Source organism: Pipra filicauda, unplaced genomic scaffold, assembly GCF_003945595.2.
Source record: "Pipra filicauda isolate LSUMZ 115617 unplaced genomic scaffold, ASM394559v2 scaffold317_size908105_pilon, whole genome shotgun sequence".
NCBI lineage: Eukaryota > Metazoa > Chordata > Aves > Passeriformes > Pipridae > Pipra > Pipra filicauda.
In genome coordinates, this window is record NW_024104440.1 from 137,730 (window position 1) to 281,908 (window position 144,179).

General features: G+C 41.4%; 3 protein-coding genes across 8 annotated transcripts; 2 read left to right on the plus strand and 1 right to left on the minus strand.

Annotated features, from left to right (window-relative positions):
* Positions 1-4,050: 4,050 nt before the first annotated feature.
* LOC113982708 lies at positions 4,051-72,330 on the plus strand. Its single transcript, XM_039383580.1, has 73 exons — positions 4,051-4,111; positions 6,175-6,225; positions 6,826-6,986; positions 7,206-7,276; positions 9,270-9,435; positions 10,331-10,468; positions 11,246-11,435; positions 12,422-12,549; positions 14,925-15,028; positions 15,412-15,577; positions 16,338-16,520; positions 17,216-17,368; positions 18,629-18,773; positions 20,712-20,870; positions 21,628-21,746; positions 22,309-22,590; positions 23,579-23,734; positions 24,204-24,388; positions 24,844-25,026; positions 25,883-25,974; positions 26,160-26,329; positions 26,625-26,788; positions 27,853-27,928; positions 29,019-29,199; positions 30,269-30,424; positions 30,615-30,748; positions 30,869-31,027; positions 31,283-31,463; positions 31,944-32,155; positions 32,983-33,171; positions 34,068-34,207; positions 35,584-35,746; positions 35,857-35,943; positions 36,432-36,566; positions 36,957-37,076; positions 37,778-37,995; positions 38,939-38,999; positions 39,107-39,302; positions 40,314-40,543; positions 40,941-41,102; positions 41,667-41,744; positions 42,530-42,880; positions 43,450-43,806; positions 44,867-45,217; positions 45,984-46,115; positions 46,909-47,058; positions 47,503-47,619; positions 48,358-48,531; positions 49,241-49,448; positions 50,453-50,619; positions 51,711-51,823; positions 52,472-52,577; positions 53,007-53,144; positions 53,857-54,019; positions 54,746-54,867; positions 56,037-56,177; positions 57,208-57,321; positions 57,678-57,806; positions 58,277-58,438; positions 60,140-60,304; positions 61,165-61,330; positions 62,193-62,377; positions 62,961-63,053; positions 63,328-63,532; positions 64,445-64,632; positions 65,322-65,419; positions 65,811-65,995; positions 67,048-67,250; positions 67,700-67,883; positions 68,531-68,640; positions 69,533-69,652; positions 70,042-70,181; positions 71,314-72,330. Exons 1-73 carry the CDS (start codon positions 4,051-4,053, stop codon positions 71,327-71,329), a joined length of 11,358 nt encoding a protein of 3,785 aa, XP_039239514.1. The 3' UTR covers positions 71,330-72,330.
* Positions 69,347-102,391, minus strand: RMI2 (RecQ mediated genome instability 2). 6 transcript variants are annotated; one of them, XR_005564399.1, is made up of 7 exons: positions 102,307-102,391; positions 96,376-96,517; positions 94,604-94,812; positions 84,255-84,363; positions 79,657-81,152; positions 75,981-79,566; positions 74,846-74,931 (listed from the first exon to the last, which is right to left on the minus strand). XR_005564399.1 is itself a non-coding variant. In XM_027711171.2 (4 exons), the coding sequence occupies exons 1-2, from the start codon at positions 75,734-75,736 to the stop codon at positions 74,783-74,785; spliced, it is 411 nt and encodes a 136-aa protein (XP_027566972.1). In that variant the 5' UTR covers positions 75,737-75,812; the 3' UTR covers positions 69,347-69,726; positions 71,287-71,373; positions 73,748-74,782. The 6 variants fall into 6 exon arrangements, 2 of the variants coding, with proteins under 2 accessions (XP_027566972.1, XP_039239516.1); XR_005564397.1 differs by having other exon boundaries at positions 75,981-81,152; positions 84,259-84,363; XR_005564396.1 differs by having other exon boundaries at positions 75,981-81,152.
* Positions 102,392-102,533: 142 nt separating this feature from the next.
* Positions 102,534-105,564, plus strand: SOCS1 (suppressor of cytokine signaling 1). Its single transcript, XM_027711205.2, has 2 exons — positions 102,534-102,707; positions 104,592-105,564. The coding sequence occupies exon 2, from the start codon at positions 104,667-104,669 to the stop codon at positions 105,279-105,281; it is 615 nt and encodes a 204-aa protein (XP_027567006.1). The 5' UTR covers positions 102,534-102,707; positions 104,592-104,666; the 3' UTR covers positions 105,282-105,564.
* Positions 105,565-144,179: the final 38,615 nt, after the last annotated feature.

Genomic DNA, 144,179 nt, shown 5'->3' on the forward strand with positions numbered 1-144,179 from the left:
GTTGCCACATACAGAGGTGACATGCTGACTTTGTGGGCTCATCCTATTTTCACAGATAAGTAAGGAAGGGACATAGGCTGTCTGAAATCCTCCGGCCTTCCATGACAAATTCAAGTGAAGCCTTCCCCTGCTCCCACCTGCATTAGTTTTCCAGGATGACATTGCTTTCTGTTAGACTTTGATTTCTATTTTTCATAGACAGAATCTTACACAATGTTAAAATTCTGATGAGGCTTGAGCCAGAAGGAAATACAATTTGATTTGTCATCCAAAATAAAAGCTGTTAAAACCAGCAAAAAGCAGCTGATAGCCTTACCAGAGGGAGTTGTTAGCAAGTTCAGTGTGGTTTCCAAAAGTTGCTATTTATTGCAGTGTTTGCGAAAATACTTCTGTCAGTCTAACCACAAGTTCTTTTCTGAAGAAATGAATTGTGATTTGTCTACTCAAACCCAGTTAAACATTCTTCATAACTGAGCAGCAAGAGGTGAGTATTGTCATTCTGGAAGTAAAAACTAAGAAGTGAAAGTCCTGTGACGGTGTGAATTGTATTTTATACAATTTAGGATGACTTTTAATCTATTTTTGTGAGAGGAATACCCTCCTGTATGATATGCTGGGTGTGAATCCAGTATAGAAATAAATTTGCCAATGAGCATCTTATTACTTTTTCAAAGCAGGACATCAAAAGGTGCGTGTGAAACCTACTGATTTCAAAGGAAGTGCTTCTTGTTATCACTTGTAATTGATTTTAACAGTCTGAAAATCTAATGTCTGTTTGAACAGGTGGCTGTGTGTGGTCTGGAATTGCTAAAAGTAGTTGTGCCTGTGTCGAGAACGAACTCAGAATGAGTAGGCGGGTTCTTAAAGTCCTTTTGTGGTTGTCTACTTGATCGTTGTAACAAAAAAATCCCCAAAAAAGCAGCTTCAGCGACCTCCAGAGGACTGTTGCATTAACGGGTGTGTGGCAGGCACTGCTCTGGGACCTAAAGCCGTGGTGCATTTGGGTGCGGCTGCAGGGCGGTCACAAAAACATTAGGGGGGAAAAAAAGACAACCCCCAAGCAATTTCCACCTCTTGCTCCACACAGCCTCTGAAGCGCCTTCTCCTGGCCGGTGGGCTGTCTTGACAACTAGTTGTACTAAAGTTACCTCAGGCTCATGCCTCGTAAAATGCTTTTGTTGTTCACAAAGTAGCGCTGAAGATTTTTCTCTCTCTAGGATAATAGAATCACAGAGTCATAAAGGTTGGAAAAGACCTCTGAGATCCTCGAGCCCAACTATTACCCTAACGCTGCCAGGTCCAACGCTCAGCCGTGTCCCCAAGCACCACATCCACATGTTTTTTTTTTAATGCTTCCAGGGACGGCGATTCCACCCTTCCCTTCCCTTCCCTTCCAATGCTTGACCACCCTGTCAGGGAGTTGGAGAGAGAGAGGTCGCCCCTGAAGCCTCTTTTCTAAACACCTGGGCTGAACCCCCCAGCTGCTCCTCATCAAGAGCGATGAGGAGCTCCTCTGCTTTCCTCTGGACACGCTGCAGCAGCTCCATGTCCTTGGAGCGAGAGGCACAGACCTGGACACAGGGCTGGAGGTGCGGACACACCACCCCGTTTCCCCGCAGCCCTCGTTGGCCCTTTTCGGCCGCGGGTTCGCCGGCGCTTGGGGCCGGGGCTCCGGGGAGCGGCCACAGCCCTGGGGCTTTCAGGTGACCCTTCCATGGCTTGATTTCCTCTGGGAAAGCGGGCTGGGAAGTGCCGGTGCCTCCCGGCCCCTCGCGGTGTCGGGGCGCTTTCCCCGGAGATGCGGCGCTCCCGGAGCGCTGGGCAGGGCTCGGTGCCCTGAGGGGCTCCGGGGGTCGCTCCAGGCCCATTTTGGGTCCGGAACCAGCCAAAGCTCCCCGACACCCTATTCCGTAGGCACAGGGAGGTGAGTGCGCTGGAGTCGAGTTTGGAGCTGTCTCCGAGGGCGCTTCCCTCCTGCTTTGGGCTTAAACATCAGTGTTACAATAAGACTGCGTTTAAAATATCTGTGGGGCCTTTAACAAAACAGACTTTCCCAGTTTGTTAAAGGTCGGATTTTCTTGGCAATACTGGTGCACCGTTTTCAGGTGTCCCCGGACAGGCTTACCCTGTTGTGTGCCAGATGGTGATTTTTATTAAATTCGTTTTCCGAACTTAAGTACAGTATCCATGAAAATGGAGGAATACTTTTCAGAGCCTTACAGCCAGCGTGGGTCTCCTGTGTGTCATTAAAGTGTGTCTGTAGCACACGCGCCAGTATTTTCTTCAGTACTTTAAGGTTACCTAGGACAGCAACATGGGGAAAATTTCTCTTCAGGAGGTTCTTTGTCAGCCTCTTTTGGGGGAGTTGTTCTGATCGTTTTTTTTAGAAAAATCTCATTTGGGGGAGGTAGAAAAAAATGCTTAAAAAATGTTAAATTTGAGTCTTGGGCTGCATCCTGCACTTTCCAACCATCACATGAGGGAAGTCAGTCCAGTGCCCAGGACACTGATGCCATCCATGTTTTATCTTAGAGGTTTGGCTCCAGAATGCATTTAAGAGTCAACTGCAATTCAGGCATTTAATTCCTAGTTTAGAAGTTTCAATACGAAGGGCCCCAAATCTCCGCTATACTGAAAGCAGCTGAAATATTTTTAGCAAAAAAGCCCTGGAATTTCATTTGCAAATTTCTTTGGTTTTGGGTCTTTGAAACTCAAGATTCAAGCAAGCTCAGATTTATAAATTCTGGAGTGTGCTCATATACCTACAGTAAAATATTTTTCTTTTTTTTGTTTAAATTAATGTAGTTTCTTCCCTAAGAAATGGGAAGCTGCAAATCTAAAACTTGAAATTCAAATACAAATTTGATTATTTTAGAAAGGTGTGATTTGCATCTCTGACTGAAAAATCAGAGTAAGACAATTTGAACAAAATAGAAAATTAGATGCAGTTACCAGGTGACACTGCACTCTATTTTCTTTCTCCAAGCCAAAGCCCAGATCCTGAAGCTGCTCTGTTCCAGCAGTGTTTTCCATATAACATACCTCAGGGTCCCAGCCTGAATCTGAGTTTGAACATGAGGCAGATCTCTGAGTCTCTCAGTAAGCTGACGTGGAACCCATTCTGTAATTCAATGAAAAGCTAGAATGAATACCAGACTGAGTAACTCAGCAGATTAAAAATTGTAAACTCAACAAGTCACAAGATTTCCACATCCAAATCTCTGAAGCAGTTTTCAAATTTAGAGTAGTCTGAAAAATCACCATGAAGGAAGAAGAAAGATTTCTCAGTTACTGTTTTGGGTCAATTGTGGGAAATTTGAGCCACTGCATGAAACCTGTAAGATTATTTTTTTTTAATTCAGTTTCAGACCTGAGCTGACTCTGAGTTTGGCATTTGGTAGATCAGGGATTTTGACAGAGGAGCCCAGCTTTCATCATGGAATATTTTATTAACTCTTTAGACTGGGATTGCTCTCTCACACCATCTTTAGTTATTGATGTTTGCAAAGCACATGCGAGAAGTTGCTTTCCCTTTAATATTTGTAAGTGTTTTGTGAGCAAATGTTACCTTTTGGAGCAAGTAAATTCGGGAGAGAGGCTGTAACAGTGCAGGCTTAGCAGAGGGGAGTAGTATGGGATTATCATATGTTATCTATGATTTCTACTTGTGAATCTGGCTTGAAGTAAACAGTAGCTCAGGGTGAACTGGAGAGCAGAGCATTTGCTCAGCTGTGATGCCATATACTTAATCTCTTTCCCTTGCAGTTTTGTGGAATTTCTAATACGTTAACTTCTCTCTCTCTTTTTTTGCAAAAGGGTTGGAATGCTGTTGGGGATGGGATCATTGTTTGTGTGTGTCTGTCTCTCCCCCTTGCTATACATGTGCCCCTTCCCCTCTGCCAGAGCCCCTCCTCTGGCTGCAAGAGGGGAGTTGAAATAGTGAGATCCTGCTTTGTGAAGGAAATTTTCTTTCACTGCCTTGCTCAGAGGTGCCTTTGAGAGGAGAACTGATGTGTTTTTGTTAACTTCTGGCCAGAGGAGGTGCTTTCGATGGCCATGGGGTTGCACGCCATCATTTTACTCTGTGCTGTTGTGGCAGGAGCTTCAGGGAGTAAGTAGAAGAAGCTTTTTCCTCTGCTCTCAATGCAGAATACTTCTGCTAAGGAATGATCTCGCTAGCGAAACTCTTGAGATGTTGTAAATTATGTTACAGCTTGTAGGTTTGTGGTAATTCTTGTAGCAGCTTTGTCTTGATTTTCAGCGTGGTGTAGCAGTTTGCTTTACTGAGCTCTCTGGGTGGTACCGGGCAAGTGGGAGAGCTCTACCTGGAAAGGGGTGCATCTTCCTTCAGCATTTTAGGGAAAGCAGCAGAAACACTGGGGTTCTGCCAGTCATTTTATTATCCTTGTCTGAAAATAGTATGTTAGTATAGTGTTCTAAAATTGTGCTCACTTTGGTATTCGGCAGATGAAGGGTTCTGAGAAGTGTGAATAGATCACGAACTGTCAGTAGTTTGTTACTCTTATCAGTTGAGGGAAGATAAGTGTGGGCTGTTTCCAGAACCAAAATAATGTTATTCATACTTTTGGAAGGTAAAACCTGAAGTTCTGTACAGTGAATTAATTCTGCAAAACGAAAAGGAGGATTTGATGGGAAGAAATATAAGTGTGGGATAAGATCTTTTCAAGAAAAATGTAATTCTACTCTCTAGAAACTTTAATTTTAATTTGGGAATAAAAATGTATGTAAGATTGAGGGGGCGTGAAGAAACAAACCCTTTCTTGTTTTTGTCCTAAATCCAGTGAATTCCCTTCTTTCCTCCCGCCAATAGTTTTGACATTTAACAAAAGGGATTAAGAGAAGGGAAAATTAGTTTGAAATAAATAATATTAATGTGGATTTTTAAATGTTGTAGTTTGACAAGGGTGTTTCCTTTGGGCATATGTAAAACACCCAAGAGCCAGAACCAGAATAAAGAGGTTCTTTTACCTTCTGTCTCCGGTGGGAGACAAAGCTGAGCAGCACAGGGGTGTTAGTTACTGCTTCACAGGGAGGCTCATTAGCTTTTCATGGCATAGGGGTTGGGATGATTGTACTTATTATTGAATTGCTTGGGACATTTTCTTTCACTGTGGCACATACAAGTGCAGCAGGACTATGTATCTGATTTTGGCTGTTCCTATTAGCCCAGCCCTTTTGAGTTCCCAGTCATGCCTGCAGGGGCAATCACAGTGATGCAGAGGAAATGGATACCCTAAAAATTTCATTCACCCTCAAAAACTCCTCTGTGAAAAGAGACTTTTTCTTCCAGTTCATTGTGGATGTTTTGCTGTCTAGCAGTGCTTTCAATAACTGCTGCATGTAATTCTGCCAGGCTCATTTTAGGTCGTTCAGCATCAGAGCATTGGAATGAAAGTCCTGCTAGCTCAGTGTGCAGAGATGTGTGCACAGAATGAGGAGGAGTGGAAGGTCTGTACCAGCATCCCCAGCTGTTTCCCCTGTTAGTGCCAACGTGAATCTACAGCAGTTCCATCTGTGTGGTGTCTTCTACATCCCCTTGAACTCGCTGCCCTCCCAGTCAAAGTCTGAGTGAAAGTCATGCTGGAGAACAGGCTCTCCAGTGTTAAAGGACATCTGAACCAACTGCCACGCTCAAGTTGTGATGTTTGTGTTCCTTAGTGTGCTGCTGCAGCAAAAGTTTTTCTTAGGCAGTAAAGTTTGCTCTTGTTCTCAGTGATGCTTAGGATTTCTTGAATGACCATGTGCAGTAAAAGTCATAGCTATGTAGAAATTTTCCTGAACTGCAATAAAGGTAAAAGACCATGGATATGAAGAAGTGTGGTGGATAATATGTATATCTTTCTTGGATTAAGAAACTCTTTTTTAAATTTACTTGGTAGCCACTGTATTGTTGCATTTCCATGCTTACCTCAATAAATACACTAAGGCAGGTCATTCCTTTATGTATGTGCTTGTGAGTAAGACGTGTGGAATGGGGTGAGGGCAAAGTCTTGTCCCTGTGTACTCGGTAGAAAAACTGTCATGGATTTATTTATTTGTTTTTAGGACCATGCTTTGATTTCAGTTATTTCATTGAAATTTAAAAACAGTGGGTTTATACTGAGCTGCACACACATTTTCAGTGCTTTTCTGTTCTCTTCCCTGTCATTGCAGGATCCTCAGAGAGTTTAAGTTATGGAGCTTCTTGTTTTGCAGAGTGTGTAGGTGAGTAAAACAAGACTGTACTCAGGCCTTCTATGTGGTAAGGGAGGAGGGATTTTTCCTTCCCTTTCGTAGGATGTTGTGTTCTGAGAAGAATGATACCTATGTCTGAGGAATCAGTATTCATGGAGGTAGAGGAGAAGTTCCACTAAGCTTTACCAGGCCCACACTTGCTTAAAGTTCTCATTCTGTGCACTCAGAAAGCTCCCAGACTTTAAAGCTGAGCAAGGACTAAACGAGTGCAGGACTAAACCCAGCCATGGGCATTAAGAGCACTGTGAATGCATCAGCAGATCTACTTCATCTGGCTCTTGCTGCTCTCTGAAAGGTGTCAGAAGAACATCATGCTGTGAATGTACTGCATCCCTTTTCTGCCCTTGGAAATTGTCTTCCTGCCTCGAAGGAGTTGGTGAGGTTCTGTGCATAGGAGAGAGGGGAAGGATTTTCACCTTCTGTGCAGGAGCTATGGCCAATGTGCAGGGTGCTTTGGGAAACCCATTTCTTTCTGGATTTTTAAAAAGATTAAAAGGTAGAAAAAAAATAGGGGAAGGGGAAAGCCTAATAAACTGAAAAAACTACCCCATTTTTTTGTTTGTTTCCCAGGACACAGTGCATGGTACTTCCCCAAAAGAGCTAGATACAGCTACAGGTATTCAGCAGTCACCAGCACATTCCTGCAGGGAAGTATTCACAAAAGAAGTGGCATCTCTCTGGAGAGCACAGTGATCATCGAGGTATTGGGGAATTGCCAGATGGTTTTGAAAGTAAGTATTGTCATAACAATCTGAGAGATTGGGAGGAGCTGACATGTAACCTTACCTTTCTTTGGGATTATTGCTACACTTGAGCCCCTTGTTTTTCTTGTAATTAAAAGATGAGATCCAGTTCAATTCTGGATCTCATAATTAGAATTGCAGCATTGCTTTGATGTGGCACAACTTCCTTTTGACAATGAAATACATTGCCTATATCTTTGCTCCTAGGTGCAAGATGTACAGATTAAGAAAAGTTTTGCATCCAGAGAGGAGCCTCTGAAGGAAATAGACAGTCTAAGGTAGAAAACTTAATCTGGTGTAGTTTTGGGGTTTTTTTGAAGCTATATGGCTTAGCAGCTACTTGACTGGACATCGTTCACTGTGTTTCATACTATGTTTAGGTTTAGAGTTTCTTTTGATTTTTTTATTTTATTTTTTTTTTTAAAAAGCAAGGATCAAGATGTGCACACCACCAGCAAAATGAGAAGTATTTGGTCCAAACAGGTTTTTTTTTTAAACCTAATTTTCATCCCTTTGTATGTAAAAACAATTGGAGAGCAGACTACTAAAATTATTCTGGGCACAAATTATCAGGCCTCTGGCTGGTTAGCAGCCTGTATGGATCACAGATCTCTAGGCTGTAGTTGTTACTTGTACAGACTCTTGAGTTTTGAAGCACATTTCAGAAGTTATTGGTTTGGAAGAGTCTCACAATGCAAAACATTGGGGGGTTTTTTTCCTTCCCGTATATTTAAACTGCATTTATTTATCTAATTTGATTTTCTTCCTTTTATGTTCTTGGTTTTAGTAGCTCATTCATAACATATGTCAGTGTGTTTCTCGTTGACTTGCCAAGGTATAGTCTCCAGTGTAGATGCCTATACAAAAAGATCTCTTCAAACTGTGGAGGTCTGGCATTTTCCCAGCGAGCTGACGCTTCTTGTGTTGTGAAAAGAAAAGCAGTTCTGTTGTCTGATTAAGCTCAGCCTTGTAATCTTCCTCTTTGTCCTGCCACTTGGATTCTCAGCCTTTAAACAACACTGAAAACTGAGGTAATTGACTCAATTCAAAGGGTCAAAAAGAGCAAGCTTGGAGTAAATGCATTGCTTTTTATATTAATCAGGAAGAACTCTGTGTTCCCCAGTGTGGGCAGTGGTATCAGAGTTCAAACGAGAGTACAGGCACATCTTCTGTGAAGTTCTTTGCAGGACTTTCATAGCTGTAAGAGCAGTTGTGCCTCATTCTTTGCAGAGAAGCCCAAAAATAGAGATAGCAAAGAAAGCATTCAGTGAAGCTTGGCTATTGAAAATAATTATTCACATGAGTAAACCTTATTAGCATTTGCCTCAGCCTATTGTGAACATACAGTAGTCTGGCTTGTCCTCTGAACACGCATGTAATTTCCACAGATAGTAGCAAAAGCAGCCACAGTTGCCTAGGAGTTCAGAACCCCTTATCCCATGGGCCCAGTCTCTTCCTCTGGAAAGACTTTATCCAGATGTTGGTGTGTTTAAAGTTTACCTCTTACTCTGTGACCCGGCTGATGAGATGAACGATTAGTTCCACAGTTAATGGGCAGGTGAACTGTCTGTCTCCCTGTATGGGAGCTGAACACTGGGCTACTGCAGAATTCTTCCTTTGGATGGCTTGTTTTTCCCCACTTAGAGGGGAATTATATGGTTAAAGTACATTATATAAGGAGTGAAAATCAATGTTAAAAAGTGACCTCTTGCAAATGTAGAAAATGCTGTGTACTCTGGGATAGGAAAAGCAGTTAGGGAGTGTACTGATAGCAGAGGTGGGGGAACAAATTTGGGATAAAGCCCAGATATAAAGACCTAGCAGAGCAGGAAGGTATGGGTTCATTGGAAAGCAGTTGTTCTTGTGTATGACACCTGAAGAGACATAATGTTACTTTGCAGTTCAGACAGGCCTTCCAATGCCAAAGGTACCCTGAATTATAAAATGGAATTTCTTTCTTACATTGAACAAGAACATTAAGTGCATTCACTTGTAACATCTAATAAAAGCAGCTCCAGGTGAATTCTTTACAATTATGTCAAGGATGCTGTGATTATCTCGAGAGGATTTATTTTTAGGGTTTTATGAGGGGTATTTTAAGGACTCCTAGGGTCAGGGTGGATTTATGAAGAATAGAGGCGTGCTACGAAGAGTGGAGATACAGAATGAGACAGATCCATTGTGGAGGAACAGCTCTGTTGAGGAATCTGAGCCTGTCATAGACCGACTTGCACTATTCAAAGCAAGAAACAATAAACTGTTTTATTACAGGGGAATACTAGAACAGCATCCTCTTCATTTTTCTTTCCATGATGGGAAAGTTCTGAAGCTCTGCCCTGTGAGGAGTGAGCAGCCCTGGGCACTGAACATAAAACGAGGCATTCTCAGTGTCCTGCAGACAGCGCAAGCACCCGCTGCCGGTGCCGTTGTTGAGGAGGTGAGACCATCACTACAGTCATGCTCTGAGCTCACTGAGGCCCTTGGACATGCTAAGTCTATGCCTTTTGTGAATAAATAAAATTTTTTTCCACTTGGTTCAGCAGACAGTGGCAGTCACCTAATTGTTTTTTGTAGTGGATGTTATAAGTTCTCATTCTTGTTGAATCCACTGCTTCGTTACCAGGGTTGTAACACCAGGGCTTTACCTGTTCTCTGGGGAAAATATTATATTCATTATTCATGGTTACTTCTCCTTTCTTTTTTTCATTAATTTCAGGAGGCTTTACGATCTGGCTTCTTGGAGTTCTTTGCAATTATTTTAATGCTTAAGCTCAAGTTCTGCTGGGTTAGACTGAAACAATAGGCCAGCCTACCCTGCTGTCACCTGTGTGTTTACACGAGTGCAGCTGAGACACCTCAAGGGCTCTGGTTCTGTTGTGAAGAGCTGTCTCTAGACTGACCTTCAGCATGATGTGCACTACCTCATTCTCCTGCCATTGCTGCATGTCAGTGCTTAAAGGGATTTTCTGCTATAAGGCTTGAGACATCCATATGTAATTAAATTTATGCTGATTAGTAACATTCTTCTGAATTAATGCTTCCCTGTACACCCACAAAACCTCAACTGAAAAAGCATACAACTGTAAATGATCTGATTCAGAATAACACAGAGAGGTTAAACAGATCAACAGGCCCTGGCTACTATAAAGTTTGACCAAGGTCTTTAAAATTATTTGCCTTTTCACAGCTTTTGTGGCAAAACCAGTGTTCTGCCAGGGAGAATTTAGGTCTCTGTTGTTACTACAGAAAAGTAATTATTAAAATTAATTGTAATAACCCACAATACCTCCTTGTATTGCATGTGTGATTCAGCAGTGTATGTTTGTTACTAGGTGGATGTTCTGGGAATATGCCCAACCAAGTACCAGCGAAAGGGTCCTGTTCTTGTAAAGACAAGGGACTTAAACCTCTGCTCTCATCGACATTCTGGTTTTACTTCTGTGCAGTCTGTTGTTCTTCCTCATGTGTCGGTGAGTTTCGGGGGAATGACACTGATTATTCCACGGGACCTTTTAGCTTATTTGAAGAGTGTGTGTCTGCCCAAACTTGAGTCCTTAGCAAAGAAATTATGAATATAATTCTGCCTGAAATGCCTGTTATTTACAGAATTTGTTTTCATGCCAATTTGCACTGTAATTGATGAATGTTACAGTATAAAGGCAAGAGGTTCTTAGGGACCTGGATTAAACTCTCATTAAAACATGTTATAGTGATAAACTGAAAGTGGAGCATGGAAAAGGGGAATAGAGATATGTGAACAAGAAAAAAACACATTATGAAAAGAAAGTTATTCTTTTGAGAAAACTTTGGAAAGATAGGAGCTTTTCTAAGAGCCAGACTTGCAGCTTTCCACTGTTGACAGCAAATACAGTCAATGTTTGTATCTTATGCCATTTTATTAGGTGGATATTACTTGTTTCTTGTATACTAGCTAGTTGTAGTTTACCAGCCTTTTGCTTTTTTCAGCTCTACTGACCAAAAAGAGCTGCTTAACACTGAGGCTTTGTGAACTGAAATGAATTGAGACCATTTGATGTTGAAAGTTAGCAGCAGTTGCTTTTCAGTGATGAAAAGCTAGACTGAAAATAAAGAGCACGTTAACCTCCCCAGGCTGGGCACTGTCAGAGGTCTAGACAAGGGACTGCAGCTATCCCAGAGCTGGAATCCTCTGCGAGGCTGGGAGAGGAAGGATTGGGAGGATTAAACAGGTCATCAATAACTTTACCTGAAGTATCTGTTCTTCCCAGTCTGAGCAGCAGGTCCTGTCTTCCAAACTGGAATGTGTTCAGAGCATTAAGGATGGAGTCCTGGCAGAGGCCAGATGCACCGAGTCCGACCGTGTGACGCTGTTCCCTCAGAAGGGTGGTGGGACAGACACACAGACACAGTCCTCGCTGCAGCTCCTTCAGGTGGAAGCAGACACACTGCACAAAAAAGGTTTCTGCTAAAATAAAATAAATATATTTCCTAGAAAAGTCTTGGGACTGTGAGAACTCTTTGCCCATGGTATTTCCTCCAATGTATTAAATGATTTGGAAGTTGGTGTTTTTACAGGCTGGGCTGAGCTGTCCCTTCTTCAAGAGCTGGAGCCTGCCATAACAAAGCAGGGTGGGTCTCCAAAAATGACTTTCTGTAATGGCCAACTCCTTTTTACCTACTTTACATACCTAGTGCCTTGTACACAGAGCATCAGCCTTCCTGTGCCTGTGGACAATTCATAATTATTATGCAAATGGGTCCTAATTAATTGTAAGTCCTAATGGAACTGACACACCACGTCTGAGAACTGTTTTGACTTTTTCTCTTTCTTTGCTCTGCGTGCTTCTCCTTAGGAGAATGATTTTACAACAAGCAACTTGCCTGAGGAAAGATTTTAAAGTTGGGCTCTAAATGTTGAGAAACATTTTGTATTATTTTTGTCTGCTTCTAAATAGTTGGATTTTTTCTTTAAAAGGAAACCCCAAATTTCCAGGATGCCTTTTGTTTATAGTTATGCCAACATAAGATGACAAGATTCTTCCCCAGGAAGAGATTAAGAGCCAAGCCATTTATTTTTCTTGGCACCCAGATCTCCTGTTGATTTTTTGGGAGGTTGAAGTGTGGGATGAGTGATTAGATGACATTGAATGTAATGTAGCAGGGCCATTCTAAGAGGCATATTGATGGAAAGTAGGACTTTTTTCATGTGTATCTTTGTCTTGTTTCTCTGACTCACACAGGTCACAGTTATCTTTAGATTTTATTCTCTTGTGTTCTTAAATTCAAGCTGGCTGCAGGCATTTATATTATATTTACTGGGACTAGAGGGACTCTTAGAGGTAGAAATAAAGACTCAGAGAGAAATTTCCCCCCAGCATAGAGGATTAACCACAGCAAATGGCCAGCAACTAGCAGATCTCTGATTTTTCCTTATATCTTTCCAGTGGACTATGAGGATCTGTACGTTACCAGCATTCTCTATGAAAGGGAAGAAATGGAGAGGGAGGTCAAAGGAAGGGAAGTGACTGAACTGGTGTGGAAGCTTTGCTTAGCACACAGTGCGAGTTATGAGGTGAGCTTTTATACACAGCCTCTGTTTCCCTTGAGTCTCTTTGTGGTCTGGGAATTCTCTTACACAGATAAGAGGTGACCAGGAGAGCAGCAATTTTGAAATACTGAAGCAATTCATAGTTTTGGACGTTTTTTAAATGTAAAAGTAGAGAAAGATAAAATGCTTTGAAGTGTTGTTTTCCTATATAAACAGTAAATCAAACCAAGGTGTCAAAACATCATATCTCTTGCAAATGCTCATAGGCACAAGGGATGTTAACTGAAAGCTTCAGGCCTAGCACAGAGGGCACTTCACCTTCCTTTATCTAGAGCAAGTCCCAGGTCAAGGAACAGAAGCTCTGCCTGTCTCTTTGCTGGGGTGGGACACAGAAGCTGGGAGATGGAGTAAGGACTCTATGGGACTGGAGAAGAGTTCACTGCTGGATTACAGCTCTGCAGTAATACACTGTGTGTATTCACCTCTCTCTTGTCTTTAGCTGTGATTAACAAGCACAAATAGGCATTTAATGTGTGATGTGAGACTTAAGGGGAAGGCACAAGGCCCCGGGCTCAGGGGAAAGCAGCAGGTGGCCTTCCTGGGAGGTGGAGTATGGGATAGGTTTCTGTTTCTGAGTTACAAGCAAGTCTGCTCTGTCTTTTAGCTGCATGCTGTGGAGATTGGGGCTATGGAGAGCTAACAGAGCCATATATATGTTGGTTCTTGCTAAGGTAGAATGGAAGCAGCCTCTTTTGGTACTGTAATGCTTAATTCTAGGTGTCTGCCAGTGTGACAGCAGTATATAATGGTGTTTAGGCACAGACTAGAGGGCTACACACTGGCTGGAAAATGCTGAAAGAAGAAATTACTGCAGTGGATCTGAGAAACTTTCTCTAAATTCACCCATAATTCGTTGTCTTTGAAAGAATGGTAGACGATTTTTCCCAGTAACAGTGGGATGTCACTTCTGCCTCCAAAGAGGCCTACTGGCTCCATGTGTGGGAAATTTGTTTAGTAAATCACTAGGATTAGCACAAGTGGCTGCTGTCTGTGCCACTGCCTAAAAGAGAGGTGAATTATTCATCATATGCCTGCCCCAGCACAGGGTTCGATTGGTTGCGAACCATTTCCACTGTTTCAGGGTGTTCCTTCTGTGTGACAGGACGTTTCAAAGAGAATCTTTATTATCCCTCATTTCAACCAATAAAACGTCCTTTGGGCCAGGAAAGAAGTTATGGGAATGGCCACAGGTTGCTTGGGAGACAGCTGCGTTGTTCTGCGTGTACAGCTTGTTTGTCCCCTTATTGTTTGACTCTGAATGAGGTGAGATTATGCATTTCTTTCAGGACACAAAGCCAAGAATAAGTGGAAGGGAAAAATCCCCAACTCCAGGGAAAACAGTGAAGGGATGAGAAAATGGAGGTGGAGACTGTCATTTCCAAGGAAGCAAAGTCGTTGTTTAATTTTTTAATGCTATTATGGAACAAGATTGAATTTCAATGTGGATGTAGATTAGCTAATGGACCATTAAGTGAACAAGCTACATACTGACAAAGAATGGAAAAAGGGATGGGGAGAAGGGATTCTCACTTGAGAGAGGCTTGAGGATCACATCACTTCTGCTGGAGGCTGAATTTCCATTTGACTGTCTGGGTTTTGATGCTTGGTCTGTAACTCCAGTGAATGCACTGTGTGTGCATTAAGCAGGGTGGGCAAGAGTATGTCAGATTTGCTCTGCCTCACCCCAGTCTGACCCAAAAAAGGGCATGATAAGGTTTTTTCTTTCTTTTTTTTTTCCTACTGAGGTATTATAGTTACTAGCTACTTCTTGATTGAGTGTAAAGAATATCATGTTTATGCTTTCAGAGGAATTTTTAAATTTTTTTTTCAAGTAGAACTATAACAATTCTGCAGATAGAAGGAAAAACAAGCTTCTAAGTGTTGTCCAAACCTCAGCTAAATGATCTTTCATGCAAACCTAAGACTAATATAAAGTTAGGTTGACCATTGTTTCATTCAGTGTTAAAGCTATGTCAGCAGTTCTGGCCATAAATCAGGATCTTGCTGTGCAAACTCAGCGAAGATTATGATCTTCTCTTCTGGGTTGTAACCACAGTGTTCCATTTGGGTTTATTATTCATTTGTATGCCAGTGGTGTGCATGGTGGTCACTGAGGGACTGACTGATATCCAAAGTAAAAGCCCTCTCCCTGTATGTTTGCAGTCTGGACAGAAAAGCAAGTGAGGGAAGGAATGTAGGAACAAAGGGAAGAACAGGGGGTTTGCTCTCAGGTTAAATTGTAAATCAGTGGCAATGCTGGTGTCAGCTTGTTGTGCTCTGTTCTCTGAAGCTGGTTTCTGCACAGCAGAAATATTACACCTGGTTCTGTGCACTTGCAGACTGCAGGCCTTTTCATGACCCTCGTGTTTGAGCTCCGACATCTCTCTCTTGAGGCCTTAAGAGCACTATGGCAAAGATCTTCATTTAAGTGCAGAGACAACTGGTAAGGTTCCTTCAGTAATTGCATTCAAAAATTACGTAGTCACAAAAGGTTTCTTTCCTATCTAAAATAGTTCAGTGTTTTAAATCTATGCCCTGATGTTGGATTTATATTTGGAGCATTTCAAAGGAAGCATTTGTCTAGCAGATCTTGTTTCTGTAACAGAGGGATGATATTCTCTCCTCACTGAATGACTGTTGTGTACAAAATAGACTTTCCTGTCCCATGCCTATTCCCACAGACAGACTTCCCGTTTCAGAAGCAAGGGGAACAGGAAACCTGAGTCATGGCTCAGAGGGAAATCAGTGCTGCTGGTTTTAAGCAAATTTGATTCTTGAGTATTTTGTACATTTTTAGATTTGCTGTACTTTTTTCTTGTGTTACAGGCAACCATTAATAGATGCTCTCCCATCTTGTGCTACAGAGGCATGTGTTGTCCTAATGAAAGAACTTGTGGCTTCTGGAGAAGTCGAGGAAGACAAAGTAGAACATTTCTTCTGGTCATTTGCATTCATTCCTAAGCCCACCTCGGGCATGATTGAATCTCTCGCTGTGAGTGGATGTTGCTTTTTCTTTTTTAATTTGTCATTGATCTCATAATCATGGTGGTCCATAATTTTTGTGTTTTACAGTAATAGTCTTTTTCATAGATATATACAAAACTCTGTCCAGGTAATTTTGGTGGTGAAAATACTGGCTATTTTTACCTGGTTTCCAAATGAGAAAGCAGCTTGATTTGCATCTGTAGCCCAGATATTTTAAAAAAATTTGGGGTTCACAAGCACTGGTTGAAGTGGTGGGATTTTCAACAGTAACAGGCTTTCTTCACACAGAAATTAAGAATTAGCAGGTTTATGGGAGAGAAAAACTAATTTTCATCTAAAAATGGGTAAACTACCCAGGATTTACTGAGCTATCAGTGGTTTTCATTAAGTATAGAGGTGGAACTTAGAGAAATTGTGTACTGGTGAGGGTCTTACTGTTTGGAGGGTCCAGAAAAATAGTTTAGATTTGTTTTTACACTCCTTCCTAAGCACACAGGGTATGATTTCTTGTGAAAAGAACCGAGGTCTGTACCATGTAGACACTAATTTAGCCCATATGTGCAAGAATTTTCTAGTATATCTCTGCAAGGTTGTCCTCTTCTTGTTGTTTGCTTATGTACTTCCTTTACAGACTGTTTGAAAATACCATTGTTGAGATTGTGTTTTAGTATGTAAATATTTTGATACATTTCTTTTCTGTGGTATGTTACCATAGCCACTCTCATGACTTCTCTGAAGCGCCCTGTTCTTTTTGTGCTCCTTTACAGCCTTTGCTGGAGTCACCCAGAGCAAGCCAGAGCTGCTTCTTGGGAGTAACTGCTCTCCTACACAGGTTTTGTTTAGCTCACAGCTCCTGTGATGATGTACCTGCTGTGCAGGGTGTGCTGAGGATTCTTGGGAAATTTTTGGGAGGAAACTGCACTGTGCAAGATTCAGAACATCTCAGTGAGGTATTGGCCATACAGAGGCATATGATATAGTGCTTTACTCTTCTGTACCCTTTCTGATCTAGAACTTGTTTGATGAAAATGGCATTCATTGGGTTTCCAGAAAGCCATGAATACAAGCTTTGTAAATTGATATTCTTTGCAAGGATGGGCTGATAAAGTTTTGTAATCCAACAAGTACAACCTATCAGCATGGGTGTTCTCGTTGTGGAAATAATACCCAAACTTCATACCGTTGATCAGTATAAAGAACACTCATCTGTTGACAAATTATTATTATTTTAATTTGCTTATTGTGCCCAAAACTCCAAGACAAATCACTAAAAGTTCAAAATATCTGTGATCAGAAGGGACAAAATATCAAAGTACTTGAAGAACTTTTACAGGACATCAAATGTGTGACTTCTGCTTTTCCATTGCAACACAGCCTTTTAATAATGTTTTTGTATTCCACCAGGTCTAAGCCAAATTCTACTTACAAGTGCTAAATGGCATTAGAATAGAACAGTGCTCCATATGTGTCTTGTCTTCCCAGTGAAGCCACAGTATAGCTGGTACAACAGGGGCTGCAGTAAACTCCCCAAATGAACAGTAATCATTTTAAACACAGTTTTGCACAGAAAATGTTGCAATGAAATTTAATGTAGAGCTGACAACACATGAGAAACCTTTTATTCCACCTTGCTCTGTATTTACAGATGCAGCTGGTGTTAAAAGCCGTCGGAAACGCAGGACTGGCAGCGGCTTCGCTGGCTCCTGTTCTGAGCTCCTGTGCTTCCCTGAGCAGTAATCCCATGGAAATCCGCCTAGCTGCTATCCAGGCCTTCAGGCGCATTCCCTGCTCTGTCAGGGTAAGTGATTTATTGCCAGCAGGTGACTTCCTGGCACTGCTCCAGAGTTTTGACTTTTTGGAATAGCTACGAAACACACAAAGAGATAAGGAACAAGTGCAGACGTGTTCTAGCAGAGCCCCTCTGCTGCTGGAGAAGTGGGCAGGACCCCCGGATGAACAGACCTCTGATGTGCTTTGCTGTAGCTGAGGTAACATATCCAGTGACTGAAGCAGTGTTTGTGACTTCTTAAATAGTTACTTCAGTTGGGTGGGTTATGGCTGAGAACCCACAGTACTTGATTCTTCCCACAGTCTATTCCACTGTATCATTCCCTGAAGTATAAAGTATTAAGGTGAGAAGCTTGCTGTGATTTGCAATACGCTGTCATAGTTAGAACATTTTGTTAAATGATTTAATGGAGGAAAACACAAAATTTGTTTATATCAAATAACTTGATGCTAAAAGGAATGGCAAAGCCAGGAGTGCTGGCCTGGGCAAAGCTGGCAGCCCTGCTCCAGAAGAACAAGACTTCACATGGACTTGCACTTGGAGAAGTATTTTTCTGTGGTCTTTTAAAATTTAATTGCAGCATGGATTGGCATAATTCATTTGTTCTGTAGTTATGAAGCTTGGTGTTGATCCTTAGACCTGTTCAAAGTATGAAGTCTATATGTTGTCATACACCCCATCAAATGAACTGCTAAACTGACACCCTGTGGGTGAGCCGGGGGGTGTTAAATACTAATAAAAATGTTACTAGTATCAGTCACCAGTGTCTTAATTTGTGGCAGTTCACCTAAAAATTCATATTTGTTGATACTGGAGAAATATTGAATAGAACAAATTTGCAGTCCTGCTTTTTGATTGAGACCAGAACTAATGATCTCAATAGCCTGTGAACAAAAATGTGTCCATCGCTGTCTATGTCTGAGCTGTGGCATGTGAGAGAAATATAACAGCCAGGTCTACCCTTCGGTGAAATAAAAACACCTTCGACAGTTGTGCTGGCAGGTGAGGCTCTGTGTTGCAGAGTCCTGTATAAATTACTCTGTGCAGGATTCAGAATTCAGGTCATAATGACAGTTTATTCAGGAAATTTGTGGATAAGGTAGTACAGAGAATATGTACAAACATCTGTATACATATTGCACAAAGTGACTTTGTCAGATGCAAAGCAATAGCTGTCTCAAAAATCCACCTGGACCTGGAAGTGCATACATGAGGTGTTCTAAGGGAGTAAGTTGTAATTGTCTTTATTTTTTCATCTTTTTCTCTTAGAATGATATTTTAGTTCAGTTATATCAAGCAACCAGCGAAGATGTGGAAATAAGAATTGCTGCTTATTATATGGCAATGAAATGTCCACATGAAGAGTTATTTAAACAAGTACAAAAGACTTTGCTGAAAGAAACATCCAGCCAAGGTTAGCCAAGCAGCTACTAGAGTCTGACATGTTCTTAAATGATACTTTCAAAACATTTGTTTTACAGGTGTAATGGCACCAATATGTAGAAAATTTTGTTTTATCTTAGTGCTTTGAAGATCGTTTTTAAAAGATCGTTTGTATGATTGCAACAGTTTATATTGAAATTGTGATATTGTTAGTTTAGCAATAGTCAGTAAAGACTGACTTTTCATAGGATTAATTCCCCCTACTGGCAACATTTCATTAGCTGAAGGCTCTTGAGGAAGATAGGTGGAACATCTTTGTTGCTCAGTGCATTAGAAATACAAAGGGATAACTGCAAATTGCATTTTATCGAGAAAGAAGTGGCAGAAATAATACTGCAATATTCTAAAATGGCTTCACCATGTTTAACAAAGAATACCTCTAGACTAATCCTTTGCATTTAAATCTGTCAAGAAGAAGCAAGCACGAGAAGGGTCTCTGTGAGGTTGTTTGCAGGCTGATGAAAGCAGGCTCTGTCTGCACTCAGGTGTGGCTGGGTCCTGGCTGGCTCCACATTTGAAGCTGTGTATCCATTTTACCAGGATGTGATATCCTGCAGCAGTTAGGAGTTCAGGCTCAGCATTATGTTCACCTGATGATGTGGTTTGTGGTTTGGAGGGCACTTGTTCCCCTCTGTTCAGAGTTCAAGCAGAGAGAAATTGCATCCACCTGCAAAACCCTGTCGAGGTGCACCCTCAGTGACTCTCCTCCCTGTGGCTCCATGCAGAAAATTTAATCTGTCTGATTTATGAAGGAGCTCTACCAGTCCATCCAAAATGCTGTGTGTTTTAAACAATTTAATGCAGTACTCATGAATTTTTGCCGTTTTCCTTCCTTTGTCTTTTGTTGATGTGACACCTAAATAATTTATACGCTGAACTTTTGAATAACAGGTACTTTTGAGGGCATAGAGCACATGTTAGTTTTTAGTTGCCACCTTCAGAAAAAGAAATTTGAAAAAAAGTTGTGTTGTGCAAAATGCAGTTATATCAGTATTCAGTGTCTGGAGCATGTCTTTTATCTTCAGGAGACAAAAAAGCCTCTGTTTAAGAGCCAGACTCCAGAACACATGGGATATATTTGCCTCCCACAACACAGCACATATGTGGCCAAACCATGAATCCACACAGTGTCACACAGAAATACTAATTCTCAGTCACAATTGTTTAACTGTATGTGACTTTTTTTTTAATTGAAAGACTTTTGGACCTCTTGTACATTGCACAGAATAGAAAGACTCTTCATCTTGGAATGGTTTCTTTGTTGTATGACAGTTTTCTCTTATAAATCCAGCAATGTTGTTGCCAATGTTCGTGCATTAATCGATTAATAGATCTCCTGGTATTTGAAGTTGCTTAATGCTTGCCTTTAAAAGGCCATTTTTATTCCTGCTTGTAGTTTTTAATGGTTACTTTAAGATTTGCATGTGCTTGCTGTCTATCCCACACTTAAATTTTATTTTTAATGTTTCAGTACACTGGGTCAGTGATTTTTCAAGAACAAAATGAAGGATGTTGCCAAAGTTAAAAACCATCTCTAATTCTGTTGCATTCCTTTAAATTTAGTGTACCAGATCCTCTGCAAACAGTAAATAAATAGGTTATTCTTACACCCTTGCCCGCCTAGGGTAGCTGAGAGGCACAAATGAAATTAGGGAGTGAATGGTCCCTCACATACCATATTGGAAAGAACAAGACAGTATTTCGATAAGTTGACTGTGATAAAGATGGGTGCATCAGACTGATTTTAATTGTGCTGAAAATGAATGAATTCAGTTGTGGTCAGAGGGGTGGCTTAGAATTAATGCTGGTGTACATAAATTAAAATATTGTCTGTATCTGTTTCTAAAACTGCTTTAATTTTTCTCTAATCTCCAAATGCTTTCCTTTGGTTTTTTAAACAAAATTTAAGTGGGCTCCTTTGTTTGGAGTCACCTCTCTCAGATCCTGGAGACAGATGATCCACTGAAGGAGCACCTTCGAGATTCTATTCCTGATGAAATCCTTAGCAGAGATTTTGAAAGGGAGGCATGGAAATACTCCTCATATTCTGATGTCACGTTCCACTCAGGTATGTGGAGTTTTAGAACTTAGTGCTTTGTAGCTTATGGATTATTAAAATCCCACATGGCTTTTCTGGCCCTTTACGTGTTGCTCCATGTTTAATTTTTATGACTTACACTTGCATATCTGGGTGCTATTAAGCTGATTCTGCTCTGACCTTAATTGGAGTATATGAAATGTAATTCCAGCAAACCAGACACCTTGAATCTTTGCCTTTTGTGAGAGGAGACTAAGAATCAATAAACTTTAAAGATTATTTTTGTGAACCCCAACTTTTGATTCCTTCCTTAGTGAGCTTCCTTTGCAGCAACAGGGGATTGGGATGTATTTTTTCCTCCTGATTCATGTGCTTGCTTCCCTTTGTATAAGAAAATATTCAAACTATTTCCTTCCTATTTTACTATCTGTTCATCATTTGTTTTCAGTGCAAACACTAGATGATACTTTTTAAAGTAACATTTCGATTTGCTGTCCATTTCTTCCAGTGCATTTGTGTATGTTATGCATTGTAAATGCTCTTCTTTTGATGTTAGTGAGATAAAATCCAGTGATATCCAGTAAATATGGAATTCCAGTAAATGGAAATTACTTACAGTAATGTCTTTGCTGTACTAAAAAATTGAATAGTTCCCTCTACTGACAATGTTTTATTCAGCATCATCTTAATGAGCAGAGTTACAGTTTCCCAAAGAACTATGAGTCTTGCACAGTATATGAGAACAGCTGATCTCCAACTGACAGACATCTGGTGTTTTCCATTGCAGCTGGTGCGGGTGCAAATGTGGAAGCATCAGTGGTGTTTTCTCCTGCATCTTTTCTACCACGCTCAGTCATGACAAATCTGACCGTTCACCTTATGGGACAGGCTGCAAATCTACTGGAGGCAAGTTTATGGGGTTTTTTAACTGTGGTTTTTTTATCCCCCTCTTCAAGGGACACTTGATGTATTGAAGTAAAAATAAGTGTTTTCTGTTTTCCCATTGTGGTTGCTTTAGCAAGGTGTGCTTTTCACTGCTACAGCACAGTTGCCCCAGACTGGTGACACTCCTTTGTATAAGAGATTTAGTCATAATAAGAACACTGTCACTCTACTGGTACCATGAACTACCCAAGAGAGTTATAACTGAGCTCTTGTTTAATACAGCTCAAACTGTCCCATCATGTGTAAATGAACCAGTACCCGAATGGAAAAGGATTTTTATTTTGGACTGAGTTTTGCATAATCAACCAATTAATTTTTGTGGAAAGACTTAATACTGAAATATCCAGTACTGGATGCTGCATGAGGTAGAATGCTAAACTTTATAGGCTGCTGGGATCTTGTTTGGCAAATCCTTCGCTGTTGGTTGCATCTGTTTGTATTTTTTAATTTCTGCTTATAGAACTCGACATGGCTTATGCAGGTCATTGCCAGGCTTTTCAAGGCTGTAATTGCTTTTCCCTAGGTTGGCATACGATTGGAGAATGCTGAAAGTCTGGTACAGAAGGTTTTGGGGCAGAAATCTGCTTCTTTCAGTGACTATTTTTTTGGAACCACTAATGAAAGAAACCACAAATCAGAAAACCCAGTGGAAACAGCAGAGAAGGTCAAGCAGAGGAAGCTGAATTTGAAGCGATACAGCCCCGCTGATCACCTCATGACCAAGAGTGGGAGGCCAAAGTTGAGAAAAACAAGCCAGAATTGTCTTGGTAGAAAGTACAGTAAAATGAGTGAGTTAGTCAAAAAGGTAACTGACTCTGTAGATCTTGGAAAAATTAATGACATTCCCCAGTTAAGCTGAGGGCCTCATCTTGCACTGGACTCTGTTACTGTGACCCCTTTGCATAAAGCACATGTGTCCTGTTCTGCTCACTTGCAGGAACTCAACAGCTGCCTAAAATACAAAGCAGCAAAGAGCCAGATCTTCAGGTTTTCAGGGTGCTCTATTGTCTCAAAACAATGATTCTCAGCCATGGGAGTATGTTGCCTGTGTTTTGGGCTTCCTCTCATTATTTTGAGCTCTGATCCCATTTATACTGATGTCCTGTTGTCTATTGACTGCTTTGGCACTGTAAACAGCTGCTTGATGTTAAGTTCCTGTTGTTTGTGATCTGACTTCCCAGTTTGATGTTGGATGTTACATTGACCCTTTGTGAATTTACCCATATTTGAAAAGAGCTATGTTCTATGTACATAACAGGAAAGCTCTGAGAACTGACTTCAGTTGTTGATATGTTAGCTGGAAAACTTGGGGACCATGGTTTATACAGTTTGTCTTAGATCATCTCTCTTCTTGGGGCTCATCTTATTCAGGTGTAAGCTCATGAGCATGTGTGTTGCTGTTGTACTGATGCATAAGGGGAAAAAACGCAAAATCATTACTTCTTAGCAGTTTATTTAGCAATCATGGCATCCCTAAAGTTGTATTGAGATTACATTTTTCAAAGCTTCACCTCTTTGTGGGTATGGATTGCAATACTTCTCCTTTGCCAGTCATCCTGTGACTGGACATGACCTGTGTTCATAGTGGCAGTCAACTTGTGTGGTGTGGAGCTGAATTTTAGCTGGAAAGAACAGGTACTAACCCAGGGCCTTAAGTGGTCTTGAAGTATTTGTAAAAGGGAGCCTAAAGGGAGTCTCTTTACTAAGTGCCTGCACTGAGGAATTGTCTATTATGAGTTTGAAAGGAAATTATAACATCATTCTCTTTGATTTCTGTCTTTATCACATGTCAGTTCACTGAGAGAACGGTGAGAAAGGAGACATTGAAATGTGAGCTAAGCATGAAGATCTTTGGAAATGAACTTACCTTCTTAGATTGTGAAGATTTAAGAAAACAAATGAAGCATTATTCCTTAAATCTGGCTGAGTTGGCTGTCAAACTTCTGAAGGTAAAAGGAACCTTTTTTCTATTTGAAATTAAATATCTTGAGAAACTACTTTCTGACAGATATGCAAAAGATACAAAATATTACTTATTGTTTCTCTAAATTGAACTCTAAAAAGTCACCAGTGTATATTTGGTTTAAATATTCATTAGTATATTTACATTCAGTACATTAGGCAATGACTTGTTGTGTCATCTAATGGCTCTTATCTCTTGCTTCTCTCATTCAAATACATCCATGCTTAAATGAAAAATAATTCTTTCTTTAGCTGGGGTAGGACTAGTGTCTAACTCATGCCATGGCCAGATGCAGGCTTTGGGCTGCTTTCTTCCCAATGTCCCAAATCAGCTCACTTAAAAGCATTTTGGCAGCAGACAGATGCAGTCAATAGTTATAACTGGAAAAATTGCTGAATGCTGACTTTATTGTGCAAAATAAAATTCTGGGGTTTGTTTGTTTGTTTTCACCACAGGGTCAGGAGGTCCAGTTTAATAAAAGGATGAGTTTGGCCACTGAAGAATTGCAGTTTCCAGCAATTTCAGGCTTTCCTGTTCAGCTGGCAGTCAATGCCTCGGCAGCAGTCAACATAAAAATCAAAGGGAATGCGGATTTCAAACAACACTCAAACTTCTTTCTGAACGGGTATATCAAGCCAAGGTAATAATTGCTGCCTTGTGTCACTTCCACATATTCCTGATGTCAAGTAGCAATTCCTGATGTGGAAGTTTTCTGTGAGTGTCCCTTGTAATCAATTAGGAGATTCCTGAAGAACAAAAGCAGTCATCAGCCTGAATGGTGGCCATGGTGTGAGGGCAGCAGTGTTTTCCTGTCCTGCCTGTCTGATTTTGAACTCTACTACTGTATTTCATGCTCAAGTCTTGGTTTAAATCCCTTACTTAGGATATATAGTAAAACTATACTTCAATTCATATTAGAACATGTATGTCTGTACATACAAATTTTTCAGTTATTTCTGAAACAAAATAACTCATTATTTTAGTCAGAGAATATATTGTGTTACAGCAGTAAATGCTTATTGAAGAGGTTTAAATTAAGTGCTTTAAAAAGAAAATGCTTTTCATAGAAGGATATGTCTCTGAATCTTTCAACAGTGCATTTGTTCAGCTTTCTGTGCACATGGGAACTGTGGGGACTGTGGGACAAGCTGGCCTAGGCTGGCTAACAGGAATGAGGACATCTACTAGTCTTGATGGGGGAATCCAGGTGAAAAAAGGGCAAGAGCTCAAAGTTTTCTTGAACACTCCAGAAGAATCTATGGAGATAATTAATTTCAGGTAAGATTAAGCAAAGGCACCACCAAAAATAGTAATCACATTAACTTTCTGGAATCAGAACTGAGCTGACAGGCTCATTAATAGGGAAGAAATATATTTTGTCAGAAAACAAACTGTTTCGGTCTGACTCATAATCCAGATCTGTCATTCAGTAAAAAAAGAAGGGGAAATTATTTGGTGCATTTTACATTATTTTACCATAAAAACGCACATTCAAATCAAAGCTTTATGATAAAAGATGTAAAATATTTTTTTTCATACTCCTCTGTTTCTTCCCTCTGAATGCCAGTGCTGTCTCTGGAACTTTAGTGTCCGAAGAATCTAGTTCAAGGTACTAAAATGGTGGAGGAAAAGCTTAGCATTGCTTCTGCAGATGGCATTTAGCAATACCAGGTACAGAATGCCATTTAGGGAGAAATTTGGAGTACGGTAGTAACAAGGGGTGCTCAAACCCTTCTGGTGAGTTTTTAGTGAAGTTTTGAGGTTCTGAAAGAACTTCAAGACTGAAACAAAACTGGTGTCCATACATAGCCTAAGGGAAAACAAAGTCTCTAGAAGCCAGGAAGTGAGTGGAGTTCAATAAGCTGACCACAGCAAATTGCTCAGAACAGAGAAATCTAATACTGACTGTGAAGAACTGCAGATGAATTCTCAAGACAGTGACAGGTCACACATGGAAACTGTGGATAAAAATCAGTGCTAATGAGTAGAAATCTAGACTGACCTTAGCAGAACTGCCTATTTCTTGTTTTTCACATCTGGGAGAAGGTGGCATATAACTGAGAGTTTTGTTTAAATGTTGTTGTAACTTCAACATAATTGTTTTTAAGTGACTGTTCACAATTCTTGGTTGTAGCTCTAAACTCTACTTCAGAGGGGTGGATGAGACAGAAGAGAGAGATGTTTTCCAAGACCACACAGACACCCGATCTTGCACCAGGGAGGAAGGTGAGCCCAGCTAATATATTTGTCTCAGAAAACCTGATCATTCTGAAAGATCCAAATCAGATCATTTTATTCAGTAGAGTTCATTTTTTATATACTAGTTCTAAAAGGTCTTCAGTGCAATGTTCCCTTGCATGTTTTCTTTGTTTGTTGTTCTAACTGGACATTCAACTGTTGTCTTCCACCAGTGTCAGAGATTCTTGGCTGGCAGCTCTGTTCTGAAATGTCATACCCTGCCCTAGCCAGTGGTTTGGTTTTCCCCCTCACTGGACCTTCGAGAGTGGCTGTCATATTAACAAAGAAAGACAGAGGCCTGCAGCAGTACGTTGTGGAAGCTGCATATAACTATATCCCTCAGGTACCTGTGGTGTGTTGTACTCTGGCTTTAGTTTGAGTTTATCACTCTGGTGACAGAGTGGTATATCTCAGTACTGCATATTCAACCAGCTGGATTTCATGGTTTACATTATCGTTAATTCATTCCCATTTTAGTGGGAAAATACGTCAAAAAACAAATTACTGATGCTGATAGTAGGTACATATTATTTTTGTATACAAAGCAGCCCACACAAACAGTCTGTTGTCTCAGTGTCATAGACTGTTTTGTCATTGCCTTGCCAGTGACTAATGTGGTTGTCCTTTCTTTCTTCCAGGAGAATTCATGGATCCCAAATGAAGCTGTCTTTCGCTTCTTCATTGGGACTCCAAAGTCAGACTTGAAAAGGGATGTTGGTGTTGATCTCAGTTTTAGTGTCCCACAGAAGAAACTCAGAATCCAGTTTATACAACCTAAGAGAAAAATCGAGATTGATGGTAAGTAGGTTTTTCAACTAAGAAAGTGATCATCAATTAATATCAGTTAGGAGAACTTAATTAGAATTAGCTGAGAAATATTAATATATTTCAGTCAATAATCTAGTGCTGAAGCTGCATTTTTGTGTGTTAGGCATTCAATTTACTGCTTTAGGTAACACCCATTCCCAGGGGATTTTGCATCTTGGTTAACACTGTGTTGCACAGTCAGAGGTTCAGTACCTGGTTCATAAACCCATGTTAGACAAGAAAGCTGCTACCAGAGTTGATGAAATTAAGGCTAAGGAATGTGGTTGCCTTGTCCTGTAATCTTGTACATATGCTGAACTGGCCTTACTATTTTGATTTGCTGTATTCTGTTAGTTATGATATGAAACTACTTGTTGCCAAATCAATGAAGTAGTGACTATGATATTGTTGTGCATTCTAATAAAAAGTAACATTTCAATCACGGTGTAACATAGAACACAAAATGAACCAACATGTTGATAAAATATAAACTGATAAATACATGGTAGGAATATAGGCAAGATATTTCAGCTTCTTTGACATACTGGTCAGGTGATGTTTTGTGTTGATGTATTCTACCAGATCACTTATTTAGAATTCACCCCTTCATTTATTTTTGTTTTTTGATCCTGGTTATTTTCAAACGGATTACAAGGAAGATTTACCTACACTGTGCAAAGCTTTGTGTACACACTGTTCTGAGCTCCTGAAATGTCTCCACAGCACAACTTATAAGTTTTAGCACAGACCTAAAGGAAGTGTGTAAATCAGTTCCAGAATTAACTTGGATTTTTGGAGAAAGCTTTGTTGCCTCTTCTCAATTAATAACCTCAGAATGTCCTTTCGAAATGACAAGTGTATTCTGAGAACACTTTGAAAAATGCCTGTGCAAACTCTGGTCCTAAATTTTTTCCTTTGAGCTGATATTTATTATGTTTTTACTCTGTATATATATTGTTCGTAACAATAGCAACTGTCATCTTGGGTACAGTTTTATGAAGCACCATTGAACACTGTGTGCCCAAAAAAAGTAAACAGTTTTATTTTTCTCCAAGGGAGGATTGAGTTTTCTAAAAATTCACGAATTGGACACCTGGAGCTGATAGTGGATGACCGAGACGTGTATTACATTAAGGTATGTTTTTAGTTCATGAGCAATCCATCACAGAAATTACCAATTCTCTTTTTTACATATTTTTGAGATAGACTCAGTGCTAAATGACTGCGTTTTAACAGCTTTTAAAGCATGGCTTTTAAAGTAATTTTTTCACATTCAGATGTATTCAAAACCTTGAGGTTCCTTGCAGCATAAATTCAGTAGAGAAATTCACACACACTCCTGTGGCCTTTGGTCACAAAATTTTTCAGACCTGTATTCTGACCATGCATGACTAGTTCTGAGTAAGCCCAGGCTAATTTCCTCACTTCTGTGGACTCTGTAGATGTAAGAATCTCTAAGGCATTGTTATTTATTACAGAAATTGTGTGGGGGCAGAATAAGCAAGAGAATGCCAATATTTGAATGCTGAAATGAAAAAGCAAATTAAAATGCAGGTGGAAGTTTATCACTGAAACTCTGCTGACATTTTTGTTTAAGTTCCAGGATATGAACAGTTTTTTTCATTATGCAGTTGATGCCCACAGCAGGATGCCATGTCTTACGTGAGCCTCCAAAGCCAGTTGGTTTCAAACACTCTGTATTTTCCTACAGTGAGCATGTTATTTACCAGATTTTTTTTTCTAGAGTAATATTTCAACAAAGACTTTCTGAATGTTTCTCATGAAACCAAACACTAATTAGCATTGCAGACTGTTGCATTTGCATCTATTTCAGCCTAAATCTCTGTGAGACTGCCAGTATTTTCAGTAACACCATATTATTTTTTGGCCCAGTGTTGCAACATTCTTAGTGGTTTCAGTCACTACTAAAACCAGCAGGAGCTGAAGGAAATAGCATCTCACAGCACTGTGATTTTTGTGTAACTGGAAAAACAAATCCATCCTTCCTCCTCATTATTTACTAATGGCAAGTTTGATGGTTTGAGGGGAGGTGGAAGGTCATTTGTTGGGTGTATAGAAAAAAAACCACCTTTTCTTTCTCTTCATGTCTCATTTCTGAAATGCCCAAGTCTCTACTATTGCTCTCTCAAAGCCTGATCAATTTGTGTTGTTGAGTGGCTTGGCGTTTGATTTTGTTTGTTTGTTTGTTTGTTTTTTTATTCTAGGGAATGACAGATTTGCAGGTGCTGAGTGGAGAGCAGAGATACATGACCCAGCTGGAGGTAAAGCTGATAAAGCAAAGCAGTCCTGTCATTCTGTCAGGAAACATCACTAAACAGCTTGGCAAGAAGATAGCTTTCTCAGTATCCCTGAATAATTTATTGAAGGATGCTGCATTTCTTTCAGGTTAGAGGACAGTAAGTATTTGACATATAAATGCAAGTTCTGGAGCCCTTATATGTTAGAGTTGCCTGGTTATCGACACCTATTCCTAAAATTCCTTTCAAATCAGTAAAGACTGCTTTTTACAATTATTACCCTTGATCATAGAATAATAGGAATTACAAAATACATTTTTAAGTCTGCTTTGAATTAATGTTGAAGAGGGTGGAGGAAATAAGATATAAGGAATCGCTTAACAAAAACATGCCAAACAATATCAGCTATTAGGACATTTCCTGTTTTCACTTTTGTTAGTATGGAACAGTGCAGAGATGTGCATTTGTAACTAAATGTTTTTTAAGATCTGTAGTTCTAAAAATGTTGAAACTTTTTTTTTCTCACTAGCACACTAAAAGGAAAATATAAGAGAAAGGTATCAGAAAGGGCTTTACTATTTGTATAACATCAGTTCATTAAGAAGTAAATTAATACAGTGGAATAAATCAGTAATTTAAATCTAAGGCTCTCGTTTTTTCCTTGGTATTCCTTACTGTAACCTCCATGTGTCAAAGACATTAAAATGTCATAGGATTATGCAGTATTTTCAAATAAAACTAACTTTTACACAATGCAAAATGCCAGTTTGATTTTTGGGAGATGATCTCTTGGTGAAATCCTTGTCCTGTTGCGTGGATTGCCGGTGACTGCATCAAAACCAGTTCTGGTCCGAGTTCAGACTCTTGTCCCTGAGAACTGGGCTGCACCAGTAATGCTACTGCAAAGCCACAACCTTGCTCTGACTCTGTACAGAGTTCAATATCCCCATGTTCACATGTTAGGTCTTGGTTAATTAAAAGATCAGTCTGTTAGAAGCAGTATGTGAGAAGTGTGTGGTGCAGGCTCTCTGTGTAGTGGAGAGAGATTGAACATCCAGCTCTGCCTCTTTTTTCACCTGCTCACTGCACGAGGAGTTTGTCGTGGTGGGGGATACGGAATGAATGCAGTTGTGGTTTTCCCCGTTGTAGCATTCCTTTTACTAACTAAACTAACTTCAAGTCCTACCACTGCATAATCACTTCTACTCTTTTTGTAGCACTTCTGGAGAAAAAGGTGGATGATAAGCTGAGACAATACTCTTTGGAAGGGGAGACCTGCCTTCCAGGCGTTCTTGGAGCTCACGTCATCGCTCTTCTCCAGCAACATGAGGGCCTGTGGTCTCACAGTTTGAGGATAAAGTATGGGATCCTAGGTACACTGGAAAAGAAATGTGTGCTTTCCTTTGGATTTGTAGGATAAATCAGCAATAGCTGTAAAAGTAGACAAATCTCACTCAAATGTTTTTGAAAAATGGAAGCCTTGAAGCCAGTACCAGACTTATAGTTTTGAAACTTTACTTCTGATTTATTTGAATTGGTAACTTTGTGGTTTAACTTGAACAGGAGAGGCAAAAAATCCTCGTCATGAATGCAGTATGAGGCAAAATATTAAAGTGGAGACAGGTGCACATGGAGTGTACAAAGTGGATATTGGGCACGAATTTCACTGTGTGCAGACTCCAACCTACAATCACAAGGTAAATACTGGCCCAAGCACTTGTGTGCTGAGTGTCCTTGTGTCACTTATGTACTGAGGGGCTCAGCACATGTAAGAGAAAGCAAAATTCACAGGAAAAATGCGGTTTTCCGTTCTTTAGGTTCACCTGAAGCATGAAGCGGGTGCATCTTGGCTTTCTTCCCAAATGGAAGTGAATTATGGGAAACACTGGGATGAAAAAAACAACAAGAAGAAACTGCTGATCAGCCAAGCATTTAAGAACAGTTCCAGTCCATCTGTAGTCAGCTATTTCATGGAGGTAATCATGATTGTTGAAGAGTAAGACCTTCACTTCAAATATCCAACAGACAAAATAAGAAAAACAAATTTAAATTAATTTATTTATTAAGACCTTTTTTGGTAAATATGGTATGTATTAATAATACAAGTCAAGTACCCAGAGCAGAGGCAGAAGCTGTGACCTTCCTGCTACTCTGTGTATATGTGTGTTAAATTAGACAGTTCTGAAGGTGGGATCCTGTTTTTATTTAAATTTGCTTCACTTGTTTTCCAGTTTGCCCTGCAAGTCCTGGAAAAGCAGGTGAATTACAGAACCCAGCTGCAGCACTTGCACACCTCTAAGGTGTATTTGCAGAGCAGCACCAACTTTGAGGTGCAGTACAATGACCACATGCCATTTGTGGCTGGGCTGCAGTGGAAGGACGCATCCAGAAATGGCCTGAAGAAGTGGGAAGGTGAAGTACCACCAACCATTTCCAGCCTGGGATTAGAAAAGCAGGCATTGGAAGGTGCTGCTGGGCTTTTCTGAGGTAGTTTTGCATGGGTGTAACAGAATGAGAGAGATGTTGGTTGGAAGGGAGAAACCATGAGGTTATCCAGCCCAGCCTCCTGCTCAAGTCGGGACTGGTTTTGTGGCTTTGTCTAGCTGAAGTTTTTGAAATCTCCAACTTCCCACAGCCTAGCTGGCTGGCCTCTTCCAGCAATTCCATTTATTAGCAAACCTGCCTATGTGTTACAGTGATGTTACAGTAGTGAAGGACATTAATTTCATTATATACCATCCAGAGATTTTAGTAACTGGAAGAGAATAGGTTGGTAGTAGCATTTTAGCTTCATTCCAAAACCCCAGCATCTTGTCAGCCTGGTTGCTGAGTTGGAGTCCAGGTAGCTTGAAACCTCATGTTTCTGTCAGCTCTAATATATGTTCTTTCCAGGTGGGTTAAATCTAGACATCCCATGGCTGTATCTGTATGCAGCTCACAAACTACATCAGCCTCAGAATTCTGCTTATTTACTGACCACCGAGCTGACAACTGGAAAAGCTCTCTCCATTAAGAATCTCGTAGTGGAACTGTTCTATAAAGATCAAGGCAATGAAAAGGAAGGCAAAGTTCACATTTACACACCAGCTACCACATACCTGCAGGTTGGTAACACGGTGCTTCATCTAGTGCGTGGCTTTGATGAGAGGGCTCTGTGACAGCTCTGGCACTGTCAGCTCACTGCAGGAGCACTTGCTCAGGGTGCTCTGTGAGCTGCTTTTTTTGAGAAACTCATGCACTGTGTCCCAGCTTATCAAAGGGGATCTCAAGATGCCTGTGTTCTTCTGTTCTCTATGCTTGAATGATAAGCTGTTCTTCTCCAGAGCAGTCAAATCAGCACAGCCGGGGCGCTGTATCAGCTTTGAACAAATGTTAGGACCATCAGCTCTGCCCCTCTTTGGAATGGGTATCCATTGCTCCCTGGCAAAGCCCAAAACACGATGGCAGAATTCTGCCTAGGAGTGTACACATAGTCATTACTGTTTTGAAGTTCTTACCTCCATCCCTTCCACGAGCTAACAGTTTCAGGAAGCTGGAAAATTGGATCATCATTGAAAGAAATGTTTAAAGTTTGTCCTTACTGATACGAAACAGCTGAGAGTGTCTTTCCTTTAAAAAGTAGGAACGATAGCCAAACTGCTAAATTAAGAGCCCAGTGATTACCTAAATTCACTAATTTTGAGGCACTGGATTTAAAGGCCTGAGGAGAATGTAACTCTCCTCTTCCTGGAGAGCTTTTTCTCTCTCCTTTGCTTAGAGAGGGTAAAATAAACTTGGAGATCTTTGTGACAGTTCAGAATATTTTCATAATGGAAAAGCTGACCCACATTTCTAATAGTTCTTGCAAAGATCACTCTTTCACCTCTATGCTGCTGGCACAATGGAATGCTGTCTGTCCTAGCTAAGCCAGACTAATGTCTTTGTTTTTCAGGCATCCACATTTAATCGTCTCGGGAGGAATGTTCTGCATAGCTATGGTGAAATGATCTCTCTGTGGAATCAGCTCGTGAAGAATGAGATTCATTTGGAGAATAATGAACGAGCCAAACTTCTCTGCTTTAAGATAACAAGTACAAAACAGGAATTTAACTTCACAGCCAGCTATCAGAATCTGCCAACGGTAAGAAAGAAAAACAAATGCAAATTTTTTTTACTCGGCACTGTGTTTTTTTTAGTTCTCCCACCTTCCTGAAAGATGTTATTGTTAGTGTTGAAATTTAAACACTTCTAGTGCTGCATCTATTTCTGTCTGTTTTGAAAGGCTGCGGTGTAAAACTAGGTTCAAAAAGAAAACAAACAAAAGCTTGTGTAGTGTAATTTGGAGTACTTCTCACCTATTTGGGAGGCCAACTGCAGACAGAAAGTCAGAGAGGAGGGACAAAGAGGGACTATATGACTAGAAAAAGAGCTGTAGATGTGATTACTTACCATTTGATGCAGAGGTATGACAGGTGTGGAAGATTCTACTGTCTTGGAGAATCGGAATCTCTTGCCTGCTAAGTGAGCATGGTAAGCTTGGGTTTATGTGCTATTTTTGGCTCTACATCCCTTCCAATCTTAAAATAATTTTTGTTTTGCTTGATGTCTGTGGCACAGGAAAGGTAACCAGCAGTTTCTCCTTGAAAGGGATACTTCGATGAGTTACTTTGGTCCATTTGTTCCTTGCAGGAAGTCTTAAATCCACAAGTGTTTTTCTAGACATACCATTGAAAATCCAATTAGTTTTTGTTTGACAGTGTACCAGAGCTCGCTCATATTGCAAATAGGTGCCACTTAAGTGATACATTATGGGGCATTTTTCTTCTGCTGAAGTCAGTTTTCTAACTAATGTCACTTTTAATCCAATGTAAATGGAGGTCTGGATTTAACTGCAGCACAAAGGGGCTGATCTGTGAAATGACTGCCTTGCTGCAGCCTGTGGGGCAGTATGGTTTCTATATTGATGTTCCTGAATACGAATGCAATAAATCTGATGCAATTGTCCTTTATTCTTCTGGTCTTGTGATTTGAGTGCAGCCAAAGAAGACAAACCTTTCTGTGAAGATTGTATGGAGAGATTATAAAAGTCTGCCTGTCATACTGCAGTTGGAAGGTCAGATAGAGGAGCTGAAGAAGGAGAAGATGCTCTATCAGAAACGTGGAATCCTCCATTTCAGGTTCAGTTGTCTTATTATTTCTGTCTGTGAAGAATGTTTTGGCCTAAGTTTAACGTGCATTTTGATGCTCTTGGGGAATGTTCTGGGCTTTACAAGGTGAAAGTGCCACATGCACAAAGCCTGTGCTTTGTCACATCTGGGTCTCTGGACTTGCTCAAGCACAGCAGCTTCATGGGGTGGTAATTTGTACTATTAGCTTTTGCCCTCTTTATTGAAATGACAGTGAACAAAGCTGTCAGAGGCAACAGGCCATGTGTACTGTGACATGTTTGTTGGCAACTCCATCAGGTTTATAGCCTCCTTCCAGGAAAACAGCAGGATTTATGGTGTGTCCAAACTTGGAAGTCATGAGAAGTTCCAAAATCCAGATCTGATCCCCTGTGCCATCCAGATGCCTTTTTCCTAGTCCTTGGGAATAATAAAGCCATTCTAAAGCCAAAGATATCCTCTTAAAACATGTGACAAATGGTCTTGTTTGGATTTTGGAATGTTTCCATTTTCTGATGAGAATGAGTGCACTGCTTCCAGATATTGGCTGTCCCTGAAATTACCCATTATCAAAACACAGCTTGAAGGCCTTGGGAAAAATGTATGCTCAGATTTGAGGCATCTGGATCACCTCCAGGGACACCTCAGCTTTCTTAAAGCACAGCAGGACCAACAGGAGTGCACAGACTGCCTTAGGAGCCCCTGTGCAGCTTGGAGGTAGCTAAAAAACTGTGAGGCATCCTTTAAGTAAAAAACTACATAAATGAAGAATGAAGAGCTGTACCAGATATCCTGGCATGTATAAAGGCAGTCCAACATCTGCTTATAAAAGTTTGTGCATGTTTCCAAGATATCTGACTAAGTAAATGTGCAGAAATATTTACTGAAGTCCATAAACATTACACTGAAGTAGTAAACTACTCCAAGAGCTATGTAGTGGCTGAACATCTGTTGCACAGGATTCTTGGCATGCAGATACTGTTTCTACAGAAAGCATAAAATGTGGATAGTGAGATTTTCAAACTTGCCATAGGCTTTTGGACACTGTCCCCGTTTGAAATGAAGTCTTGGCCCTGCAGGTATATGAAGTGTATGTGCTGGTTGTGCATGTCAGAATTTTAGAGCATCACCCTTTCCAAGCCTTTTCCAAATCCAGGGTGGAAACTCTTTAAACACACCAGAATTTCTGATAGTTTGTGTGAGGTTGTAATTATGCTCTTTAATTTCTTAAAGGTCCTGGGTTTATGTGTTTTGCTTCTGTACCTGACACCCTGCTGTATCTGCAACTGAAAATTTTGGAGTTCAAGTTGAATTGATTTCTTTTTGTAGTTGTCTATTAACATCTTTTTTTATACTTTGTTTATTCCTTGGTTTTTTTTTTTTTCCAGGCATCCTTTTAAAGTGCCCTTTCTGCAGAGCTTCCTTCTACAGGAGACTTTTACTGTTGACAAAAAGCAAAAGCACTATTTCATGGAGACAAAGGTTTTGATAAATGGGGTTGAGGAAACAGTTCAAACTCTTATACTTGGTTACCAACCTGAAAACCCCTATGTGAGTTTTCCAAGAATTTCCTTTAATTTGACATACCAAAAAATTCAGCAAATTAGTGATTTACTGCAGGTATCTTATGTTCCTGCATTTCCTCTCAAACTTTTTTTTAGATTTGTGCTGGCCTAACTCATCCTTATAACCACAAGTTGTTCCCCAAAGATGTTGAAATATGCATTTTAACTCTAAGTCATCAAAATGTGAGTAAATTTCCCATTAAATTCAGTAGAAGGAGAGATTCATTATCAGTTTATTTGCACTTTATTGTCTTTTCAGGCCTAACTTGCTATAGGTCTTTAGTTCCTCACCATGTAACTGTTGCATCAAAAATGTTCAGAGGGTGATTATGTGCTTGGTACCTCCTTAATTTTGTATAATAAAATGTTGCATAGTAATATATGGTAAGAATACTTAATATATTATTTTTAGAATATTGTTATACATGGGTGTTGTTAATAATAACAAGTGCTGGGATAGAATGGATTCAGGGTTCTCACCCTTATCTAGCTGTATCTATTAATCTTTTTCACCAAATACAGTTTTTTTTCCTGCTTTTCTCATTTCATTCTGAGCCACAGTGTAATACCTCACAACTCTGATTTTTCATGATGTGGAGGGATGATTCTCTTTCATAATATACAGGCTTAATACTCAATGCAGTTCCCTTATTCCTATTCTTAACATGTAGGTGAAGAATGAATTTGAGACTATCTTGAAGGTGAATAAGGAAGATGTCCTCAGCTTTCTAGGGAGGTATCAGAACAAATCCAGTGAGGCTGATTTTAGACATCTTTTGCACATGGATATGACACAGTCATTCCAGGTATTTGTGGTTTTCACTTTTGGCATTTTATTTTTTATGTCTTGGTGACTGTTTTACTGTATTGTCTTTAATATCATAATTGTTTGATGCTGGTAAATGTCCTAGTCCAATCAAGTCCTGGCCCTGCCAAAGACCCTAAGTATCTCAGCAGATTAAATCATAATCTGTATCAATAATATCTCATAAGAAACACACAGACCTTTTGCTTTCATACTTTTTAAACTGCATTTGATTTGTTTTTCAGTACCTTTGGATAAAATTGGTAAACTTTTATACACACATTTGCTTATGTGCATGTTCCACCTAATGCTGGAAGTTCAGACACTAATTCCCATGAAGCAGTTGTTGGGAATGCACTGTTCTGTTCTGACGTTTTACTTTGTCAAATAGCTTGAGTTTCCACAGGCAATGGGCCTCAGTGGGGAGCTGTTTTCTAGGCAGAACAAACTGGAACACTTTGACTGTGGTGTGAGTGTAAAAGCCATCATCAACAAGAACGTGTCTTCACAGGTCAGTGCCCTGGTTTTACAGCCTTGTTGCTTGGACCTTGTAGCTTTTGCAGTCCATACACTCAGAGCTGTGCTGAGTCTCTGCTCACATGCATTAGGAATACATGGAATACAGCCTGGGAGCTGTTAAACTTCTTGCTATGAACTGCTTTGCAGCTGCTTTTCAAGCATGGGAGCACAAACCTATGTGTATACTACGTAGTTGGTCAACTCATGGAACTCAATGAGTACAGTGGAGAGGTATGAATTATTAGGGAAATGGTTAACTTTTGTGGTTAGAGGTTTTTCTGGCTACCTGTGGTTGGAATAGGTGGCTTGTGTTTTGGCTGAAATTCAGAAAACTCTCAAAGTTAAATTAAATTGTACTTAAAATTCAATGTAGTTCACAATTTTTTTGTTGACAACTCTAGCATGGTGACAGGGTTGAGATAAGGACAGGGAGATCATGTACCCATTACCTTCACAGACAAAATGAACTCAACTTGGGCAATATTAATTTAGTTTATTGACAAATAAAATTAGAGTTAAATGGTGAGACACAGAGATGAAAACTAAAAACTCCTTTTCCCCTCTGCTCCCTTCCCTGTTTTTGCCCAGTCCCAACTTGCTGCCTGCAGTCTCGTTGCTCAAACTGATGTTTCAGTATTCTGTGCTGTAATCTGAGGTCCTTAATGTCCTGCTCTTCTTTTTCTCTGTGTGCAGGCCCAGGCAGCCCTGAGGAGTTATGGTGAGAGCAACTTCAATGGCTCTCTTCACCTTCACTCCAGTGGAAGGGACATGCTGATGCTGGAGCTCGATGTGAACAATGAAAACAGGAAGAATGGCAGAGCTGTTGCACTGAGGGCTTTTCTCCATCAGACAATCCTGACAAACCCAGAATCAATACAGCTGCAGCTCATTGGCAAAATGTTTCCATCAAGGTAGAGGAATCAGAATCTTGGTCAACTGAGAACTGAAAAGTGTTTACTCTGGAACAAGTGCTCATGAAGTCTGTGGAGTCTCCATACTTGGAGATAACCCCAAACCTGGCCACACACACTCCTGAGCACCCTGCTCTCATTGACCCTGCTTTGAGTGAGAGGAGGAGTGCCTTGACCATCACGAATTAAGCACAATAATATCTTACTAGCAATTTTTATCTCTGTCTTTTTAGACTTCTGTTATCTTCTGAGTTGAAGCTTAATGAAAATAGGCTTCATGTGGATTTCATGGGAGCCAGGGAACAGAAAGCTGGTTTGGTTTTGTCCCTAAATGGAAGAGTCCAACATACATTTACTGGATTAAAGGCCATACCTCACCTTCTTTCTCTGAATGGATTACTGAAGTGCAAAAACAACATTCATGATGGTACTCTCTTACTTTGTGTTTTGTTGCTGTTCTGCAGCTATCTAAGGAAGCTTCTTAATTTTAATGTATTCCTTACTTAACTGCATAAGGCATCCAGCTCTTGGGCAAAATAGTGGGTGGCTTCTTTCCTCTGCAGGTCTTCTGAAATGGGGGGGGCCTGACTTGAGGCTCTTACTCCTCTGAATGGCTCCATGGGTGGAGTAGGTCACTGCAGAGCTCTAGCCTGGAGTTACACAAGCAGTGGGTCACAGTCCCTCTGTAAATTTACCTTCAGAAGGCAGTGCAGTGTAGCTCATGGCCTAAGGGCACAAGCAACTAGGTCAATAAAGTGAAACAGCTGCCAGAAATAGTATTATGTAATTTGTTTTAAACACAAACACTTCTACTGGTAGAGAAACTCTCAACAATAAAATGATTCACTCTCTAGATTAGGTGAAATTATTTGTTACAATAAATGGATTTCCATCTCCTTCCTCCTGGTATTAAATTAATGGTTATTTTTTATGTTGCTTCTAGAACTGTGGTTATTTCTGTCCCAAAGGACTCTCTCCACAGTAATAACTTCTGCCTGTTACAGGTAATATCAATGTGATGGTCAACAAAACACTGTATGGACTCCATCTCAGGAACAGGAATGTGTTTGGGAATGTCACTGTACACAACATCACTGTTGCCATGTTTCAGAATGGCAGTCTGGCAATCCCAGTGGGGGCAAGACTGAAAGGGCACCTGGAGCTGAGTAAAGAGATGAAGAGGGGGCTAGCCAGCTTCCAGGTGGATGAGAAGGCTCTTTCCGTGGATTTTTTCAATATCACGAGTCATGGGCACAGCAGAGTCAGTGGGACTTTCACACATAACATCGACTTCTTAAAAAATGCAGGTAAACTCTGACTTGATTGTGTGGTATGACAAGGTGTCAAGGTGAATTTATTTACATGACTGCAGACCAGTGGAAATAGATGAGTTGCTTTTGCTCACACCAGAAAGAACAAAATGTGATCCAGGCTTGGCAACATTCTTTTTAATATTGTTGAGAAAATACAATAAAATGGACACAGAACTAGTTCAAACAGTTTTAAAGTACTTCAGAGTAAATTATTTCTCTCTTGTATATCTGTATTCCTGCAAGCTGATTAGCTCCTTCAAATGTAGTTTTATGCCAAGTGTTGCTTCCTAAGCAAAGCCATGGGTTTTGTTGCCATAGAGTTTTTGATTTTTTTAATTTTTATAGGCTTTAGAAGTAGTTATGTAGTGAATGTAAATTTTAAAGTAGCTGTGTTATCCCTCACCCTTTAGCACAGTAGTTTATACATTTTCCAACACTGTTCCCCTTCCCATATCGATTCTATTAATTCCATTAGCTTGTTTAGACTTCCCTCAAGGTAGGCCTTCATCCTGTTTAAGAACATCTGCCCCCTGGCCTGGACAACCAGATATCACACAGGCACAGCATCTTATCTTATCTTATACCCTAATTTGGCCCAGAGTCTCTTTTTCATCGATCTCTTAAAGCAACAGTTTTCATGAGCTGGAGTTATCAGTAATTTTGAATGTGTAAATTGCCTTTGTCCCTTTTGAAACTTTGTCCATTCTGAAACTTTTTAACAGCTGACCACTGGAGTTAGACACAATAACCCTTGATAAATATCCCTTATTAAGAAAAGAAAAATCCTTGACTTCCAAAATGCATGCCACATTTTAATTTAGCAACCCCTTCTCAATGATTCTCACATGGTAGGTAATGTCCTTCTGTAAATACCAGTAAATGCATAAAGGTGTGTCTTATGAAAAATTATAGAAAGCTTCTTTTGATCTATAATACATCTTCTCTGTATTTTATAATGACAACCCAGAAGTGCTGTGTTGATTTTGCTTCCTTCCCTGTCAATAGGATTGCCATGGGATGGCATTCTTACTGCCAGGTGTGAGCGTGGCACAGGGAATCACACTGTTGCTGTAGCCCTGCAGAGTGGCAGGGAAGGGATTACTGTTGAGTTTGGAGGGCACAGACTGGCCACAGAACCTCCTAAATCCCAGCTCTCTGTGAGCTTAAAGCACAACATCTCAAAGATAAAGGAACAAGGGATCCCTTTTATTGTAGAGGCTGCTGGCTATTATGAGGTAAGAGTTCTGCCTGTGATTATTTAATTTTTTGGCAGAACAATTTCTAATAACTGCAGGCTTTGCCTTGGCACTATATATATTTATTTTAAAAACTGCTGCATTTTTGAGGTACTGAATTACTGTGTGAAAGAAAGGTGTTTTCTGGCTTCTTGTCATATTGTGTACTTGCCATCTGAAATCTTGGAGCTGAATCTAGAATAAATGAGATGCTGCATTCAGTTTTCATTTAAGTGAAGTGCTTTGTTACATATGAACAGATGTCCTGGTACAGGATTGCTTGACCACTGTTCTCTCTATCTGCATTTCTGCTATAGACTAAGAGACTGCCTTTGCCAGTTGTTGCTGGGATGTTGTTGTTTGTTTCTTTCCATAATTTGGTTTCTTTTGTGCATAGAATTTCACCACAAAGATTGCTGCAGGGATAACAACCACAGTGGAGAAGGAACAGCTCAAAATTGAAATAGAGAAGGAAATCACTGACAGTGCTGTGGAAATTTCTCTCTCACTTCACCATGATGTGGGAGGACTGATGGACATTGTTCCACGTGTACTAGAGGTTTGCAGAAATCCCACCATATATTATAGTGTATTTGATGTAGTGTATTTGAATGCTTCACATCTCAGCCGTTCAGATGTACCCTGGAGAGCAAGCTGGCAAGTCAGAGGCAAGAGAGATTTTTGTCAAACAAGGCCAGTAGCCAGTACAGAAAACCTAAAAATTGTTTGCTTAGCAATAAAGAGCAGGTTTTTCAAGAAGTGGTGGGTAAGAAAACATTTATGTCATGAAACTGGAGTAGGTGTTTGCCCAGGCACAATAACTTGCAATCTCAGCTTTTCCATCCTACTACTTACTTTCTATCCTAATATTTGAAGATATTGTTCTGTCTTTACCTACACTGATAATATTTGAGCATAATAAGGCACAATTAGAGACATGATATACCCTCAGATCTACTAAACTGTTTTTCTTTTCGAAACTGAACTCTAACATTTAATCTCAAAGCTATGTTTTGGTATCTTCATCTGTTTTATCCTTTAGCCTTGTAGCTCTCTTCTTTGAATTTTAGTCCTCTTTCCTTTTCTTCATGCTCTGAACGTGCTTTGTTTGTAATGCCAACAGGTTTCTTGCAGTGGAGAATCTGCTAACAAACAACTTTCTGGCCTTTGCAATGGTGCAATTGCATTTCATCATTTTGAGGTACTGGCTTAATTTATAAACTCTGCTGTCAACAACATACTGTCTTAACTACCACTAAGGGACCCTAAGTACTCAAAGGGTCACACATGTAGAAATGGGTTTGAGCTGGCTGGAAGTTTTGCATGCACTTTCAGATATTTTCACTACTGTAATGTTTAGATTCAAACAAGCTACTTCTCCTTCAAAAACTGTTTTAGCTCAAGTCTCCAAACTTTATTTTCTGCCAGTCAGAACTGAACTGGGTATCAATGGCCCTGTCCTGTTACTGAGCAACCAACCTGACAGAGGAACTGGGCAAGGGAGCATGGGGGGCACAAGCTGAGAATTTCAGTTTATTCCTTACTCTATTTTCTGCTCTTTCTAGCTAACCATTTGTTTGTGAAAGCCCCTGTGGCTCTTCAACTGTTTGACAAAGATACATCTTATAAGGGGATGTATTCTTAAGAATGTGTTAAAAATGTCTTCTGTGAGTGACATCACAGATTGCATTTGTCTCCATAAAGACAGTAATCACAGAGACTCTGATTCCTGTGTGTGTGATTTATCTGGTATTAGTAATTGTTTTAGCAGAGTTACTGATTTGGTTTTTTTTCCCTATTATTTCTATTATGGAACTTTAAAGATTTTAAGCCATCTCTCCATTTGTTTAGGCATTTATAAACATGTAGGATGAACACAAAATGGTGTAGGGAAATAATTCTCTTCTCTAGTAACATGAACATTTAAAAGCAGTATGTGGCCTGACAGGAAAGCAAACTTGACAACAGTTTTCTGTAATTTTTCAGACTCCAGCAAGAGTTTCACTGAATGGGTCAATGTTTACCAGCAACTTTACTGTCATCTTCTTGGGACATGTTTCCTTTCATGACACGTTTGCCTGCCTGCAGCTCCACGCCACTGCCAACATCCAGCCTCATCTGGAAATCCATTTCCAGCATTCTTTGCCTTCACTTCATTCTCTGGGGATTGCCAGAGAGAACCAAGTGAAGGTGTCAGCCCTGAGAAGTGACAAGTATAAGGGCATCCTTGGTGTTGTCCTTGGGCCTTGCAGTCTGAAAGCTGATGGAGAAGTGAACCTGGCAAGCAATCAAACACAGTGGGTACTTACTGTCAGGAACAAGTGTGTCAGTCTGGAGGTAAGTCCAGATTGTTTTCTGCATGGTCTGTAGTCTGTGATTTCAGATCACAAGTCACAGAGAACTGTCTCCTGACATTGGTATTTATGGACAGGACAATTTTGGTTATTAAAGTTGTTTTGGCAGAGAAATGAGTCAGAGCATTCATGAGGGAAAGTGTATTTGAAGATGTGAATTTGGAGTAATACAATGGTAGATGTTACAGCTGTTGCCATAAAATAGTTGTTTAATAGTTTTTTAATTAAAATAAACTTATGTCCTAGTCTAGTGAAAAGCATGTCCTTTCTGTTTGAAACTGTGGAGGTATTTCAGGAGTTAAGTTTCTTTTTCTTCTACATTACTTATGAGAAGATTGTTGTAGGATTTATTCTTTCCCCCCAATTTATTTTGTTTCTGTTGTTTCACTGACGAACTTCTGATTTCTCTGTGAAACAAGCTGTCTTGTATGGTACTTTCCAAAAGCAAATTGTTTCAGAAAGAAGAAATGCTTTCTCATGAATCAGGAACAAATTAGGAAGACAATTGCTTTACCTTGTGTTTTTTAAATAGTACACTCTTTTCTGTTGTAGGAGGTGGGATTGCCTCGTGCAGTGGTCTTTGGGGGCTCATTTCAACAGAACATCTGCAACGTGGGCTTGTTAATGAACCTCCAGTGTGATGGCAGAACAGTTGATGTGCAGATAGACACTTCCTGCCAACACGAATACACACTCCAAGGGATGCTCAGGCACTCACTTCCCTGGCTCAGTCAGCTTGGGCTCCCTTTGGAAAACTCTGTCTTGTTCTCTGCAGCCACAGACTCTGCCACAGAGAGCATTTTGTTGCTGCAGGCTGGCAGATGCAGACTTAAGGCTAGAGGAGATCTCTGTATTCAGGATAAAGCTGAATGGACACTGGAAACAGAATCAGAATGTCAACTTCTGCAGGTAGGTCTTGGAGGCTTTTACAGAGAATTTTGGGATCAAATGCAGGCCATATAAGGTTTTAGCTAAAATAACAGTGTTTGAGTGTTGGAAAGGCACTCTAAAAGAACACCTGTCTTACAGCATGAGGCCAGGAACGTGTCTCACAGATCCTGTTCACAGATGTTCTCTCTAGACTGAGATCAGTCTTTGCTGTTTGTTGCCTTCACAGACCGAGACTGCCCTCTAAGGCTCAACAGCAGCATTGGTTTGAACTCTGTCAAAAATATATTCCCTGGTCTGTCTGTTTATACCAAAGTAAAAGTTGTGACATTTCCTTGGTTTTTCCATGTAGTCTCACTGACTTCATTGGAAAGAATGACTCTTGCAAAATCGGGGGGGGGGGGGGTTTCTAGATGTTCACAGACATATGTTTTGCTTTCAAATCCCCACATTGAGTAACTTCCTCAACTACAAAATAGCAACATAACAACAAAAGTGACGGGAGCCTGAGTATCATCCATAGGGAAGAGGGAATGAAAACCTCTTAAAGTATTAAAAATAGTAGAATTTTCTGTGGTTTTGCAAATCCTTTGCAAGAATGAGCAGAAACACTTCATTGGGGATGCTGCACAAGACAAGTTTGAAGTTTTAGTATTAAAAAAAAAATTGTTCTACCACCAGATGCAAGAATGTCTGTTAGGTCTATTATTTTTTGTGGGTTAGTTTGAAAATTGAGATTTGCCTGGTCTGAATGAAGCAGTGAATGTTCAGTAAACTTTTCCAGTCTGAAGAAACAGACATTTTGTATTTTTGTAAATGGAAAACTTCATAAAGATACAGAAGTTGTAAATTCTGCAGGGCAGCCCTAAAATCTTCCCTCAGGCCTTATTCAGGCAAAATCCCAATCTTTCTTGTTGAGAGGGAGAAAAATGGCAGCATGGAGATTGTAGGTTTTGTCTCTGATACTGTAACATAAAATCTCCATTTTTGTATGCTGAGGGAGAAGAAAAAAGCCTTAATACACACCTGTATTAAAGTGTATGCATATTCCAAAGGAATTCTCGTTTTTAAATCTCAATAGGATCTCAGTTTCCCAACTCAGTCACGGCTCACAGGATCCATTCAGAAAGACAAGTGCCAAGCAGAGCTTCTCTCAGTCCTGGAAACAGAAGGCAAAACTGCCCATCTTGAAGTGAGAGCAGAGTGCAAGCCAAAGATTACACTGGAAATTCAGTTCAGGCATGACCTCCCCCAGCTGAAGGAAATCCCAAGGGAAAATGAGCTGTCCATCACTGCACGGAAACAGCTGAAATATTTCCTTGGAATAGGAATGAAAGTGGGTGCTTGTGAGCTTCAAATGAATGGGGACTTTGACCCTGAAAAGAAGCTTCAGTGGAAAATGCTTATAGAAAATAAATGCCAAACAATTCAGGTATTGAAAAGAATTTATTGCTTTACTACTGCATTTGTGCATCTAAAGCAGGATCTTTGTACCTACCAAAGTTAAAAGACAATAGTCTAAGGGTTTCAGTGGTAGCAGAGAAAAGTAAAACATTATCTTCTTTTAGTGTTACATCTTACCTTTAGAGCCAGTTATTCACTCTATTTTCATATGGTGCAAGCCAGATTTCCTATTAATCAGTACCTACAGTTAATGGACTTGCTTGTACTAACTCTGATGTGGTTTTTTTTAAGCATGGTTTTAAAGCAGGGCTTTAATCTTCAGAAATAAAAAGTATTCAAAGTTCTCTTGGGCTTTATCAGCAGTAACAGTTTCTCAGCAGTTTGACAACCAAACTCTGAAATAGTTTGAAAATATATGCCATAATAAACCTTTGTATACTCTTTGGTTTCACTGGAATTATGGATGCTTTGGGCCACTGGAGCAATTCTAAGCATAGAAAACTGAGTTTTCAGTTAGGCAGGAAGAGCTGCCATGTTGTCCTGTGTTCTATTTTTTCTGGCTCATTTATCAAAAATCATCAGACATATTAAAATTAAAAGAGACAAACTGTAAAAAATATAACAAAAAGCTGTCAGGATTCCTGAGGCATCCTATGGCTATGCTGCCTGATATACCTCATTTTACAGCTAGGTACAATTAAAACTACTATTAGGAACTAAAAGTTTCAGGGGTTAGGTGTTTATGTGGGTGAGTGTAAAAGTGGTGAATTTTAAATTTGTTTTTTCTTTTACAGGACCTTGGAGCACCAATGAAAATTGATGGGTCAGGCTACATTTTGACGGATAAAATGAACCTGGATTCACAGACATTGATCACTGTTGATGAAAGTAAATTCCAAGGACTCCTGATACTCAAAGTCACTGATGTAAGCATCCTGCAGGCTGTCAGACTGCATGTACAAATTACTGAGTAATGTACTCTAGACTATTTTATTGGGAACAAATAGTCAGCTTTTAGTAAAAAGTGCCAGAATAAAAATAAAAAATAAAATCTTTGGAAATCTGGCACCTGTAATGTGCAGTAACAAATATACTGGATAATAGGATACAGGCTCTGGCACTTCCTGAATCACTTCCTAGTTATTCTCTTTGTAAATTTTGTTGTTTGCATTGTATTATTTGATGTTCCTTGTGTCACTGTGACTTACATTGCAAAATAATAGGCAGGGATTAATTGAGACACTGCTGTTTATTTAAGTAAGACAGTACACAAGATAGGCTGTGAATCTCTTGCTTTCCTGTTGACAGTTAAACTGTTGACGGTTTAGCTTTTCTTGTCATCAGTGCAGGAGAGCAGAGAACACACACAAGTGTCTTATTCTTTGTGATCATTCACTTTCTTGTCATAACTGGTAATTTCTGCATGTTTCTGCCACAGAGAAACAAGATAGCTAGTGGGAGTTCTTTGCCACCACAGAGAAACATTTACACCTTTTCTCCTCTCAGCTGAAATATATATGTTTTTTTTTTATCCTACCTAGGCTTGATGTTTCTTTTCTCTTTCCCTAAGTGTAATTTCCCTAAGTTCAATGCAATTTATTTTAATTAGTATTAAATGTAGGACAGAGAGATTTGCTAAATTTCTTGTTTGAGCTCTGTGTTGCAGCAAGCTTTGGGTTTTACACGTGCTTTGCTATCTATGCTGTGAAATACTAACAGGAAAGGCAAGAGCTGGATGCAGTGCTAACCCACAACATTCCAGGAGCTGCTGACATTGGCATTCCTATGAAGATGTTAATTGATGTGATATCAGAAAAAAACAGTGACTTCTATAAAAGATTTATTCATTTCTGTGTGAACAGCAAGCAAGTAAGTGTCTCTTCCATGTTAGTGAGATGTGAAATAGAGGTCAAAGTGAGCTAACTGATTTGGTAAATATTGTTTCTCCATTTGAGATAGCTGTGCATGAAGCCCCTTTAGGAATACCCTGCAGGGGCTGGTTTAATTTTAAAGACCTTAATTAAATAAAGGCAGTACCTTCCAACCATTCTTTCTGTGCAGTCACTCCTACAAACAAATATGACAGCAGCAATGATCCATGATTCCCACTGGCAAATTGTATCAAACCTTTCTTATCCATTATCTTCACTTGGTGCAGCTCAGTCCCTTTTACAGTACAATTCTTCACTGTAAAGTTTTCCTCATTTTCATAGTTTTACTCTAATGTGTTCAATAATTATAATTAATCAGAGAAGTCTCAATATCAGAGATGTGCCACAGTTAACTTTTGTCATATTTACTTGGACTGAACAGATTACAGAAGAACTGAACTTCGTCCAGAAGTTGGATGTTGTGTCTCTTAACTACAAACTCACTCATAACTTAGAGGTGCTGAAGACTTTGCAAATAAAAGACAGGATTGAGCTGCAGGTAAGTTACCAGGCAATGGCAAGGGAGACACAAATCCAGCCTGGAATGATGCCCTGATGGAAGCAGCAGCTGTAAAAGCGAGATGGCAAAGGACAGCAGGTGCAGATGGGATTTTACATGTTTGCTCTTTAGGTGAAGAGGGAAGTCTGGCTGCTCATTTTGTTTGTTCTTGAGGAGAGTCCAGAAGCTCAGCTTGCTCCTGAGGGGTTGGGATAATGCCTTGCTAGACCAGAACTTTCCATGAGACTGAGAGACTGGAGGTTGGCTCCCATGTGTGAGCAGCCCAAGCCCGGCTGGGCTGGCAGCCTGCCTTGCCTGAGGAGGGCAGTGCAGTTCAGCTCCTGTGCCTCCTCTGTCCCTTCTACAGACTGGGCAGAGGTGAGTTCTGGTGGGATTGCACTGTTTACATTCCAAATGGTATTTTCTTCCCAGGCTCTGATTACCTGGCATGTTTCTTTATCTGAGAAACACAAGCCTGCAACACAACACTTACTCTTTATTAATCATGTAACTGCTTGAATAGCATTAAGGCATGGCCATACTGGAGAATACATGTTAAAATGCTGAATTTAAAAATAAAAGGGACATCTGTAACTATGTTGTGTTATAAAATTAGACAAGATGAATTTTTTGACACGTTTGAGATGACACTGCCTCAGCTAAAGAAAGAACCCTGACCAACAGGAGCTTTAACTTTTACTAAACTCTCTTTTCACAATTTACCTTTGTTGCACACAGGCTATCTTGAACCTGGAAGTCACCAAGAGCTTTAGTATGAAAGTGCTTTATGGTACTCACCTAACAGTGCTTGAAGGACAAATCCAGGAGTTTGAAACAAGTACCAACATAACAGGGAATTTCCATCACACTTTGCCATGGCTGCTACAAGCCAGAGTCCCACCATCTTTACAGGTAGTTTTGGTTTGGCTTTTTTTTTTTTTTACAATTATTATCCTTTATTATGATGTAGTAGCCCATGGTTTGAATGAAAACTACCATTTTGTGAGGTACAGGATGGAAGCTGAGATTTTCTGATATTTAAAAACTATGGACAGCTAAAACCTGACCTACTGAAAAAGCAAATTTCTTACTGATTGCTTTCTGAACCAGAGTACTTCATTCTGATCAGTGTCAGTACAGAGGGTATTGTTGATACTGTAACTCTACAGGAGACTAGTTTCATTACCTTGCACAGGGGACTGGAATATTGCTCCTATGCTCTTTAAAGGGAATTTTATACTTAAAGAAGAGCTTCTTTGGGTGTTACTTTCAGGGAAGTATTGGAGCACCTATTATCTAGTAAATATTGTCAGTAGGCATGGATCAAGTATCCTTTATATAAAGGGAGTCATGAGTTTGTGGGATAAAAGAGATCCTAATGAGAATTTGACACGGATCAATGAGGCTGACGTGCCTTGAAATTCATTCAGTCGAATGGCCTTTGTACTGGAAAGTCACAGATGAGTAATGAAAGGCTAAGATATGTTTTGTTAGTGGATAGATTTTTAACATAAGTATAGACTAGAGAGAATTCCCTTTCACTTCCATTAGTCTCCTGTTTTAAAATTAAATAGTATTTAAATGTTGTTTGGAGAACTTATGTCTACGTGTCATTTTTTAGGTAGATGTGGTTTTTCAAGGGAGAAACACTACTCAAGAAAGATATGTACATATTGCAGCTGGAGAAACATCAATCACATACATAATAAACTCCTATTATGTTGGTCACCAAGTGGATATCTTCTGCCAAAGTGTACACAGCAGTGAGGTACTCCAGGCAGCTGGTTATCCTAAGGCAATCAACTTGATTCTCAACTTACAGGAATCAGGTAGGTACCTGCCATCCCTGGCAGGTTTTTTGTTCTATAATAGCTCTCTGAGGATGTTTCAACTGTTCCTTCAACAGGTGCAAACTGACTAAGACCTAAAAAGAGGTTTTCTCTTCTTTGTAAGTGAAATTGTCATTCTGAAACTGCATCTGTGATTAGTTACATTACATGTTTTTTTAGCTCCAGGGAAGATCTCATGTGGTACAACACCTGGTAAAACAGGTTATCCCTGAGATATTTACCTCCATAAAATAAGATCCAATATCACACAAAAAAAACTTGTTATACTGTGCAAAAAAATGTGAATTCCACTGTAGTTTAAAGTAGTCTTTGAAATAGTTCTAAGTGGCTTTTGTTGTCTGAACTGTGGAGGGGAGACACACCCACTCTGATGAAGCCAGTCTCCTCTGAAAACTTGGCTTGGCATTAATCCTCTCTGCATATCACTCAATGCAGATTTACATTGTGGTCTGTGTGATTTTGTCTTCTCCATGAAGGGTTTGGGGGTTTCACATCTCTCATCTCACTTTTATCTTGCAGGAGTCTGTATTTGTCTTTTTCGAAAATGAAAAGCTTGTAGGAAAGTGGGGAAAGGGCCTTCAGGTCATGCTGTTTGAGCAGTGTTGGGTTGCTGTAGCTGGAACCAGAGGAGTCACTAGAGGTCAGAACAGTTTAGAGCTCTTCTCTGGGAGTGGCTGCTACTTGCCACAGGCTGCAGTTGGCTGTGGGAACTAGTCAGCTCTCCTGCAAAAAAACATGACTGATGGGAACTGACCTGACACTTTACCTTATCCTGGGTACACAAGCTCTGTCACCTCAAGACTTTGTAAGGTCAAGGCTCAAGGACATCCAAAAAAACTCTACACTCCTCCAATCACAGGCCAAAGCTCTTGTAATCCCAAATGATGACCCAAATGCTGGCTGGATTGATTTTATCCAGGCAGAACTGAAATTCCTCAAAAACATGCCACTCAAATTGGCACTGTCCTGTTCTTTCTATATAGAAAACAAAGCCAAGACTGTCTGTGAAATCCAATATGATGAGAAAGATATAACTGTGACTGTGGATGTTGGCACAGACTTTCAACTCTTCGGTGTATTTGTGTTCATGGCAGAGGTGAAGCATTCCATATCACTTCTCCATCATCTGGGACTTCCCTTCTTTCTTAAGGTAATCCACCGTAGATCTTTTGCTGTGCTTTGATTAGAGCTGTCATTTGAGTTACACTTACATGAATCCAGAGCACCTCCAGGAGCCTCAGTGAAATTACTCCAGGTTTATACAAGTGCAGATGAGAAGTGACTAGCCCAGTTTATCTGAATCCTCCTTTAACTTAAGTACACAGCTAGTGGTCTGTCTCCAAGGAAACTGGTCAGGTACCTGAAATTCCCAGTTTCAGGGTTCATCATTTCAGGAAGGCATGCATTTACTGTCACCTCCTAGCTGATTAGCTAACCTCCACTTCAAATAGCAAGATACATAGTTAGGATACAAGATTAAAGGTTGTCTTTCCTGAACATAAATATTAGACCAATATTAAACCTTCATACTAAGTGCCAGTGTTTCAAGTGAATATTTAATGCCAACATTTTATTGAAAAGTATTAGATATATCCCCTGCTTCTTCCCCCTTAATATTTAGTGAAGTGTCTTTTATCTTCCAAATGTTTCAGTGAAGAAAAGAAGAGCAGAGATAGCAATTCTTGAGGTGCTTTATTCACGTATGAGGTATGACTGTAATCATGGGACTTCAGAAATTATTGTTCCCACAGGCTTTGGCAAACGTATTGATATTTAAGAGTCCCGATTTTCCCCAGAGGGATTCCATAGCATTTTCAGGATAAAGCTGTAGATGATCCAGGAGCTGTGAGAGGAAGAAAATACCCTGGAGTAAAAGACTTATGGAGCCCAATCTGTTTCTTAAAAAAAAAAAATAATTCTTTACAGTATATGAAAAAGGAGACTGGGGGAGATATGAACAAGAAACAGTGGCTTTAGACTTAAATCAGGTAAGGGTACATAGAAAGTAAGGCTAATATTTATCAGTAATGCAAATTAGTAGCTATGGAAACACACAGAAGAAATGGAAAACATCTCTTGAGGTTTTTGGTTTACATCCAGAAAGCATCTAGAAGGCCTGTCTGGAAGATAAACTTCAGTCAAGATGATGATTTTAAGTGAGTTAAGAAGTCGTGCTCAGTTGACGTGAAATGTTGGGGTAGAGGTTATGGCATGTGATTTGTTTATTTTCCCCCTCCACAGGTGACAATTCAGGAAGTCCTGACTGAAAATGAAACTGCAGGAGCTCTGAGGCTGACCTATGAACAAAACACGAACTTCTCCTTTGCCATCAGTAGGAAAACAGACCAGCAAGGGTAAAAGAGTCATTCTGAGCACTGTAAAAATATCACTAGGCCACTGTGATTCCATGGAAAAAAGTTACTGTTTGAATCACCAAGTCACTGTTGAAATGGATAACAAATCTTGCATAAAGTGAGTAGTCACATCAAACAGTCTGTTCACCTCAGGAAGTTTATGAAGGGCTGCAGATTCCTCACAGCTTGGGGTATGCCTCTCTCTTTGCCTGCCCCCACAGCATCGAGGTAGCAGACAGTGAAATAATCCATAAAACTCTAGATTTGAGCCAGACAAGTACTTAAAAATATACCTTAAGTCGACATAACTCTTTAAATCTTATTAAATCATTTTGGCACCATTGAAACTTGTAAAATTACAGAGACTTGGTTTTCTAAGTTGGAATCAGTATGGCTGTATCTGCACAAAACTGTAGGATTTTGAGGATGTTTAAGAGGTGTGATATTTTCAGCCTTGGGGTATTTCAGATATTTCTTAATTTTCTAGCAAAAGACCTTTGCATTGAAAAGTCTTTTAAGTTCTTTTAAATTCTGTAATAGTTCTAAGTTTGTAAACTATGACAGTGCTTGCAAAGTCAGATTCCAAAGTACCTATACAATTTTTAAAAAGCTGATGTATTTTCTACGGCAAAGTAATTTCTGTTTCAGTGGGCTACATTCTGCCCCTGGGATGCACACAGATTTTTCACTGAGGTCAAAGGTGCTCTTTGGTCTCCTCTACCTTTGTGTGAATGCATCAAAAACTGGGAGCTGGGTGAGTGTTCAGTGGAAGGTACTGCCATTTGTAACTCTGAAACCTGTGGCGGACTTGGAGTAACTCAGATGAACTTGTGCTGCCAGTGAGAGTGTACTTCCTGAAATATTGTTGAACAAAAGTACATTTCTTCCCTTTAGTGAAGAGTTGAATATAAAAGCACTCCAGACTCATCCCTTCTTTCTACAGTACTTCCCCAGTGCAGCAGAAGTGTCTTCTAAGGTAACTATCTGCAAGTTATCTATCACATACATCACTGCAAATTAGACTTGTCTAATATTTTGGGAGTCAAGCTGCATTATGTCTAGTACTAGTAACTCTGACATCTTTGTTGTTGTCCAGGATGTTCACGTTTTCAGAGATTCTAACAATCTTTCTTCTTTCTTTTTCCTTTTTTTTTTTTTTTAAATTTAATGGGAACTTGAAAAGGTAAATTATGATATGAGTGAAGCAAAAGGCAAACTCTGCCTCAGGATGGAAAAAAGGGATTTTAATGTTTCAGCGAAGCTCACTTTGACTGGAACCAGCTACACCAATGCCCTTGAAATAGTACAGACCATGTCCCAGGTTGGTATCATTGACTCTGAGGGCAAACCCAGGCTGTGACTGCCCCGTTTTAGAGGGGGGTGCTCAGGATGTGGTTGCCAAACACTGAGGGTCAAATACAGCTCCTGCTGTGTGATGTGTTTTGCCCTTGATTTCTCCAGCAGATTGAGCAAACATTTGACTGCAGATTAGTTGTGAGTCCAATGGTATAAACCACTGCTTGATTTTATATTTGTTTGCTCCTATAGATGGAGCACATATATAGGATTTGTAGGAAATCAGAAGAATAATATATTACAAACTGACCAATTGCCAATTTTTATTATGCAGATAGCACACATTTCTTTTTCTAAATTAGGAAGAAAAGATGTCACAAATAGATATTGTTGTTTGTATTATCTTCTGGATTTATTCTGTAAGAGTGGAACTCTGGATGTTGTAAGAATTATACTGTGAGAGGAAAGAGAAAATGAAATTGTATATTAAGCAAAGACTATTGTAAAGGGGACACTCAGTTGTTCCATTGTGTGAAAAGATGACTTACTGTAGAAGTGAAGACAAGTAGAAATGAATAGCTGCTTATACAAGAGCAATGGGCTTAGAGTATCATTGTACTTTTAAAAACACATTCCTAAAACTAGATCCTACAGGACTTTATAGTACCAAAATCACACTTAGATTTTTAACTTCTCAGAGAAATTGGGATTTAATGTTTCCTCTCTTTCATTTGTAGTTAAAAATGGTTCCAAGGCAGCTTGTGTTTATGACTGTTTACCAAAAGGGCAACAGGACACGTATGTTGAGGCACATTGCTCTGTGGGATGGCAAAGAGACAAAGGTAACAGGCACTTACACTGGACTCTTCCCAAAGTTGCCTGGAGGTCACAACATTCAGGGTAGGTTTCTTAAGTCTTTTGCCAGTGTTGATAGCAAACTATAAAATAAAACAAACTACATAAATCTGATTTCAAAATGCATATTCAAAATGCATGTCCAAATGGTTTCAATCCTGGTTCCAATATAGGCCTTCTAGGATCTTATATGCTTTAAATTCATTGTAATCTGGCTGTTAGAAACATCCACTTCAGAATACTATTTCTGCTTTGTGGATGTGGAACATAAAACTTATATAAACTTTTTAAAACTGTAGTAGATTCTGGTACTCTCCTGCACTGGGTACTGAAGGGAACACTGATCACACTGGCCACTGCTTTGTTATCTGAAAATGAAGAAAAAAACTGCATTTACTTATTTGAGATGTTCCTCTTCCACTGTAAGGCATTCTCAGCTTCAAACAGGTTATTTTCCTGGCTGTTCTTGCTGCTTTGGGTGTAACTATCAATCTTTTGATTATTGCAGGTAACTGCTGTTTAGCTGGTAGATAGAGGGCTCCTGTTTTCACTTGCATTTCCTCACATTGAGCAGAAATCAGCACACTGCAGTCATTTGGGCTGTTGGGAAGGTGATGTGTGTGTATAAGCAAAGACATTGCTTCTCTGGGAACCAAATGCTGCCCTGCTGTCAGTGAGAGAATATGTCCTAATGCCTTTTTCTTTATCAGAAAATGAAGACTCATGATTTGTGCTGAGGAAATCTTACTTGTTTGCTTTTTTTCCTTGTAGTGGAACTTTTCCATCCTCTCTCCATCCCTTTCCCACGGCATGCCAGGGTCAACTTATATGTGAAACATTCGGCACGTCATCACCGGGATGATCTTACTGTCATTTGGAATGAGGAGGACCAGGTACAGCAGCCCAGAGCAAATAAATAGCAGGAATATCAAATGGTTCTTCTTTTCTTTTTTTCTGTTTTTCTTTTTTTTTTTTTTCCTTTTTTTTAAACTTATTAAACAAGCCAGGGAATTCAAGTAGGAGGCAAAAAGGCTCCAGCTATGGAAGATGAGCAGCTGATATTCTTGTTGGAAACATTTTCAGGCCATGCTAATTTTTTTATTTGCAGTAAACCCACAACTTACTCCTTAACCCAAGGCAGTGAGATGGATGTGCTTCAAAGCAGTGGGTAAAGGCCTTTGAGAGTGAGTGGAAAGAATAGTACAAACATCATGTTTAAAGCAGTGTAGGGGAAAAAAAATAGAATTTAAGACAAATGAGTAAGAGTGAGCATTACTGTGAGGCTGAAAAGGATGGACAACCTGTTGCATGGGTATAATATTGTGTTTGCCCACACAGAAGTGTGACACATACCTGTACTTGGTGTTTTCAGCTTTACTGATGTAGTCAAAGCTTTTCTGTATTTCACTCCTCTAAGTAGTGAGAATGACAAATATGGCACAGTTGAAACCAGTCTTTGTCTTCTTAAATTAAGTCAGCATTATTTTTAAAAAATATAAATAGTAAAAATGACAGAATGAGGAGAACTTTGGGTAGGTTGATTGCCAGGTGTGGTTAAATGGGGACACTTACTGACTTGCTGCTAACTGTGCTATCTGTGTATGTGTGTCTGAAATGCAGCACCTTGGCTGAGTACTACATTGTTTTCTGAAAATGGAAAGGTAAAAGGCAATATGTAAGACACATTAACATATAGGATGTTTTTTCTTGTGCTTTGATGTGCTTTGACTGTGCAAGCTCTTTCTAAGCACTCTGTGGCAGTGCAGCCTGCAGTGCCTAAAGATAAGACAAAAATTAAGCCTCAACAAACTTAAGCATTGTTCATGGTTTTAGTAAAACACAGAGAATAGTTTTCCTTTCACCTGTGCCATGTAATTCAAGTAGCAGGAATGTCCTCATTTGAACATTAATTTGCCTCGCTACTTCAAAAAGGACTTTATTAGGCACATAATTCATCTGAGGAAAAGGTACAGGGAAATCTTACTTGGGTGTGTGTTTGAGGTCAGTATGTGAGAGCTGTTTTATTTCACAAGTTCCTTTTCCATCTGTTGCTATGGATCAGATATCAGTGTCATCTTCTCTGAAGTTTGGAAGACACCGGACAAACTACAGAGCCACTGTTGCCCACCCATTTAATTACACCCTGAAGCAACTGGAGATCCATTCCCTGTCAGAAAGAAGGGGCAGAAAGTACAACCAGCAGGTGAGAGCATGAGAAAGGGCTGCAAAATACACACCTGTCATGCTGTATTTACTGTTAGTGTGCCTTTCATCTCTGAGAATGGCAGAACCAGATGTCACCCTGAAAAATGTAAACAGAACCAAGGGCTATTTTGTCCTTGTGTCCAAACCACCAGCATTGTTTCCTTTTCTAAGCATAACTGCTTTTGACTGACAGTCTTGCACTTTTAGCATTGACCCATTTTGGATGGTAGGAAGCCAGAAGTGCACAGGGGGCAGCCTAGCAGTGAAAATCAGACAAATTTTCTCCACAAAGAAATGAACAAATTTCTAGTGCACATACTCCAAAACCTTCAAACAAACAACCTCCCCCCCCAAAAAAACCCCAGAACACAACCTAACCAGAAACCTTTGATACCCCTGTGGAGCAAACATAAATTTTTGGACTGTATGGAAAATTGCCACACAAGTGTGAAAAAATACGCAAGACTAGAAAGGCTTTAAAATACAATTATGAGTGCACTTGCAAAGCATATGTAGGGAAAAAGAGGAGGAGGAACTCCACAAATCATCCTTCAAGATTAGAGACTGTAGTTGTGTTTTCTGTCTGAAAATGCACTTCATGAATCAGGACACTCCAGTTGCTGAGGCTGAAGATTTTCTGCTCAATAATGAGCTGTGCCAACTGTGCAGTGTTGTTTGTTCATCTGGAACCCTTTGGTGCTCTTGGTTTGCACTTAGTACTCAGTACCTCTCAAGAATCTTATTCAGAGGAATAAATTCTCTTGTAGGGTCATTATTCCAGTTGTGTCATTATTTGCTGTACATGACAGACGCCAGGCAGCTTCCAGAGAAGGCAACAAAATACTTGCACTGCCTCGGTTGTAGCAGTACAGTTTCCCCGTGCTCGTCTCCAGGCCACAAAGCCTGTTGCAGTTTTCATTGTGGTTCTGTTTCTCTCCACTGGATGGGGATCATTCTGCTGGATCACCCTGCAGCTCTTCTGCTGGTTCAAGTCTTGCTGCTGGACAAATCCTTCTCTTTGGTTTCAGCTGCAGCTGGCAGGGAATGCTGGGCAGCCTGCTGACATCCGACTGACCCTGGAAGATAAATCCAAGGTGGACATCACCGCCTGGGCGGGCTGTGTGACACTCTCTGCAGGCCAGGTAGACTCTCAGAAGGGGGAGGGGTTTGGTTTTTTTCTTCTGCACTTGTTACCATGTGAAAGCCTTTTACTTGAAACCAATCTTTTCGTGTCTCAGAGGGAGAAAAATGAACCCTCTGAAGAATTTAGTTTCAAGTTGCCAGATGTGGTTTTACTGGGGCTGCAGCTTTCCCTCAGGACAGAATTGTCAACCCCTCAGGTTTCCTGGCAGAGGTTGAAGCAGTGTTTTATGGATATAGACCATTCAGGGGTCCTCACAGGGGTGTATTTTTGCCCAGGAAATGTACTGCCCTAGGATATACTGAACATATTTATTTTTTAATTAATTACGTGTGTCAATTTTTTCCTCTCTTCCAGCTTCAGAGAATATTAAGTATGGAACACCTGCATGCATGTGGGTCTCTAGAGCAAAAATCAATACTGTTTAATGAATATCTAGATCTGAACTGGGATGACAAGAAAATCAAACACAATTTAACATATGAGGTAAGAGAAGGCAGTTGTATCTGTTAACTCACCATTTTTATGAAAGCTGTTCTTAATAGATGAGAAATTATTTCGGTTTTAGGCATAATGTTGCATGGATTTTAAGAAAACTTCTGTAGAGTCTAATTTTCTGTGAAATATCAATATTTGACTCTATCTTTTACATATTTCTCTACATAGGAAGATAAAGGTAGCATATTAAAGAAAGAAAGAGTTTTTACCAACTAGAAGCCTCACTTGCGCTCTAAATTTGCAAAACTTTAGAGTTAATTCTGAAGGACAGGAACCAGAAACAAGGCTGATGATCTAAAACACTGTCAAGTGGAAATGTTATGTTTCAAAAATGTTACATTAAAACCCTGAAGCTACTAGAATAACAAAAGCCAGCACAGGGACAGGGTGAGTGGGCACCCAGGAGTGTCTAAGATCCTGTTGTCGTATTTTAACTTTGTTTTCCTGGTTCATTGCAGAGAAATCAATTCTTGTATCGTGATAAATTCCAGTTAGAAGCTGTCCTAGAAAATATTTTCCTGACCCCATGCACCAAACAGAAGATTCTGGGTAAAATAGAAACAAACTACTGCTCTTCCCTGGATCATTACACAAGCTTTGAGCTCTGTGACCTTCGAAATGTAAGTCTCAGATAAACATACTGAACCTACTTCACTTTAAATGTAATTACTGTTTTGGAGACTCAGTTTTCCTCAGCTGCAACTCTTCATGAGAATTGCCATACTTCTGTGACCTAAATAAATAAACAGTGTCTTTTGATGGGCTGAGGCAGAAAGTTTCTGTTTGCCACTGTAGTATATTCTATAGGCTCTGCTGTGGGTGTAAAGATTCCCACTTCCTCCATGTTCTTTCTCTCCTATTCCTCTTTCAAAGGTCTTTTAATTTCATGTTTCTGGAGAATATCAAAACAGGCTCATAAGGAAACTAGAGAGCAATAAAAGTGCTTTCCTTCCCCTGTGGGTAAATGTTTACTGGTTTTTATGATTGCTTTGCTGGTAGTGATGGATTTTTGAACTTTAATGTAACCTTTATTTCTATTAAACACATAAAATGAAGACCGATCCATGATCTTCCTTAGGTGCACACTGGACCTCTGAGTTGCCTATAGATACTCACAGCAAACACAAAAACTGGAACTTGCAGAAAATGTCTTCATTTACATACATGTTTTCAGTTCCCAGTGGCTAAAACACGTCCCAGTTTCCAGTAGGTCATGTTCTGTTAGCAATGGGAAACAGAAGCCAAATTTTGATGCCTGTGAAAACTTCTTCCAAGACTAAGGTGTGATAGAGCCTGTTTATAATGCAAAGAATGTATATGTATGTCACTTCAAAATCAGATGCCTCTGTATTCTTTTAGATCCTTTTTTTTCAAAGGCATCATGCTAGAAATTAAGCACCAAGCAGCTGCTCTCTCAACCCCTCTCTCTCCCCCCACCAGCCCCGTAGAATGGGGAGGAGAATCAAAGTAAAACTTGTAGGTTGAGATAAAAACAGTTTAATAATTGAAAACAAAGTAAAATACAATAATAATGGTAAATAATAATAATGATAATAAAAAGGGAAAGGAAAAAAAAACCCAACCCGGTGATGCACAGTGCAGTTGCTCACCACCTGCTTGCTGATGCCAGACCCCCCTTCCTAAACCCAGATCAGCCCCTTCCAGGTAACTCCCACAGTTTATATACTGGGCATGATATTCTGTGGTGTGGAATATCCCTTTGGTCATTTCAGGTCACCTCTCCCAGCTGTGCCCTCTCCCAGTTTCTTTTGTGCACTTCCTCACTTGCAGACCAAGAAAAAAAAAAAAGAAAAAAAAGAAGTCCTTGACTTAGGATAAACAGGACTTAACATACTGATGTTTTGGGTTTTGCTATTGATATTATTCTCATTCTGAATCCAAAACACAGCACTGCACCAGCTACTGAGGAGAAATTAACTCTATCCCAGTCAAACCCAGGACAAATATTCACCTCGCCTCCCACACACCCCCAACTTTATCAAAATGCCTAGCCAGAGTTGCTGAGAAGCACAGGAGCAAAAAAAGTGGATGTTTTAACAAAATATAGTTTCTAACTGTTCCTGTGGTCTTAGGCTGCAATCACTGAATGTATTTTTTTATACAACAGAAACTGAAGATGTAACAAAGTGAGACAGTGTGAGGAGGAAGATGTGCTGGTTTCTGAAACTACAAGTTTTGTTCATCTCTTCATTGTGTAAATTCCAGGAGAATGCTACCATTGTACAACTTCCTACTACTCTATGCAGAGCCCATCTTTGGAAGAATTAAGCTTTAACACCCTTTTTTTTGTGCATACTTAGGTAATTGTTTTATCTGGAAAACACCAGCTCAACAAAGATAACATCATTTTGCAGTCAGAGGGCAGATTCCACCTTGGCGATCACAGGACAGATGGGGGGTTGATTGGAGTATCCATAAAGAACCAGAGCACTGCTGATGTGAAGAACTATTCTATGGAAATTGATGTGAGTTTTTATTTTATTTTAGTGGCACTGGGTTTTGGTTTTTAAAGGCCTGCTGCCATCTATCTCCCAAACAGATCAGGTGCAGCCAGTGACTGTAAAACAGCAGGCAGCTTAAAATATTCCTGGTTTCTCTAGTTCTGTTTATAAAGGAGCAGTTACATCATGTCCATGTGGTGTGATCGAGGGAGGAAGGCACCAACATTAGTTATCTGCAGAGCTCAAGCCCAAATATAATAAGTATGTATCAAGGGAGTATATCAGTTTTAAGAAGCTGTGGGGTTTTACAGCTCACCTTCAGCATGACTGATGTGTTTGGTGAGGCTTGTTTTTTTCACCTTATCAAAAAAAAAAAAAAAAAGAGGGAAACAAAATACAATGCTTACAAAAAGCATCATTTACCAGAAAAAAGAACTGGCTTTAAAAAGGCACAGAAAGGCTCATATGATGCTCATCTGAGGCAAATCTCTTCCTTTTACCCTCTGTTTCACATTTGCTTTTAATTTCCTGTGAAATAAAGAGGGTGGAGAAAGCTGGTGGTGGCAACGGAGTGAGGTAGAAAAGTAACGTGTTCAGCACCAACCAAACTCTTCAGTAGCAGGAATGTGGGTACTCAGGCTTTCATTGCTACCAGTAAAATTTTGTCCAGGAGCCTTGTGCTATCCAGTCATTCAGCTCCTGAGCCAGTCACTGATGCTTGTGCCTCTCTTAGTGTAACTCCTACACAGTGCACAAACATCGGGAAACACTTCCCTCACCACTTACTGTTCTGTGGGAAGCACTGATATTCGAGCATCATCTCTTAACAATCATTTAATTCTGTGTTGTGGCTTTGAATAAACGTTTTTCCTTTATGGCTGCAGTTAAGAGCCTTTGAAGATATTTGGCTAGGCCTGGCAGGAACTGCTACTTCCTCATCTGTCCAGAGCCAAATCCTGGTGGAGGGGAATATTGATCAGAAAGAGAAAGTAAAAGTGGCAGCTTCAAAGGGAAAGGAGTGCATTCAGTACTACCTGGGGTATCTGAAAGGTATGTACCTTCACTGACAATGCTTGTAGCCACATGATTTAGTTTTAGGTAATCCTACAAGGAGCAGGGAGCTGCACTTGGTGATCCTTATGGGTCCCTTCCAACTGGAGCTATTCTATGATTCCCAGCTGTCATTGCTGTGAAGAAGCTGGATGAAAGGCTGTGTCTCTAGTGCCAAGCTGGGTCAGTTCATGGTGATTCAAGGTCTTTCAGATTAAAAAAAAGCTGAAACTTAAAACTTGTTACACAAAGGTCAGTTTGGGAGACGTTTTGGTTTCAGTTATGGATTTACCTTTCCACACTTCTGCAGAGGAATTTTTCACAGGTTCATGGCCTCACTTGTAAGTGCTGTGATGTATTTGAGATTAGGATCATTAGTTTGTGAATCACTGAAGTCAGAAGTTTGTAACAGTGGTTCAACTCAACTCCCTCCACCCAGACTCTCCGTGCCTTTGCCAATCGTTTCTGTTTATGCTCATCAGTGCTTGGGTAGAAGCGCCTTCGGTGTGTGATGGGTGGTCCTGCCAGGCTGAGCAGTTTTGAAGCATCAAGACAGTGAAGGCTAAAGTAGAAAAGAAGCTTGTAAATCACTGTGACTGAGAGAACTATTTAGATTTATGTCAATCCAGTGCTTCATTTGCCGTATGTAGTTGTAAGTCGTTCACAAGCCACACAGAAGAGAAAGATCAAACACTGATCTAATTGTCTCCTGTTTATCTCTTTTTTTTTTTTCCCCCCACAAACACCTAACACACTCAGACATTGATTGATCACCTACTACGTAGTAATTAAAAGCTGGCTTTGAAACAATGTCTGTCAGTGTTGTTCCTGTAAATGAAGCACTGTCTTTTTGTTCCCTAAGGGGATTTGGAAGAAGGAATGGAAGTCAGTGCTTGTTCTGATGGGCAGGAGATGGCTGCCATTAACACCTATCTCAGCATCAATGGAGAAAGGCAGGAAAACACGGGACAAGTGACTCTAGCAGCTGCTAATGGAAGCTTGAGTTTTCTGGCTCATGGATGCGGGGATCCAGTTCTTAAGGCTGAGGTGAGACCCTTGAGTGGCTGTTAACTGCGGTGTGGTTTTCCCGGAATATTGTTTAATTTCGTTAATTTACTGGAACATCTTCCTCGTAGGATTCAGGTGTGAGTTTTGGTGAGTAGCCAGGGAAAATTATATAATTTTATAAACTCATAATAACGTTAATTTCACATTGATGTGAAAAGTTACCATGGTGAGAATTAAAAAGTTCAGCCATACCCAGAGACAGAAAATACGGGACCCTCTCCTGAAGGGTGAGTCCTCTGAGGAGAGTAAGTAAATAAAGTGAGAGCAGCAGTAACTGCTCAGTCTGTTGGTTACAAAACTAAGATTAGTATTCCTGACTGTGCTTTTACTTCTAATAGGGTTTCACATAGTTCTGCTTGGAGGAGGCTTTTTGAATTTTCATCCTTAGACCTTCTGTTCCCATGTCTATCCATTGAATAAGGCAGAAGTAATTCCCCCTGAGAAATGGGAGGCCACTGTGGAAATTTGCTGGCATTTAAACTAGTACAAACTTTGAGTGATTTGGACCCAGCACAAGCGGGTTTAAGTCATAAATTCAAGGTTTTTATTAATCTTCTCACAGTACAAGCTTAATGAAATTGGGAGTCTTTTGAAAGCCAAACTGATGGAAAAGATAAAGAAGTTTGATGGATACATGCGGAGATTCAGGAGATCAGTAAGTATCTGTACATATCTGTGAAAACATCATGAGGTGTTCAGGCAGTGTTAATTAAAATCATTACATTGCCTGCAGTTGTTTTGTTTTGCTCAAACATTTAAATGATTACTCCTGTGCTGACAGCTAACTCAGACAAAGAGCATGTTTCATGTAGAGATCTTGTATCTCTGCACCCACACCGAGGAGTCAGAATTGCCTCACCATGGAGTCAAAGCTTTGCACGAGATCAGTGTGTATTTTGATATTGCTTGTTATTTGGGAACCACTGTAGGTGCAGCAAGTTGGTTTCCTGTCTGAAGCAGCTGGCTGGCCTTCCACAGCCTTGCAGAAGGCAGCAGGATTCCTGCTCAGCGGGGGCAGAGCTGTCGCCCAGGCGTGGAAGCAAAGCGGAATCGGGCAGATCCTGAGGAGCAAGGTCCCGCTTTACCTGGATAAAGTTCAAGGCATTGTCCAGCAAATGCAGAATGAATTACAAAGTAAGCAAAACTGAGCAAAGCAAGGAGAATAAGGACAATGTCAGTGCAGGGCAAAACAAACTTGACTACAAACTATAAAATATGCTGACAGCATAAAGGTTTCTATTTTGATCCAGCAAAAAGTGCTGACCTTGGCTCTTAGTGTACAGAGTGGGAGTCTTGATGCAATAAGCCCGAAGTAAGCTCTCTGTGAGCACCTTTCTAATGAAATCAGTGATGAGACATTCTCTGCGTCACAGGAGGCCGAGTTCAGATGAGAACAGAGCCCTAATTCCTAAGCTGAAGTATTTCTGCTAACAACTCCCTGGCAAGCCTTTCCTCCCAAAGGGCTGTTCATATCCATCCTTGAGTTTTGAATGCTTGTACTAATCGGATTTCACTTGATCCGTTTGTTCCAAGCCTGTCCAGTAGTCTCTAATTCACTGTTCAGCTGGACTGTGGCCCATCCTGAAACCTTTGAGTTTTAGTTCTGAGTTCTCAGAAGAGTAAAACCTCACTTTGGGCCACTTACCTCTAAGCTCTTCCCACGCAAAAGTTGGATTTAGTTGACATACCATGTTTGAAATCAGTTCTGACCAAACTGTCCTGTTAGTAAGCAGATGTAGTTTGTGCAGTACACTCTGATGGTGGCATATTGCAAAGCACTCCTCACATCTTTTGGACAGCAGCAGTGTATTTATAAGGGGCTCAAGGTTAGAGCTAAATGCCTCTTTCAGTTTTCCCTAACACTGTGTCCACACACAGAGCTGTGCAAGGTGCCCAAACTCCCACAAAAACAAAGCTGCCTCTTCTGTTTTGTGTGTCTCCCCTTCCCTTACGGTGGAAGTTGTGAGGAAACAAGCAAACAAACAAGCAAACAGCCACTTTGCACCACACCAACTAAGGTTTGTTTCATTAATGTGTTTGCTTCAGAGCCACTAGCAACTTTGAAGGATGCCTACTATGACGTAACCTTGAAGCCACTGGATGAGGTCTGGAAAGAGAAGACAGAAGACTACATGAAGAAAATCCAGGCTTTTTTACCCAATATTGTAAAGGATGCATGGCTCATGGAACCAATCCAGCTGGCATTAAAGGTTGTGAAAGCAGCCTTGGATACGGTTGGTATAACTCAGTTCTCCATTTTTAGTGGTTTGTAAGGCAAGGCCTACAAATTTAAGTCTCAGCTTTGAACTATGGATACACAAAAATGATTAACTATTTTGTTTATGGAAATAGTGCAGTTATCTTTACACATAACAAACTTGTGCACAGCTAACTTACTGTTCTTGCAGTATGTGTCCTGCCTTGAAAGCAGTACTTTTCCAGCTAGAGGAGAGGTTGTTTCACTAGTTCTGGTTGAAAGCACAGCAGCAGTCATCTGTCATTCACATAGATTTTACTTTTCTTCCATAGAGGATGAACTGTGATTCCAGCAAACAATGTACAGATTTGGGATCTTCTAGTTGAAATGAGGAGCATAAAATATATCATGCCAATTTATATTAACAAAGATACCAATCCTTTGCAAGCTACTGAAGTGCATTAACTCAGTGAAGTATTGGTATACTTTAAGTAATGTTATTTAGGAAGAACATATTTCTGTCCATCATTTGTAGCTGTTGTGAGTAGAGCCTGCCCTCTGGATATTAACCTTTAAATGACAGGCAAGTGACAAATGCAAGAGAGACTTAAGTGCTATTTCACTGACTGTCCATTTAAAACTGACTGTCGATTTAGCAAGTACTGGCCCTGCCCTGAAGCCATCCTGAAGTCGGTTTTGTAATCTCCTCTTCTGATTCTCCAACAGACCACACAGCAGATGTTCAGGTGGGCAGAGGCCACATTTTCCAGAGCTGTGAGGAAGATCCGGAAGCCCTTGCTCAACCTGTACAGTTTTTCAGCCAGGTAACTGGTGTTCCTGCAAGATCCCTGCTGCTGGGTGCTGTTCTAAATGGATATGTGCATAGTTAGTCTTCCTATCAGTTTGCAGGCTGAGGGTTCTGGACAGACACCCAACTCCTCCTGCTTTGGGCATAAGACACCCTAATGTTCATTTCTGTTGGCTGTCAGACCCAACTGCCTTTCAACAGGAGCTACTGGGCGGCAAAAGAATAGTAATAACTGATAACTGGCCTTTTATGGCCTTGGGCAGTGCAGCTGTTGGCCAGTGTGGGGCTGTTCTAACCAGACTACAGTTCTTATGAATATTTCACTTCCACATTTCTTATAATAAACCAACAGCATGTCCTCAGTTGAGCAGATAAAGGCTCCTGCCCATTTTGTTTGCATTCCACAGGAACTGTTCCGTGGCAATAAAACTGCCAGTACTGCCCAAAGGAGACCACTCCCTACAGCTGGCAAATGTTCCTACTTATCTCGTTGGAGAGAAAATAATGAGGCCTCTGCAAGACCTCTACAAAATCAACATCCTTGCGGAGTATTATAGATTCAAACGGAGGATGGTGGAGAGTCCCTTTGAATGTAAGCCCTTTCAACGTGCTGCTTTGTTTTGTAACTGGGTCCACTTGGTGCTATATTTGAAAAATCATATTTGGAATAGTACTTTACTATGGATGGTTGCTAATTAATAATTTTCCATCAACTTTATATAGTCTTTCCTGTAAGACAGTAGTGGTATGTAAAAGAGCAACACTCTGGGCAAAGCTGGCATAAAGTGACACTCCTCTGCTTCATATTCATGCAAATCTTCCAACTCTTCACACTTCATACTCTTGAAACTAGAAATCAGCAGGTGCTATTTATCTGTCTTATCCACATGCCCTTGTGAGTTGATACTGTGGTTCAATGCCAGTCATACCCACGGCTGTGTCCTGGCATGGAGGCGTTGAAACTGGTCATCTCACCTCTGTTGACTCTGGGATGGAAAAGCTCAGCCCTACCAAAACTTCAGAGACAGTATTGCCTGTAAAAGCATTGCTAAATGCTAAAAAACTGCATTAACAATCCCAACTGTCCCTTAGAGAGAATGGTTTTTCCAGAAAGAGCCATTTTTAATGGTTTCCTCCCACTGGACTGACAGGCACCAAGAGGGCTGTGAAAGTCGGTCCTAGTGACCAAATAATCTAAGTGATATATCAGCAGGGACTGCAGCTCTGTTTGCTGCTCTGGTTTGGAAGGGCAGTTTCTGGAGAGAGTTAATATTCTTGCTGTTTTCTGCATAAGAATGTATGGAATGTAGGGTATATGTGTGTGCTTACAAAAAGCAAGTTTACAAGTAGCAGGACAATAAACCAAAATGAGCTCTGAATCCCAATTCATGTTTCTCAAAGTTTCAGGACACCCAGGCAAATCTATAATGAAAAATAAATCATTAAATTGCTTTGTTTCTGGTAAAATTTTTGTTGCAGAATAACTACAGTGTAACTAACTAAAATGTAAATGTAGTAATGTCAATGTAATAATAACTTGAGAAATTATTTTAAGAGCATGCCAGCCAGAAGCTGTGTGTTGCAGTATGCACAGCACTCATTGCTCTTTGGGAAACTCACTAATGTTTCTTCTGAAATCTCTAGATCATGCTCTGTTAGTGGGGACCAAGCATCTTGTGACTTTTGATGGAAAAATTTATGATTTGGCATCAAAGTGCAGTGTACTCCTTGCCAAGGATTTTGTCCACAATGCTTTCACTATAATACTAAGTGAGGAAACCAGTAACTCAAGATCACTGTATGTGGAGATGAACCAGACTGTGATCAGTATCCACCCAAGACTGAAGGTAGGAGGAACAAGTCAAACATTCTTTGTTTTCACAGCAGAAATTATCTTAAACCAACAACAACAACAAAAGCTTTCAAAATATTAATGCTTAAAACACAGAACAGAATAGCTCTCAGACAAGTGCTTTAAAGTAACCACTTCTTAATCAGAAAATACCTCTCCAAAACAAAGCCAGTTTAATGCAAGGGCTGCCTCTTTGCTCCCTGCACACTAAAGGAAATTTTCAGCATTTCTCTTAGATAATGTCAGAGGATGGTACTGTTAGAGAGGTCTGGAGATCAAACTGGGCCTGTAGCCTTGGAGGCTTTGTGCTGTCTGCTCTTCTGGAAGTTTAACACAACTCCCTTCTTATCCCCTGATTCTGGGCTAAGTTGGTCCCATCTGAGCTTGCCTGTTATTGAACTTTAACAGTGACAGATTTGAAACTGCATTTTCATTTTAAAACAGATCTCCAAGATGTTCTCCTTTACAGAAGAGAACTGCCAAGTACTGGATAAATCACTTGAAAAGAACACCACTAATTCAAGGAGAGAAACCAACAAAATAGAAATATCTAATCAGAAAGGAGTTTCTCTATCCTGTGACTTTCAGTATGATCTCTGTACTGTCACTCTGGCTGGGTGGCACCACGGTGAGTACCAATTATACAGCCTTTGTCAGCTGTTAGTCATTTTTTTATCTCTCTAAATTATTATCAACTGTAGTACCACCATCTGGGTCATCTTTTACTTGTTTTTCCCCTCTTCATTTATGCACACTGGAAATGGCTCTAGGCATTCCCAGTAATTGCCAAATCATTCCAGTGGTTAGTAAGTGATTATGGATTACTGATGATTCAATGTAATAAAGCAGACAGATGTAATGCAGTCAGCCCAGCCCCAAACCCTTGTTGAGAATCACTGCTTTAGAGCTGGCTTAGCTTGTCAGACCTGCAAGACAACTAGAGAGGGAGGCCTAAAACCTTACAGGGTTTTTGGTATACTTGGAATGCATTCCTATTCATGTGCCCCACACTATTCTAAAACTCACACTCCCAAGATTAGCAGAGGATGGATCTGATGCCCTGATGTGGTCAGGAGAAACACATGACCAGCTAAGACAAGAGATGGCAATGCAGGCTGGGACAAACCCAGAATGGCTTTCTGGACATACCTTCTCTTTTTCATGTTGGAGCTGAGCACTCCTGTAAAAATAACTGGAGCTCAGAGACAGCTTCTGTAACTTTCCTGCATCTACTCCTGACAACTACTATTTTACCCCATTTCAATTCCATCCCAGGTATCTCAGCTGGGCTTTTTGGTACCAATGATAATGAAGCTGGAAATGAATGGATGCTTCCTAATGGTTCCTTCACTGACAACGTGCAAGAGTTCACACAGAGCTGGCAGGTAAGGAGCTCAAGGGCTTCTCTGTGCAGGGCACCAGGGGTGCTGAGCACAAAGGGCAGTGTGTACTCAGTAGTGGACTCAGCTGTGCTGGTCAAATGGAGCTTGAAAAAATCCTTCCTGACCAAAAGTTTTAGCTCGACTCTATGTAATATAGAAAGTGAAAGCACAGTCAGATTAAATCTGGCCAGGTATTGAAGCCTGAGATAAAAGCACTGGTCACTGCACTGCTGGAGTCACCTCGCCCTGAACCGTGAGTTCTGGCTGGCAACTCTCTCCCAGGAGACTGACCTTCCTTCCAGCAAAGTTCCAGTGCCACAAGGCCAGGGCTGCACAACAGCAGGAGGCAAAGGAGGAGCCTGCAAGGTCTGGCTCCTGCAGGATGAGGGTTATCACAGATTAAACTGCCTGTTCATTTTTCTTAATAACTAAAAATCACTAGAATTTACACTCACTTAAAGAACTATTTGGTTGGTTTGAGTTTTTTTTTGTTTGTTTGTTTTCGTTTTTTGTTTGTTTGGGGCTTTTTGTTTGATTTGGATTTTTTTTTAAAGACTTCTTTATCTATGAATAACCCAGTAAGGATAGCAAGATTTTTTTTTTCTGCATTAAAAAGATCTAGTAAAAGCACATCTTTGACCTGTCAGATCTACATAACAAGAGAACTAGCCAACTGCCTGCTGTGTCAGTGAATAACAGAATCAAGAGAAAAAGGAAACAATGTCTAATCTGTAAGATTAGTTACATCTCAATATTATTGAACAATAAATATTAGAGCAGTGTACTGAGCTGCCCATATCTTTAAACCAGCTCACACTGGAAATCTGAAGAATTCATCCTAACTCGATGTATTAAAAAACAAAGTCCCCCAACTTCAGTAATTCTGCTTTCCCAGGTGAACAAGTGCAGTCTTGTACCGAAGAAAGAGAAGTCATGTCCAATTACAGGCAAGCAAAACATCTGCAAAGTGTTTTTTGAAGAACCACATTCACTTCTTAGGAACTGCTTCAAAGTTGTAAGTAGAACTTCAGCCGTGAAGGACTGTCTGAATCACCCAAGTGTCATTCTTCAAAGGAGGACACATAACCCCTGCAAGGATGTAGAAGTTTAGTCACGGATTACTTTAGAATAATCAGAACAGCAAACCAGACAGAAAAAAAAAGCTGTTATTATCACCATACATATAAATTGAGGTCCTTGACATCCACAGAGTAGAGGCATGAGTGCACCACTCTTTAGAATACAGGTCTAGAATCTGGAAATAGAAATAACCCCCTCAATGTTAGGAAGAGAATAAAGGTTTATGAATGGCCGCAATGAGGCGGGGGGAGGGAGACCCACATCAAACCTTTGGGTCCACGTGCAGGTGCCCCCTGCTCCCCTAAACAATCCCTTTGTGTTAAGGTGGACCCCGAGCCCTTCTACACCATGTGTACACAGGACACCTGTGAGTCCCCGGCCCTGGGGGCTGCCTGCAGCTCAGCAGCAGCTTTTGTTCATCTGTGCAACCGGAATTTTGTCCCTGTGGAAATCCCTCCACAGTGGTGAGTTTCATTTCTTTTCCCTCCTGAATATTCTGACTGCATTGCTCTAGTACTTACATGTCTGTAATTCAAGAATGCATGAGAAAATAAAACTAATGAATCTGACTGTGGGAAAAAAGAGTGTTCCTGGAAACAGTTGTCTTGCTCCTTGGCTATCTCCCCTTCCTGCTGTTCCCTCACCAGCACACCACAGCCCACCCACTTCACACTCTTATACAAACTTCTACACATGAATATGAAATACAGAGACAAATTTTGTTAAATCTAAGTCTGAATATCCAGTTGAAAACAGAGTTTTAGAATGGCTTGGTAGTTGAATGATTGAAGTCAGCTAGTGCTGCTGGTTTATATTATCCCATCTGAAGAAAGGGATTGGAATGAAGGTGGATCACAAGCTCAGTTATCAATAACATGCTATTAAAGCATGCTCTTAAACAAGCAAAGTACACTGGGGATGTATACAAGAATAAACATATTTAAGGCAAGAAATAATTCTTCTCTATTCATCTTTTGTATCCAGTTTTGGACACCAGGTTTTACTTAAACTGTGAACCAATTGAGAACAGTCATGGGTAAAAAATTGAAGGGCTGAGACTTAACATGAGTAAAGTCTCTAAATATGTAAACACACTAAAGAGAAGGAAGTGTAACAGACCAAACTACAGTAAGGGAGAGTTGGGTTTGACACAGTGAAAGAGTCTGTTGTGGCCAGTCCAGTCACGCACAGTAACCGACAGCCAGCCATGGTCAAAGAACCAAACAGAAAGTGTCTGTCTGGAGTAACCACCTCTGCACCGCTTCCTAGAAATTCACTCTTGTCAAGGATCTTCCACTGAACAGCTGAACTAGCCAGAGCCCATAAACTTCAGACATAATGCTGCTCTTTCCCTCCTAAACATGAATTTATCAAACGTGAAAGAATCCTACATCTTTCTTTCAGTTTAGCGTATCCAAGATAAAACTGTATCTAAAACGCTGGAGTACTTTTCCCACAGCTTGTTGATGTCATAAATGTATTTGATGCTATTTTTCCCTTCATAGATTCTTGTAATTCAGCGTAATAACAGGTTGCATTACATGTCACTTGTACTTACTAACCACTTACCTGGATTTCATCTCTTCTTCATTTCAGCTTGAGCCTGTTCTGAATGGCACATACCAGCCCTGGAGATGGAAGAACCCTTTCAGCACCCTAAAATAGAAGTTATTTTAGGTAGACAAGCTAGAGGCAGGAGCAGAACAGTAGCAGTGCAAATGCATTAGTGTTAGACAATGAATATAATGAAGCACATATAGTATAAAAGAAAAGCTTTCCACCAGAACCCCTGAGGGCAAGAGGAATTATTTCAGTATACTGACAAGAAACTATAATCAACCAAAGGAAATTGAACATAATAGTATCAATTACTTTAAAAGAATTCTCCCATTCAGTGGCAAAATTGTGTCTCCACAAGCCTTGAACCATAGCATAAATACATTTAAAAGCTGACAAAAGGTCTCTTCCAGCTCAGATTAGTACAAGTAGAATACTTTGTGAAAGCAGCATTATCAGCTTTGAGTCAGCAGAGATGCTGACTTCTTTTTTCTCCAGAAATGAAACTCTGCTGTTCAGCGGTTCTGGACAAAGTTATCTTTTTTTTTTTTTTTTTCCAAGGGAAGTGCTCCAACACACGAGAGCTACAGTACAAATAAGATGGTTAAATAATTGAAAGCACTTGATAATTTTCTCATTTTTTATGCTGGCTGATTTTTCACTTACTAACGTATACACTGTTAAATGAGAAACACCCTTCTTGGTATCTGTGTACCAGTTTCACGTTCTCCCTTTGTGCCTTTAGAAGCCCTTTCTCAGAAATCAGCTGATGTGTTTGGAAAGGGTGATTGATATCTATCCAACCCATAAAGTAGCCTTAAGGTGCTATAGCTGTTGTTGTGTGAAAACGTCTTATCTGTTAAATCCTTTTCTATATTTTAAGTCTATTGATTAAAGAAATTCATTACCTTTCTCCACCTGTACCTGGAAGGCAGCTATTCCTCAGCAAAAGGTTAACACTGCAAAATCCTTCCCATGTCTTTACATAACATGCAAACGTTGAAATAATGGTGTTCTGAACTAGGAGATAATGCTAATAAACATTTGACTTCCTTATTATTATGCTGGAGTACATTTTTATTGATTATTCATAAGAATATAAACCTGTACTGATCTACAGAGCTGGAATTGGCGGGGTTTGAATGGCTCACAGACAAACCCAGCACGGGCCTCTGTTACCTCGTGGATGCTGCTTTCAGCCACATTCTCTTCCTGAACACGAAACTCCCTAGCGTGACACATTCTAACTAAAACATATCCCCACACTAGTCAGGAAAAAATCCCTGCACTTGTTAGGATTTCCACACACATCAGATGCTGCTGTATAAAACACAATAGAAATCAAGTCTTCCTCTGTTGTAATTTTATAACTGCACCCTTATAGAGGTGGTTTGTAATGAAGCCAAAATTGTATGAAATATTTCTGAAAGTTAAAGAGTATTTATATCAGTTAGTGATTCAAAAAAACGCATCATCTTCTCCCCAGTCACTGAATGTCATTTCACTCCCCAGCTAAGCACACCGAGCACCTTTGTTCTTGCAGCTGTCACCTCAGGATTTTTTTCAAAGTAAAATGTAAGCAGGTAGAGGAAAAGATTCAGAAAAGCTCAGTCAGCAATAAACAGAAGTTTAACTAAATGTTAACTGCAAACAGCAGCACTGAGCTGGATGCAGACACCAGGTCTCCTGAAAGCTGCATGTAACTTATCACCGGTGATAAAGACACCATTTCCCCCAATAAACATTTTAAACTACAGCCACTGCCCTCAGATGTTGTTGGTTACCTCTGAGCTGTTCCCAGGTTATGCCTTTCACGTCCAGATCCGATCCAGCCCTACCTAAATACAATCTAATCCTACATCAATACAACTTTTCAAATGCATTCAGTAAATACGAATCACTGCCAGATGGCAAGCCACGTTTAATTCTGTAAATTCACAGACACTAGCAAGGGTGCAGCAGTTTTAACTGTTCATTTTCAGGGTTTTTGCTGTTTATTTCCAGGGTTTTACTGCCTGGTTAGAAAGCATGGCAAAGTGAACATATTTGGAACAAGCTTCAGGTTCCTTGCATAAGAAGCATTCAGATGGAAAACTATCATCAGCAAGAGCAGCTGCCAGTCAACATGCTGACCACATGGATCATTTCTAAAAGGCTACAGCATTCCACAAGTGGATTTTTTTCCCCCAGGATTTAAAACAGTAAATAAACCCAGACTATCAAAACTTTGTATCTCTGTCTATTTTGGTATTACGTGAGCAGGGTCTCAGAGCACAGGACTTCCATTATCCTACTGTCTCTGATGTGGTCTCATTTGGAATATCAAACTCAAGGCTGGGAATTGCACTCTGAAATCCAGTCCTTCATCTGCAAAGATCTGAAATCTTTAAAGGAGACTATTTAATTTCCACATGCTTTGAAAACATAACCTCACAATTGAAAACATAACCTCATAATTAAAAAATGTAGTTACCATCACTTGGTTCTCCAGTTGTACTGTTCAATCAGAAATCACCTTCCCTTCTGACATGTATTCCCAATTAACACAGCTATATTCCTGGACAACACAGTCCCAAAACACAAAGCTATTCCACACAGATAATGCAATATAGTCTTCAGGATTCAAGCTCTCTTTAGGTAAAAGGGAAAATAAATAGTAACATTTCTTCTTTTTAAAGGTGTTTTGATGTCATACTTTTGTGTTCTCCCACACAAGGAAGAAAGAAAGATTAAAAATAAAATATATTTTAGAATGATTTAAACAGCTAAAAATAGCATACATTGGAACAAGAAACCTTCAAAGAGAAAAATACACTTAGGGGCAGAAAACTTGTTTCATAAGGTGGTAAAAGTATTTGCATCTTGAAGAACCTATTCCAGGGAACCCTGCATAATGACTTTTCAGTTTATTTCACTTCACTGGAACACAGGGGTCATTACTGTACCACTTTCAATAGTTCAGAATTCAGAGAGGTTTTTAAGTACAAGATTCTGCTTTATGGTTACCAAGAGACATCTGTCTTACAAGCGGAGTTTACTGACGTGGTCATTACTGAAAGAGAAAATACAGGCAAAGATGTTATTTCCAACCACAATCTAAACACATTTTGCCTTCGTTCCAGGTATTGAGTTCACCCTGGCAACATGAGTTCTGTGCAGCCCTTGCTGCCAAGAACACCTGCCCTGCTGCAGGAATGACTTCCTCAACACATGCTCCCAGGAACAGCAACTAACACAGAAACATGGAGCATTCCTAACAGCATGGACACCTTACTCAAAACATCCAACAGGTGTTTCTCAAATCTGTTGGTGTAAAAAGAGACGGTGGAAGACATGAACATTGCAGTTATTATCAGATAAGCACTGATCCCTACACTTGACTCTGAGTCCGACTTCTCACTTTGGTTTACTCCAAGAGTAACTGGTGGTTGGTTGAAACCACAAACACACAGAATAGTCTGACACCAAGAAAGTACATTTCCAGTTATTTTAGGCAGAAAAACAGTATCTAGGGGATGATTCTCTGCAACTCCTCCACTTCAAGGCTCCACATATCCTTATGCACGGGGTTTTCAGAGAGATCTGTCATCTTTATTGCTCGAAGAACAGGCTCAGGACTGCAGGACCGCACCACACCCATCACCATTACATATTTCCCTAAAAAACCAAGCAAGAGTGAAATTAAATTAACCTCTGTACATTCATTTTAATTCATAATGCAAATTATTTAAAGCCAATTAAACACTGTGAATTGAAGCTGCTGATACTTGCAAGAAAACTCAAGCATGAAGACTGTCTAGAACTGAATTTCAGGGAAAAAAGGCTTCGTTACCTGTACAGCCACTTTTACAGCAGATTTGACTAGATTTTCACGTACAACAAGAGCCAAACAAGCACACAATTTGTCCCTCTAGTGCGTAAGTGGGCGGAGGGCAACTGAGAAGACCGAAAATTTAGGCCAAGTGCCTGTTTTGTGCCACAACTCCTGCAGCGCCGCAGTCCAACACTTCTCCAGTGCATCTGACGCTACTCGTGAGGGGCAGAAGAAGGAAAAATAGGGGGGGAAAAAAAATTCCTATCCCTGTTCCTGGGTTCCCGCGTGGGGAGCGACACCTCCCAGGGGCCGGGATGTGCCGAGCTCCGCCGGAACAGGCCCGGGCAGGGAAAGGCCGCTCCGCGGGGTCCCGCCGCCCCCGGTACCTGCGCTGAGGCACGGCCGGCCCTGCGGCACCTGCTCCACGCCCAGCACGGTGAAGGCGCCGCTGGGGTCCCGCAGCCGGGCCGAGCCGCCGCGGGCGCCGCGCTGCACCTCCAGCACCGTGCCCTGCATCCACACGGCCCGCAGCGCCAGCGGCGCCCGGCCCGCCCGGCCCAGCAGCCACGTCCCGCCCGCGCCCCGCTCCGCCCGCCGCAGCTGGGCCGACAGCACCTTCACCGGCGGGCCCGCCGCCTCCCCGGCCATGCTGCGGCGGCGGCCGAGGGCGGGAAGGCCGGGAAGGGCGGGCAGAGCGCAGGGCCCGCCCCGGCGGCGCCTCAGGGGCGGCCGGAGCGCTGCGCTGACGAGGCTGCGGGGCTGCAGCTGTGGGAGCCGTGCTGTCAGTACACACTGCAGCTGTGGGAGCCGTGCTGTCAGTACAGACTGCAGCTGTGGGAGCCGTGCTGTCAGTACACACTGCAGCTGTGGGAGCCGTGCTGTCAGTACGCACCGCGCTGTGCCGGGCCTGGGGCTCATCGCGTGTCCCCAGGTGGTTCTCATTGACCGCAGCGGCTGCACCGAGCCGGCACCCCCACACCGGGATGGGGCACCCGGCGCCTGGCTGGTCCTCGCTTTGCCTGAGTTCGGCTCAGGATCGGCTCCTTAACGTGCAAAAAACTAACGTAAAAGTCTGATTGAGCGGTGTGATACCGTTCGCTGTGACTCGGCCCCGCCCTGCAGACCCCGCTCTGCTCTTTGTCCCCAGCCGGTGTGAGCCCTCCCGAGCCGTCCCGGGGGGTTTGTCGCCGCTCGATGTTTCCTGCAGAGCTGATGGAGCTCCTCCGGTTTCATGAGAAAACAGGAAAATGCCCGTCCTGATTTTCCCGGGGATGCTCTCGGGATAATTATTATTGTATACTTATTCCACCTATGTGGAAATCTGGAGTGTAATGTACTGAAAGTATGGGGGGGTTTAAGATGGGAGACTTTAATTCCAAGGCCTTCAAGAATTTATTTGCTGTCTGTTTATATTACAGACAGGCTAATTCGCTTTGCCGCAGCCCGAAATCCTTGAAATGTTATGGTTTCTCTTGGGTGGGTGGGTGGGTTGACATTTTCTTTAGAAAATAAGCCAAGAAATAAGCTAATGCAAAAGCAGGAGGATGGAACAGAGAAAAGAATTGGGAAAACCAAGGGGATGGATTAATCAATGTCACAAGTCCTGTTACCAACAAAAGTGCAGAACGGGTAAAAATGCACGGAGAACTGATCCCCCTGCAATCATTCTTCTTTAAAAGAGCTTTTGTTCTCCACTAAAATAGCCAGTCTAAAAAATCTGGTTTTATTTTGAGTAGCAAAATACATCAAACCCCTTTTTTTTCTACTCACCCATGATGTTGTGAATTATTTATTCGTATATCTTTTTTCCAGAGATATTTTCTGTTTAGAGATATTCTGTAAATGGGACTTTATTCTTTTTATAGTGTAAGGAAGCAGTTAACTTTTTGTTACCACTTACAGTAAGGATAAAAGATAATATTGGTAATAACAATAAAAACACTGACATCTAAGCACAATACAGAACCATGTAATCTGGCAATCAAATCATATGGCTTACAGGAATAGAAAGACATTAGATGGTTACTGTATATGAATGCAAAATTTGAGCAAGGCTCATAGGAAAAGAATATTTGTAATTTATGTCCCTGAGCTGCAGTCACTTGACAGCATCAATATTTAGTTTCACATAAAAAAAAATTAATTGTGCCAAATATTGATAAAAGTATTGTATTCCTATTTGTTACTGCATAACAGGAGGGTCTAATGCTTATTAAGCCATTAAATCTACAGATGAAGGCAAGACCCCTACAAGAGTGTAATCTTCAGGAGAGACTAAAAGGTCCCTTTTAAAGGATTTGCCTTCTAGAAACTGTGTTATAAGAAGGGCAGGAGTGCTGGCAATCTGCATCAAGAAATGGATTTGTTTTCCCAAACCAGAAAATCCTTGTCTTTCAGTAAAATGCAAAGTTGCATTGAATTATCTGCAAAGCTCTTACCAAAGAACTGTCTCAGCCAAGCACAGAGACACATTCCAAAGCTGCAAGGAAAGTCTGATGCCTCAACAGGCTGGTTTCTGGAGGTGACCCCACAGTGATAATCCTCTGATTTAAGGGGAGCAGAGGAAGCTCAACACACAGTTGGAAAAGGCAATGAGTTGGTGCCTGACAGGCTGTAAATTACAGTGGGTTAAACATGAGCGGATTTCCTGAGAGCACCCTGGGTGAGACAGAGTTTTGGTTTGCACAGATTAAAAGAAAGGAATCAATCTTCTTCTGCCTGCTACTACAATGGGTGCCTCTCTTCAAAGCAATCTTCAAGGACATTATTCCTCACACTGACGTGCATGTGAGATGGTCACAGTATGGGTAAAACACAAAGGTCAAACTACACCTGGATAACAGCCCAGAGCATAGCAGGAGCCAGGGCTCCCTCAATTACACTGGCACTGTTTTGTTGGTATGGTGCCAAGAGACCTTAGAAAAGAATTTGACCCCAGATCTCCGTGAAAAGCGATTTTCAAAGAAGCTGCAATTAGAAATTTTCTGTCCAGCTCAGACCTTTCCGTGCTCTTACTGACAGTACTACTTAAAATGGAAGAAATTCTCTGCTCCCCTCTCTAATTTTGGTAAAAGGCTGGTATTACACAAGCACAAAAATCCTCCTTTCCCTTGGCCAGAAGTTCTGATCTATTACAGCCTTTCATCCTACCCAAAGGAGTTTTAAAAAATATCTCCACCCCAGTCCAAGGGTCAAAGTGTACAGAAAAGGTTCTTCAATTTTATTTCTATTTCACTTTCCTAGCACTGAGAAGTCACTAACTGTGTTTCAAACAAAGTTTTAGGTTTTTGGGGTTGTTTTTAAGGTTTGTACTTTGTACTAATGCATTACTCTGTAATGGAGGAGTCTGAGACTGACTGTCTTCCTTTCCTTGGTATTTCTAAGAAAATTCACTGAAGGGCAACTTTTAGCACAGACAAGTATCAGGTTTCAGCTTTAGAAGATACATACTAGTTTAGATTTATTTTCTTATACTGCACACAGAACTATATGAAACAAACACAAGAATATAAAGTTCAGTTGTTCCTGGTGTTTGTTTTGTACTGCATAAAAGATGCAATGTGGACATGCTGACTGAAGTCTGGAAAACCATCTTAATCCTTCAAGGGTTTTTTTTTCAGACTACCTATCACATCATCACAGAATTTAATTAATTATTTGAAATTAACAGATCAATGAGTTGGAATAAATGGGTTGGAAGTCAGTCATATTTACATCCCTAACCTGAGCTTCTGCTGCTTGTAATTTATGCTTGGGACTGATCAGTCTGGCAGTAAATTGTGTTTGTCCAGGAATTTCAAAAGACCTGGAGCCAACAAAGTCATCTGCTGAAACAGGAAAACTCCAGATTCAAGCTGCCAAAGTTAGCAGGGAGCTCTGAATAAGTGGCATTTTAGAAGTGACTTGAAAAAAGGCAGGTGAATGTGAGCAGCAGACATCCTAATCCCACTACTTACAACAACAAGAAGAGTCTGGCCTCTCCCATAGAGTCATCCAGCCCAAACTGCAGGCGAGTCACGCTAAGATAAGATGAATTAACATAACTTTCATGGCAAATCCTACTTGAGAACCTAATACAGATGCTATACGTTGCATGTTAGCTTATGTTTAGTGGAATCTGCAGAGGATTACGGCAAGAGCCTTCCTGCAGCTGCCAGGAGCTGACAGCTGCACCCAGTGTGTGGCAGAGAAAAACATCATCTCCTCAGAGAGGGTGGAAACCTCAGCTTGTACAGCCAGCCTTAGCATGAGAAATTATTTCATTGCTCTCACCATCACGCAAACTTAACCAGTTCCTGTCACTCACCACAGGCCCCTGCTGAGGGGAGCCTGCAGGCTATGAACACAGAGCAATGCTCCCCCACTTCGCTGACTCATTTCACTTACAAAGAATACTCAGAGGAAATGCTTAGAGAGCTCCAGTGGTGTTCTGCAGAAGTGGGTGTCACCTGTTTGCTTCTTTCCATGGTATAAATATGCTGGTATGGAACCAAAATAAATTAGTGTTCTATGGAATAGGACTATGACATGATTAAAGAAAAAAAAATTAATTGTAGTCTTTACTTTACCAGTGGTGCTTGCTGCTCTGGGAGTAGTCTGCAAAGCTGGCTTCCAGATGGGCTTACTCAGACTCCTGCTCAAGAAAAAAACCCCTCTCTTTAAACAGGAAACATGAATGGCATCCAAAGTGTTAGATCTTCATCCCGACTGAAGCGAAGCCAGTAGTCAGAAGATTTCATTTGTTCAGCCTTTCTGCTTCATTTCACTTCATAAAAGAATTAGAGAGTCCCTATAAGCAGTGTTGGGGAATACAGATCACAGTGTCTTCCCTTGACAGCTGCTGCCTCTGCATAAATACACCCCAATTAGCATTGTTAACATCCAGTTCATCCAGTGATGTGGGAGCAGAACAATTTTCCCAAAGAGAAGTAACCAGAAGAGGAGCCTTTTACTTTCAAAGTCTTAAAATCTGAGGTGTCAACTATTAGAAATATACAGAGAAGCCAGTAAAGCTGAGAAGTTACAGCCACTCCAGAGCATACATTGCCAGGATTCTGCAATGTTCAACGCCTCTTCAAAGATTCATGAAACAAATTTCTGGTGCTTAGTAGGGAGAGGCATTTACTAATAGTCAAATTTTCAAGCAGGCAAAATCCTTCTGAGGTCCAGTCAAAGACACCATCTCTCCCTACAAAGCTGATCTTGTTTAAACTGAAAGCATCACAGCTACACCACCACCACCAATCAAGGTAATTTCAAATTAATAAAATGTTAGAACAGGATTAAAAGGCGTTCAGAGTTTAAATATAAGACTCAGGAATTTTAAGCCAATCTCACATTACGCACACAGAAAAACTTCAGGAATTTTGAGATTAATATCAAGCTATTTGAATATGAAAGTTTGAGGTGAGCCTCCAAGAGTTACAGGGAGCCAGAGAGGAGAAAGCCCTCCCCTCTGCTGCTGTGTGAGGTACTATTTTGCAGAGTCTTCAGGATATGGATATTTAATAGCAGGTTTGGTAGTGGCTGCAGGTTACATGACCAAGGAGACCATCAGCTCTTTTACAGTCACTGACAATTTGTGTGAAAAGTGAATTGCCCTCACTATTCTCTATGCTTTAGCCAGTTCTGTTACTTGTATTCCCATGAGTATCACCTAGGACACATATGTGGTGCTGTCCTTGACTAATAAAATTTTGCTCTGAGATCAGAGAATCTCCATGTAAAATGGCTGCATTTATTTTCCATGAGGCTGTGACTAAAGCTTTGTCCAGGGGTGCAGATAAAAAGGATCCTGGACTAGACACAGGTCACTAACAGCACTGGCATCCTCTTCAGAAACTGGATAGAGCAATGGTCCTCTGACCCACCTGGTGCTGGCAGAAACATCAGAGGAAGAGCAGAAATGGCCTTGAAAGGAGGAACTGCCAAGGGCTGAGCAGGAAGGCTCTGGTATTGGTACTTCAGAAAGCAAAAGCAAAAATCCCAGCTGAAGGCACAGCTGGCCTCGTGCTGCTCTGCAGGGGGGACCCTGGGTGTGAATTCAGGACACACAGCTGAATGACTGAAAAAGCAAAAACAATATAAAGAGGAAATCAACAGCAGTGAAACTTTTGTTTAAAGCTGCTCAGTAACAGCACTTACATGTTTTTATGTACTTAGGTGGACTGGGACCTAAAGAAGCTTGAGTTTTCAATTTCTTACATTGTGGTGTTCATTCTGTAAAGCAAGGTTCAAAACCAGAAGTAGTTACAGGCCTGGATTTACTGCCATACCCTACAAATAGCAGCCTGCTCCCCCACTACTGGCATGAATGAATGAATGAATGAACGAACGAATGTTGGAAAGTTAATTTTGGATTAAAGTCATATCAGTGTACAGGCTATACAAGGCCTATTTTCATAAGTCTAAGAGAAGATATAAAATGTCAAATAAAATCAGAGAGTTCTTCCTAAACCAGAACACTCGGTGTATAATTGCTGAAGCATGTTTTCACATTCTCAGGCTTCTTTAATTTCTTAAAATAATCAAAAGACACGAGATTGCATGAACCAATGGGGAGGCATATCATCAGTTCATCTTAGAAAAACCTCTGTGACCCATATGGAAATGCCACATTTTAAAATATAATTTGACATTAAAATGTCACAAACTGCCTCCACCTCTTGATTTAAGTCATTTTAATCACAGGTTCTAGTTTACAGTCTGTACAGCACCTTATATTAAGCACTGTATTGAAGCTCTCTATTTAAGACCCATCTCTCTCCACTCAACCCAGAATATGCTGGGTCAAATATCAATTTGATGGAATGAAGGTCAGACTTTTATTGTTGGCATTCAATGTCTTGAACAGCCATCACTGACAATTGATCTATGAGCCTGAATACCTGATGGTATTCAGTTTTTGTTAAGTTAAATAAATCTACTGGTGCTCCAAGATTTTAATCACCTCATTCCATGAGACTTTAGACCTTGTGCTATGAACTAAACAGCAAAACAACATGAACCAGAGGAACATACAAAGAAATTGTGAAAAGGACCTACTTCCAGGAAAAATATTAAAATAACTTTTTATGTTGAATAACCTGACCTTTCTACTGAACTAGTGGTTGTGTGAAGACTGCAGTGAGGCAACTATATAACCACTTATGTACCTGAATATATTTAAACACTTATCAGTGAATTAAAAATATATGACTTTTTGTAGATGGCTAAAAGGTACATAGCTGTGCAACACAACGATTGTTTCTAAATGTAGCTCTATATAGGGCAGCCTCCAAACTAAACAACAAAACTGAGACTTGAAATTCAAATACAACCAAAAAGTGACTCTTTGGGGATTAAAAAATATTGAAGCCAAAAATGCACAAGCTTTCAGCTTGTCATGAAAAGCAGCAATGAATGATAAATGCAAACCCAGTACACCCTATTTTCAAAACCTGACAAGCCCACAAAACCAGACCCGCAGTAGTGCACTCTATTGCAAAAGCCATCAGTGCTTGTTTGTTCAAAATAGAAACTGTCAATACTTTAAGAGCCAAGTAGGAGACATCAGTTCAGTGCAGATGGTGCCTAACATCCATGCAAACGTCACAGCACGGAGTGGCTGTGCAGAGCTGGCAGGACAGTGTGTGCACATTTTTGGTTGCACCTTTGGAGTTCGGACGTTCCAAACATCGAGCACTTACATTCAAGTCACTTCAAATTTTGCACAGGAGCATTTGAAGAGCTGTAGCTCTGCTGCAATTTGAACCAATACGAATTTCAGACAATAGACACTTTAGAACAGAAAAGGGCAGTGCACGACCTCAGATTTGCAAGGCAAAGCTCATCAGAGTCCTTGGGCTCCGTTGCCGGTTACAGCTTCATTTATGAGAAATCATACAGGGTGAAAGTGAAAGGCACATATTGGTTTCTTTTTCTTATCTACAGATATCTCTGATTTGCCTATACATTATCTAGACTGTTATAAAGATAATACTGTGATTACTAATAACCCTAACAGGTGTGGGTTAGGTATTTTAATTTTTGTTGTTTTCATAGATTTTAAGGCAGAGGGAGAACTGAGCAGTTGACCCCACTGTTTGACACAGGCCACTGATTTATTTGCATTCTGGTGCCTCTGGCTCTTCCTTTGCTGGGAACTCAGTGGTGTGTCAGTCCACTCCAGACCACAAGAGCTTCCAGCACTCATCAGTGCAGATAAGGAGGCTGAAGCACAGTCAGTATTGCATTCATGCTGTCATTTAATGCAATCTGTTTTACACTCATTTCTGTGAAATCAAATACTTGGGTATTTGCAATAGCAAAAGTATTCTCCAGGCCCCTTTTTTTATCTCCATCCAGGTTGGTCAGCAACAGTTAACCAAATTAATGGAGGAATTAATAGCTTAGTGCAGACATTTTTCAAATGCAACTGGGCTGGCCCCAGTCACTCTCCAGTTCCACTGCTCCTCCCTTCTCAGTAAAATTAAGCATTCTGGTATCTAGGTTAGATTCAGCAGCATAATGTGGATAGAGTTCACAAAATACTTTGGCTGGCCCATAATAGTATATGCTGCTTATAAAACCAGCACTGCTCTGAATCAATCCCTGATTCTTCTGACTGAAGGGTGTATTTCCTTTTATGAAGGGTCCACAGTGTCTTCTGAAAAATGCTACACAATTTGGGGCTCCTCTGGTATCAGCCCAAGTACTGGTAACTAGTGACTTGCAAAAGCAAGGCTGGGAGGAACAGTCCTTATTAAGAAAATCTCTGAAGTTCAGTGTCACAGGAGCATTCATTTAAATAGTGCCACATTTTACTCAAAGCTGGCAGTGTTTGGTGAACATCCCTTTTGCTTGTGTCTACTTTCCCTTCTGTTTCTTATAAATGTCATTGTACTACCCTGGATTCTGGCTGGACACCTAATTGTCTGGGGAAAACAGAAATTCCAGCCAAAGAAAACAGAACCGAAAGTAATTAGAAAATCTTTTTCATTCATCTTTTGATCTGTACAATAGATAGATGCATTTCCTTCTAAAGGCTGCATTTCCCAGATGTGAAACAGTAAAGCTCCCCCCACCAGTACTTCTGCAATCTTCGTCACACAGCTGTGGAGTGTTACAAACTGATAACAAAGAGTACATGTAAGTCATAAAAGGAGCAGTGCCATGAAATTCTTACTCACGAACTGTGGGGAAAACTTCTGTCCTTGAATTCCAAATAGTTTGCATGTTTTCCAATGTCCCCAATGTCTGTAGTCTTGCGTTAAGCTCAGTTAAAGTCCTGGTACCTGAGTATAAAAGAGTGTACTGTTGTTAGTTTTTTCATCAGCACAGTTACAGACAGATGCTTTAGGAGCAATGCTTTTATCTTTCCTAGTAGCTGTATCTCATGCAGGTTCATACTGAAGAACAAGTTTCCATTACCATGTTCAATTCACTGGTTTTCATTCACACTTTTATATTACCTGTAGATGTCTGAACATGTAATGCTTCAACTTAATAGCTCTAAAGTTGTGTCTTTGTGTTGCAGCTCGGTATAAATGGGAAAACTGGGCATTTCAGATGGTGAGAAATGAGCAGGCTCTGCACAAAAAGGCCTCTGCAAAGTGGCAGGTTGTATCCTGGGTCAGCCCCAGTCCTCTGTCCCATGAGGCAGGAGGGAGCTTCTGCTTCCTTTTCCAGCTTTTATTAAGTGCTACAGCTTGGTTGGCCACAGTTTGGCCTCTGGAAGTAGACTAGCTCTGATCATAGGAGCACAAGAGCCCTGTGAAGGTGCAATGAGATGTCTAGACTGCAGAGCTAGAAACTCTTGAGGTTTATCTAAGCATGTCCAAATGCCTCCTCCTGTTGCAGAGCTGTCTCATCACCCACTGCTTGGGGCTGAAGTACTTCCTGCTACCTTTTTTCTCCCCTTCCTCTCTTCTTCCTTCACTGTGCACAGACCCTGCAATAAACTTCTAATTCAAAAGGAAAGGGAACTCCTAATTGCACTGCAATTACAAAGCAACAGATGACTTATACCTGGGAGGTGATGCAGCTGCATTTCATCAGCCAGGAGTTGTAGCATAGTCACAAAATGTTGCATACACAAGAACTGACACAACTTTTATTTAACCCTCTCCCCTGTGAGCAAAGAGGTTGGGCATCAATTTCCAAACATGGGTTGGGTTCTCTAAATTCCCTAGAACTCAGGGCTATTTAAACTTCTTTCTACTCCAAACCTGTTGTTAAATTTAACATTTATTGTCTACTGCAGCTAGGACTGAATACTCATTTAACCCCACCAGGATACATGCTGTAACTACAGTATATTCTAGGAAACTTTAATTAGTTCATGTTTTCATGTGAAATACAATTATATTTTTTAAAGCTATTTTTAAACATAAAACACCAATTCAGCATGGTTTTCCTTTCCTCAGTGTTGCTACAGTTTGATTTTCATGGAACAACTGTCAGTATTTTATCAAACTGAATGAAATAATAGGGGTTTGAAATAGTTCTCATCCCTTCAGAGAGTTCATTAGAAACACTTTCTTTAAAGGGGTACCATCATCTTTTAAACCTCATCAATTTTATGCAACAGTTTGCCAGTGAGATCTTTTTGTGGGAATGTGGGTACTTTGGGCTTAAATTTGGGAAATTCAGGCTCAAACCCCTTTCTGGCACAGAGGGACTCAAGGACATGCTTGTCAAGCTCATTTTGAAATTATGACCTCACACCGTTAGCCTGTAGAAGGAAACACTCCCTGGTCTTCCTGTGAACTTTCTTTAGTTCACAGAAAGGCCTTCAAGAGCCATTGACCTGCAGAAAGAATGGGACTTGCCCTTAAACATGAAGACTGGGGCATTGAATTGAGAGAGGTGAGCCACTGAATTCTGTCTCAGCCTCAAATACCACTTGTGTAGCTTATCTAAGAACTGTTTAATGTACTGTATGTACCAGCACTTAGAGCAGTCACCAGAAACCACTGTTTCCCACTCATAGGTGAGTGCTCTAGCTGTTAAGCTCCAAGTCTCTCTTGGCTAACAAATACTCCTCATTCCCTCTCAATGAGAAGAGACTGCTACTTAGTAGCTGAGACAACTTTCAGAAAGGGAGAAAGTCAAGTTTGACTGCCCTTTTGCCAAGCAGGGACACAAATCTCACTTTTCCACACACCGAAGAATCTTCTAAGTACTAATCAGCTGCTCCAACAATGCTCTCCTGGCTTGCTCCCTTTTTAAAGGACTGCCAATCTTCAAAGATCAACTTTTGAACAAGCTCAACAGAGGGAAAAGCTTCAGACACATATCTATAGGCAGTAGTTCTTACTGGCTGCTTGCATGGAATACTGGCTGCTTTGGATCTCCTTTCAAAGAAACTCAAAGTGCACCACAGAGGACCTTAAACAGGTCCAACACTTTATCTCAGGAAGTTCCAGTTTTGTTGGACAATGCTCAATGTCATGACACATTTCTTTTTTGGCTTTTAACCTAATCAAATAGTGCAAGGTCACCAGGCAATCTGTTCCAGAGCAGGACTGAAATCCATGCTGGGCCTATTTCCTGATCTGTAAATATAAAGCTGGTCCTTGCAAAAGGCTGTGTCACAAATGATGAATGTGGTTTAACCAGCACATAGTATTGTTGTTCATCCAGCAAGCTTCTCTTGTCACATTTGAGAGATAAGCAAAGCAGGTCTTTGCAGTTTGAATTGCCTTGGAAAAGCATGTGTGCTTCTCGGAGTCAGATTTTCACTGTTTCCTGCATAGACATATTATACAAGTTCACTCTAATTGTGTACAATGGTTGCTGACAAAAGATGTAAATAATACATAAGAGACGTGGGGGGTGTGAAGAGGGTGGACACTACTGAAAATAACTTTGATGATAAAATAATCAATTGAGAAGATGAATTTTCAACACACTGACTGTGTGGAGGAATTAGAACACATTTGCAGAGATCATCCTGACTTCTCTAAAGCTCAGCTCATGACAGATAATGATAGATAATTACAGAAAGATAGTAAAGATCTTGTGAACCCTGAGTCTGCAATTACTTGCACAGTAAAAGGCTGGAATTCTTTCACTAGATGTCTTCAGCATGCAGGGATGAAAACATAGTCTTCCCTCCAGCAGAGGGGGCTTGGCAGTAAGTTTTCTAAACAAAAAACCAAATGATTTCTTTGGAAATTGAGTAATACTAAAATTAAACTGACTTTTGTATGAACTTGCATAGTGTTAAAGGTAAAAACAGAACTTCCTCCAAACAAGGCATTCAAATATAAACAGACACAATTCAAATTGTGTTGCTCTGGCTATCTTTGTTTCTCTTGTTTTTCAGTGTGGTTTTTCTATTATAGCAGAAAGCCCTTGTAGTTGTATCTAACAGGCACATTGTGCAAGTAAACCAGTTTTTTCTCCTAATTCCTTTGAAAAGCTGAGTCCAAGTTCCTATTAAATCTGTCCCTGTAAACTGCTTCAATAAGTGTACAACAAAAACCCCAGAGAAGACACTGAGGTAAAGTGCTGGTGGAAAGTTTTCCAAGCCTCAACAAATCTGTGTATATGAAGGCAGGACATGTCCTGTGAGTAGTCCAGGAATTTACAGCATAGTTTTCTAATTATTTGAGGCCACTGTAGTTTTAAATAATTGACACAAATCTGGATGGCCAAAAGAGACACTGGCAGCCTCACAGTATGGGTGAGGCCAAAACCATGGATGTGATCCAAGGCAGTGGCGTACAAAAGCACATTTAAAGCTAACACTTAGCATTATGTTGCACATAGTGTTACATACAGACAAAAGAGTGACACAAATTTCTCTGTAAATTAAAACAGGCTGGCTAATCTTCTGGTAAATTCCTCTTTTTCACAGTTAATTGGATTTGTCCCCCAAGGACTGTTTCCTTGTTTGATTTCAACTCACACAGAGGAAAAGTACAGGCAGGTGTACTTGAATACCCGGCAATTATATTATCTTTATTACTTCTGATGAATAATTTTACTCCCCATGTGACCACTTGAATAGTACTGTTCAGTGCTGTTCACAACCAGATTGTTTTGTTTCTAATGAGAACTAGCTGCCAATTTCAATGACAGATTCTGGTAAATGTAATTATTTTCACCTCTGTGGCTCCAGCTTCTGGTGAAGGAACTATTGAAAATAATGATGCACTAGAGTAACTCAGAACGAAATTCATGCCAGATGTAGCAGAAGGTGCAAATGACTCACTATGACCAGTAAGGGTGCAGCACTTTCCCTCCCTGATGTGGGCACAGGCTGTCCTGGTAGAGCCACAGTCAGCAATCCCCTTGCAGGATGCTGAAGTGCATCACTGCAGCAGCCTGGGCTCTGCCCACTCACTGCCCTCACTGGTCACTCTGGTGAGTTCTTCTCAGAAGGCAGGATCTCAGCACCCACCCTATGTTTGTGGAGTACAAGTGTCACCACCCACATAGCCCCATAATTTTCCTTAAGTACTAATATACTGAAAGAAAAAGAGTATGTGGGGGGGGGGAGGAGGAGGAGGTGGAGGAGGAGAGTTCTGGTCACACTAAATCATTATTTAGTGTGGATATCAGATTGTTAAACCTTCTATTTGGAAGTGGATGTACTATGTACTGACATACTATTTCTGGTATTTCTGGTAGATGAGAAAGGGGTTTACAGCAGCTCATTGGGAGGAAGGGGGATGTGGCAGGTCACTGTGTGTCCTCAATCCCCAAACCAGGATCCCATTTAATGGCACCCATGGTGAGCCCCAGGCCCTCCTGCCTTTGAGTCCCCTCATTAATACCACATCTTCAACACTTCCACCCATTGATATCAGTTCTCCCAGTCTTTGGACCTGGTGTCCTCCACAGCCCTTACCCCACTTCTCCAAACCCATTCCTAAACCTCTTTCTTCTCTATAGAGCTGTCTTTCTTCTCACGAAATTAAAATATCCTCACCAGAGCATCCCCTCCCTGCCAGAACAACCCTGGTCTACAATCCCTCTTGGATTCCTGCCTGCTTGGAGTCACTGCAGAGCTGCCCTCTCATAAGCCTCGGGCACTCTGAGCACTGCCCCTGCCTTTTGGCTCCCCAGTGCCACCTACCCCTCAGTTCCCTCTGGGCTCCACAACAATCTGAGCTCCTTCCTGGCATCAGCTCCTTGGATATCCCCTCCTTGGGTGCACTTTGTGAAAACCCTGACTCTTGCTTTTCAGATGGGAGGATTTCAAAACACACCAAGTCCTCCCCCATTCACCTCTGTAAGAGCAGCAGAAAGGGGAAAAGCAACTGGGTGTCTTTCAGAAAGCAGTGCCCTGCTGTGGGGGGCACTGGAGGGGATTGAGGAAGAGAAGAGAGAAGAAAGGTGGGCAGTTATGGGAATTTGCAAGAAAAAAAGAATCGGCTTCGATTAATGACTTGAGTCAGAATACAGGGAGGCTGAACTTCCCAGAAAGGAAGTTCACGAACAAGGAACCACTGATAACTTTCAGACACTAAACTGAAAACTCTGGAGAAAGTAGACTTAATTCTCAGAAAAAAAAACAAAAACAAAACCTGTCCGAAGTATATATACTTAATACAACAGACAGAAAGAAAGCAAAAGACAAGAGCATCTTGAAACTAAAAGAGATATTAAACAGAAATTAAAGGGGCAATTATAAAACATTGGGCTGGAAAGCAGAAAAAACCTAGAGTGGAGTAAATTTGAAACCTAGGACATTGGGATTTGTTCACACAGAGGAAGGTCAGATGGGGATAAACTTCCAGCAGTATTATGGAAGAAGCCAATAAGGAGTTAGCTGGGACTAGCATAGAGGGAGTGCAATAAATTTAAAAAAAACAGAGAAAAGGACTGTGAACTGGAAGAGAGGAGACAGGCTAGAAATGAAAGAGAAAAGAAAGAAGCAGCAGAATAAATATTGTATGGGATAAGAGAGAAAAAGAAAGAACAGCCTGTTCTAAGTCAGCTCATGGAAACCTGCAGATCTCCCAAATCTGTTTTATTAATTGCCAATGCCAAGTTTAAAACTGTGTATGTTCTGAACTTTTCATGTGGAAAGGCAACTGTCTGTGCAAATTCAAAATGGACCAGGAAGAGCATTATCACAATGGCAAAGGATGTTCTAAAACTCTGAGCCCAGAGGACTAAAATGACATCTGACAGCTTCAGACATAAAATATACTAGGGGAAGTAAGACTCTGGATGCTACTGACCTAAAAGCTACTAGGCATTGCTACTGCTGTTATTTTAACAAGGGCATAGCTTCTTCCAGCTCAGTTCATCTTTCCAAAGGTGCTAATTCTTTAAAGGAACAGTAAAGGAACAGTAAGTACATTGGAAAATGTATCATATGCAAATATGTAATTGTCTCCTGTTCAGCATATTAACACACATACCCTTCAAAATAAATAATAAAAAAAAAGTTATTCCTGAGTATTATAATTGTAAACACCTGTAATGGTGGATTACAGAATCACATTCTTGCACATGAAAGATCCAAGCAGACAGATAATTTTGCAGGTCATTGATAATCAGACAAGAAGTCTGAACAGTCTTGTTGGGTCTAGTGTAAGATCATTACCTTAAGACAACAAAAAATTATGGGTCATATTGTCCATCCAGGGATGAATGGAGCCCCTCTTGGTATGGTGCAAAAGGAGAAGTAAAACTACCCAACTAGTAAAGGGTGTCTGCCCTGAGTTCCCAGTGACTGCAAGGGCTGAGTCACAGTGGGTTCTTGGACATGCAGGGGAGTTTTAGCAGGAAACCGCCTACCACTTTTATTTACAGCTCTACTTCAACTATGCCATTCGACTCAGCTCAGGAGGTGATTTTATCACTCTAGATGTTGTGGATGCATCTGTACAGAGACACTTTCCAAAAGGCCACGTATGTTTAGCGTTGTTTTCATGAGGTTTCTTTATCTATTCACTTCAGATGGAAGAAATACTGCCCCTTCTACTCTTCTACCTCCCTCTCTCCATCCACTTGAATTTGAGTCATACCTGACCTGCACACAGGCTTTGCAGCTCGTCTGTTTAGAAACCAGCGTGAGCACAGGCAGCTACAGCAGCACAAAAGCACTTCAAAATTTGAACAATTCTGGTGTCTCATCATTAGTTTTAAGTAAGGCAGGAGCTCAAAGATCCAGAAAAGCGGGGGGACCACAGTTCTGCCAGCCTATCCTGCCCCAACTCAGTGATCTCCACATTCAGCACCTAGGAGAGTCCTGTTCTCCCACATTCAACACATTATCTTCCTGGCAATTAACTTAATTAAAACAACTGTAAGTTTGTATAAAAAAAAACATTCTGGAATCCTGGTAAAGTTTCTTCTTTGTAAAATACAGAATTCTCTATAGGAATCTATGGTAAAAAAAATGTAATTGTTTGCAAATTTCAGCCCTTAAAATTGAGACAGGACCTTCCTTGCCTTTCTGCCAATTGTGTCCTAGTTTTGTGAGAGTTAAGATCACACATTTCCCCAGCACCCCTGTGTCACTTGGTGCACAAATGTGTGAGTGGGCAGATTTCAGGTTGCATATGCAAATGTAAATCTGATATTGCCCAGTTTTTTAGTTCTTGGCTTTGTAACCACATGAAATCGGTGCAGTGTGTGCACCAGTGTACAGGATGGGAGGAAGGCTGTGGTCTCTGCTGCACTGAAGTGCAGACTGCTAATTAGGAGAAGAGGAAATGGGGTAATGTTTCTCTGGAAGAGTGATGGGGTCTCATGACTGCACCAGAATCCCATTTTCAGAGCGGAATGGCTGCTAAATTCCTGCTGATGAGGACTTGTCTCCAGTCATGGAGTGCTCATTGGGGCAGTAAACCCAGTGGAAAACCATGACCCAGACTCTCCCAAATCTCCTGCCTGTACAGGCATCTGTCATATTTCCCCAGCCCTGAAAAAGAGGCTGGAAGGAGATAAGGGAAGAAACATAAAACCAAGAAAATATTTCTGTTGGACCCATTTCTGTCTGCATATAGCAGTAGGCAGAAAAGTTTATGCAAATTAGAATCAGCCACAGGACTTCTGGGAAGTTGGCAGTGATGCTCTCAGTGTCTCAGAGCTAAGGTATGAGTGAAATTAAGAGAGGAAAGCCTCCTAATAACCAGTACAAACATGCAGTTCATCCAGTAAAAAATTGCTTTGACAGTCTATGTTGGCAGCTACAGACACTTGGGATCAGTTTTTCTTTTCTATGCTGCACAAAACTCTCTTGCTGGTCGTTCTTTAAATCCAGATTTGGCTTTAGCCCTGCCTTTCAAGTACACATTTGAAGTACACATCTCAAGTACACATCTCACCATGTGCAGAGCAGAGAAAGGACGCTGCATGAATCATGGGAGATGATCTATTTGCCAGAGCTTTGTAGGCTGTGCCATTCTTGGTATTTTCTGCAGCGAGTCTGTCACATGAAGGGGATTCATTTGTGACCTGAAACAACTCAGTGAGTGTGACTCTGTAACACCCAATGGGTTACGTCCCCAGTCTGAGTCTGGTGTTTCCCTCTCTCCCCAGATCACACCCCTCCTACTTCTACCACCATCACAACCATGTGCTGGCACAAAATTAACAGAAAATAGCCACACTCAGATCTGCCTGCCACCCGCTAGCGGAAACTGGGAATTCACTGGAATTCATGGAACTGGAGGCAGGTCACACACATGATACCACAATTTATCTGCACAGTTGATATTTTACAGTTTCATGTGTGTTGTTCAGTTTCCCTGAAATTAACCTTTGAAAAAAAAAAAAGAAAAGAAAAGAAAAAAAGAAGAAAAACCCGCAGCCTTTCAGGGGGATCAGAAACCCATTTCAGGAAACGTTACCAACTTTGATGGTAAATGCAGCCACTGAGAGTAAATGTATTCCTTTGTGTGTGTGTGTGTGCATTGGACTAAGTTTTTTATTGAATTTCATAGAATCAGAGAGAAACAGAGGAGGAAAAGTGGGGAATGCTATTCAGCTTACTGCTGGAATAACACATTATATATTGCACACTTATCAGTGGTGAGCTATTTTTAGTGTGATCCACGAGCAAGCAAGAAGTCAGGACTTTTATCCAGTGCTTGAATCAGGCAAGCTACTTTTTCCAGCCTGGACACCTGGAACCCTCCAGTGCAGGGATCTCTAGGCATTGCTCCCCTGGCACAGGGCACAACCCTGCCCTGGGCTCCCCTGGTCTGTGACCCAGTGGTCAATGACTGTCGGGGGAAAAATGGGACACTAGGAAAGTAAGGATAAAATATACAAGGAATAAAAAGCCAGAATGAAATTGGAGGTGTTAGGCAGTATCCTTTCAGCTAGCTCAAAATTTGTAACATAAATGTATCTAGAAGGGAGCTTTGAATGTCTTTGTCTTCCAAACCAGGCTATTTTTAGCAGTGAAGTTAAGGTCTGGACCCCACTGCTCCATTCTGGGTGCAGTCCTGCTTTTCCATTTTACTAAAAATATCTACTTGGAGATCTTTGCCCAACTGCCTTTTGCAGCATTTCGGATGCAGAAGTCAAGGCTAACATGAAGTCACATTTGCACCCTGCTATAGCCACAGTATATCTATCACATTCCTAATTAAGCACCAGCACAGACCACAGAACAAAATGTTCACCTGCACAACAAAGGAAAAAAAAAAAAATCCTGAGAACCTTCCTAAGAACACAGACACTGTACTGTTGTACCTGTGTTTATTTGCTACTGTAACAGGAAATCTTCACAAGGGCTCTGATGAAACTCCTGCCAAGTCTTTAGCCAAGAAATCTAAACTCACTAACGATTTCCTCCTGACCACAGCATAGTCTGTAAGTATGGACTTGGGAAGATACTGGAGCATTTTTAATGTACCCAGGAATTCTGGGTGCCTGGGGGGGCTCTGGAGCTCAGCAAACCTCAGGATGTGCAGGGCCTTGTGTGTAGCTGCTCCACCTTCACCACGGGTAAGGCACAGCACCGTATGAGCATTACAAAGGGGCTGACTAACTGCAAAATCCACACTCCCTGTTAGTATTTTAACCTTTCCTTATAGACTCAGGGAGAGAGGGTATAGACCTGTTTATATGGGAAATGATGAGAGAGAGCTCAGTGTTTAAATTCACATTCATCAGTGTATTGGTATTTCTTGCTAGAGGTGCTTAATTTCATCTGTTTGCCTATGAAAGTTCTTGAGGGAAAAAGCCCCAACACTTGGCATATGAAGAATTATATCTGCTTTTTCTTGACAACACCCAGCTAATCTGAATTTTTAAACTGATGATTAGAGAAATCTAATTATGGAACTTCAGCTTAGATATATAGTAAATCAGCAATCACCTGAAGGCTGCAGTAACTTATATTGGTTGAGGCTGTAATGCCAGGAACATACAGATCATTTTGTTTAGAGGTAAACCCAGAAAACCATGGACAGAGTTTTGGTACTGCTACAAAAACTGAGAGGTTACTCAGTCTATACTCCAATAGTATAAGACAGAGCCAGAACAGGACAGGTGGAGTAAAGAACTAAAGAGAAGTACAAATTTAAACTGCTCACCTCTAATAGCTTCACTCACCTTCCCAAAAGGTTCTTCTGTGAGTAAGTTGTATTAGAATTACTTGTGGTTTGAGGTCATCACATGTCACTCCTCATACGTCCAAGAAGTTTTTGAAGGTCACCTTGGCAAGCTCAATTCAATTTATGTAACCAAGTCTAAGGCTTCCTTTAGACTCATCAGACAGTCGCCAGCATTTTATTTTGACGTTATTATGAACTGAAATAAACCTGCAATTGAAAAACAGCATCAGCACTCCAGCCTAAGATAAGTGAATATAAGACTTCTCACACTGTCAGAGGACAAAGTGGCCCTTAGAAGGTGAGTCACCACAGACAGCAAAACCTCCCTGCAAGAGCAACTCAGTGAGATCTCCAGAACTCCTGAAGCAAATCCTCCAGGCTGGGCACTCTTCCCACTTTCATATTCTTAATTACCTAATTTACTGTTAGGAGACATCAAGGCCTGCATGCAAAGCTACACTAATTTTACATAATGTAATATTTCTTCTTAATTAATCCAAAAGCATGTGTGGTGAGGTCTGTATGTAACTGATATAGATGTTTCTAAAATTAGAGAATGCTTCATTAATACCGTTAGATGATGTTTGTAATTTACCATTTTAACAACAGATGCCAAAAATTCTACATTTAAAGGACTTTTTATCTCGTGTCAGAAATTGTCAGCTTATTCTCCTGATTCCTAGAAATTTTCCTGGAGCTGGAGCATGGTGAAGTTAATCTATTCTGAACACAGCTTATTGAGTTCACATGTAAAACTGGCTGAGGTTTGCAATAAAAAAATCCAATTCTTTCTCCACAAGAGCAATTATAGTGAGTTTTTTTTCCTTTTCTTTTCTGGGTAAATGAGGAATTAATATTTGTACTCTGAAGAAAACTGCTGACCCACGTATCAGGACCTCTTTTCTCCAGGGACAGAGGAGAAACAGAAATCTGGATAATTTCTCAGTACTTTGAAAACTGAGACATTAAAATTCACATTAGCTATTTCTTGCCTATATATTTGTAGACGTGTTACATAACTAGCCAAGACCATAAGACAATAATAAACTCTATATAGCATCTATCTGTACAGTAGAATATAAGGTGCACATTCAGTAGTTTCTATTTGTTGGGTATAGGAGTTATTAGATTCTGCAGGACCTAATATATTCCATCATCCTAAGAGTTTGGTGGTGTATGATTCGAGATGAAACTGCAGCTGTAAAAAAGATCTGTCAATTAAGATAGGTTAGAATCACAGCAGAAATACAGAGGCCAGCAAATCATGCCCATGAAAGATATTTTCTCAAGGCTGAGTATTAATAGTGATTTATTCAGGTTTAGTCATCCAGGCTTGATGGCTTCAAGTATTAAAAGTCCAACTAAGTAATCTGGAAGGGTCTCAGTGAGTTGTGACAGAAATAAGATTGTCCACCCGGATCTGGATGAGAAGCTGCAAGAGACTGCTATGCCACCACCTTCTGATTTCTCAACTTCCTCTGTGCTAGTTGTGTCTCCTATAGCAGCACTTTTTTCACTTCAAGAAGAAGACCACTTTTTTCCTTTTAATTTGGGCTACAGAATCTCCCTACATTCAAGGAAGTAGAACTGAGATTTGCATCCATTTGACCATATTAAGAATGAATTTTAATCAGTTTCTGTGAAAACCAAAGGTGAGGGAATACTTGAGTCATTTCCTCCACCTCACCCCAACCATGAAAATCTCCTCCTGTGTTGATTATGCCCATGTATAAAATGCATTAGAAACTGATTCCACAGCCCTTGACTTACTTCAGTAGAAGCACAGCATTTGCCTGTGGTTTGAGTAGATGGACTCAGGGGAGAACCAGAAGGAGCATCAAACACTGTCCACCTGCAGCAGCAAATGAAAATTTGTAGTCATGTAAATCATTCAGGAGAAGCTAAATAGGCACTGTAAAGGAAAAGAAGTGGTGGAAAATGCCTGTAAGAATGGGAAATTATAAAAGCAGAGAGTAAAGATACCATTAAACTAGTAATAAAGATACACTGGAGACCTTTTGGCATTATTAATTGATTTTTTTTTGGTATCCTCAATGTTCCCACTCAAAAATAAATTTTGCCCAAAGCTTACCACCTCTCCTGTTGCACTCTTTACCATCAGAATTCCCTTCCCATATTTCATGGATCCATAAATGCCTGAGGACCCTAACTGCATGTACAAACAGTAACCTGGTCTCTAAAACCCACAGCACAGTTCAGCATCAATTCTGTGCCACGTTACTCTCCTTTCATGGGCTTGGGATCCAAAAAGACATGAGAGCAGGGAGAAACACAGAGTGTGGCTTCAAGCAAGGGAGAGAGGGCAGCAAGGGAGGCAATGGAAAGGGAGCAGAGGTCTGTACTGGCTCAGTTTGGAAAGGATCACTGAGGTGCTTTATTTCAGCCAGACTGGAATAAAATTAGCAACAGGCTCTGAAATTCAGTGCCTGTGTTCCTCCAGCCAGCATTGAAACCTCTGTAGTCCAGTAAGTGTATCTGGAAGCCAAACTTTATATGCTCCTACTTTAACATATCCAGTTCAGTATTTAAAGCTGCAGTTCCCCTGAACAACACCCTGCTATCTCTGGAATCAGCACCAACATTATTTTTAGGGATCCACAGTTCCTTCATTAGTTGTGGAGTATGCACATACAGACTCTCTCACACACACACAAAATCCAGCAACACAGAATTGTCATTCAGATGAAAAAGCAACCAGAAAGCAGGCTGCCCTTTCACAATACTTTTGCCAACAATTTGAAACTTTCCTTTTTTTCCCCCCACTCAACTAATTACCAAGAAAGATGTCTAAACTATTGAGATGTAGAAAGCCCAAACCACATTTTTGTGTGGTTAACTGCTCAGCATTTGAATTCATAAGGCTAAATCGAATCTTGATTTGACTTGGTTAATGTCTACAAAGAGCTTCCACTGAAACATCAAACAAGATCCATTTAGTCTGGGCTCAGGGAAACCAGCATTAACTACCCCTGAAAAAGTAGCTAGCATAATTTAAAATAAACAATTCCAGAATAGCCAGCTTAGAAAGAAACTTCCCTCATAGCCTTAGACAGTTTATTGCTTATTTGAAACATGGCATTTATCTCTTCCAGTTTATCTCTTACAGTGAAATATTTCAGACAACATGGACTATTCCAGGGAGCTGACGAGAGGGAGAGGTTCAGCTGTTACTCAGTTTTAGTACACAATTAAGATAAATTTGCTTAACTTCCAAAACACAGTGTTTTTCATTTTAGCCATTGGAACTTCCTAACAACTAATAGAGTGATCCTTTTAGGAAGACAAACCTGATTCCTATTGTCCATCCCAACTGGATGGCATCTGACTTGTATATTTCCTGCAGAACAGCACAAATTCCAGTTCAGACAGAATTTATTACCTCTTTACCAACTGGTTAACCCTTGTCTAGGTAGACGCTTATCAAGGCTTGATAATAGCAGATTGGTGAATTCCTCAAAATGTATTTTGTTCTTGGCATAATGACGTGTCTGCTGTGACTGACAACTGTGCCAGACACGCATTGTTCTTCAGTGGTATCAGTGTAAAGTGAGTCATCTTTGTAGCCATTTTACCTGGAAAAACTGACTAAAAGGATAAGAGGATGAGCTGTATTCCTCAGGTCCACTTTATTACTTCTTAACTTAGAAAATTGTTGAATGGATAGTATGGAATTGGGAGGTGTGTGAGGAAATGACTGGTCACAGTAGTTACACCTTTTGGACACGTCCCATTTAAATGCATCAAACTCTGACCCTAAAACCTAATCAAAGTGGGTGACAGAGGTTCACACTTCACTCAGTGCTGCTGGTTTCACTGCATCTGAAAGCAGACTCGGAGACAGTGTGGTGTCTAATTTACTTGCAAAATCAAAGAATTCCGATTTCAAGGGTTTCGTTTAAATGAAAATTCAGATTCTGGAGAAGAAAACAAAACCCACTAAAACAGGAAGGATGGTATTGTGGTTAAGTTTCTAGTATGGGGCTCTGAAGACCTGAATTATGTTCCATTCCTAGCCCTACTGCAGACTATCTCTCTCTGTGACTTCAAGCAAATCACTGAATCTCTTGGTGCTTCAGTTTCCCTTTTTTAAAGACGATGTTGGTGATTTGATCAGTTTAGATAACGAACACATTCACATAAGAGCTACCATTTACAGTATAAGCACAAGAGAGCCTCTAACCTCAAAACACTATTGAAAAATATGTGACCCTGTTTACTGAACTGTTCTTCCAAGAAAATAGCAATTCCATATTAAATTCCCACACTGATCACCCACTTACTAAACAAAACTCTAAACAACATGCTATTCCACAGATGCATTGGCCTGCCAATTAATCCAGATTCATAAGAGAATCAGAGGCTAAAATAGGGAGTGCTTGCTGATTTTCTAAGCCTTTCAGTTTTTTTGTTTGTTTGTTTTAGGTTTTTTGTTTTGTTTTGTTTTGTTTTGTTTTTTCCCAGAGGACTGTCCCTGCAGTGGGGATGAATTCAGCAGGGTGTGGAGTGCCCCATAATGGAATTTATACTGGGGAATACCATACCTGGTACCACACCCTCTCTCTCTTGGTGGTTTCACAGGGTGAGGAAAGGCTTGGAGCATAACTAAAGGAAGCTCTGTCTGCATTACACTGCTGCTAGTAGGGATAAAAGTGTGGGGTTTGGAAAGCAAACTAACCAACAGGAAAATGTCTTGTGTACCCCAAAAGATACTGTACTCTCCTACCTTCAAAACCACTTTCAGACCCATGTTTTTTCCCTTGCTGCCACCGGGCAGACCTTGCCTGGCATCCCTAGTGCTTTCTTAACAGATTCCCTCTCCCCTTTGCCCTGTTTCTAGCCCTGCTCCTGCTGTACAAATGCCCAGCAATTCCTCTGAATTTTCTGTCATCTTCCAAACCAGTACTTACAAAATAGGGGTAAGGGCTTCTATTTTTAACAAAAGCTGAGTTTGTTCTTTGTTCTAGCTTTTGGAGATTTACTGATAGAAACCTTCAGATCGAAAGCATTTACTTTGCTGCCCCAGGAAACAAGGGAGAAAGAAAGATGGGATAATGTCTTTGGATAATTTTCTTTCTTCTGAGACTTTGCTTTGCTTTTCTGAGACCATTAGCAGGGAAGAAAGGGAACACAATTTGTTTCTCCACGTGAAAAGGTACTTTGTGAAGAAGACAAAAGTAGGTGTTTCACACAGAAAGCTTTACTTACCAAACAGACCCTAAGTCTAATTCACCTTGCAAAAAGCAACTGCTTTTTGAGTGACAGAGCACAGATCAGAATAATCTGAACTGGCAGCTTTGCTTTCAGCTTCAGTCCTTTCTAGAGATCTTTCTCCATGGGCTCTGTCCAGCAGCTCTGCACCGGTTCCAAATTTCTGCACTGCCCTCTACTGGGTACAGTAACTATCCAATCCTGCCGGCGTGGAGCTCTTCCCAAGGCCCACATTGTAGGGTTTGAAGCTGAGGGAGTGGATGTAAGAAAGGAAGAGGACGGGAATGATATAAGAAAGGAAAGAGGACGGGAATGGGGGATTGCAAAAATGAAACATGAGTGGGTAGAATTGAAGATATCCCAAGAAAGCTCAGTCTGTGGGACACCTAAAACCCCAGCTCTTCTTGTCACAAAAACTACACTCACTGTGCAAGTGTCCTTCACATATTACAGCTGATGGCCACTTCTCCTGGGCAAGCCTTTTCAAGGCACTTTATGGAGCCCCCCAGACCACTCTACTGTGATTCACATAGAGATGGTGTCAAACTCTGTAAGCAGCAGCCTGACACACTTGGCTTTTGGTGTCCGAGCTGGCAGGCTCACTCCATCACTCTCCTCAGCAACTGGGAGTTAACATGCCCATTCGAGCCTTGCCAAGTTCTGAAGCTTTGCAACTGAGTATTATTACCACATTCTTGCTCAATGAAGACGATTTTTTGGACAGACACTTCATCAGCTGCACTACTGAGTGCATGGCAGACAGACTGCATGTGCACCTGCAGGATCTTTCTTTCCCCTGTGATCTTACAAAATTACGAATTACATGAGAGTGAAACAGCTTTCCTGGCACATCTACAGCAGCCTTCAGCCAACTCCATCTCATCTGAGAAACATGCACAGCACTGTGGCAGCCCTGCCGTGCTCCCACTTACAGCCACAGTGGTGGCAGGAGCCAAGGGTGCAGCAGCAGGGAGGGAGCCTGGCTGGGTGCCTGGGGGCTAGGGAGGAGTTAGAGGATCTCAGCTGTACTTTTGGCTCTGATATACTTTATCTTGACAGAATTAAGGACTTCAAAACCCTTTCCTTTGAAGGGTGGAGGGGAGGAAGGGGACTTTGTTTTGCCTAAGTAGCTGTTAAGGGCAAAGCCTGGTTGTATTACCTGTCTGAACATGAACATCAAACCAGCCATTGAATCTGCTCGCAGCATGGAGTGCACTACGCCAAAGCAAATAGTGGCAAAACACTTCTCACTATTGCATGTTCAAATTCTAAAGTAAGTTTCAGTTCCACCATTGCTTCATTCTTTTGTTTTACACAGAAAAGCAGATGATCTTCCCCCAGCTGCTTATGCCAAACATTGACTAAAGCTCTGTTGCTCAAAAATTGTTTGATAGAGTATTCTGAGCACAAAGTGAATCTCTTTGCAAGGTCTTAAAATTCATGGCAAGCTCTGTTTCTCCACATTCATGACAACTATGCATGACAGAACTAAGCAGTTCAATCTTGGTGGCTAAACCATCATCAGAAATTTCCAGGTTCACCTCTTGTACACTGGCTGCACATCAGTGTAGGATGCTATATTGCCATTGGGTTAAGTCAGTCTGTGACCACACTAGATTCTGAACTAGATTCTGAAAAGAACATTCAGCGTCAAAGCAGGACATACATTCCCTCAACTTCATCCCAAAGGACAACTCACAAGGCCTTTCCAGCCCCTTTCCCCTTAATCATTTGACAGAGACATTTCCTCTTCATTGTCACAAAACATGTTGATTGCGGGGAAACTTCCTGGACTTTTAAACATGTTGGTTATTACTTTAAGAAAAAAGCTCTTTGGAAAAAGCATACTTTACTGGGCCTGCTTAAGGGAGCACGTAAGACACTGGTTTGGTACTTGAGGTTTAAAATCTCCCTCTGGGCAAGCAGAACAGCATCCCAAGTCTCTTGCACTGGCTGCTGGCAAGGTTATAAATACAGCTGGGATTTGAACTTTTAACTCTGACTACCCTGTAGAAAACCCCAGGGAAATTCTGCTTTGAGAACTCAAACCCCAGTGTAACGTCTTTACAGTCCTCTCAATAGAAGGATTATAGGCGTCTCTGAATGTTTTTCTCGCTTTATTATTGCTCTATTTTTTTTGCCCTTTCTTGAACATTCAAGTTATACACTGAGCCCTCTCACCTGTTCTGTCCACGCTGACCTGTTAGCTCTGAGGAGAGCAGCACGTTAAAACTTCCCATATCGATTGCTTACTTGCTTTCCTTGCCATTCCCCTCCTCCCGCGTTTTGAGCTGACTGCCAGTCAGAGCCTCATCCATCACCTACCTCCAGTGTCCCCTCTCCTCCCCGGGGCCTCAGAGCGCTCTGGTGCTCGGGACTACCCGGCAGCACCTCCCGCCAGTCCCTCCTGACCGAAAAAAACCGAAAAAAAAAAAGAGTAAACCCAGACGTAGTTTGGAGAAGCGGGGTCACCTGGCGAGCGGGACCAGCTCCATCGGAGGGGCGGGGCGGGGAGCCCGGGGTGTTCTCCGCAGCGCTGCCACCGCTGGCTCGGGGCCACCGGGAGAGACTCTGGGAAAGCGAAAGTGAAGCGGGACCACGTGTTTTCCGAGAAGGCGAGGGGAGGAGCCGTGCGAGCCCATCGCCTCCCGTTAAATAGAAAGCAGCGGCGATGCGCGGGCCCAGAGCGCTGGAGCAGCCGCTGCCCGCCCGCCCCGCGGCAGCCCCGGCTCGCCGCGGCGCCAGGCAGGGCCCCCCGCGGAGGATGCTCGGCCGGCCGCCGGGGCCAGGACCAGGACTAGGAGTAGGACTAGCACCAGGACTAGCAGCGTGTGCTGCGCTCCGGGGACGGCCCCCACCCACGGCGCCCCGAGGTAATGGGGGGTCTCTTTGCCGGGGGGTCCTCGCCAACCGCGCCGTGCACCGAGAGGGTCCTGCGCCGCAGCCAGGAGAGGGGACATTTCGGAGAGTCCTGCCAGTTGTGCAGGAGCGCGGTGGCTTCAGGGGTCTTTGCCCTTTTTTTTTTTTTTTGGTTTGTCTGGTTTGGTTGTTTCTGGATTTTTTTTCCTTGCCCTTTTGGCTGTGTCCGTGTTCAGACGGAGCTCTCGTGCCTGGTGTAAAACAGTGGGACAAGCAATAAAGCGAAAGCGCAGCGGGTATTGCGCGGCACCGCTCTTGCCCAGGGACCCTCACTAGCGGGGAGAGCCGGGGCAGCCCCGGGACGGAGCGCACGAACTGACCGCACGGAGTGACCGCACGGCCGCCGGGGCCTCGTCCCAGCCCGCTGCCCGGGCTTTCGGGCTCTGAAATCTGGCGCGTCCCCTGTTTGCTCCGTGCCCTTCGGAAAGGCACCCCAAACTCTCTGTTGGCTCTCTACGGCTTCTGCTAGGGAGCCCTTTGATTTTTAGATCTCTGGCTTAGTGATTATTTCTCCCCAGGTTGTCCTGAAATTAAATTTTTTAACTTTAAACACTGAGCGATAATCCTGGCCCAGAAACTGGAAAAACTGGCATCAGTTTCCTTCTGCTACGCAAAGCAAGCCCAATGCTACTTTCAGCATGTTAAGTTGTTTGCCAGCATAAGGATTTTATAACCCTCTTAGCTGCTTGATGTTTGGTTTCATTTAGGTCATATTACCTCCTCAAGTTGTTAAATTAGCACAGACAGGAATCCAGCTGCGTACTTTCTTTGAAATCCTCATTAGCATGTTACCCTGAACTGTAAGATGGCTGAGGGATTCATTTCTGAGAATACTTCAAGGTTTCTCACAAGCTGCTGCTGCAGATCTATATCTGACTATAGGGATAAATCCTAAAATCTATGCTTGCCAGTAAGGTCAAGGCAGCCAGCGGAGATGTATTGAACCACACTGTCAGAGGCAGACATTTCAGGCCAAACTCATTCCTGGTGCAGCACTGCTAATTCCTTTGAAGTAACACGAGGGATGAATTTAGTCCCTCATGCTGAAAGATATATCAATAGGAAGCAATTTAGATTGGGCCACTTAAAGTGCATGTAATACAGAAAAGAGAGAGACTGCGGAGTAATGCTTTAAGGGTTCACAGAGGTTGACTTGTATACGCTAGTGAGGTTGTAGCACTGCTGTCCCAAGGGAAAGTTGGGGAATGGGAAATTGCCTTTTATAGCTGAGCCTCAGGTTAACAGGGGAGAGGAAAATAGTTTTAGGATTGCTGTGTAACTTGGCCGTGTTACAGCCTGCCCCTCCAAGTTACACTTAGTCGCACCTTCTTCCCCAATTATCCGGAAACATACCCTTCACTCACTTTCTCTTTTTCACACAATGCAACAAATAACGACATTGTCTGAGTTCTGACACTGGGGAAGGGAAAGAGGGAGGGGCAGAGAAACTGGTAATTCAGTTGTAAAACTTTGTTGCTTTGTTCTCTGAAAACTTGAGAATCGGATGGGGCGTACACAAGATAACTTCTCATTGAGAAGTCATTTGACTCAGTAGGCCCTGGTACCCTTCTGTGGGCTCATAGCAGGGAAACTGCATCATCCTCTGTAGCTGTTAATGATCCTTGCTAAATATTTTTGGAGCTTTGGGCTTTGCCATAGTGATAGACTGTTAATCTTGTCAGAAAGCGAGCAGTTGTTTGCCCAGTGTAAATTGGAAAACGAATATTTTATTATTTTATAACGGGTGGGAGGCATATCAATGGAAGACTTGGGTCATTCAGCGATTGCAGCCGCTTCCCTCTGGGGATCTCACATGGTGTCTCTCTTTGGCATTTCAGAATAGCTGCTGGAAAGCTGCCCCGCCGTAGCCGCTGACGCTATGGAAGACCGCATCCGCTGCTCTCGGCTGTAGGATGGTAGCGCACAGCAAGGTGTCAGCAGATAATGCAGTTGGAGCAGACCCAAGACGGCTACTTGACCCTCCGGCACGGGATCGTTCTCAGGCGCGAGGTTTGCACGGCCCCGGCACTGTGCAGGCACAGGGCAACACGCACTTCCGAACCTTCCGCTCCCAGGCGGATTTCAGCAGCATCACCCGAGCCAACAGCCTGCTGGATGCCTGTGGCTTCTACTGGGGACCCCTGTCTGTCAGCGCGGCCCACGAGAAGCTTAAGTCTGAGCCCGAGGGCACCTTCCTCATCAGGGACAGCACACAAAAGAATTGCTTCTTTGCCATCAGTGTTAAGACTGCGTCTGGGCCCACCAGCATCCGGATTAACTTCCAGACCGGTCGTTTCAGCCTGGATGGCAGCAAAGAGACTTTTGACTGCCTTTTTAAGCTGCTGGAACATTACCTGAGTTCCCCGAGGAAGGTACTGGTTACCCCCCTGCGCAAGGTCCGGGTGCAGCCGCTGCAGGAGCTCTGCCGGAAGAGCATCGTGAAGACTTTTGGAGGAGAGAACTTAAACCAGATCCCACTCAATCCCGTTTTAAAGGACTATCTGAAATCCTTTCCGTTTCAGATATAAGTACAGCATTAACTGCATAGGGACACGTGAGAAATGTGTAACAAAATCCAGCGTCCTGGGTTTTTAAGTATGTTTGACAGTGAGCAAACTTATTTTTGTAGCAATTTACTGTATTTTGGGATGGAACCTGAACACTTGACTTCTTATGTTTACAAAAACTGTTTGCACAAACCTGGGGTTTTAAAACCCTGGCGTAATTTTTCTGCCAAGCAGAAGGTTTTATTATTTTATAATATTTTTAATGATATTAACATAATAAACTTTATTGTGACAGTTTTTAAAAAAAAAATAGCATCTCTGTTTTCAGTTTTAAAGGCTCTCATACCTATCCTGCTGACAAAGTTTAACTGCTTACCTCTGTAACTGCAGACAGGTCTCCACGTGGTCCTGCTCTTTGCCCTACTGAAGTAGTCTGTCTTAGTCCAGCAGGCAGAGGATTCCTGCCCTCAAAAGCCTACAATAGAAAGATGCAAGCAAGTAGAAAATGCACTCAGGATGAATCTGCCCTGGAATCTTAACTGTCTTCTAAATTCATGGGAGCAGGAACAATGTGTTAAGACTATAGTGATGCATAGTTTTTGATAGAGTGAATCAAACCCTTGGCTGAGCAAATTGCACCAACTCTGCTTTGCCTTGTTTCTGTTAAAAGGTACAAGGCCCTGAGCAAGAAGAGGTTGCTGCCTGATGTAACCAAACCCCATGAATCTCGGAGGGGAAAAATGAAACTGTCCAGAAATGCTGTTCACACACTTTAAAAGTCTGTGAACACTTCATCATTATGGTGCACTGGGGAAAGGATAGCTTAGTTCTCTTTGAAAATTAACATACACAAAATTACAAGGGTGCAGACATTCCCTAGACCTAAAAAAGATTTTTCCTGTCTTAAACTCCTGGTGATCTACAGTGCACAGGTTTGATACTTAAAAAGAACCTATGGCTTGGGTCCATGACAGGATCCAGAGACCATAAGCCTATACATTTGCAGCTATCATTTCTAGTGGCTAAACTGCATTCAGAGAAAGTTAAAACTTAGTTTTGTTTTTCTCTGCTCATAAAATGCAAAAAGAGTGCCCCACAGAGCTGCAACTGAATAATTTGAGATGCCTGATTTGGTAAAATGTCACCTGCATTATGAGAAAGTGATTCTCCCCTCCCCCAAGCATTTCCTGAAATCCATGAAAAGCTGACTTAGAAAACCAGCTGAACCAAATCACTTCAAAGAAGGCACAGAGTCTTTCACAGAAACTATCAGCACAGATCTACAGGGCTTACAGGAACTGTAAGCAGTAAATGAAGTAATCTTCAGAGTTTGGGAGATAAAAGGTCTCTCCCCCTACTGTAATTCACATTCCTTTTAAAGATAAAGCCACTTTTAGGAAACATTGAGTATATATTCTCTGGTGATCCTTACTGAATCATTTGTTTACTCTTTACCCAATCGGCTCTTAAGTGGTTGATGTTTCTTTGGAATGAATAGGTTTCCTCCTAAATATGACTAAGGATCACTCTGCATTAGACATTGTGAAAAAAGGGAAAAAGAGAGAACACACAGGCAGCATCATGTGACTTGCAGCATTTCTGCTTAATTCTGAAGCTGGAATTAGTTACCAAATGATTTTCCCACAGGAGCTGCAAGGATATAAATTCAGGAAGAAGTGAATGCTGTGCTATGAAGCAGAGAGGAGAGCAGAGCAAAGCCACTGCCTGAGTGTGAATAGCATTAAGAAGTTAAATTGGAAAAAAAGCCTCTGTAGGGTGAAGGCTGCCAAACTGGTTTGCTATCAGCAGAGATTGTTATCCCTTTCCCATATTCTTCTCCCAGCTCCACACTTTTAACCTCTTAACCCTTCAGGCCCCAAACTGCCTTGCTATATAAATGAGCATCCACAAGACAGTGGTAGAACAAGCACAATGTAGCTTAGTAGGTTTTCTGCTACCTCTGGTAAAACCAAAAAAACTAGACCAAGATATACAGTAAGGGACTTCCCACTGAGAGGCATGGAATGAAAAGCATATTAAGGATTGAGATCATTTAATTTTCTTCCTGGCAGAACCAAACCCATTTTCTTTTTCTCTCCCTTTTATTGCTTTAGAGTAAGTTTAGGAAAAATGATCCATATCCTCCCACATATGGTGCCTAAATACCTTCATTTTGTCTTTAATAAGAAATGTGAATATGGGATAATTCAGAAAAAAATACAATCAAAACTATAAATAAGGACAAGAAGGTCAGATTTGTCTGAAATGTCTCTTAAGTGGAGACAAAGCTGACTTGAATTTTTAGATTACTTTATCTTTTTGTCTGCCTTATTTTTCTTCCCCTTCCTTTCCTTCTCTCTTTCTCTCTCCTCAGCATACAATACAGTGGCCAGGCAGGTCCTCTTTCTAGTAGGCAAATGTAGATTGCTCCAAAGCAAACACACCACAGTGTGTGTGTTAACTTTGTCACTGTGACCTGCCCTCCGTAAGAGCAAATGAAGGGCTCTCTAAAATGTCTGCTTACCTGTGTACACTGATTGAAGGGCAGTGCCACATCTAAGGGGCACAGCAGTAATCTGAAGATATCTGTAGTAATGTCAGCTGTTAAATCTCATCCTCAGTTTTAATAGAGTGCCAGCAAGGTCAAGTAGGGAATTTGCAGTACTCTGCACCTAAAGCAATGGAAACACATAACAGTGCAGTCATTTGAATCCTTTCTGCTAAATAGTACCTTAAGAGTGGTTATTCCAGTCCCTCTCCCTCTTGTCCAGCTCTTTCCTCTGACCTTTTGACTGTGGCTGAAAAGTGAAGTAAACAGTCAATCTGTTAAATGACTGTGGAAGAATTTGAGCCAGGAGCACAGCAAAGCCACGTTTTTGAAGAGACTGCAACATTTATAGTTAGTGGGGAAGGGACAGCTTTGAAATGATCCCATTTGCAGCATGACTCTGTCATCTGTCCCACAGAGCATCGGGGTGGGCACTGAGCAGGAGGGTCCTGCTGGGACATCCCCACCCTGATCCAGTGGGACTCAACAGGCAGCCAGGCTGAGGCTTCCTCGCGTTTTAGACTGAAATACACGTTTACTTCCAGAGTAGGTTCATTAACACAGTGCAGCAGCTGCAAAACACTTGCAAACGAGCAGAGCCAGTTAGTAGAACTGCAAATTTTCAAAGAAGCTGGTTATTTAAGCCCTGAAGAGTTACTGAATGCTCAGTAGGAGGAGCTTCTCGAACGACGAGTGCAGCCGTCCCCGCTGTGAAGCTGTGGTCACACTAATTCTGTTATGATTGAAGTCATTTACAAGAAGTGAGGCTTCAGCTGCAGTCAGCACTGATGCTATTTTCAACAGTCAAGAAAAAAAAGTGTCCCCTAGGGCAACATGCTGCCCGTATCTAGCCATCAATAATACTCTTCACCCAGCTTGTACTTAATCCTCTATTGAACAGCGTATCCACCTTCTGAACCTTCTCCTTCAGATCCAGGATTAGCCCTTTGTGTCCTGCTGGGCTGTCATTCAGTCCCTGGCTCTCCCTCCACCCCTCCATTCACGGTGCCAGCAGCTGTGTAAGCAATGCATTTATTCACTAACTCCACTAATTTGAGACAAAGGCGACTTATCAGGGACTTAATTCAGACTCTGCATTGCTTTCTGTGCAAAGTGTAAGGTAACAACTGTCTTTGCCATAGGTTTTCAGGAAGTTTCTCCCAATTGCCACCAAGTGCCATTCAAGACTTCATTGCCACTGACTTCTTTGTTGTCACACTTCTGCATAATACTCAGATCCTATCCCTGTATCTGAATTTTTCTCCACAGCTGTTTCCCAGTACAGCAGCCAGATCCGTTATACCCGAGTCCAATTTTCTCTTTGTGACCCCATGGAATAATAAAAATATGGGCCAGCAGGAAGTGTAAAGAGAAGCCCAAGTTCTCCCACACATCCCAGCGTGAAACCACTGCTCAAGTAGGGCAAAGCAGCAAAGGCCAAAGAGTCAGAATATCACCTCCTGGCTGACAGATGGGTGAGTTAGCCATGTGCCAGAAGTATTTCCCCTCTGTTGACAGCTCAGTGACACGCTTTGGACATGGCTGTTGGAGACAACACAAATGACAGAGATGATGTTTGTGCATAGCAAAGCAATTACTCTGTAGTCTTCAGCTGTGAGAAGGGCAGATGCACTGGGAGGATGGAATAGCAGCCAAACAGAAGAAAGCAAATAGCTATTTATGCCACAAGCCCCATTTGCTCAGCTTCCTTCATTCTGTTCCTCTTCATAGTATTAGCAAGGTAAAGTAGGATCACCTTTCTGTTGTCATTTTAATCTCAGTTACTCTTATCTCAGTTATTCTTTGTAGCTAGCTGTCAGCCACGTGGAAGAACGATAAATCCAGTCATCACTCTTTAATTAAAGAGTTCTGTCTCCTTCTGTGAATCACTACTGCCTGGCCTGCTTCTGCTTGTGAGCACAAAGGTTCATCTTCACTATCAGAGAGCTTCAGTTTGTTTTTTTGTTTTTGTTCTCTGCTGCTAACTGAAATAAAGCAACTGTCAAGATTTGCTCTTTTTTTTTTTTTCTGAATAAGAGCCACTGGCCCCTGTGTTGTGCTCGTAGGTGTGCATAATCCCTCCAGACATGGCTGTGGAAGTAAAGTTCTGACTGAGTGGTAAAAAAAGAGGAACTTTCTTTATATGGTTATTATGTTTTTAATCAGAGGCTTTTAACATATTTATCTACGGCCAAACACTTATCACTTCTTCCATAGAAATACTCATTAAATGCCTCTTTCTTCCGATGTAATTAATTATTTTAATTCTATTTTTGTTATAGGAAAGGGTTATTTGGTCTAATCTTCATAGTATCTTTTTTACACATGATACTGAATTCCACAGCCTATACTGAATTGAAGGACACAGATACAGAGGATGCTGTGGACTCATTATTTCTCTTGGTAGATCTGCTTTGGTTGTAACATTTACACATATTGTGGGGAAAACAAAATATTAACCATATTCAATTGCAGGTTTATCATACCAGAACATACAAACACGTGTAGTGAAATCTTAGCTCCACTGAAATCAATTTCCAGGGAAGATCAACCTTTTTACAGACAGTGTTATTAAATAACAGTAAATATCTTTTAAAAATTAAAAGTAGGAGCTATGGTTGTATCACAAAGATTTCTTGCTTGATAGAGCCCCAGCTAACTCACAGGTTGAGGGGGTTCAGTTTTGATGCTGAAAATGTGTACACAAGATTGTGTGGAATTTCCTACCCCCGTTCCCTGGAGTTCTGCAGAGTATTTGCAGGTCTCCCCTGTGCCCTTCGAACAGAAACTGGTAACTGTGTTACATTTTCACCCTAACCAAACTTTCCCCAGACCAACTTCCCCACAGCAGAAACTAATTATTACTGGGATTTGAGTCAGATTGAATTTTCAGGCTGAGATTTTAGGTATTCTCTCTGGGATTTTAACAACTTCTGGTTCCCAGACAGAGCACTGAAAACAGAAGTGAACATAAAATAGTGTCCCAAAAATGTTACAACACAGACTCCTCCTGAGGCTTACAGATTTTGTAACACTTAGTGTAATAGTCTCATTTGGTTATATCTTGACTGTGTACCATCACTGTTCAGACAGCCTAGAGAGATCTGGAGATGGAGTTGGTATATCCTGTAGACTCATGGCATCAAAGCAGGATAGGTATGATCTCTAACATTATCATCAGGATGAATTTGGGACATACATATACACTACACAAGCAGTAAGGTTAGTCACTACTTTCTTAGCTCTGCTCAGATGAAAAGCAGTAAACCTCCAGGAAGGTTTATTTCTGGCACATATTCTACATACACAATCTGTTCAGAAACAGCTTTGACAAATGCTTCAAAGGTGATTTTGTTTTCTGTCCCCCTTACACTCCCATTTGCTCTCATCAGGTAAGTTGTTCTCACCAGCTACTTCAAACAGCTGAATGAGCTGCAAATCAAAAGCTTTCAGATAGTTGTGTAACTGCCAGGGGCAATCAGATCTGCCAACTAGGTGCCTAAAAGACATTGTGTGAACCCTTCCCCACATTTTTCCCTGGTTCCCAACAAGGCCAGCCATATGAAGTAAAATGGAGCGAGCCGTGAAAGCTTTGCAAGTATTACATAGCAATTGCTTTTTGTTTAAAAAAAAATGAAACTACAGTTCTGTACCTCAAGCCTCTTTCAGCCAGGAGATAGGATTTTCCCTTTTCAAGTAGAGGATCTTTTTTATCTGATCTCTCACAGTCAGTCGATAAGATGTGATTAATGGTCTGTCAGTGTCCTAAGACTAAATGTACTATGTGTAAGTTACTATCTTAGGCAAAAATAATGTCTTTTTGTCTTGCAAAAGCAGGAAGAATTATGGTTTTGTAAGAAGAGGAGAAAATTCTTGTCAGAGTGTCTGTGTAAAGCTGGCAGCCAACAGAAGCTTTTCCCAGATAAGATGTACTACTGTACTAAGCACAGTAGTCCCAAGCACAAACTACTCTCCTGCGGCCCACAACTCTGCAAGATATCATGTACCTGTAACCTAAATGTGTTCAGCATGCACCATATTTGTATAAATGCATGCAAAGTAGATGGTGCCTTTCTTACATTAAAAATTTCATTCCAGTATTCTCAGGCCAGCACATTTGGCAATGTAATTTCCATTTTCATACAAGAGTTTCTGGCTGCTGTAAATTTTCTCATTCCTGTTGCTGAACAGAAAAAGCTGAGGCTCTGTTAGGCTGAGCTGTGTTAACAGAGCATACCATCAACTGCTGTTCAGCCTAAATTTGCTACAGTTTTCCTCTCTATGGACAGTAATTGCAAAGGCCCAGATGTACAATGACATTTGCAACCAATATTGTTCTTCTAATTTGTCAGTTATGCCAGATTGACAATTAAGGAATGTTCTTAAGGGATTTCTCAACAGGCTGTAGTGTCATTTGTCCTCGGGAATGAAATAAGAGCATCTCACCTAATTCGCATGTTGCAGTTGTAAAGGTCTCAAGCACTGGTAAGACTAAAATGTCTTCAGCTTTCTGCCAGGGACAACACAGTTTTGAGGACTTTCAGCTTAGTACAGAACATATCAGGAACACTTCACATATCAGAATATATTTGATATGTTCTAATATGTGAAATGGAATGAGTAGCCCACATACCACTGTGGCCTTGAATTTTATGAATAGAAGCCATGTGCATACTGATCAGAGGGATTTTCTGCAGAGTCTGAATACAAATAAAGGAGGTCAGCTTTTCTTTTAGGAGCAGAGGGTGAGAAGGAATGTGAAATAGCAAGGCCTACTGAAGCTGTAAAGCACAAAGGATGCTCCAGTTAACCACAGAAGTACTTGGGATAGGAAAAGAAAATGGGAAAGAACAGAAATTCAACCTTTGGCTGAAGTGCTGCTGAAATGAGGCTTAGGACTCCGAACTCCAAAGAAGGAAATTTTCTCTTGCCCTGGGATTCTGGAATCTTGCATTCTATAGTTTGAGTTTCATTGTGGTCTCTGCCAATAAACTATTCTGTACATCATACTACTTGACCTTGTAATCTTCCCACAGCTTTTAACTGTGTGGATAATTTAGACTGATTTTCATAGCACAGAACAGAATGTGTGTCGCCTTTTTTGACCATTAGGCAGCACAGCAAGTCTCTCAGTAACACAGTACTCAGTAAAGAGAGGTTTGCCTTTTCTTTTAGTTCATTAAGGCCTGTTCTCTTTCTATTCCTCTTACAGCTGCCCTGCTGGAACCACAACAAACTTCACATCTTTCTGGCAGTAGGATAAAAGTCTCTTGGTAGAAACTCTGAGACTATAAACCTCCCCATGCCTTCACTCCCTTACCTGTGCACTGGGTATCATGCTCTTGTCCTGGAAAAAAGGAGGGGGGAGAGACATCAATTAAGCACCTTCATAAGACAGCATCTTTTTAAATAACCATGAGCAAAGTATTTATGAAACTCCCCCAGTTCGAGTCATAAAGTCAGATTATGAAAGTAGCTTGGTCTCACTAGTTATAAAACACACAGAAATGTCTGAATTTTCAATAGTTTCTGTTGGATTATGTGATCATTTATATGTTTGTATTAGCATTTATATGTTTGCATGTAGCTCAGGAAGTTACGTAAAATAGCACCTTGCAAATTTGTTCCAGAATCTAGAGGTTTGACCTGCACAGACCATATGTCACCACATCAAAACCAAGTAACAGAAAAGACACTAAATTCAAATAAGAATAGCTACAGTGAGCTACAGCTCACTTTTACTGTAATCTCCTGCAGTCTTCCTGTTACTTAATTGCATAGTGAGAAATACAGATTGTACAAAAAGGCACTGGTGCAACAGGTGCTGGCATCCAAACACAAGAAAAACAAATCCCTTCCTATTAATTCAAGTCCATCCTGCTTCCCATGATTTCCTGCCCTCCAGCACAGCTCAATTCCTAGGAAGAGTTGCACAATACAAATACACTGTTGCCTGTGCTAACAAAATAACTGACTTGCCACGAAAAAGCTGGCATATTATCTCTTCTTGGTAACTCCTAATAGCTGATTTGCATGTGATAATGCTGTTTGCTATTAATGTCGTTTTAAATAAACATAATGTTTACAAATCTAAAGAGAACAAACAGTTTCATGGCCTCTTCCATGCAGAGTGTACATTAAATGACACATTTTAATGCAAAACTACTACATCAGAACCACTGAGGTTAAAGAACATATCTCACAGTCACAGTGCTCTAAATTTGCTGGTCAGATATGATCCTCCAGGAAATTAAAGGCTGAGGAGGGGAAAAGAGTATCAACAAACAATACTTTCTAGTGATATTGGTGGTGGAGGAGGGGAACAACCAGCTTTTCACTGAACTCAGTTTCTGCTTTACCAGTCAATCCATGTTTTCTGCTCAGTATGGTCCAATATGAAGAAGTCTGAGGAGACTGAGCTAGTCAATATTCCAAATCTGGTCCAGTTTAATTAATTTTACTGTAAGCTTAAGTGAAAGAAATATACTTATATAACCAAGTTGGAGTTCAGACTTGCAAACATTAGTCCTGCTTTGGAAATACTCCAGTCTGTGACCTTTGCCTCAGCATTTCCACTTTAGGAAATGGAGCTGATAACCCAGGAGTAAGCCCAGGAAAATAAATTAAGTATCTGGAAACTTAAGTGTGCATAGAAGAAGGAATAAGGATTTAACAGTGAATAGATAAAATCCAGAAATAATTCTGGGCCAATGACTAAATCTCAGGATTTCTCAGGCACAGGGAGTAACTGAAGCAGCAGGTTGCAGACCTCCCCTGCTCTCTTCTGCTCAGCCCAGAGACATGCCCTAGGGATGCCCTGCTGTTTGCACAGCCTTTACAGACCACAATGGCACAGAAACCTGTGTAGTGCAGGACCTTCACCTCTGAGGGAGGCAACAAGAACTTAAACCAAACCCAATCCCAGCACTGAATCTGTTTGGCTGCTGGACTGCTTGGGGGGAAAGGGGTTCTTGGAAATACAACTCTTACTTCAGGACTCTCATGTTTGATTGTGAAATGCTGTGAAAGGGCAAGCCCATCCATATACCTAAGATAAACCATCTCCCAAGATCAAAAGTATGAAAAGGAGAACTTCTCAAGAACTAAACACTTTCTACTGAAGTAGGGGGAGTTTTGCTCCCTTGATTGTAGAGGCACCTAAAGCAGGACTGGATTGCACATGTATCAGGTTGACACAACAGGTGTTCTCTGTCCTAGTCAAGTCTTCATTTCAACAAGAAGATTTACTCACCAAATGACCCATCACATAACACCAGCTGACCTGCACCAGTCAGACCTACCTGTAGTGCCTGTGTGGCTCTGACTGCACAAGACAGAAGAGCTTCTTTGACAATTCTTCTTGCACAAAGTGTAAGACCTAATTCAGGAAAATCAGAGGGCAGATCAGAATATTAGTGTTCTATTTGCCACCTCCCCATTGGTAAACCTGTATTTGGTCACTTTTATACCTCAGCAGCTTGCCAGTGCTCAGATGTTTGGAGGCTTGTTCTGATTTTTAGCACATGATAGAAATAACACTGACATTTGATTTCAGGATTTTACTCTTTTCTTTGTTTTAATTTGACAATCTCAAAGGACATGGCTAAAAGCCATAGTCATATCTGGGTCCAGATTTTCACATCTGATTATTAAATGTCTTTGAAAGATTATTTGCCTAGGAATAGCATTGTTTGAATGTGCTTTTGTTAAGCATTATTGAGGGCTTTTAGTTCCCTTCTTCTGTTCCTCTATTTCACAGAAAGTTCTTACATAATTGTAATCCTTTAATTCTTCAGTTCACATATACCTTTCCCAATGCACAAGGAACTTTGGGCTTAGGTATGGTTATCTGGAATGACTGCTTTGCCATATGACTTAAGAAAAACCTATTAAGCCTCCCATGCTGAGGACAAGGCCCCTTTGAATTTCTTGTTATTTAGTCTTCCACAGAAACACATCATACATTTGTGCTGCTTCACGTAGACTTACTTCTGATGGCTGTGCAATCAAACAATCTGATCTGCTGTGGGTTGTGGATTGTGGGACATGCTCCTAACAGGGAAACAGCTGTTTTTCTCCAGCTGGCACACAGCAGCCTTGTGTCAAGACTCTTCCTCAGTGCCAGAGGTTGGTGTACTGGGAGGACACCTTGTCCCATGAAGGGCACTGCTCTCTCTTGTCAATGCAGGAAGAGGAAATTACATTCCACTAATATCCTATAATTCTAACAGCTGGATTTTTGATCAATACCTAGATACAGTTCCTGTGGAAAGGAACATGTAGTTGCTCTACATGAAAAAAAGGCTTTGCAGAGAACTTTCTACAGAGATAACACAGGGAAATCATGCCACAAACCCATTCTCTCTTCTTCTCCACCATTCACCTTCTCTTCAACTCAATGACACTTAAGGAATTTATCTGCACTCACAGACAATCTGGGGGATGAGAATCCTCTGAAAAAAACTCCCCTGCTGGTTTCAGAAGCCTTGCAGAACTGCTACATTGCAACCAGGCTGCAAGTAAGCAGGGAAGAAATAGGACAAAGTGACAAGGGTGGCTGTCCTGGCTGCCTCACCCTAAAAAAGCTGGAAAATCTGGAGGTGAGGGGGACCATGCCCTCACCTGTAGGTAAGGAGTGGAGGATTTCCCTCCTCTTCCACAGGAGAAATCTATAAGGAAACTGTTGTGGCATTTCCTTGTGTCTCCTCCCGTGTGATTTCCAAAATTGTTGTTACACAAAGTTGTGAAATCTGCCCTGTCCTTTCCAAGTGGGAAAGGGCAAGTACAGGCTTGCTGGAGCTGGGTGACAGCAAAAGACAGGGGTGGGCAGAGTGTCTCACCCTGTGTCTACACTGGCACAAGTAGGAATTTCTGTAATATAGGAGGAGCTGGTTCTGAGCCAACCTACTGAGATTCTCAGCAGGCATTTGTAGCTTTGGCTTGATAATGGTCTAAAAACAACCACTGAGCTACTGGTTGGCAAACTCAAACTCTCTGGCACACACACACTGATAGAAGGAGTCCCATGTACCTCTATCAGCTGAAAGATATGCTGCCAGTGGCTGGGGGAAAGCAAAACAGAGGAGATGGGTGTGGTGTAGATAGGCACGTGTACACACGTGGGCCAATGAATATACTCAGCTAAGGGAGAGCCAAAGCAGAGGTTGCTGGACTGTTTGAAAGTAAGGATGGAAATACTTAGCACTGGGAAAGTGGTGTCCATTCACTCATTATGATGTTGCTATGTGAAATTTCCACAATTTTCCTTGGAATGGTGGTTTGGTAGGCTTTGAAATTCTGACTTGGTAGGGCAAATGCATTTACTCATGGAAAGTGAAAAAGGGTCTCATTTCATCCAAGGAGCTATAAGGTAATTCCTTTAACCATTCATACTTGGCAGATCCTACTCCTCTTTCTGCCTATAGTAGATAATTCTTTCCACTTCCCTCATAAGCACTGCAGTGTCTTCAGTCCATTCCTGCAACTGAGGGGTTGATCCTCCAAACTGAAGCTGATAAAAAAGCAGATAAAAAGAAGCTCTGAAAGAACCCTCTAAAAGCAAGTTCATCCATACTGTTTATGTAGTCCCCACCCTTTACCTTACTTTTACCTTTAGAAGTGTTAAAGGTAACCTGAAGGACTTAGGCCAGCTAGCTAGGACCCTCAACAGCATGGCCAGCACAACCTTTCTTTGAGTTGCTCTGAATCAAGATTAGTCAAGTCTGGTAAGTAAAACAGTCCCAATCCAGATTTTGCATTCCTGAAGGTGAAATTTTTTCTCGATAATTTTGGCTCTTTCCTGTGAGCCAGAAACTAGAAGTCTGCTGGCTGTGCATTTTGTGTGATAGAAACAGTGTAGGCAGAGTGCTTTTTAAACAGCTCAAGAGTGTGGTGGCACAGACAGCTGAGACAATCCAGCAGCTTCCTCCACAACTCGGCCTTTCCCTTTCTCCATCCCTGCTCCCGGGCCCAGGAATCTCATGGTGAATCCTTTATGATCTAGGACTCTTCCAGAGCCAAGACAACTTGCTGTTCTGGGGGGAAAAGAAAAATCCAGTCATGTCACATTAAGCAGCAAAAAAGGCTAAAAAAAAGCATCCAAGAAATGTGAGAGCCAGTGCAAAACAGAAGTAGGAGCATGTGGCTGGGATGTACCAGCTCCTGTTTGCTGACCAAAACTGGCAAATCTGTCATGCAGAGCATCAGTGAAAGACAAACTTCTCAATCTAGACCAGAGTCACTGAGCAGCTACTGCAGGAGCCTGCTGTTGAGTTTGGCAGAACCTTCCTGGAGAGAAAATGCTGAACTGAAAGCATGTACCCAATAGGTGACAGAAATAATCCAGAGTCTACTAATAATGTGGCAAGTAGGATTCAAAAAACATAAAGTGATTGACTTTGCTGCTTCTGTCACAATAAGTGACTGATAGGAAAAGCCTGCTGAAGAAAAAGTTGAACGCAAAACTCTCTCTTAATTCTCCAGGAAGGATAAGTTGACATTTTAAATGGTAAATTCAGATTTCAAAGCAGCAACAACAACAAAAACCAAAACAAAAACCCCAAAAAATCCCCCAAAACCCCAGCCAACAATCTCAAAACCAAAATAGCTGTAATTAAGGCTGAATATTTATGGAGTAAAATGAAAGACTGACCAAGAGAAAAAACATGTCACTGGTGAATTGAAGAACATTTCATATTTACAGTGAACTGCATTAACAGATTTAAGACTTTTTTCCTCCTGACTTTTTTAGGCAAAATTCCCATTGAATTATTCCCATTGAACTTGCTACAGAAAGTTGACAGTGAATTCACATCTGAATTTCGAAGAGATCTCACAAAGATTTGAGTTTTTTACTAAAATATAGGACATTTCTTTCACAGAAAGCAATTGAGGGGCTGGAGAAAACCAGCCTGTTTTATTTGCCTAGTTACATTTTCTGCATCAGGTCAGACTTAATTTGTGATTTCATGGATAAGGCCATCAAATATTAGCTTTCCAGGAACTAAGCTGCAGCTGAATAAGAACCTGAGTGTCTGATCCAAAAGCCATTGGCAATGAAAAGAAAGTTTTCCACAGTGATCTGTGGAAATTTAGACCTTAGAACAGGAAGAAATCATTCTTCTTCAGATTCTTTTCTGAGTGCACAAAGAACCAAAGCCTTCTGGCCAAGAGCAGGCACACGGCGTCCTTGGGGTGACTTGTACATACAGGCCATCAGTGCTTCAAAGCAGGCAAACAAGACAATACTGAGTTCCTGGAAAAATGGGAAGCAGAAGGAAAAAAGGAGGGGAATAAACAATAGCAATTTTTTTTGCTTACTGGAATCCAAGATCATCTTCACCGAAAATGTTGTTGGTTACTATAATTTGGAAAATGACTGTTGTAATCTGCCTGTTGGTAATTCCCTGAAAAGCAAATGCAGGCTTTAAGCCAGCAAGCTTTAATTTTGTTGCACAGGAGTTGTTATAGGCTTTCATCTTCCTGCAGAACACTCTTTTAAAACTGGAGCTTTCTCAGTGGTTGGAACATGCCTGAGGTAAGAGAGCAGCATCTGTGAGAGGAACCCTCAGGGTTCCCACTGGAGGATCCCCAGGTAGGGAAGGAGCAGGGAGGTGTGGGCTGAGGCTGGTGCTGAGTCTACTGTGCTTCAGTTACTCCTAGCTGAAGATGGCATGGATTTAATGAGGTATAAGGGGAGCAAAAAAATCATAAAATAAATAAAAAAATAAATCAACTGCTCTGTCACAATATGGTCTTACCTCAGCTCATTGCAACAGAATCAGCCCTTGATAGGGCTGGGGCAGGACAGAGTAACTTTTTCACTGTTCACTGAGTAGCAATGCACTTCTGTGACACAAAGATCCCTGCCAGGATCATAGATGTGTCTCTGTCTTTCTGCTTGTAGCAGAATTTGGTATCCCTGTGCTTGCTAAAGGTGCTCCAGATGTAGCACACAGAGCACCAAACAACTCAGCCATCCTAGGAAACACTGAAGGAAGAGATGACAGGGATTTATTGGTTCCCATACAGTCACAAAAAATGACAGCTCAATCTGCAATAGGAGCAAGCAGTGACCTGCAAATCTGAAATGAAACAGGATACTATGGTGTACATCAGCAAAATGTTCCCAGGCACAGTTCTGGAGAAATGACTATTTAGCTAGTGAAAGTATTTTAACTAGATCTGCACAGCTGATGTCAGATATGCTGAAATGTGTGTGAAGAGACTCGTGCAATGTGGCACATTGATTTCAGTTCCAGTGACACGTTTGAGTTTTCCTGACAATACTGTAACAGCAAAGGCTGCTAAAATGGTTGTTTTTAAAAGAGGTAAAGAGGTCAGCTCGGTGTGAGGGGTGACTGTGACTTTCAGTAAAGTGCCCCTTAAGTGAACCGAGTCTGGGATACATTGTGCTTTTGTACTTCAAAGGGACCGTCTCTCTGTACATGTTTGGCTTTTAACACCATCCCTCCATGCGATTAAAGAAAGCCACAAGAAAGAGGTTTCTACATTATTATCTCTTCCTGGAAAACAAACCTGCCTGTTTCCCCGAAGTTTGCTGGTACAGAATCATGCAGCTTTAAAGGCAGCCAGACATTTTGGCTGCCCATCCATGCAGCTGTCATTATCTCTGTTTTACTTTACCTGGAACTTAACAATCCCTCACTCTTTTTCCTCCTAGGTTTCAATAACTCTTCGAAATGAAAATCAATAGCTTTCCTTTTACTCCAAGGTACAATCTTTGAGATAATCCTGTCGTATTGTGCAGCAGCTGCTTGGAGCCTGTGCAGCAGAAATAGCCCTTAGATTAAGAGTTTCCAGTAAAGTAGCTGCCTTTTTCTAGGATTGCACTGTTGACTTGTAACACTGGGCTATTATCAAGGGATTCAAGTGATATGTTACTGGCATGACTAAGAAAACTCAGAAAGCTTTTTTTTTTTTAATTGTTTCACCTTGGAGACTTTAAATAAACACAGAATTCTGAGTCAGTGGGTTTCATTCCTGTCAAACGGTCATTGAATTTAAACAAAGTAACCTCAAACCTCCCATTAGCGGCACTGCATCTGTAATTTCAGTTTCTGTTTTGCTTTTAACAGCCTTGTAAATGGGTTATACTAATCCTACTTCTTTTGTAAGAAGATTGTCCTCACCAGAGATACTGAGAGACCTCAGGAAACCACCCCCTCCCTTCCCCCAGAAGTGTCAGGTTTGTGAGTGAGGAAGAGCTGGCATTGCGAAAGTCTGGACGTAATTTAACAAATTTTCTCAGTAGACAGGGTCAGAGCCTCACGCCCTGAAGATTCAGGGCAGTCTCCCTGATGCAACCAGAGCTGTGCAGATGGGTGGCCTGATCCTTCCCTGGAAGGGAACAGCACAAACTCAAAGACCTGAGCACTGGAAGTGAATGTGCTACAGCTGATAGTTCTCATAATCCAAATTATCTGAAATGCCAGATGACCTCAGAGAGAAGCCAGATTTCTATTAGTACTGTAACTATGACTTATGTATTAAACTTCTAAGGAGTTCACAGTAAAAGTGACACATGGAAAAGCTGAAAGTGGCATATTCTGAGAAACACACTGGCAGGGCTGGGGACGTGATTGTGAGCACAGGACTGCAGCAAGGCAAATTGTTGCATTTGGTTTGCCTTGGGTCTTTTTTTAGAAGGAAGTTTAGCTCATCTTTTTGGAATGTTACATATAGATATATAGGTATATGTGCTACAAATAGAGATAGCTTCGTGGTGAATTGTGGTACCACAACATAAATGCAACTAGTTGCCCCTCTGCTCTGTCCATGTAGGATATCCGTGGACATAACTGCTCCCCCAGCCTGTCCAGGAGACAGGAGTCACCTTGTTAAATATGTCTTTTTTTTCCCCCACCCTCAGCAAAGGTGGACTGTCCCCTTCACTTGTACTTGCCTCATCTGTTGTAATCACAGAGTGAACTGTCAAGAGCAGAAACAGCAGCTGAAGACAGGTATTTTAGTCTGAAAAAGATCCAAAACTTTCCTTTAAGGGACTCATGTCTTTTAGTAAAAATAACTGAATTTAACACTGCCACAACACAGTTTATGATTAAGCTATTTTTGGGTAAACTTAAGAGATTTCTAACAGGAGGTTATTGTAACTTGCCTTTCCTTTTCCCTCAGACTCTTCTGTTGTGTGGAGGAAACTTGGGTTTATAAGTAGAGAACTAAAAAAATAAAGAGCAAACCAGTTTATAAGTGTGCAGTTTGGCTAAGAGGCTGCCTTCCATACTGACAGTCACCACAAAACCTTCACCATCATTCCCAAGCTAAAGAACACTCCCATTGAAGAACCTGTACTGCAAAGAGTCCTGAACACAACTTTGTTTACAAGGAGGGTCCCAAACCCCAGTGAAACTTGTCCCTATTGGGACATTTCAGGACTGCACGAACAGATTCACATAATTTCAGTAAGACCAAGGCCTGGTAAGAGCTTGGTTGCAGAGGTAAACACGACTCTCTCTGTCTGTCAGGTCTGTAGAGTTGGTAAGTAAGGGGAAAATACATATTGATCTTGGTCAGAGAAGTGGTGCATGGCTTCCTTTTCCCTGGAGAGCACAGTGGTGTTCTGGAGGAATGGGCCAGCTGAGGGGATGTGAAAGCAGCTGCACAGTGACCTCTTCATAGCCCTCTTTATTGCCCACATGAAGGGACAGTCAGCAGCTGTCAGTCAGCTTGGATTTTAAGATTCCTTCCTCTACACACTCCCAGCTTGGTTTTCCCCTGTTCCAGAGAACTACAACTGGCTTTGTCCCAACTCCTTCCTGCTCACAGCTCCTTCCTGTGCAGGCAGATCCCCTCATCACGATGGCCCTGTCAAACAGCAGCAGCTCTGACTATGCTAAATGGAGTAGAGTTCCTTCCCTCTGCAGCAGACAAAAGCATCCTGGATCTCTGTCTCACTCCTATTATGATGCTGCTTGGCTGCCCATAATACCTGGAATTTTATTGGACTTGCAATATTTTCTATGGGAAGAAATAACAGGGCAGAAGCAAGTGTTCTGCAGGCTAAAGCTGACTCACAAGTGCCTTTGCTATTGCAGTAATATTTCTGTAAGTCTAGAGAAATGAGGCTGAATTCCAGATAGGCTGTCCAGGGACAACTCATTTTTGCCAAGCAGATGGGAGAAGGTTCAGGCAATAGGCTTGGGAACAAGAGAAAGAAACAGCAACAACCTTCTCTTTAGCCCTTGTGTAGGCTGCTTGTGTGATCTGATATCAGAAATACCCAGAAAGCTAGAGATATATGCAGCAATAAGTCACTTAGTTGGGTGTCTGTTCATTCAAACCAGAATTACTCTACAATGCCCACAATCCATTAGAGACAAAAGAGCTTAATTGAAAATAATCTGGTGAGAGAATTATTTATCCCAGAAGTGTGTGGCTGATGAGCAGGAGTTCCAGGTCCCAAAATAGCTCCATTAAATCTCAACAAACTAAGGAAGCGTCTCCCTTAGTGCTGATTTCTGCAAAACACAGGACTCTAAAGCCACCTCATCTGGCAGCTTTCCAGGACTGTGATGAACATTGAGAGCATTGATTCATACTAACAGTGTTCTTCCTCAAAACACAGGGGGATTTTGAAGCATATCCAGACACATGAAACTTTCCTTTAAGCAATAATCTCATTGCAAAGTACTGACATGCTGAGAATTCCCCCTGCCCTCCCCATTCCGAACATAACTGCAACAGAAAGTAACAAAATGCATCCCAGTGTTCTGCAGCCTAGGCTGGGGCAGAGCTGAAATGCTTTTTGATGGAAGTTTTTAAGATACAGATTCTAAGCTGAAGTCTTTAACCAGGAGTTAAACAGCTTTTTCCAGACTCAGCTATTTTCAGCTTACATCCAAAATTCATACCTCACTGAATGATTCCATCCAGTTCTTCAAAGACCAAGCATTTTGAATAAGTGCCACCTTCACATGTGTTAAAAAGTAATTTATTTTTGACTCACATTTTTACTTTCTTCCTATGCTCAAATTCCCTTTTCTAATCACCATTTCCAGTTAACCCTTACCCTTTTCTGGAGATATGTTCACTAGCTGGAGAGAGGAAATGCTGGACCTAAGCACCAGAATTAGTCAGTGATGAAACAAGGGTTTGTTTTATGACCAAAAAAAGATAGACTGGAAAAAACATATCCTCTGTGGTACTGACTCAGTGTGATGAAAAGTGGCAGACAGCAGTACTGTTCTTCTTAGGTCATTCCCTGCCAGGCCCCTTCAGTGCTGCAGTACAAATTACAGGAATTGGCAACAGCCAGAGGCACGATGCACTTCTTAGCAACAATAGCAGGGTTCGAAGGTGGATTACAGATATGTTGATTGAGTATGGGAAGAAGGAAATAACTGATTCATTGTTAGAGGACAGAACATTTGATTCAAGCTCTGCTATCAGGAATATTCAGAACTGTATTGCTGCAATGCCTCAGCGCTGAGCCCATCAGAAATCATGTCACTCACTCATTTTGGAACAGAAAGTTAATTACCTCAGATTATACCTTGTGAACACACGTCCTGTCCTGTCTCTTATGCAAGTTCTTCAGCCAGGTGTGTACTTAAACCCTCCAGCAGCCATTCAGCCACACCAGTCCCCTGGTGAGATGCTTGGTGCCAGTTCTGGGCTGTGGGTTGAAACTCCTCTTGACTGCGAAGGCCTTTCCTCTCCTGAACAAGTACTTCTGGATGTGGTAAATACTAACCAACAGTCAGGATGAATGATCTGGAGGGGAGATTAAAGAGCAGTAGAAGAATAAGCAAAAAAGAATTCAACATCACCAAAGGAAAATATAATTTATTGTCACCGAGCTTAACTAGCTCAGAAAAATGCCTTAGAGGAATAACCCTTATTTGGTAGTTAAAATTACTGGAAAAAGCAGCAGGAAGCATGCTGGAGAGAAGGGGAAATCCTGCTGCTATGCCATAGCCAAGTTGAACAAAATTTCTATTTTCACTCCAGGTTACACTCTGTGCCACTCACTCCTACTGACAAAAAACACACACACCATCAGTTAGTATCGAAATCACATTCAGCAGAAAACCTTCACAAGGTCTAGCTCTGGTAAATCACAAAACAAAAATACTCACATTCTAAATGCTCCAATTCACAGTTTCCTGAGTCTGTTTAATAGAGGTGGATATTTATACTTATATCTGACAGATCTCAATTTTTTAGCTTGCTTATACTTCCTTTGGAAAAAGCTCTATTTATAACATCTTTTTATAGAGCATAGTCAATGAAACTAATGTAGAGTTCTTTTAGTGAACTTATATCTGAAAGGACGCTGCTTTAATATTTTAAGAGCAGGGGAAATGCACATAGGTCCACAGAAGCAAAAAAGAAAGGTTTGAAGAGACTGATAATACAAAAAAGGGAAGATCTGAGTTTGGAGTGTCTGCAGTGAACCCCAGAGCAAAAGGCTAGAGGGGACCAAAAGAGAATATCACCCCTGTAAGGTCAAAACAGGGCTGAGAAGGAAATCAGAAAGAAGGTGCAGAAAAACTTAAAGTCCATGGGTAAGGAAGAAGTGGCTGACAGGAACACACCCATTGCAAAGCTGTTATCCCCAGTTTACTTTGACATCTTTACTAGACACAGTTTGGCCTGAGATGAGAGGGAATCTAATATTCATTTAAAAACACTCAGTAAAATGTCCCATCTATGAACCCTACAAGGATTCCCTTTCTTCTGCGTTTATTTTAGTATAAACATTTTCTTGTTTTATTATTCTAAAATTGTTCTTTATTTGTTTTAGTATAAAAGAAGAATGTATGCTGCAGAGTCCTAGAAGAAGATTAACATAACAGAACATTTCTGTTACTGGGGCCCAGACTTAAAAGGGCACAGGCATTGGAACTGCCCTAAATTGGCCTTGATATTAGGTAAGTGACATTTAAAAGATTCTGGTGGAGAAAATATTATTGAATATCAGAGCGCAGTTAAATGGATTTCTGGAATGCTGTGTTGGGTTGCTGTGAGCTGTATCAGAAGAAATGTATATATACTTCAATAATCACCTGCTCAATCTGCATTGAGTGGAACAGATTGCCTGCAGGTCTTTAGTTGCCATCAGAACCAGCATCAATATGCACTCAGGCAGCAGCTGTTTGTTCAGGGACATGGGGCTTGTGTGCCCATGAGTGGAATCCTACAGGTGACAGCAGCAGCAGATCTTCACAAGTGAAGTGCTAAGGACCAATATTTTAAGTTAAAAGTGATGAGCAAACAATCCACTGCTTAAAAAGCTCATACGCATTTGTTGATATTTGGTATTAAGAGCAGGCATTAGCCCTCCCACAGTGAAAATCAAAGTTGTTATGAAAGGGTTCCTCTATCCCAGGATCTTAAGTCTTACTCAAGCCAAACTTCTTAACAAACTGCTCTTTTAATCACAAGACTGCCAACTAGCAAAGGGCAAGTCAGAGATTTGGCTGTGGATGAAAAGAGAAAGACTTCACAAACTTGTCATTCACCTGGGATACTCCTTTCTCTTCAGCTTACTGCTCTCAGCCTTGTCTCCTGACAGCTTTTTCTCTCTCTTGCCTTTCCCATGGCTTTAACCTGGGCCCAACACAGCAACAGACCAAAATCCACCCTGTGCCTTGGGGGGAAAAATAGCAAAGAAAAATGAAACCATTTTAGTTGTCTCAAAGACAAGAGTATATAAAAAGTCTATCTACATTAAAAATACACTAAATTCTTCTTGTCTTCTAAGTCTTTGACTTTGAGCCTTATGAACCTTACGAAGTGACATTTCAGAAAGACAACTGTGCAGGAACCAGGAGCTGAAGCACAAACTGTTCTATAAGGTCAGCCACTACTAATGAATTACCACACGAACTTTTGGTCTAATCAAGCCTGGTTTTGCACTGCTACAATTACTTGGTCAAAAAATTACACCAGTATATGTCCCAACATGAAGTTCACTCTCCACTCCAGTAGGCATTAACTGTGTTAGCCTGAGGCACCTCGAACTCAGTGCTCTTCTAATCATCTGATGCTGCTGGACTTCATTTTAACTCTACAATCATGAACAAAGACTTCTGCCTTTACATAGACAATGGTCTCTGTATTCTACAACAAGATGCAGAAACCAAAAGGGTACTTTGGTATAAGCTTCATACTTCTCTTATACAAGCACACTTTTGCTTGAGAGCAGCTCTTTCCTTTAAACTTGTGGTACTAATTTTTTTTAAACTACAGAGCAAGGGCTTTATACTTGCAGAATTAAAGATAGATACAATCTTTAGAAAAAACCCCCACAGTTATTTTCCCACATCCTGGGTAGCTGCAAGATCCTTTACATGTTATTAATGACCTTTCTGTGTACTTCAGACTCAACCGTTCTGGGAGAATACCTTACTTTAATTGGTTAGTGTTAACCTGAACCCCACATTTTTCAGTACTTCTAACTCCTGTGTCCCGCTCCTACGGTCATTCAAAGAACATTTTCTTCACTGCCTTCAGGGCTGTGTATCTACATGAGCACGGAACTGATCTTTCTCTGAAAGGCTTATGGTATAAATTCAAAGCTATTTGCACATCTGTTTACAACAGCATTCCGTGTGTCCTCTTTCCAGGTGATGCAGAAAATCCCAGGAACAAAAAAGCACTGGGTTGCCACCAGCTGTCCTAGTGGGATAGATCTTCCAGTCCATCAGAGCCTTTGGTGCAGATGAAGCAGGGTATGACCTACAGGAAACACAGATTGTTCCCAAGTTACACAGAGCTCAGCTGATGCTAACAAGAATCTCAAACGAATGGGTACAGTCTGTGCAGGCAACAGCAGCTCTGGATGTGAGAGCACTCTGCAGAGATAAGGTGAAAGATAGCACAGGCACTGTGTGCTAAATGATCTAGTTAAATGTCTTGCAGGAAATTGTTAATGCATTCTATTCCAGGAATGTTTCCTGGGAAAAACAGCTGGGGATTCAGAATGGAAGGCTTCAAGGCTGCCTCCATATCCAGCTGCAGCTTTGCTAGCAGTGCAGAGTAGGAGTTGACTTATAGTTAGGGTAGCTTTCCACATAATTAAATAGTTATAGAGAAAAGGCATCTATGAGTATGAGCAGAGTAAATTACACAAGCAGGGTTAATTATTAGGGGTTAAAACTGAACCCACAAGCTCAAATGTAGCTTGAGAAAGCACCAACAGACACAGCTGGGATTTTGGTGATACATGAAAAACTCAGATACTTCGCTACCTCAAATTTAGACAGTCCTTGCTGGTCTCAGATTATGTCCTCTTCTCTCATATGTATTCTTTGTGCATGTAACTACCAAAAATCTGAGGATATGGAAAACATCTTTTGCATCAGCTTCTCTTTTAGCTTAGAATGCACCAGCAGGAAGAATGGAACTAGTCAGCTGAGCTGGAACCTGTGCTGGTTTTGACTAAGATAGTTAACTTTCTTGATAGTAGCTGGTATGGGGTTGTGTTTTGGATTTGTGCTGAAAACAGTGTTAATAATTCAGAGATGTTTTTGTTATTGCTGAGCAGGGCTTACACAGACTCAAGGCCTTTTCTGCTCTTCATCCCACTAGTAAGGAGGCTGTGGGTGCACAAGAAGTTAGGAAGGGACAGAGCTGGGACAGCTGACCCAACAGACCCGAGGGATATTCCAGACCATATGACATCATACTCAGTGTATAAAACTGGGAAGAAAAAGAGGGATATTCAGAGTGATGGCATTTATTTTCCCAAGGTGTGATGGAGCCCTGCTTTCCTGGGATGGCTGAACACTTATCTGACCATGGGAAGTGGGGAATGAATTCCTTGTTTTGCTTTGCTTGTGTGTGTGGCTTTTTCATTTGCTATTAAACTATCTTTATGTCAACCCATGGGTTTTCTGACTTTTACTCTTCCAACTCTGTCCCCCATCCACTGTGAGAGGAGTGAGGGAGTGGCTGTGTGATGCTTAGTTGCCAACTGGAGCTAAAGCACAACAGAAGTATAAGCAGCTTCTCTGCTCTACAATTGCTTTTGTGGTCCTTGTTCTGTGCTTGCTTTTTGCTCAGGTGGTGGGGAGGAAGTGAAAGGAGAGAAGATGTAACCAAAGGAGTTTGCATCGAGAGAAGCTGTTCTTTCTCATGCAGGTTTTTTTTTTTCACACCATCACAGCAGGAGATTTTTCCAGCAGCACACTTTGAAAGTTGTAAATCTTTGGGGTAACAAGGATCAAAGGTCCTTCAGGCCTAATTAACAAGCTTAGAAATGCTATCCCTCAGTACTGCACAACATGAGAACCATCCTGGCTTATTTAAGTGCTGATGCTCTGACAGAAGGTGGCCACTCATGCAGAAGAGCCAGATAACTCGTTGGTAAGACAGCACAGCCCCTGCTGACTGTGGGTATCAAACTTTACAGCTCTCTTGCCTTTTGGGAAGAGGTGAAAGAACAGGGAGTTCCTGCAAATGCCTGCACAGTAGGCTGATGGAGGAAGCTGTCACTGTAATGATGACTGAGCAGGCTCAGTCATCATGTACCCTTGGGTACATCCTGTACCAAAAGCCAGAAGTGTTTAAGAAAACTAGTGACTGGATATCCTGTTATTTCTTCTGTCATTAATGGAACTGAATATATGGGTATTTTTTTTTCAAGCACACGACCAGCACCTCAACTTACAGAGGCTGTAAACCCAACCTGCAGAGGATGAAGTGAAGGATGAATAGTCCTTCCCTTTATAAGTCAGGATGTTCCTGTGGGGAAATCATGTGTGGTAGAATCCAACCTAGCAGAGAACTGCATAGCAAAAGAAGAATTTGGTAAAGCTGTGGGATGAAAAAAGTGAAGAATATAAATCTTGTTGGGTAAAAGTCAGCATGGATGAAAAGAGCAGAATGGTTTCAGTTGTGCTGATCTGCAGTTCATTAATTGTGCAAAAGCCAGCACAGCTGTGCATCTGGTGATCTCAGTTTTGACAGGTAATTAAAAATGGGATAAAGCAAGGAGTGAGACAGGAAATATCATGGGGTGACCTTGATGTGTCTTCATACTGAAGAAAACAGAGGGGCCTTGGGAATGCTCAAAATCTGTGAATTGGACCCTAGAAATAGGCAGGAATGAGTAAAATTTTGAAACTTCATGGCTAACTCTGGATTCTGCTGGCCAACAATTTGTTTTTGGTCTGGAGGCTCAGACTGTATGGTTTATATTTACTAGCTTTTTCTCCTTGACAAAAACTTGGTTTTGTTTGAGGGATTCGTTTGTTTGTCTCTGAGAACAGGCTGAGAATTTTCTATCACTAAATATTATGAATCCATGATGAAACTGAGAGACCTGGTAGCGCTGCCAAAGCCACTGCATCAGGCGTGTTTTCTGCTGAGCTTTCTGCTCAGCCCTTCTCCCGTGCCTCGTGCTTTGTCTGAGTTCAGGTACTACGTGCCCTGCTGGTGCTTCCAGCTGTCCCATCCTCACCTCCCCTCAAGGAGAAAAGAACCGAGGGGCAACCCCTGCCTATTTGCTGCCTACCTCCTATCACAGGAGGGCTGTTTTGATGCAGTGAACCTTTCTAGTGCCATCATAGAGTGAGGACAAGAAACTGCTCCTAAGCAAAGAGAAACAGCATTCAACATTCTCTGTCGCTCTCTTCCCCCAAACAGCAGTGGCCCTCGGGAAAGAGAGGGGTTAGCTGCTCCCTGGACAAAGGGAGCTCTGGACTGTAAGAGAGGGGTCTTAAACTCCAGCTCTGTGCCTGCAGATGTTGGACCAGCCCTTGCCAATTAAAGGAATGACACAACTTCCTATTGCAAAAGAGTCCAAAGGTTAAAAAAGAAGGCAAAAGTAACATAGGATAACAGTGCTGCACAAAGCCAAATCCTTGTGTAGCCAAAGTAAAACTTAACCAAGTTATAGTCTTTAGTAAAATCACGACATTGTTCTGTTTACAGATTGATGACTTGCCCAAATCATCCACTGTGTCAGTAGCTGACTCAAAGATTGAGGATAAATAGAAATTTGATTAAATATAGTCACATCCCTGAACTGATTTGGACACTAAAGAGTGTAGGTGTGTTTCACCTCAACCTACAGCATAATTTAGCATAATTTAACACACTCTGTCCTAAAAATGCTAATTTCTCTCCCGAGGGAGCTTAGGGAGCACACATCCATGCTGTAAGAAGCTAATGGCCATGGAGGGGAAGGCCACCTCCATTCTCCTGCATCCCAGTGTCCAGCGGCCTCTCCCCCAGAGGCAGGCACTGTGGGTAGGTGCCAGCTCTTTCAAGAAGAAAGAGAGAAAGAGGATAAAAAAAATACGGGGGTAGGAAAAGTCAGGCCATTTCCAGGAAGAAAACAAAGAATCACTCCAATTGAAGAAAAAAGCAAACAAAAAGTGGCCTGAGGAAAACTTAGCCTCTGAAAAACAATGGACCAAGATGGAGAAGGAAAACATGGGTAGGGGAAGTGTATAGAGTACTTCAGTTTTTGTGGCAGAATATGTAATTTTTAGGAATTTGAATTTCCTTTCAAGGGAAACTGCTATTCCTAACACTTCCCTTTCTTCTGAGAAGTTTTCTGAGCTCACGTACATGTAAACGATGTGTCAATGTCCCACGCCTTAGGTGGCCCCTTCAGATACTGGTGAGCCCCTTGTTTTCCTTGGAAAGCCATTAACAGGCACACACAGAGCCGCCTACTCTCTGCTGCACCTGGTACACACAAACATCCCTTCGGGGGATGTGATCAGTTCCTGGCTGAGCGATAACCTGATTGAGCAGCAGCAGCTAATGGTTTTATTTTGGGAAGGCGGGCAAAATATTTTGTTTCTACAGGGACTAAAAGAGAAGTCTGGAATGGGAGATGCAGCTCCCTTTCTCTGAAACCTTGACGTCTCAGTCAGGCATCAGTTATGACGCCACTGGACCCCGGGAGGAGGCCTTGAAATAAGCCACAAATGAGAGGGCGGATAAGTGACTGGTACAGCAGCACAGCTGTTGGTGCTCTGCGAGGAATCCTTCCCCAGTGCTGCTGGAACACAGCCAGCAAAGCACGGCATGAGTGTGAAGGGGCCTCGTGCTGCTGGTACTCTGCCAGCAAAGGATGCTGCTCCAACAATTAGCTGGAAGCAGTTCTCTCACTGCCCTGTTGCACAGTGCTGAGGGTGTCTGCTCAGAGTCACGCCTTACCTTCGCTGGCCGTGTGTACAGGCAGGCTTAAGCAAGACTGAGGGAGGGTGTTGTAAACCTCCCCTTTCTTGACTCCCTCCCAAACTTGTTTGCTCTGTGTATCCTGCTCTCTTACTCTGCACTCCAGCTGTCACCAATATCGCTTGTTTAGTGTTTACAATGTCAGTTATCCCTTTATCCCTACTTTTTTTTTTTTAATTTTCCTTTTAATTTTAAATTTTCTTTGGAAAGGAAATAAGTGAAAAAAGAGAAGTGCCGCACGAACAGCCCTTGAAACTGCTGTACGTGACCTCGGCTTGCGGAGTTTTGTAACTCTTCCAGCTCAGGTGACTGGGATGCAAAAAATGTACCACAAATCAACACCCTTACGCATCCCTGGTGTGACAACACACACATGCTCAAACCATGCCTCAGCCATTTCCTCTCCAGAGAAGGGCAAAGCCTTGGCAACCTCCAGCAGAGTTATGACACATGTAAATGATTTTATGAATGTTATTTATAAAAGGCTCATCAGAATCTCTGTGTCCTTAAATTACAAGTTAAGGGTGGGGATGTTATTTCGTGAGAAGATAAATCACATGTTCTAACATGATGGCAGTCTTTAAAAAGAAACCACCCTACAGCAGTTGGACCAGCTGATTGGATATTTTCCTCCTGAGTTTACAGGCTGGCTCCAGACACGAAGCTGCTGAGCAGAACTGAGCCCATGCCAAGTCATTGTTATGCCTGGACAAACACAGAGTTCTTCTCCCTGCTTTTGACATAACATATCCCTGCACAAATGTGGCTGCTTTGCAAGCCCCTTCTCACCCAAGAGAAAATCCTGAAACAGCTGGGATCTCTATCACCAGGGCATCAAGCCCATTTACTTCACGTGACAGGAGATCTGTGCCTGTGTTGGAGAGTGAGGAGTGTTGAATCTCCCCCTTTCCCCTGCAAGAGAAGTTTCTGTAGCTCACTGCATGCTTTGAAACCAAAGCAAAATATTTTTTTTTCAGACTAACTAATTCATGCTCACACCACCTGAATTCCAGCTGATGCTGTTTTCATTCCTGTGGATGAGGTTTGAAGCACATAAATATGCTCGTTAAAAAAAAAGGAAGAGGACACAGGGGACCACTAGTGCATTGTTCCTACTGTTATGTGAGGTCAGTGGGTAAAATCAGCTTCTTCATTTGCTGGGCTTAGATTCATTAAAAAAATGGAGCTCGATTTTAAATAGGAGGGGGGAAATTTTGATTTTTTGCTGCATCTGCCAAAAATGAACTGTTCCTTGCAGACTGCAGCCAACACACAGGGAAATGAGGATCATCCTCTGTGTCCTACTCCAGATGCTGCCCTTGGACAGGAACTGTGGCTGCCTGTGCCTTGCTCAGAAAAGGTGCCAAGAGGGGCCAAATCTTTAAGCCAGTGAGAAGAGCAGAGAGTACACTTGGTTTGGAAGATTCATAAGTGCCTAATAGTAAAATGAGAAGGAATGATTCCCAGCACTGTGTGTACACCCCTCAACACGAAAACTTTAACTCGTCAAGTGTAGAGGAAGGAAAGCTCATTAATCTTGGCAACCCTGTGTCTGGGGAAGGGGTCACTGTCAGCCTGACAACATGGAGGAAAAAGGCTCCTTCTCAACCTTTCGTTCTTCCCACACTTCCCTATTTCCCCATCCTCAAACCTGATGTTCAGCTCTGCCAGGTGCACTCCTCTCACACTTGTCCTTGAATGACTCCAGCAAATTCAGGCAGATCAGAGCAGGGATAAATCTAACTTGCTGGCCTGGAAAACCAATACAGCTCCAACATTTGTGCTCAGATGAGGTTCCCAGATGGGAGAAGCCAGGCTAAGCTCTGGCTTGACACACTTCTCCTTGCAAACAATCCCAGCTCCCAGGAGAGGGGCTGAGTCAGTGCTGCCCCCCCCTCCTCACACAACGGGAGGGGGCCTGCAGCCCTCACACAGCTGGTTTCTTCAGATGCAAGCTGGCTTTTGCTCTGACCTCCCTCTGCAGCTACATTTTCAGAGAAGCAGCACAGAAATCAAAGGACTTGTCGTGCAATCTTTGTTTAACTTGTCACTCGTGCTCTGCAGTGCCTCTTAACAAGACTGACATTGTTGGCTTCTTTCTGCTGAAAGGAGGGCAGCAGGGAGGGGGTTAATGCACTGCTTCCCACCACAGCCCAGGTTACTGTTACTTTGCAAGCCAAAGACACTGCAGGCCAGTCAGTAATTGGGTGAATCATCAGAACTTTGATCCTCAAGACCCTTCACTCTACCAAGCACAGAGGGAAAACACAAGTTAAGCCCCAGATTTGTCCTTGGTTCAGGCTTTTTATTCAGAGCCTCTGCTTACCAGGATTTCCTCTCTACCATGGTGCTTAATTTCTGAATTAAGCTGTCACCTCTCCCTTGTTTCTGCAGGCAGAAGGCTCAGTCAGAGGCCACCAGCAACTTCTGACACCAACACACAAACATCATGACTCATCCCACACATACCACAATAAACCTTTCATCGCTGCAGATATATCTAAATGTATTGAACAGGTGCCATAAAATACTAATAAAATCCAAAGAAGTATTTCAGGTTTTGAACTAATATATCTCTTTTCAGCATTGGAGTAAACTATTTAGTATCTGCTAGTTGAGTTCTCTAGTAATCCCAAATTCCTCTGTACATCTTTACACCTTGCTGTATAATCTATATTTAGATGCAGAGAACCTATTATTTTTTGGCAGTAGGATGTTAAAAAAAAGTTCTCCAGTGAATTCTTATCCTCTCCTTCAGAAAGTTTAATTCATAAATGTTTCAGGTTTCACATTTGAGCTGCTGTAAAGCAAACAGTGGCAAGGATAAAATACCACTTATTTTGTGTGATGCAACTCAGCACAATGTGGTGTTCCCTCAGGTGGGCAACGCTCTCTCCTCACAGCAACAGTGGCTGCACTGCTGCTGCACCACACCAGGAAAAGGTTCCACTGGAGCATTTCTGCAATTCGGTCCCATTTCAGAGAAGTAATCAGAATTTTCTATGGCTCCTTCAAGCCCTTCTTAAACACCAACAATGGTTGTAACACAAATGCGGTCATCTTACTAATATTTAATTGAGGCAGGAGCTCTCTGAGGCCGTGAGCAAGCAGGGGCAGGGAAAGTGGAAGATGAGGACACCAGGGTGAAGGAGTGGAATGTGGCCATGCAGGTGGCACCATGGCAGGCAAAGGGCACTGATTGCTAATGCAGAAGAACCAAGGACACAAAATGTGTCTCCTGTTGCAGCACAGGGAGGAGAAAAATGCTGCCTCCTGCAGGAAAGCCAGCCAGGGCTCTCTGATTCCCATAGGTTTTTCAACAACACTGAGTCTTAGTTTCCTCAGTTCAAGGATACAGGCATAAAATCCCTTTTTTTTTCCTTTTGAGACCCTTTTCAGCACCGTGTTGCATCACTTCTACTATGAGGTAGATGAAGGTAGAATTAAGAAAGGCAACTGCTTTACAAGATGGCAGCATCCAGCAGGCACTCAGGAGGCAAAAAACCCCTAATGAGTCAGGTTTTACACCACTTATAATGCAATAGGAAACATTAAACACACTTACAGGCTGAAGTCTCTTGGGGTGGTGGGACATGGCACTTCTGAATCTGTTATACACAAATACGTCATGCAGATGTCTGAACTGCAGTGAAGTTTCTTCTTCCCAGAGGATGAGGACTCATTTCAGCGATATGATGGACTGTAAAGGAGTAAGAAAGACGATAAGAATGAAAAGAGGTTGCCTGAGACACAGTTATTTTGAGAAAGTCAGTAAAGGTGGATCTAATGGAAGGGACTGAGGGTGCTGTACACCCCAGGCTTGCTCTAGGTACAGTTCTCTCTTATCAGAGAGAGACAGAGATACTCTGAGGAACCAATTAATCGGGAACTGCTTTAATTTCGCAGATAACTGCTATAGAACAAGAGCTTCCAGCAGTGACAGACTCCAAATATTTTTGTGTGGCAGAGTTAACATTTCTTTCACTGACTATTAGTCAATGAAGTTTTGGTAACTATACTTACTTTCAGTTTGATCTTGCTGGGCACTGTATCCTGGGAGTGGTTCCACATGGTCATTTTTAGGCAAGTTTGTCTGTCTTATTTAAACATTTTTTTCATCTCCCTGATCTTGCTTGGTGCAGAATTTTAGCTTTGGATCCTAGGAGCTATATCACACCCAGTCTGCTTAATTCTGTTCTGTAACACTCATGGCAGGCTGCCTGTGAGCACACCCTGCTCTGTAACCTGCCAGGATCGATATGACATAACACTGCTAATTCCAAAGGAAAGCACCTGTAAGTACTTTGATCTGGGGGATATTTAAACAGGATGGTAAACCTACAAGCACAGTTCCAGCAGGGCAGAAGCACGTATGTGTTGACACACACCAAAATCACACCACAAAGTGTTTTATATCTTGATTTTATGTACAGGGGTGTCAAACTTTCTATCAAGCTTCTACTCCCTACTCCCAGTGAAAGCTTAGAGAGCCAAAAAGTGTAACTACTTTTAGAATGAACTGAGGTTAAAATACATATGGGTGCTGTCCAGGCTGAGAACCCAAAAGTATGTAGATAGGGATATCTAAAAGATATCTATAAATGTTTGCATAATTAGCTTGAACTAGTTTCCAGGGGAATTTCATCCATGTGCTAATTTCTTTAACATGGAAACACCTCTGCAACAGGTCACTGGGAATGCAGAAACCCTTTCAACATGCTGGGTGACAGCAGCTGGCTGAGGATGCAACATCTACTTGTCTCCTTGGGACACCTCCTGATCAAAGTGCTGCACAATCAGCACTTCATTAACAGTGGCTCTTTGCAATTGTCTGAACAGCCTCCCAGTTTTTTAACCAATGACTTAATAAAGGACTAAATGCAGAAGGAAGGCTGCAGACTGCTGATTTGGGGGCAAGTTAATCGAGCAGCTGCAGTGTAAGAGAGCAGTCAGAGGACCCTTGAGCTCCTGTGTAGTGGAGGAACAGCCCGGGAGGCTCAGCCTGCCCTAATTCACCGCAGTGAGCCGAGCCCAGGCACAGAGCCGGCCCCGCAGGGCTCAGCTGGGAGGGGAAGCGCCGTGGTCAGCACAGATAACTCCAAACCACATCAGCCTGAGCTCAGTGGGAACTGCCCGGTCTGTGCTGATTTCTTTAACGAGATACTGGAGCTCCCACCGAGTCAGGGGGAAGTAACTCCTGCTGATTGCACAGGACTTCCCTCAGATGCTGTAATTGTGTTCAGCACAACCGAGATCAGAGCCGGGGGGGGGAATTTTCTGTGGACTTTGTAACAGAAGCAGCCAGACCTCTGCCACGCTGAAAAGGTCCTTCCTGACAAACAATTTTACACCATAGAATAGAATAGCAAGTTTACAGGATACAAGATCAAGACACAGTCAGCCACAAGCTGTCCACTGATTTGACTTATTAGTTTATATCCACCAGTTTCTACTCAAGAGAATGTTAGAAGTAGGTTAATTTTTCTTTCCAATAAATGTGCTGAGGAAAGAAGGTTAAGGAGAACAAAACTGTGCTTGATGACAGTCAAATAATATCTCAGTAGCTTCATGTGATTCTCCTGATCACAGCTTTTGCTAAAATGCTTTGTTGAAAAGAGAGAAATGTGAATATATACAGATCTCATATATAGGCTCAACTGACTCATGTGCTCTACCCCCCAGCAGTCTTTCTGGCACAGTTTCTTTCCTAAATAGAAATTTGAGAGCCATCCTTTGCATTATTCCCTCTGATTTCTATTGGCTTACTTCCAATATCAAAAATAAACAGGGAAGAAAAAAAAACCACTGAAGAAAATTGATCCATGCCTCAAAATTCATCTTTTTTTTTGCACATCCTGGAAGTGCAATTACAGCTCGTGGGCATCTGTGTGGCCTGTAAAGGGCAGTGGGAGCCCAGGAAATGCTCACACAGTGGGAGGATGATTCACCCTGCAACAGACACAGAAGCTTCTCAGAGCCAGGAGGATCCTGAGGGAGACTGTGACATCCTCAGAGCACTTTCTTTTGTTTTGTGAAGAGCAGGAACTTTTCTCCTCCCCCTGTCACAGTGCTTGCCCTGAGCTCAGCCTCAAAAGTGAGCAGGCAAAGCATGTGTTTGTCTCTAAGATATTCCAGAACCTTCTGGATGCAATCCTGTGCCCTGGGATGACCCTGCTGGAGCTGGGAGGTGGGACCAGATGACCCAGGGTGGTCCCTTCCGGCCTAACCCATCCTGGGATTCTGTCCCAGCATTGTCCTTGCAGAGTCATGCACCATTACAAAACACTGAGCTGTACCAGCCTCAACAAAGAAATCTATTTCCTTTCCCGGGAAAAGACTATCTAAAACTCCAACTATTCCCTGGCTTTCCCATATTTGCATATTATGGACTGTTTTGGTCACAAAGTCTATAACAGTCACATTTTATTTCATAACAGCAATTAAGCAAAGCAAATTTCACCTTCTGATGAATGAGCTACTACTTCCATGGTTCCAATTTCTTCAGCTGAGCAAATAATTAACTGCTTATTTCATGGAAATAAAACAATGAGCAGAAACAGAAAGCAGATAGCACCTCTTTGGGAAACATTTCTAGGAAATTTTGGTGATATTAACCAGAAAAGAGGGAGAAGAAGTGATGATTTAATTTTAAAAGAATGAAAACCTTGCATATATGTTAAAGTTTCTGCTGAATATATTCCTTACTCTCAAGGCCAATCCACACACATTCATCTACACCAGATATCCATCAACAGTGCAGATCACAGCTCAAATGCCAAATGACAGCCCAAGCCATCTCCTTCAAAAGTGTTTACCCTCTGGATATGAAGATAAGCCTACCTTTCTCCAGGCAGTTCTCATCCCCATCTATTATTTCTGTCTTCCAGGTCAGCCAAGTTCTGAGCCTTCTCCCCTGCTCCTGCTGCAAACCAGAAATGCCTTGGGAAAATACATTATAAGAGAACCTGGGTGTTCAGGTTCTGTACCCGTGTGTTTGAGGTGTAGGCAGGGTGTGAGTGGCTTTGGTACAGTCCATATAGCTGGGAGGAAAGAGCTCATACAGCTCTGGGTAGCTGTATGAGGGGGGAACTGGAAATTAGCTTTACAGAGCTCATTAAGGTTTTGAAGGTACTGGGCCATAAATCAACACATGGGTACACTGATTTTAATGTGCATGCTGAACATCACCTTATTTCTGCTTCAGAGTTCTGAAGTTTAATATGGGGAAGTGAACAAAGGGTTCAGGTCCTAACAAAGATTGCTATTTGACTATGCTCAAATCTGATTCCAGCCTAACCAACAACTTAGTGTCTGGTGTTTGATTCCAGGTTTGTTTCTTTTTTCAATTGCATTTCCTGAAACACAGAAGCAATTATCTATGTTTACAGTGAGCTCCTGCCTATGTCCAAACTATAAACATATTTTCAGGCTGGGATCCTGTCTAAGATGGAGAACAGGTTTGTGCTATTTGCTTCCTCCATGTTTTTCAAAATAATAATAAAAAACCCAGCTTGGAATATCTATGGTAATACCTCATTGAAAATCCAAGGTAAGCTTCTATGTAATAAAGAGAGGCCAAAGAAGGTGTCAAACTCACTAACTTATGAACTATGGCTGTTTGAGTGCTAATACCATTGTATTATCTCTAGACAGAGAAGAGGAAAAAACCCACCTGACTAAGAAGTAATGAACTTTGGTACTTCATCTCTTAACATTTTAAGGTGGAAGTGTTAGGGTTAGGGTTACTGTGGCCATTTCAGTCTAATTTGGAGTTTCTGAACTCAAGAATCTTTGAAACTGCTATCATTATGATCCTAATATCACATCCTAATATGTGATGAAGTAATACTGACCAGAGCAGGCTGTTTTAGAAAAATACCATGACTACAACTAAGAAAACAACAGGACAAGATGTGGGAAGAGTAGGCAGTGTTTTTTGGGTGCCTAGTTCATCAGAACAGATTATTGCACAATTTCAGTTCCTAGGCAGGGGAAATTAAAAATACTAGTGGCAGTAAGCTGACCTGCTATGGCTCCAACTCCTAAATCAACACTCATTTATATCTTGTGGTTTCCACACAAGCAAAGTTCTCTGCTCTATTATTTTTGAGCAGTTACAACAGTGTGACAGACATATCCTATAGCTACGCATAAACACCAAAAACTCTCTGGAATATGGGGCTCCTCATTCTAACCGTGGTGTAACAGCTGAAACACTGAGTGAAGGGAGAGGCAGGTTTAGACTCAAGCAGGTGCTCAGAGTACTGAGAAGTTTCTACTCCCAGCTCTTGGCAAAAACCCAGCACCACTCTTTGTGCTCCGGTGCCGGGAGGCCTGGCTCTGATCTACCTGCCAGAAAGGACCATGCACAGCTTTACAGGATTTCCAGGGATAAAAAGGACTGAGAAGTCCTATTGCCTGCAGCATTGAAGTCTGTCCATGCCTGCTTATACAGGAAGATAAACCATTCTCTGTTCCTTTCCCTTTAAACAGCAAACACAATACAGTGAGGGTTTGAGTGATTTTTTTGTTGTTGTTGGTTTGGGTTTTATCCTAAACTAACATTAGACTTTCTTTTTCTTAGGGAAGCTCGACACTGACTTACAGCCAATAGGGCCCTACTGGGTTGCTGCCAAATTACAATATCTCCTCTCAAAAAAGGTTTCCCTTTCCAGCTATATCTGTGTTATTTTTAGGCCAAAAGCAATGGTTACAAAAAACTCAGGAGAAAAGGGAGGGGCAGCATCAAAGAACGTGGGTCTTTATTCAGTTACTGCCCAACAAATATTTGCCAAGGTGTCTTTGAATAGCTTTGGAAATTTTATATTCCAGAGGAAAAAAATCCATTATTCAAAGATCTGGCAGCCCAGAGATAAGGAAAAGGCTTTAATTTCTAAACAAAAGGACACTCGGTGTTAAAACCACCCGCACCATACTCAGTTCTGGAAAATGATGATGGGAGGGTTTGTTTGCCTTTTTTTGGGGAAGGGGGATGGGGAGGGAAGTGTTGGCTTACTTTAGAAAGAATGCCTTGGATAGGAAAACAGCTGGATTAGAAATACAGTAAAGGCAGAACTGCGGTTCCATGGGAGAGCCAGGAAATTTCAGTGGAACTGCTCCCTTGATTTAATTTAGGCAGCTGCTTATGCACTTAGCAGAATTTTCTCAAAGCACAGTTTTTTTGTCTCAATTTTATAAGAAAATATTGTTCATGTTATTGTGCTGCCTCTTCTGCTTCCTATTCCTGCCATACAAATATTAAAATACCAGAGTTATCCACTGCCTCCAGCCCTTTGAATACCTGCAGTTGTGGAGAGAGGGGAAACTACTTTCTTTTTCTCTACTCATCTAATCTCAGAGGAAAAAGTACAAATAGCTTAGATTGTTTGGGATGGCCCACATCCTACTTAGGAGGCAAGAGCCAACAGCTGCTTAAATCTGACCAGCCACAGGATGTGCTGCTCCCTAGTCTTAAAATCAGTAGAAAAGTTAAAATAACTACACTTGATGGAAAGCCTATGATGTACTGACTTTCCCTATACTGCTAGATTTAAATTCCTATGCTTTTACAATATTAGAAGGCAAACTAAAAGGAACACCAAAAACAAGGCTGTGGAGCAATCAGTGAAATTTCTGATAAAGGCTCTGAAATCCAAGGGAAGCAAAATTTCAACATTATTCCATTTGAATGTACTCGGGTTTGGATTTACCCAGTTATTCAGAAAATCATTAAATATATTGTCATTGCCTATTCATAACAACGGGCAGCTCAGTTACCTTGCTCTGCAAACATAGAAAAAAATGACAAGGCAGATCTAAAATAGGGCAATTAACATTGGATTTGCAGGGTAAAAACTCCCAACCCCAGTAAACAAGACCTGATATAATTTTTACTTCGAACACTAAAGCTCTTGGCCCATTAAACTTCTTTTAGGGTTAATTAAATGACAACAACGTCAACTCTTGAATTAAACCAGACAATTTCTGCTTTTATAGAAGTCTGACATTCTTTCAGTTGAAGGTAACAAACCTACCACTAGAGTCCATCCCCCTGGCTGTTCTGTTTAATCTCCTGGAGAGAGTAGGGAGGAGCAACCCCCTGCCCTCCCAACAAATGTTGCACTGCAGTGACATGCTGATTGTTCAGCTGCCCACAGAAACAACCCGTGTTCTCTCCAGGGGCTGTGATGGACAGTGAGGGTGATCAGGTCTACACAGATTTTGCCAGCAGCTGAACTAAATAAAACTTTTCCCCAGCCAGATCTTTGGCCACTCAGGCTTAGAACCCTGGTGACATCTTAAGTGTATTGAATTTAGATCTCGCTGAGAATTTTGTATATTATTTATGAGAATGGATTGATTTTTCTTTTCTGTGAGGGAATAATAAAGCATGTATCCCTCCCTCCCCCACCTGTACTTCTGGTAAAATAGTTCCTACATAAATACCAATGCATCACTGTCAGAAGCATCTGACAGTTTTAAAAGTCTGCCTCATTTTGTAGCTCCTTGCTTTACCAGGGGTCACAAAGAATCCATGGAGAGGGGAAAAAAAGCCTGAATACAAAGGAAGTTCACAATTACCTTTCCTGCTTGCTGTTGATAGTCCATTACAGTATAAGTTCTCTAGCTACTTACCTGCTGTTCTTCAATTACAACTACATGTTATACAGATATTAATTTCATCTTGTTCCAAAGCACATTAAAATTGAGAAAAACAGGAGCCTGGAGATGGGTAGTGATATTATCTTTCTTCCTTTCACCACACAATAGGCATAACTGCTCTTTCCTAGCTTGCAGTTGATAGACCAGATACATAACTCATGGTCATGTTTTTCTTCCACAGGATGAGGTTTCTCATAAGATATTTAAACCCTCTCAACACACAGGGTAAGAACTATAGGTTTATGAAGCAAGATTATGGCAGAATTTGAGTTCCTAAATTCAAAACTGTGATTATGAAAGTACGATTCTGCTGAGCAACTGCTGGGCCCTGAAGATGCTCTTAACTCCAGAGATCACTTTTGGCTTTACTTCCACAGATTTAAATGCTGTCTGCTGAGCTGAGCAGCTCTCCAGGCAGTATGCTGGGTTTAGATCTGATTCTAAGGGTGGGATTATAAGAGAATTCTGAATTAAGGCTGGTGCTATCAGTGTAGCCGGGGTAGAATGTTTATAGTTAGGTACCAATGGATTTATTTCTCTGGAGCACTTGATCTCCTGTGATCCATTCTTCATCAGCCATTTCCCACAAGGTTGTCTCTATTCAAATATGCCTTTGCCCCTTATCCTATCTATGTGTCATTATTTATCCCAAGGGTTATCTGCTGCTTTCTCTTAACAGGGTTGTCTCTGTTTCTGCCCCTCTTTCTCCTCCTGCTTTCTCCCACAGCTGTGAAGACTTTAGTACTTCCATCCATTCCTTCAAGGACGTTGAATGAGGTTACACCTTTCTGCAGGGAGGAGGAAAAGAGGGAGATGGGCCTGGGATGAAGCAAGGTGTGCTCAGAAGATTCCTCTTGGAAAATAAAAGGCTACAAAAGTTTGTTTAAATTGTGAGCCAATTGCAAACCGTCACAGCAGTAGATATTTCTAAACATAAAAAAAAAAAAAAAGGAAAAGAAAAAAGACATGCATGTTGAAATCGGAAGAGGTCCATCTTTATATTTCACAAAAGCAAGTTTTTATTTATTTAAATTAAAGAGAAATATTTACAATTACTGCTTCTGTTTCCGCACCGGAGAAGAAAAGTTGTATTTGAACAAGCGCCCGACCGTTTACTGCATCGAGGAAACGCAGTAAATCCAAGAACCTGAAACTGAAACTTAGTCTCACAAAAGCTGTCTGATGGGCTGCCTTATCTCAACTGCTGTTAACAGAACCCGAGGCATTTACTAGAACACTCTGTACCACTGTTTGTCAACAAGGGCACGAGAACTCACGTGGCTTCGCATCCCCAAGGCTGCTGTGAGACAGTTCAGTGGTGACACAGAGACACCTTAAAGTAATCAGAGTGTGAGGAAGAAAACACTTGGAAAAACCACTCTCCCTTCAGTTTTGGGGAAAACTCCTTCACAGAAGCAGCCTTGCTTGGTGCTGGGGGAGAAGAAGAAAGTTCGGATGACGGAGGTCAGCTCAGCTGCACAGCCTGGCAAGTGCCTGTGGATGTGTTTAACAGCGAGGCTGCACAACGG

Excerpts from the sequence above, each read along its gene's own strand:
- RMI2 (XM_027711171.2), bottom strand. The coding sequence starts at position 75,736 with ATGGCCGGGGAGGCGGCGGGCCCGCCGGTGAAGGTGCTGTCGGCCCAG. Across the intron at positions 74,932-75,474 it reads CCGGCCGTGCCTCAGCGCAG|GGAAATATGTAATGGTGATG; the intron begins GTACCGGGGGCG and ends TTGGTTTTTTAG.
- SOCS1 (XM_027711205.2), top strand. The coding sequence starts at position 104,667 with ATGGTAGCGCACAGCAAGGTGTCAGCAGATAATGCAGTTGGAGCAGAC.
- LOC113982708 (XM_039383580.1), top strand. The coding sequence starts at position 4,051 with ATGGCCATGGGGTTGCACGCCATCATTTTACTCTGTGCTGTTGTGGCA. Across the intron at positions 17,369-18,628 it reads GCATTCCCTGCTCTGTCAGG|AATGATATTTTAGTTCAGTT; the intron begins GTAAGTGATTTA and ends TTTTTCTCTTAG. Across the intron at positions 33,172-34,067 it reads GCTATCAGAATCTGCCAACG|CCAAAGAAGACAAACCTTTC; the intron begins GTAAGAAAGAAA and ends ATTTGAGTGCAG.